This window comes from Neoarius graeffei, chromosome 23 (assembly GCF_027579695.1).
Source record: "Neoarius graeffei isolate fNeoGra1 chromosome 23, fNeoGra1.pri, whole genome shotgun sequence".
In the NCBI taxonomy this organism is placed as follows: domain Eukaryota; kingdom Metazoa; phylum Chordata; class Actinopteri; order Siluriformes; family Ariidae; genus Neoarius; species Neoarius graeffei.
Genome location: NC_083591.1, coordinates 54,590,866 through 54,725,888, shown reverse-complemented (window position 1 = coordinate 54,725,888; position 135,023 = coordinate 54,590,866). Strand labels below are relative to the sequence as shown.

General features: G+C 40.4%; 1 protein-coding gene across 1 annotated transcript; it reads left to right on the top strand.

The window, feature by feature from the left end:
- Positions 1 to 14,212: 14,212 nt before the first annotated feature.
- tmtopsa (teleost multiple tissue opsin a) lies at positions 14,213 to 56,917 on the top strand. Its single transcript, XM_060905475.1, has 3 exons — positions 14,213 to 14,324; positions 30,449 to 30,777; positions 56,663 to 56,917. The coding sequence occupies exons 1-3, from the start codon at positions 14,213 to 14,215 to the stop codon at positions 56,915 to 56,917; spliced, it is 696 nt and encodes a 231-aa protein (XP_060761458.1).
- Positions 56,918 to 135,023: the final 78,106 nt, after the last annotated feature.

Sequence of the window (135,023 nt, the reverse complement as noted above, 5' to 3'; positions counted from 1 at the left end):
TAAGAAGATCAAAAAACACAGTACAAAGGAAACTGGAGATAAACATAACAGCACAAAGACTCCGTGACAAGAGGACTGAACTCAGGGGTATAAATAGACAAACTAATTAAGGACACAGGTGAAGATAATTAGGCAATTAACACAAACACAAAACACAGGAACAGTGGCGGCCTCTAGAGGCCAAAATAAACACGACATGAAAAGGAAATAACAGCGGCCTCTAGAGGCCAAAACAGTCCTAGTCCTAACAGTAATATTTTCTTCCATCATCATTGTAGCAAAGTGCTCATTCAGAAATACCCATATGACAAAGAAATCAATCTCAATGGTCGTATTTCCATTAAACCAGATTCATATCAGATTCAAACCAGAATCTGTCCCTCTGAGTTACATGTTGATCCTGGGATTGAGATGCTGGCCTCTTCTGCCCCTCGGACCTGCTTGATCCATCCTGGTGCCCTGTGTCTGGTCGGAGTTTTATCGCACCGCTCCTGTGAAGGACGGCCCCATGAGGACAGTTGAGGGTTATACCTGTTAAAACTGTTAATATTATAGTCATGTTGTCTGTTGTTGCCCAAATGAGGATGGGTTCCCTTTTGAGTCTGGTTCCTCTCGAGGTTTCTTCCTCATGTCGTCTGAGGGAGTTTTTCCTTGCCACCGTCGCCACAGGCTTGCTCATTGGGGATAGATTAGGGAAAAATTAGCTCATGTTTTAAGTCGTTCAAATTCTGTAAAGCTGCTTTGCGACAATGTTTATTGTTAAAAGCGCTATACAAATAAACTTGATATCACTGAAAGGGTCTCAAACAGACCTTCTCCCCTCGTACACTCTTAGAAATATATCCTTAAATACACTCAAGCATTCAGTAGATGTTTTTGATTTGTAAGCACTCGCTGCAAGAGACATTCATGGGGAAAAAAAATCTGGCGATATTATAAGATGGAGATCATTTGGCTGATCACATCTCATAAACGGCTGTCTAAATAAGCATGCAAAATGGACAGGGAAAGAAAATTATTTACGTGTGAAAGGATTGAGGCTGAAGTCTGCTTTTCATATTTGTTGAGCTCTTTAAGCACAAGTCAGGAGTTTTTATCTCTGTATAAATGTCTGTGTATGAAGGTTAAAAAAAAAGGACTTTGCTGGATTTATTTTCCTTCTAACCAAAACCATGAGCAGCTCCAACATCTGAAAGTTGCAGTTCTGTTCAAATGTTCTCATAATTATCCCAAGATAAATCTTTCAGATGAAGGGCTTTGAGGTTTCTGATTTCTATGTAACTTGAAAAGCTGTGTTTTTTTTTTAAATTTTCATTATCTTCAAGAGAGAGAGAAAAGAGAAGGTGGTGAAGGAACAATCTAAAGTTCCAGCTTTACTTCTGATCATTATGAAGCTCTGACTCTGAAGACGTCTTCCATAAATGTTAAATAAACTTCTCCTGACAGAACGTCAACACTTCATGATTCAAAGATGATGTTTAGGAAAAAAAAAAGCCCTGTGGATTTTTTTTTTAAGAAACATTGCTTCTGTCTGAATGATTTCTCACTTCTCCGAAATTCATATAATCACTGTTATATGTGGGAAAAGCTTCACTCAAAAGACTCTGCAATTGCATCTGTTTGCCTCTGGCTCTGATTCAATACACTACTGTGGTGTGCAAAAGAAACGAGATTCAACAACTCAGACGTGAGAACATTATAACATTTGTTGCTGCTGCTTTCCTTACGTAAGTTCACTGTTTCAGCCTGAAGTATTTACACTTGCGATTTCACCTGAACTGAATCCTTAAACAAGACAGCAATGGGGGTTTGTTCTCCTTGACTCGAATTTTTCTAGAATAGATAGTGAAGCCTGTTCTGCTCTTTGTGCTATAATTAGTAACAATATTCCACATGAATTTGAGGGAAAATATGACACTGGTTTCAACAAATGATGAGAAAATATCAGTTTTGAGATACAAAGTCATAATTATGAGAAGTCATAAATTTGCGATACTTTTGTTGAAAGCCGTGTGTGCGTGCACGCATCCAAGAGTTAGCTTACTGGTCTGATTTTCATATCTGAGCCACAATAGTTCTAGCATTGAGTATCACAAAATTATGACTGAGTATCCCATAATAATGACTTGATATCTCATAATTATAACTTAGTATCTCAGAATCATGATTTAATAACTCATGATGACCTATTAAGTCATAATTAAGATACAGTACTAAATTCTAACAAGATTAAATAATAATTTTGAGATGGTATCAGAATTGAGATATTTCATAATTATAACCTATTAAATTTTTCTGAGATAATATCTCAAAATTGTGACTTGATTTCTCATAATTATGACTTACTATCTCAGAATTATGATTTAATATCTCATGATGACCTACAGTATTATGTCATAATGGAAACACTAAGTTATACTGAGATTAAATCATAATTTTGAGTTTGTATCAGAATTGAGATATTTAGTCATACCTGAGATAATATTCCATAATTATTGCTTACTATTGCATTTTTCTGAGATGCTATCTCAAAATTATGACTTAGTATCCCATAATAATGACTTGATATCTCGCAATTATTACTTACTATTTCAGAATTATGATTTAATATCTTATGATGACCTATTAAGTCATAATGGAGATACTAAGTTATATTGAGATTAAATCATAATTTTGAGACAGTATCAGAACTGAGATATTTAGTCATAACAGAGATGATAATTGAGATTTCATAATTATGACTTGACATGATATTCCATACTTATGGCTTACTATTGCATTTTTCTGAGATAATATCTCAAAATTATGAATTGATAACTCATAATTATGACTTAGTATCTTGTAATTATGAGATAGTATCTCCAAATTATGATTTAGTATCCCATAACAATTACTTGATATCTCGTAAATATCACTTACTACAACCCCGATTCCAAAAAAGTTGGGACAAAGTACAAATTGTAAATAAAAACGGAATGCAGTGATGTGGAAGTTTCAAAATTCCATATTTTATTCAGAATAGAACATAGATGACATATCAAATGTTTAAACTGAGAAAAATGTATCATTTAAAGAGAAAAATTAGGTGATTTTAAATTTCATGACAACAACACATCTCAAAAAAGTTGGGACAAGGCCATGTTTCCCACTGTGAGACATCCCCTTTTCTCTTTACAACAGTCTGTAAACGTCTGGGGACTGAGGAGACAAGTTGCTCAAGTTTAGGGATAGGAATGTTAACCCATTCTTGTCTAATGTAGGATTCTAGTTGCTCAACTGTCTTAGGTCTTTTTTGTCGTATCTTCCGTTTTATGATGCGCCAAATGTTTTCTATGGGTGAAAGATCTGGACTGCAGGCTGGCCAGTTCAGTACCCGGACCCTTCTTCTACGCAGCCATGATGCTGTAATTGATGCAGTATGTGGTTTGGCATTGTCATGTTGGAAAATGCAAGGTCTTCCCTGAAAGAGACGTCGTCTGGATGGGAGCATATGTTGCTCTAGAACCTGGATATACCTTTCAGCATTGATGGTGTCTTTCCAGATGTGTAAGCTGCCCATGCCACACGCACTAATGCAACCCCATACCATCAGAGATGCAGGCTTCTGAACTGAGCGCCGATAACAACTTGGGTCGTCCTTCTCCTCTTTAGTCCGAATGACACGGCGTCCCTGATTTCCATAAAGAGCTTTAAATTTTGATTCGTCTGACCACAGAACAGTTTTCCACTTTGCCACAGTCCATTTTAAATGAGCCTTGGCCCAGAGAAGACATCTGCGCTACTGGATCATATTTAGATACGGCTTCTTCTTTGAACTATAGAGTTTTAGCTGGCAACGGTGGACGGCACGGTGAATTGTGTTCAATTCAGCTGTTCCTTTTTTGTACCTTTAACTTTTCCAGCCTCTTATTGCCCCTGTCCCAACTTTTTTTGAGATGTGTTGCTGTCATGAAATTTCAAATGAGCCAATATTTGGCATGAAATTTCAAAATGTCTCACTTTCGACATTTGATATGTTGTCTATGTTCTATTGTGAATACAATATCAGTTTTTGAGATTTGTAAATTATTGCATTCCGTTTTTATTTACAATTTGTACTTTGTCCCAACTTTTTTGGAATCGGGATTGTATCTCAGAATTATGATTTAATATCTCATGATGACCTATTAAATCATAATTGAGATACAGTCCCAAGTTATAATGAGATTAAATCATAATTATGAGATAGTATCTAGAATTATGATTTAATACTTCATGATAATTTAGTATCTCAATTATTATATAATGATTCATAATTATGAATGCAGTATCTCAAAATTATGACAAAATATCTTGAAACTATGACCTGGTATATCAATTATTAAATAATATTTCCTAATTATTACTCAATATCTCATAAATATGACTTAAAATTACAGCTTACTATCTTAAAATCATGACTTTATCTCATCATGACTTCTCAGAATTATGATTTAATATCTCATGATGACCGTTTAAGTCACAATGGAGATACTAGGTTACAATGAGGTTAAATCATAATTTTGAGACAGTATCAGAATTATGAGCTATTAAGTCATAACTGAGATGTCATAATTATGACTGAGTATGTCAGAAATATGTGATAGTATCTCAGAAGTATGACTTAATATCTCCATTATGACTGAGTATCATGGACTTATGAGAGAGTATCTCAAAATTATGATTTAGTATTTCATGATAACTTAGTATCTCAATTATTATGTAATGACTCATAAGTATGATGTATCTCAAAATTATGACTAAATATCTTGAAACTATGACTTGGTATATCAATTATTAAATAATATTTCCTAATTATTACTTGATTTCTCATAAATATGACTTAGTATCTTGAATTTACGACATTATCTCATCATGTCTTGATATCTCATAATTACGACTTAGTATCTTAAAATTACCACTTAGTATCTTGAAATTATGACTATCTCATCATTATGACTTGATATCTCATAATTATGATGTAATAGATATCAATAAAACTGTATTCATACATTGTGCTCAAGTAGCCATGGTTCCCAATGACTCTTCTTACTCATTATTACCAGTGTTGTAGTCGAGTCACTAAACTTCAAGTCTGAGTCCAGTCTCAAGTCCCCAGTGTTCAAGTCTGAGTCATTAAAAAAATTCTGAGTTGAGTCCAAGTCGAGTCCACTATTGATCCGAGTTGAGTCCGAGAACAAGACTCCAACCGCACCATTTGATGGCGGCTGTTTTTGCACCATTAGCATTAGTTTGCTCCTGAACATGACATATGAACAGGTGAATGTGCTTCTCTTTATCAGGGAGTGTGAAGTATTCTGTCAGAGATGGTTGGGAGAAGGATGTAAGTGCAAAAGGTGTGTTTATTAATACAAGTGAAGACGGTAAACAATCCAGAACGGCAGGCAAAATTGTAAAACGGTGAAACAGGCAATAGGTTGAGTGAGGCACAAACAGGCTATCGTAGACTTGGCAGAATCAAAGACGAGAAACAGGAAATCAGGGATCACAAAACCAAACAAGGAAATAAGGCTCAGTAGTGTGTCAGCAACACAACTCAATACTTCGCAAAGTAAGTGTGTTTTCACAGTTTTTATATAGGCGTGCTGATTGCACCTTAATCCTTTGCAGGTGCAAGTTATTTATGATGTGTGCATGAGAGTCCACTTGGAGTGTGTGCACTGTCCGGAGCACGCCCAAGAGTCTATCTGATACACACACCAAGACGCGCAGGTGTGACACTCGTGCACGAAATTAGTACAAAAATTGATGATGATGATGGACTGAGCCGTCGTATCGACGGATCTCCTCTCCCTTTATTTGTGTTTTGGCCCTTTGATGGCTATGCAGCCCAATTCTTGAGCCGCACTCCCGCTGGCATTCGGGGCACTTGAAGGTTTGCTGGTCTCTCCTTTGTTCCGCCTTTCGCAAGGCACGTCGTTCCTTTAACTTCTCAATATGGCGACTTTCGAATCCTAGGACACCAGAATGGCAGATGGTGCGCCATTGGTTTCTGCTTTGTGCCTGATGTTCCCAGGTTTTGGATGGGATTCGGCATGCATTAAGATTGGATTTAAGGATGTCCTTGTACTGCTTGTACTGCCCTCCTTTAAGTCGCTGTCCATTTGTAAGTTTGCCATAGAAAAGGGCTTTTGGTATTCGATTGTCTTCCATTTAGACCAGATGTCCTGCCCAGCGAAGCTGGAATTTCACAAGGATAGATTCAATTCCCTCGATATCACAGCGTTCCAGGACACTTGTGTTAGGTACTTTATCCCTCCATGAGATACCACAGATTTTACGCAAGCATCTCAAATGGAATTGATCGAACTTCTTCACATGATCACTGTACCATGTCCAACTCTCACAACCATATAGAAGGGTACTTAGAACAACTGTTCTGTAAACAGCTACCTTAGTGCTAAGGCGGATTCCATGGTCTGACCAGACTCTTTTTTTGAAGTCTCCCGAAGGCAGCACTTACCTTTGCGATACATGCTGTTACCTCATCATCTATACGGGCATTCTGAGACAGGAGTCCGCCTAAGTAGCAGAACTTGTCTACTACAGTGGTGCTTGAAAGTTTGTGAACCCTTTGGAATTTTCTATATTTCTGCATAAATATGACTTAAAACATCATCAGATATTCACAAAAGTCCTAAAGAGAACCCAGTTAAACAAATGAGACAAAAATATTATAGTTGGTCATTTATTTATTGAGGAAAATGATCCAATATTACATATTTGTGAGTGGCAAAAGTATGTGAACCTTTGCTTTCAGTATCTGGCGGGACCCCCTTGTGCAGCAATAACTGCAGCTAAACGTTTGCGGTAACTGTTGATCAGTCCTGCACACTGGCTTGGAGGGATTTTAGCCCGTTCCTCTGCACAGAACAGCTTCAACTCTGGGATGTTGGTGGGTTTCCTCATATGAACTGCTCACTTCAGGTCCTTCCACAACATTTCGATTGGATTAAGGTCAGGACTTTGACTTGGCCATTCCAAAACATTAACTTTATTCTTCTTTAACAATTCTTTGGTAGAACGACTTGTGTGCTTAGGGTCGTTGTCTTGCTACATGACCCGCTTTCTCTTGAGATTCAGTTCATGGACAGATGTCCTGACATTTTCCTTTAGAATTCACTGGTATAATTCAGAATTCATTGTTCTATTAATGATGGCAAGCCGTCCTGGCCCAGATGCAGCAAAACGGGCCCAAACAATGATATCATCACCATGTTTCACAGATGGGATAAGGTTCTTATGCTGGAATGCAGTGTTTTCCTTTCTCCAAATGCGTCTCATTTAAACCAAAAAGTTGTATTTTGGTTTCATCCGTCCACAAAACATTTTTCCAATAGCTTGTCCACATAATCTTTAGCAAACTGCAGATGAGCAGCAATGTCTTTTTGGAGAGCAGTGGCTTTCTCCTTGCAACCCTGTCATGCACACCATTGTTGTTCAGTGTTCTCCTGATGGTGGACTCATGAACATTAACATTTAGCCAATGTGAGCGAGGCCTTCAGTTGCTTAGAAGTTACCCTGGGGTCCTTTGTGACCTCGCTGACTATTACACACCTTGCTCTTGGAGTGATCTTTGTTGGTCGACCACTCCTGGGGAGGGTAACAATGGTCTTGAATTTCCTCCATTTGTACACAATCTGTCTGACTGTGGATTGGTGGAGTCCAAACTCTTTAGAGATGGTTTTATAACCTTTTCCAGCCTGATGAGCATCAACAACGCTTTTTCTGAGGTCCTCAGAAATCTTCTTTGTTCGTGCCATGATACACTTCCACAAACATGTGTTGTGAAGATCAGACTTTGATAGATCCCTGTTCTTTAAATAAAACAGGGTACCGACTCACACCTGATTGTCATCCCATTGATTGAAAACACCTGACTCTAATTTCACCTTAAAATTAACTGCTAATCCTAGAGGTTCACATACTTCTGCCACTCACAGATATGTAACATTGGATCATTTTCCTCAATAAATAAATGACCAAGTATAATATTTTTGTCTCATTTGTTTAACTGAGTTATCTTTATCTACTTTTAGGACTTGTGTGAAAACCTGATGATGTTTTATGTCATATTTATGCAGAAATACAGAACATTCCAAAGGGTTCACAAACTTTCAAGCACCACTGTACTTTCAGGTTGTCATTTCCAATCTTTATGGCTGGGTGTTGAGGAACACCTTTAGGTTTTGGAACACCTTTAGGAACATCTCTGTTTTCTTGATGCTGATGTTTAGGCCGTAACGGATTGATGCTCTGGCAAAATCGTCTACCATGACTTGCAGATCTTCTTGACTGTATGCCATCAAAGCACAATCATCTGCAAACAAGAGTTCATGTATAATCATTGTTGAGATCTTCGACTTCGCTTTGAGACGTCGGAGATTGAAGATACCGCCTTCCTTTCTGAACCTGATGAGGCAGCCTCTGTCGCAGTCCTTAAATGCATCGTGGAGCATCGCAGAGAAGACGATTCCAAACAATAGTGGGGCCATTACACAGCCTTGCTTGGTTCCATTTGTAACTGGAAATGTGTCGGGTGTAGTTCCATCGTCTAAGACACGTGCCATCATGAAAGGAATGGATTATATTTACCACTCTTGATGGGCACCCTACCTTCAGAAGGATTTTCCAGAGGCCTTTGTGGTTGATAGAGTCAAAGGCTTTGGTGAGGTCTATAAACACCATAAACAGGTCGAGATTCTGTTCTCTGCACTTTTCCTGTATTTGCCGAGCTGCAAACATCATGTCTGTAGTTCCTCTTCCGGCTCTAAACCCACACTGACTCTCGGGAAAGATATCAATAAAAGGCGCAAAATGATTGACAATAATTCTTGCGAACACTTCTACTGGCTATGTTGAGAAGAGATATTCCTCTGTGATTGTCACATACCCGTCTGTCACCCTTATTCTTATATAAATACCTTAGAGTCGCATCCTTAAATCCCTGTGGGACAGCTTCGTCTGCCCAAAGTTTTTGATAGAACTTGGTTAACTCAGTAACGAGGGTGTCACCCCCATATTTAAACACTTCCGGCGGTATGCCATCGTCACCAGGTGCTTTTCCACTGGCAAGCTGGTTGATTGCTTTGGCAGTCTCAGCTACAACAGGAGTGTTGTCAAGCTCAGCAATAATTAATAATTGCAAAAATTAATGTAGATATAAACATCTAATGTCAAATTATTATGGCATGGTAGAAAAAATAAAGAAAAAAATCTGAGTCCTCATCTCCAATTTACGAGTCTAAATGCAGTTACAGTAATGCATGAGCCAGAGTCATCAGTGCGCAAGTCCAAGTCAGGTCACGAGTCCTTAAAATTAGGGCATGAGTCCTGGACTCGAATACTACAAGCCTGATTATTACTCATGTTCTTACCTGTTCTTACTTTTTATAACATTTGTTGTTAGAACCCATCCTAGACCCTTGTGTTTTCTCTCCACCCCCCACCCCCACACCATGACTGTGTTTTTACAGTTCCTTTCATATTTAACATTTGAATGTTAAATCAATGCAGGTTGTTTAATTGTGTTACTTTAGCCTGCCTTTTTATTGTATCCCTTTTGTTTTGTCCCCTGAGAAAGAGCCCATAACAGTCTGATAAGATCTGCTCAGCTCTGCTCTTCTGTGTACATCTAATCAATATGGAAACCCAATAGGTTTTCATCTCATGGCTCGCTCTGAGGTGATGGTCTCCAGTGTTCTCTGATTTATTTTACAACAAGCTAAATAAAGCAACAGAGAGAATTCAGGAGAATGCCTCGGTATGTCTGTGATTCTAAAAGAAACGGAGAGGAAAGGAGTTATTAAAGAGGCGATATACGGAAGATGATTCATAATGCCTCGAGTATGCAGTGGGAACAATTTAATATGCTGCATGCAGTCAATAATATGTAAATATGTATTAGGCATTCTAGAGTATGGTAAATACATTAGCGCTTGTAGTCTGCAGTATGTATTAAACAGTATGTAGTATGAAATATACAGTATGGATGAAGGTACATGCAGTGCTCTTAGTTATATGTATGTAGTATGCAATGTGTATTATACAACATAAAGCATGTAGTGTGCAGTACGCACTATATATGTAAGTCATGTGACTATCTGGTACACAGCACGCAGTATTTAGTATGTAGTGTATAGTATGCCTTATCAGTATATAGTGTGAAGCAAACAGCATGTTGTAAACCGTATGCATTATGTAGTATGTACTATGCAGCTTATGTTACATGCATGTAATAGTATGAAGTATTTATTATGTAACATCCAATATGCTCCTGATCTCCTGGGGTTTTCCCAACAGCCTCTATACAGAATGGTGCGAAAAACAAAAAACATAGACTGAGTGAGTGGGTGACATTTTTGTGGGTGGAAACAAATGCCTTGTTGATAAGAGAAGTCAGAGGAAAGTGGACAGATTGGTTTGAGCTTTTTTGCTAGGAAGGATGTAGTAACTCATAACTCTTTATAACCATGGTAAGCAGAAAAGCATCTCAGCATGCAACAGAAAATGGAAGAACACATTGGGTTCCACTCCTGCAGCCAAGAACAGGGATCTTAGAATAAATAACAAGTTCCTATTAAAGTGGCCAGTGAGTGTACATTATCCATTTGGTATACATCAAGCAGCATGTGGTATATAGTTGACAATATATAGTGTGTACTATTCTTTACAGTGTAGTACACAGGACTGAGTATGTTGTATACTGTGTATAATACACTAACACAGTTGAAAGGAGGGTGGCATGGTGGTGTAGTGGTTAGCACTGTCGCCTCACAGCAAGAAGGTTCTGGGTTTGAGCCCAGCAGCCGACGGTGTCCTTTCTGTGTGGAGTTTGCATGTTCTCCCTGTGTCTGTGTGGGTTTCCTCCGGGTGCTCCGGTTTCCCCCACAATCCAAAGACATGCAGGTTAAGTTAACTGGTGGCTCTAAATTGACCGTAGGTGTGAACGTGAGTGTGAATGGTTGTTTGTCTCTATGTGTCAGCCCCGCAATGATCTGGCAACTTGTCCAGGGTGTACCCCACCTCTCACCCATAGTCAGCTGGGATAGGCTCCAGCTTGCCCATGACCCCGTACAGGGTAAGTGGTTATGGATAATGGATGGATGGATAGGTGAATTGCCTGGAACTGTGATATTCCTTCTCTATATCATCATTTGGAAATGTAATGGTACTCCAGATTCTGAACAAAGCTAGTCACATGTTCATCACAGGCTTCTAAATCAAAATCTTATCATATCTGAGCCCACATTGTCAAACACTGAATCACTGTTGTATGAATCAACACAGATCATCATCATATCTCACCATAGCACATTTAATGGTATCGATAATATCAAATATTGAAATTGTTTCCTTATGAATCAAAGTCTATCATATTGTACCATAACAAATTTTAGTGGTAAAGTCAAATAATATTGAATCATTGCTCTAAGAATTGAACTTGTATATCTTATTGTGTGAAAGCCTAAGGTTTCAGCCTGAGTTAAAGCTAGGGTGGGCAATTTTGGAGAAACCAGCAAGAGTATGCTGAATCTGGAAAATATCCAACTCAAAGATTCCACCCCCTCCCTTCAGCACTCCCTCCAAAGCGATGCCTCCAGAACACATAAACATGCGCTGCATGATTACTGCTGGAGGACGAGTCCATGAGAAAGAGAGAGAGAGAGCGGTGTAGCATGTTATTGTCATATCCAGCTACCTCATGTCTCATTCATGTGAAAAAAAACAACCCCTAACATTATCATAATGAATGTAAACAATGAACATGGCTATTGTTAGTACTCACAGCTGTTGATGAGATCGCTAGCTTTAGCAATACGTCTGCAATAAAGTACCAGTCAAAAGTTTGGACACACTCATATTGTCGGAGCGTTTGATTTATTCAATGCTTTTGGGATTTAAAGAGAATTTCAAGAAATGTAACAAAAATGCTTCTAAAAAAATTAACCTACCCTACCTTTTCAAAAAAGCGACTGGAGTGGGAGTTCAGCACCACGGACAGCAGTTGTTCTGGCTAATGGAGAATGTTACGACACACCATGTGTCCTCTTATTAAGACTGGAGTGGGTCTAATTTAAGCTCACTAAAAGCCCTAGGGCAATATGACCCTACCCAGGGTCCAGATAGGACAGAACACTTCGATGAATTGAGGTAAAAATAATTCTAGATGTCCTTCAGCGTTGACAGACAAAATGTCCACCAATCCAGATCAGACACTTACTCAGATACACATTTCACTATCCAGTGCACTTTATGCTCACTCAGACCTAATGCTGCATTATGGCTGGAGACGTGTAAATGTTAGGACATCAGCAAAAACTGACCTGTACTGTATATCATTATAAGTTAAAAAGGCATGTTATTAATACAGATTAAACAAAAACAATTAAGTCCTATTGATGACTTTCAGGAAAAACAGATAATGTGATTGAAGTAATTCAGATAATCATGTTTCCAGATTTGGTGTCATTCCTGTAAATTCTGCTTTTGTTTGGTTAGTTTTGCTGTGACTTTTTGCACTTTTAGACTAAAGTATTCCGCACTACCTCATCTTACTGTAACAGCTGCTAGTTTGTTTATACTGCTTATTTCATGTTTACCTGCTATACCTCAAGTGCCCTTGACTGTTTGGTTATTTGAACCAATTTTTGTGTGTGTGTGTGTGTGTGTGTGTGTGTGTGTGTATATATACCATATATATATATATATATATATATATATGAGTGTTTAGTCTACGTCTAGTTCATATCTAGTGTGTTTATACTGTTTATATTGTCTGAGTGTTTAGTCTATGTCTAGTTCCTATCTAGAGTGTTTATACTGTTTCTATTGTTTGTTTTTTTCAATTATTCTATTTTTATTTCTTGCATTGCCTGTTTGCACCGTGGGTCAGAAAGGACTGATATTTCATCTGTGCTGTATGTCGAGCATGTATAGCATATTTGACAATAAAGTTGACTTGACTTGAAAGTATAATATTTATTCAGCAAAGGTGTACTGTTGCTGCCACAGATCGTACACTTGGTTATCAACTATAAAATTAATCTGATTTTGGGGAAAAAACCCACATTATGACTATTTGTCTATTTTACAGATTATTCACCAGATTATCCCATTTTTTAAAATTTTTGATTATATACTGTGTGCATATACTGTAATTACCTTCAGGTATATGCATGTGTGGTGTAGTGGTTAGCACTGTCGCCTCACAGCAAGAAGGTTATGGGTTCGAACCCAGGGGCCTTTCTGTGTGGAGTTTGCATGTTCTTCCCATGTCTGTGTGGGTTTCCACCAGTTTCCCCTACAGTCCAAAGACACACAGGTCAGGTTAGCTGGCTACTCTGAATTACCCGTAGGTGTGAATGGCTGAGAGGAGAAAACCGCTATAAATAATCCAGTAGAAGGCAATGGGAAACCAGTACTGTAATCCGTCCCTAGAAACGGACCCGCCATCAGGCAGAACACCAAAGAAGGTGTGTGTGTGTGTGTGTGTATGCGCGCGCGCATGCGTAGATTTATATCTTGGTGAGGATAAAATGCAGCTACAATGACAGGAATATCTGTGACCTTGTGATACATTTGTAGTTTGTCCCCATGAGGAAAACTGCTTTTAATAAATAAAATAGAATAAAATAAAACTAATAATAATAACGTCATTGGCCTCACAAGGACTGCAAGAAAACCTGTGTGTGTGTGTGTGTGTGTGTGGTCCAATCACCACACGCTGGAGCAGACCCACTCCAAACTTCTCACTGAACAAAATCTTTAGGCACATTTTGTTCCCTTTTTCTCTCAAACCCTGAACACAAAACAGTTTCATCCCCGGGTGTGAACTCGGTGTTTTCTCTCTCTCTCTCTCTCTCTCTCTCTCTCTGTCTCTCTGTCTGTCTGTCTGTCTGTCTGTCTGTGCAATGCGCACGGACCGGCGATGGTTTGGTCCAACGGGAGCGCGAGCGGTGGGTGCTGCGGATCTCCCGGGTCTCTCTCGGACACCGGAGCGGCTCGCGACTCCCAGCTGAGCCCGACCGGACACTCTGTGGTGGCCGCGTGCCTCGCGCTCATCTCCACCTTCGGCTTTGTGAACAATCTGCTGGTTCTGGTTCTGTTCGGCCGCCACAAGGCGCTGCGCTCTCCCATCAACCTGCTGCTCATAAACATCTCGGTGAGCGACATGCTCGTGTGCGCGCTCGCCACACCGTTCAGCCTTGTCGCCAGCACGCGCGGACGCTGGCTCGCGGGACGCACCGCGTGCGTGTGGTACGGATTCGCCAATTCGCTGTTCGGTGAGTATGCGCGCGCGGTGTGAGCTGCTCGGGTCAGGGGTTTTAATCAGTGCTGCTGATCTCACTGTATAATAACGGCATTAATACGCGCGAGGAAAGTTGCATGTGCGCTCTCGGGTACTAAACGGTACCATCAAGTACCTTTAAGATGAATCATATAGATCATGTGAAATGCATATTAAAAATGCAAAAAGGAAAAGTACCTTTCTTTGTCGTTGTGATGGTACCCTGAAGGGTACACGTTTTGTACCTTTAACTTGGATTTTGCATCCTCATAATACAGTTCATATTTATATGTACCATATATATTTAATATGTACCATTCACCATTTCCAGGTGAATTATAGGCTATAAAGCTATAACATATATGTACCCACCTCAGAAACAGTTAAAGGTACAGTTTAGTACCCCCCCCCCCCCAGAGCGTTAAAAATCATTCTTACTATAAAATTCCAAATGTATGCATCACATCATGATCATCACTGTTCACTGTCAGAAATAAAGGTACCATTCTTTGTCATTGGGATAGTGACATCAAGCGTACACCTTTTGTACCTTTAGTATCTTTAGTGTGTACTGTATCTCGAAAGGTGACTGCAGCATCAGCCTACATTTACTGCAAAAATGAATTATGGTCCATTTATTTACCTTCATCATTTTAAAGGGACTGTATCTACATTTCTAGGTGAAAGATGCATATTAAAGGTACCACCTCAGCAACTAGGAAAAGTACAGTTTAGTACCTTTTTTTTTTTTGGAGACTGTGATGTACACGCTTAATAATAATCCAAATTTGTTTACATTATGTTACAACTGTTCATTGGTCAGTCCCAGAGATACCAAAGGTACTCTTTGTACTGTTGGTACCTTTAGTACCTGCCTCATACCTAGAAACCTGGACTAAGGAAAGGATGGTTTAGTACCCTTCTTAGTACCCTTTTTTCTACAAACACATCAAAAGTATGATGTCATTATTTAATTCATGAATGTAATGGTTTGCAAATTGTTGAAAATAAACCACGTGCTGTTACCGCAAACTAATCAAATTCAGGGTTGGTAAAAGTGAGTCCTGTTCATCACATAACCTGGTCTTTGATTATTTTCCTAGAACTGATCTAAAAGTGTTGATTAAAAAAAGTGACACAAAATATTCCTAAACAGGATCCATTTTTTTTCATTGACTTCCCAAACACCACTACTTCTTCTTCAAGACTGGAATTTATTTCATTAAGGTCCCTGTATGTTTGCTTTGCTCCCACCTGCTAACTGTCCATCTGCCTCACCTTTTGACCTTGTCACATTTTTTCCTTCCATTTATTTGCATAGCCTGTTGACCTCATGTCTCTTCTTCTTTAGCTTACGAGCTAAATTTTCCCTTCATTAAGCTGTACTTGAACCCAGAACTCGGTTAATGATGCACCCAGCAGAGACGAGTGGAACCAGCAGGAACAACTCGGCTAAATATAAACGAACACAACTTATCCCTTTACTCCAAACGTAGTTGATCAGCCAGTAAAAATTAACTTCTTTAATTTTATTGGTGCTACGATGCTAATGTAAAGAAGCTTGATTCATTTGATCACTTAATCACTGTGTAATTTGCATGTTTAAATCATCAGCACAGATCTGACATGATGTAACACACTGGGTTTCGTTTATCAGCTTTTTAATAACATTGTGTGGAAATGTTTTTGTCGACAAACCGAACTAAATATTCCCAGCAGATTTACAGTAGTTTCGGTAATAATGATGTTCTTCATGAGAAGTGCCAATCATTTGGAAATTACCAAACAAATTGACAACAAAATTGATTTACATTTAGCCAAGCCCATAAAAGGCAAAACTCCATAAAAGGTAAAGCTCATAGACATGGAAAAACAAACTCAATCTTCCAGTAATGCAGCTCAGCCACTGCAGTGAATCAGCATCTCTGGACAGACACTCACTCATATCTTACTTTTGTCCTACAGTAATTGAATGACTAGTCTCATTTGTCATAAGTTTATGGATTTATTTTGGCTTTCGTTCTTAGTGATTTAAACTCAAGCGTGCAATTCTCATCTCATTCTCATTATCTCTAGCCGCTTTATCCTGTTCTACAGGGTCACAGGCAAGCTGGAGCCTATCCCAGCTGACTACGGGCGAAAGGCGGGGTACACCCTGGACAAGTCACCAGGTCATCACAGGGCTGACACATAGACACAGACAACCATTCACACTCACATTCACACCTACGGTCAATTTAGAGTCACCAGTTAACCTAACCTGCATGTCTTTGGACTGTGGGGGAAACCGGAGCACCCGGAGGAAACCCACGCGGACATGGGGAGAACATGCAAACTCCACACAGAAAAGCCCTCGCCGGCCACGGGGCTCAAACCCAGACCTTCTTGCTGTGAGGCGACAGTGCTAACCACTACACCACCGTGCCGCCCTGCTTATATCCAGTGTAATAATAAATTTAGCCATATTTTGGCTCAGTTACACCATTTTTACAGAAAGTGTTCCATAAAACAGCACAGATGTGAAGCTGTAACTTTACATTTTTCTGACATGGGAAATTGTTCAGGACAGAGGAGTTTGCACTTCACGGTTTCTCGCTACCAGAACAAGCTGCGTTTTTTTTTCAGTCTTATTAACGTCAAAAGAGAGCGGCTGGGGCAGCACGGTGGTGCAGTGTTTAGCACTGTTGCCTCACAGCAAGAAGGTTCTAGGTTTGAGCCCAGTGGCTGACAGGGGTCTTTCTGTATGGAGTTTGCATGTTCCCCGTGTTTGCGTGGGTTTCCTCCGAGTGCTCTGGTTTCATCTAAAGACATGCAGTTAGGCTAACTGGCTGCTCTAAATTGCCCATATATGTGAGTAAATGGTTGATTGTCTTCACTGTCAGAAATAGGGGTACAGTAGGAGTCCATTTCTGTCCCCTAGGGTACAATCAACACTAATGTACCCCCTGTGCTACAGCACCTGGGGAGCAGTTGGAAGTTAGGTGCTTTGCTCAAGGGCACTTCAGCCCAAGGCTGTCCCATGTTAACCCTAACCTGCATGTCTTTGGACTGTGGGGGAAACTGGAGCTCCCGGAGGAAACCGGAGCTCCTGGAGGAAACCCATGCAGACATGGGGAGAACATGTAAACTCCACACAGAAAGGCCCCCATCGACCGCTGCGCTCAAACCCAGAACCTTCTTGCTGTGAGGCGACAGTGTTAACCACTACACCACCATGCCAAACAGGAACTAACTGATTTCCTGGACATTCCACAATATGAAATGTAATTATAAACAGATAAAAAACAACAACATGACTTTGTGTTTGTTAATAAATTCAAATTGCAATTGTTCCCGAATTCTATTATTGTTCTATGATGGGAATAAAGTACTTCAGCATGTTGTATCATTGGATAATAAATAATTAACCTTGCATTGGTAACAGTCAGGCTTGTAGTACTTGAGTCCGACTCGTGCCCTAATTTTAAGGACTTGTGTGACTCCACTTGGACTTGAGCACTGATGACTCAGACTTGGACTCAGACTCATGCATTAACTGCATTTGGACTCGTAAATTGGAGATGAGGACTCGGATTTTTTCTTTATTTTTTGTAACATGTCATAATTTGGCACGAGATATTTATATCTACATTAATTTTTGTACTAATTTCGTGCAAGAGTGCCACACCTGCGTTCCTTGGCGCGTGCATCAGATAGACTCTCGGGTGTGCTCCAGACAGCGTGCACGCCGTAAATGACTTGCACCTGCACAGGATTAAGGCACAATCAGCGCACCTATATAAAAACTGTGAAAACACACTTACTTTGCGAAGTATTGAGTTGCATTGCTGACACATTACCGAGCCTTATTTGCTTGTTTGGTTTCCTGATCCCTGATTTCCTGTTTCTTGTTTTGATTCTGCTGAGTCTACGATCGCCTGTTTGTGCCTCGCTCAACCTATTGCCTGTTTCACTGTTTTACGATTTTGCCTGCTGTTCTGGATTGTTTACCGTCTTCACTTGTATTAATAAACACACCTTCTGCACTTACATCCGTCTCCCAACCGTCTCTGACAGAATACTTCACACTCCCTGATAAAGAGAAGCACATTCACCTGTTCATACGTCATGTTTAGGAATAAACTAATGCTAATGGCGCTAAAACAGCCGCTGTCAAATGGTTCACTTGGAGTCTTGTTCTCGGACTCGACTCGGATCGATAGTGGACTCGACTCGGACTTGACTCGAAAAATTTTTTAATGACTTGGACTGGACTCGAGACTGGACCTGGACTCGAGGTTTCGTGACTCGACTCCAACACTGCTAACAGTAGCTCTGCTTCAATACACCACCTTATTATTGTTTATTTGCTGACAACAGCATTCATTTTATTCCTCTACTTCAGCATCTATGTGACTATTTTAGGTTTTTATGTATATAGTGTCAGAATGTCACTAGTTATTCTTTGGCTGAGTACTGAAGCAAGTATTGAGTGTGGCATTATGGGAAAAAACATGCAATTTATCATGTTTATTTTCTTATTTTCAGAAGTGAGTTAAATTCATCTACAGTGGTGCTTGAAAGTTTGTGAACCCTTTAGAATTTTCTATGTTTCTGCATAAATATGACCTAAAACATCATCAGATTTTCATATAAGTCCTAAAAGTAGATAAAGAGAACCCAGTTAAACAAATGAGACAAAAATATTATACCTGCTCATTTATTTATTGAGGAAAATGATCCAATATTACATATCAGTGAGTGGCAAAAGTATGTGAACCTCTAGGATTAGCAGTTAATTTGAAGGTGAAATTAGAGTCGGGTGTTTTCAATCAGTGAGATGACAATCAGGTGTGAGTGGGCACCCTGTTTTATTTAAAGAACAGGGATCTATCAAAGTCTGATCTTCACAACACATGTTTGTGGAAGTGTATCATGGCACGAGCAAAGGAGATTTCTGAGAACCTCAGAAAAAGCGTTGTTGATGCTCATCAGGCTGGAAAAGGTTACAAAACCATCTCTAAAGAGTTTGGACTCCACCAATCCACAGTCAGACAGATTGTGTACAAATGGAGGAAATTCAAGACCATTGTTACCCTCCCCAAGAGTGGTCGACCAACAAAGATCACTCCAAGAGCAAGGCGTGTAATAGTTGGCAAGGTCACAAAGGACCCCAGGGTAACTTCTAAGCAACTGAAGACCTCTCTCACATTGGCTAATGTTAATGTTCATGAGTCCACCATCAGGAGAACACTGAACAACAATGGTGTGCATGGCAGAGTTGCAAGGAGAAAGCCGCTGCTCTCCAAAAAGAACATTGCTGCTCATCTGCAGTTTGCAAAAGATCACGTGGACAAGCCAGAAGGCTGTTGGAAAAATGTTTTGTGGACGGATGAGACGAAAATAGAACTTTTTGGTTTAAATGATGTGTTATGTTTGGAGAAAGGAAAACACTGCATTCCAGCAGAACCACCTTATCCCATCTGTGAAACATGGTGGTGGTAGTATCATGGTTTGGGCCTGTTTTACTGCATCTGGACCAGGACAGCTTGCCATCATTGATGGAACAATGAATTCTGAATTATACCAGCAAATTCTAAAGGAAAATGTCAGGACATCTGTCCATGAACTGAATCTCAAGAGAAGGTGGTTCATGCAGCAAGACAACGACCCTAAGCACACAAGTCGTTCTACCAAAGAATGGTTAAAGAAGAATAAAGTGAATGTTTTGGAATGGCCAAGTCAAAGTCCTGACCTTAATCCAATGGAAATGTAGTGGAAGGACCTGAAGCGAGCAGTTCATGTGAGGAAACCCACCAACATCCCAGAGTTGAAGCTGTTCTGTACGGAGGAACGGGCTAAAATTCCTCCAAGCCGGTGTGCAGGACTGATCAACAGTTACCGCAAACGTTTAGTTGCAGTTATTGCTGCACAAGGGGGTCACACCAGATACTGAAAGCAAAGCTTCACATACTTTTGCCACTCACAGATATGTAATATTGGATCATTTTCCTCAATAAATAAATAAATGACCAAGTATAATATTTTTGTCTCATTTGTTTAACTGGGTTCTCTTTATTTACTTTTAGGACTTGTGTGAAAATCTGATGATGTTTTAGATCATATTTATGCAGACATATAGACAATTCTAAAGGGTTCACAAACTTTCAAGCACCACTGTACGGTAAATGTTCTTTAACTGCTGTGTCAGAAACAACATAATAACAATGAACCATATCTATAGGGACTGGGAGCAATAAGTGAAAGAAAATGGTATTTATTAGAATATTTTTTTAATTGAGTGCAGCGATACAGAATTAGCCAGGGACAAAGTCATAACTGATCTGTTTCAATATCGAACAGTAATATGACAGGAGTTCCTAGAGAAAGTTCATTCTCCTAAGACACACACCTTAGCAGTGAGATGTTACTGTTTTAGCCACTCAATCTGGAAACATGTTTAATTTGTCCTCATTATTTCTTCTAGCAAGTAGAAAAGAAGACTGTTTTGTTCAGATCCAGCAGAAGGAGGTCAGATGTTCGAAGAGGAAATTTTCAGTTCTAATCACATTAAATTTAATGAGCATGAAGTACCCCGTTATGTTCTCACTGATGTCCTTTTCCAGGCTTGTCTTTTCATTTGCATTCCATTAACACCATTTTTCTTCAATAGGAGCTCCAGAGATTTTCTCACCATGTGCTCCAGCAGTTTGCTTAATGGATTCATAAAAAAAAAAAAAAAAAAAGATGATGTGTCAGGTTTCATGTGGAATATCCATATTAAAAATCAGGATTGCAAAAGGAATGAAGGCTTTTTCGTCATATGCCAGCAACATTATACTTTTTACAGCATTTTTTTCTGTTAGTCATTGTGTAATCATCGATATGGTGAAGTTTTCTGTAAGGAGGCATTTATGTAATGTTTATGGAAGGAGTCTCCAGTGTCAGTGCTTTGTAACTGTAGCTCAAACATCTTCAGGACAGAGCAGTTTACATATCATGGTTTCTCTGTACCATGACGTTACTTTTTTTTTTGCTTATGAACTTCAACATCAACAGAGGACGAGACAACAACAGGAATAAACTTGCTTCACTAAGGTTCTACAACATTAGCTGTAACTATAAACAGATAACATGCATGATGTAAATTTTTAAAGAAAGAGACATTTTTACAGTTGATAAATTGCCGTGATGAAAGAAGAATAAAAAAACACTTCAGGATGTGCTGTTATAGAAAAATAATCAACTTTTGGATTCGAACAGTGGGAACTTCGCTTCATCACACCACCACATTGTTGATTATGTTCCTATAACAGCAAGTCCCTCAGTGTTTTATTCCATCATCAGTAAATAAACTTAAAAATTCACAGAATAGCATGTGATTCAATTTGTAGCCAAAAAAAGAAAATAAATGTTAGAGTTGCGAAATAAGGAGTAATTGACTGAATGGTCTAAATAAATAAAGTATTAGTGAAATGTATACTTTTTATATAGAAATATAATTGAGAAAGGTTATAACTACATAGTGTAAGGTAAAGTACAAATTCCTTAAATAGATTCTGAAGTATAGTAAGAAAGTGTTATAGCTTAAGTTAGTACTTTTCACATCTGGTTGCTAACATTCATCTGGTTTAGTTATCTGAATAACTCCTATTTCGTCAGTAGACAAAGTAACAAACCTGAATGCATTGTGTTTTACACTAAAGCAGTGCATTTATTTATCACTTTTATTTGTCTTTGTACAAATTTATATGTATCAGATAAAGCAGCAATTCAGCATCGAATGTCATGGAAGTCTATGGCTACGTTCACACTGCAGGCTGAAGTGACTCAAATCCGATCTTTTCGCCCATATGTGACCTGTATCCGATCTTTTATTGACAATATGAACGACACAGATCCGATTTTTTCAAATCCGACCCAGGCCGTTTGGATATGTGGTCCTAATTCCGATTCCTATCCGCTCTTTTCATATGTGACTTCAGTCTGAACCGCCAGGTCGCATTCATCCGACTTACACGCCATCAACAAACCACAAACGTCACTATTCTGCGCTGAAGTAGGCGGCGGGTCTCAAAAAAAGTTACAACAACATGGCGCATAATCACAGGCACAGATAGAGGGTGGGACTCGTCCCACCCAGATTTAAATTCACTTCGTTCGGTCCCCCCCACTTTGCATAAGGCAAACCTCATGGAAAAATCAAAAGACTAATTACCATTCGGTTTATTGAGGTGCACAGCAGTGTATACATAGTTGCAACAACTCACATAAAACAAAACAAAGACTGATATTCGGTTGGTTGAGCTGCGCAGACTGCACAGGTTGCGAGCTCGAGCTTGGTTGCTATAGTAACCCACAACAAGTTTGACAGGCATATCGGGGTTGGGGTTGGTTTGCTGGCAGCTTTGTCCCCCCCAGTTTTTTGTCCCCCCCAGTTCAAAAAACGTATCTGCGCCCCTGCGCATGACATCAATGCGAGGGACGCTTCGGGCTGTGAAGGTACTGAATCTTCTCAATGGAAGGACGCAGAGGTTAGGGAGCTGATTTCCATTTGGGGGGATGCAGCTATTCAAGCTAGATTGGATGGGTCATACCGCAACCGGGCGGTTTTACTTCCGTAAACACTGGCCATGCTCACTGCGTGTGACGTCGTCGTATCCTGCAATGCACATGCGGAACACTTTTAGGTCGCTTTTCGTTCATACTGAGGCTCACATACAAGTCGCATATATTTGTTAATGTGAACGACCTCACAAAAAAATCGGATTTCACAAAAAAATCGGAATTGAGCATTAAGCCTTGCAGTGTGAACGTAGCGTATATCTCAAAAGTAGCCAAAAAATATACTTACATGAAAGAAGTTGCATTGAACGCTTTTATTGCACAGAAACAATGCAAGCATGAGTGATTCCCAGAAACCCCCCCACTGAAATCTAAGGCTCTGTCCACACGGCAATGGATTCAGGTGAATCTGATAACATTTTTTATCGTTTCGGCCTGGCGTCCACACGGCACCGGCGTTTTGGGTGCCCCAAAACGATATTTTTTGAGAACGGGTTCCAGAGTGGAAAAATCTGGCAACAGCGCCGTTGTGAAGTCGTCTGGATGAGTAGAACGGATTTGTTTACGATGACGTCACAACCACATGACTAGAAGACCCTTCAACAGACTGTTTTGTATGAACCACTGCATTGCATTCACTTTTGTATACAGCTTTTCTTTTAAATAAACAAGTAACTGAACCATTTCTTGAATTTCTTTTTTTTATTGGATAAGACTGCTTTTCAAAATGTTCACACACAATATAAAAAGTTATATAAATTAAATAAAAATGCTTTTCAAAATGTTCACACACAATAAGAAAATTAAGTTATATAAAACTATGCACACTAATAAAACTAATTTGTACACACAGAAGGCACGATTTCCTCACGTAGTCCCAGCCATCTTCTTCTTGTTGTTGTGTGTTTGTTCCTGTGAGTGCTTCACGCCGGGTAGAAGAAGGGGTTTATGCGCATGCGTCCTACTTCTTCTATTGTTCTGGTGTCTCCGATGGGACCGTCTTACAGCGCATGTAGAGGTGTGGCATGTGTATTGCATCGTTTTCAGCAAGTGTTGCGTTGCCATATGTACCTGATATTTTACTGATCCGTTGCCCATGTGGACGCGATATTTTTTTTTACCCGCTAAAAAAAAAAATCTCGTTGCCATTGTCGTGTGGATGTAGCCTAAGTTTCTTCCATTAGTTTTTAAGCTGGGTCCCTTTTTGGAAGACCGACCCTAGGATCGCCCCAGAACAAAATGGTGGCTCCTATTAAAATCATTGTAAAAGGACTTTCTTTGTTTGAAACACAGACTTCTGATTGGCTAAAACATATTTCCAGCTATTTTTCAAATGAAAACAGACATACTAGCATTTACCATAAGGCATTCTAGGGTTTTACTGCTTAATGACAAGTCTGTGTTTGTCATGCGAAATGCCTTTAATGATAATCAGTGGTGGAGAACACAAGATGATCACATATACATGAGGTCCTTTAAGCATTTAAACTTTGTGTACTTAGGCTCAGCTTAAAGGAGCTTGATGTTAAGATACCTCCCAAGTATAACAATCATAAATTCATGCTAAATAATACAACAATTTCACCATGATCTCAAAAATAACTATAGGAAGCTAATACCCTGTCCACACTAGGGATTTTGTACCGATACGATACTACTTTCGTACCGCAACACCTGTCCACACTAGCAACTATACCGGTACTGTAGCAGTATACCGTAACTGTATCGGTACGAAACCCACAAATGTATGGGTTTCGTACCGGTACAGTATCGGTACTGTAGCGCTTCGCTGTAGTGTGGACAGATGAAGCGGTTCTGTATCGATACAAATATAATGCACATGCGCAAAGTCACACACCTCAAACGATGTCTTCGCTGAATAAAATAGTGAAGAACGGAGATTCGTTTTCTTTGTTTCTTTCTCAACTGCCTCGCGCGTTTTATACGACTCGACTGAATAAATGACCACCAGAAATACAGACTGTACATTGACAACAAAAAGCACACACACGTTGTTTCATCCGCCATATTCTCGGAAGGAAGTTACTTGGTAACCACGGAAACATTTTGTGCACGCGCATTTCAACTACCGTGAAAGAAAACCGCAAACATTTCTCGCTAGTGTGGACAGATGCACTAAACTGTACCGGTATACTTTGTATCGATACAGTTATACCACTATCGTACCAGTATATACAGTGGGGCAAAAAAGTATTTAGTCAGCCACCAATTGTGCAAGTTCTCCCACTTAAAAAGACGAGAGAGGCCTGTAATTTTCATTATAGGTACACTTCAACTATGAGAGACAGAATGGGGGGAAAGAATCCAGGAAATCACATTGTAGGATTTTTAATGAATTAATTGGTAAATTCCTCGGTAAAATAAGTATTTGGTCACCTACAAACAAGCAAGATTTCTGGCTCTCACAGACCTGTAACAACTTCTTTAAGAGGCTCCTCTGTCCTCCACTCGTTACCTGTATTAATGGCACCTGTTTGAACTCGTTATCAGTATAAAAGACACCTGTCCACAACCTCAAACAGTCACACTCCAAACTCCACTATGGCCAAGACCAAAGAGCTGTCAAAGGACACCAGAAACAAAATTGTAGACCTGCACCAGGCTGGGAAGACTGAATCTGCAATAGGTAAGCAGCTTGGTGTGAAGAAATCAACTGTGGGAACAATTATTAGAAAATGGAAGACATACAAGACCACTGATAATCTCCCTCAATCTGGGGCTCCACGCAAGAGCTCACCCCGTGGGGTCAAAATGATCACAAGAACGGTGAGCAAAAATCCCAGAACCACACGGGGGGACCTAGTGAATGACCTGCAGAGAGCTGGGACCAAAGTAACAAAGGCTACCATCAGTAACACACTACGCCGCCAGGGACTCAAATCCTGCAGTGCCAGACGTGTCCCCCTGCTTAAGCCAGTACATGTCCAGGCCTGTCTGAAGTTTGCTAGAGAGCATTTGGATGATCCAGAAGAGGATTGGGAGAATGTCATATGGTCAGATGAAACCAAAATAGAACTTTTTGGTAAAAACTCAACTTGTCGTGTTTGGAGGAGAAAGAATGCTGAGTTGCATCCAAAGAACACCATACCTACTGTGAAGCATGGGGGTGGAAACATCATGCTTTGGGGCTGTTTTTCTGCAAAGGGACCAGGACGACTGATCCGTGTAAAGGAAAGAATGAATGGGGCCATGTATCATGAGATTTTGAGTGAAAACCTCCTTCCATCAGCAAGGGCATTGAAGATGAAATGTGGCTGGGTCTTCCAGCATGACGATGATCCCAAACACACCGCCCGGGCAACGAAGGAGTGGCTTCGTAAGAAGCATTTCAAGGTCCTGGAGTGGCCTAGCCAGTCTCCAGATCTCAACCCCATAGAAAATCTTTGGAGGGAGCTGAAAGTCTGTGTTGCCCAGCGACAGCCCCAAAACATCACTGCTCTAGAGGAGATCTGCATGGAGGAATGGGCCAAAATACCAGCAACAGTGTGTGAAAACCTTGTGAAGACTTACAGAAAACGTTTGACCTCTGTCATTGCCAACAAAGGGTATATAACAAAGTATTGAGATGAACTTTTGTTATTGACCAAATGCTTATTTTCCACCATAATTTGCAAATAAATTCTTTAAAAATCAGACAATGTGATTTTCTGGATTTTTTTTCTCATTCTGTCTCTCATAGTTGAAGTGTACCTATGATGAAAATTATAGGCCTCTCTCATCTTTTTAAGTGGGAGAACTTGCACAATTGGTGACTGACTAAATACTTTTTTGCCCCACTGTATGTGAACACAGCATAAGACAATTTGTGTGTGTATCTCCAATGTGTGACTGGAGGTGTGAGGCCCATAAAATATTGAAATGGGAGAGCAGTCTTTCTAAACTAGCCAACAATGGATCAAAGAGATAACCGTGGCTACAGAGACGGAAATCTTCACACCTTTTGGTGTTTCCAGAGACAGAAAGTCTACTGGAATCCTAACACATTCTGAAGCTCTAAACCACAAGCTAGAGACAAAATTCTCTCACACGGACATTATCAAAGTGCCTGTTAAGTTAATCTGCATTTAAATACATTAAATGGCATCAAAATGGTAGTTATGTACATACTACCAATTATTTGTGGTGGACTAACGGGAAGCTGTAAGATTGAAGTTGTGTTTCTGGACATGTTTGGCAGGCCTTCAGTTAAATCGATCAGAGCAACACTGCAGGATGTTTTCCCCCAAGCCTCAGCTGATTCATAATCACCATGAATTTGCTCATGTCTGTGCACAAGCCAAATGAACCTAGTCAAAGAAAATATACAAAACATTTCCCTGGTGACATCCAAAGTCTGTGTTCTTTTTATATATTGTGTTTTCACAAGGCTGAGGTACTTTTAAAACAACCTTCCATGATATTCAGTGCATCCCATTTAAACTACTGCATGTCTGGCATCGTGGCTCACTATTCTCAGCTTGAGGCGTTCTCATTAAAATGGAGTCATTAAAACTAAAATATTTATAATTACTTTTGAATATGAGCCATGGAGAAATCAAAATCCTCGATTGCTCTGTCAACCAAGTGTGGTTATGCCTCTGCAGAAGGAAACATTCATCTAAAGCAGTGCATTGATTGCCTGAGTGCTCATTGCTGTATATGTTTAGAAGTAAACCCAGGTTTCTGAGCACATTTTCAGTAGAAAATCGGATAAAATCTTGAATTTTTGTGTGTTTTAAGAACAAGTAGACTAAACCCTTAATTTAAGTTCTGCCTGTGAATCCTTACTTGAAATCCCTACTTTCTTTTAAATCGTTTAAACAAAACATTTGAGTTTATATGGGAAAGTCCTTCAGGATTCTGAAGTTCGTGGCCAGAAAAGTGTAAAAGCCATCTTGCAATTTATATACTGCAACTTGCAACTTTCACTCTTAAAATCAGGTTGTTTGGGTTATTTCCTCAAAAGTATGACTTTTGTTGCTTTAGTATTTACCTGTCAACTGTATAACTCATTTAAGATGCATAACTGGACATTTAGGGACATGGTGTACCTCGATGGTACATTTTGCACTATTTGTACCTTGGAACAGGAACCCTGATATGCCCCGCATTATCTACTAGAAGACACATGTAGATATGAAAGTGCGACAAGTGATCCTGAAGCTTGTGACCAGAAAAGTGTACAAAAATATTAGATTGTTTTTACTCCAAAGTGTTTAAAACTGGGACTACCTAGTGACTTACATGCTGTCTTGAGTAGACTGTACCTTCTGGGTTAAAAATCACTGGGGATCAGGGGCGCAGATACGTTTTTTGAACTGGGGGGGACAAAGCTGCCAGCAAACCAACCCCAACCCCACCCCCAACATGTGTTGAAATTATGGCAGGGAACGCCAGATTAAACATTAAAACTGCCTTCTGAGCACTGTATCTACAGGCTACCACCTAAAGAAGGAGGCTACCAGAAAGGCATCTCTACTCCGTACGATTTTACTTTCACTACGACATTACTTTGAACAGACTATCAAAAAATTGCAAGGTGATATGATAAAGTAAGGCACAGTTTACTTACAGTCATTGTTTTTTGAAAAAACGATGCAATCGTTTTCTGCCTTTTCGGTTTGGCACCCTTCATCATGCCGTGTTGGGGTCCTGAACTAGGAGCTGTCCCCGATATGCCTGTCAAACTTGTTGTGGGTAACCATAGCAACCAAGCTCGAGCTCGCAACCTGTGCAGTCTGCGCAGCTCAACCAACCGAATATCAGTCTTTGTTTTGTTTTATGTGAGTTGTTGCAACTATGTATGTACTGCTGTGCACCTCAATAAACCGAATGGTAATTAGTCTTTTGATTTTTCCGTGAGGTTTGCCTTATGCAAAGAAAGACAGCATAGACGTTTTTTCCTCCCTATAAGTGGGGGGACCGAACGAGGTGAATTTAAATCTGGGTGGGACGAATCCCACCCATCCCACCCTCTATCTGCGCCCGTGCTGGGGATGTATCCTGAAGAACACAGCTTCCAAACCCTGGTCCTGGAGAACCCCCTGTAGTGTTTTCCCTGCTCTCACACACCCATGTTAATTCAGGAAGAACAACTAATTAGCTAATTAGTTGAAACTGGTGTGTTAGAACAGTAGAACACGGAAAAGACAGGGGATTCTGCAAGACCATGGTTGGGAATCTGCATTCAAGAATATGACCTTTGTACCTTTAGCATGTTTACTAAATAACCAAAGGTTCGTGGACACCTGCCTATCGCACCCATACTGTATATGCTGGTTGAACATCACATTCCAGATTTAGTCCACCTTCACTGTTAAGCTCCGTTCTTCTGAGAAGGCTTTCTACTAGATTTTGGGGTGTGGCTGTGGGGATTTGTATTCATGCAGCCATAAGAGCATTAGTGAGATCAGCCACTGATGTTGGGTGAGGAGGAATGCAACTGGCATTCAGTTCATCCCAACATGTTCAGTGGGGTTGAGGTCAAGGCTCTGTGCAGGACACTTGAGTTCTTGCATTCCATCCTTGACAAACTATTTCTTAATGGAGCTCACTTTGTGCAGAGGAGCATCGTCATGCTGGAACAATATTGGGCTTCCTTAGTTCCAGTGAAGGGAAATTGTAATGCGACAGCATACAGAGATATTCTAGATAACTGTGTGCTTCAAACTTTGTGGCAACAGTTTGGGGAAGAAATACATATGGTTGAGATGATCAACAGTCAATACATCTTTGGTCATATTGTAAAAAACATAATCTTTCAGCCCATGTGCTCAGGTCAGAAGGCAGGCTGCAACTAGTTTTCAACTACTTGTGTCTACCTGCGATAACAAAATCGCAGGTAGACACAAGACTGGTCTCGTGTCAACGCACAATGATACAGATAATGGCAGAGTGTTGCAGAGGGTCTTTAGCAGAGGCAGGTTGATGGAAGTGGATTGTGAACTGTTCACATTTCAGCTGTGATTTGCTTCCGATTGGTGAAATAGCAGGTTGACGCATGTAAAGGCAGGTGGTCGTGCAACGCTTGAGTGACCAATTGCAGGTTGAAGCAGGTAGTGGCAGCTAGACGCAGGCTGACGCAGGGGAAGACAAGTCTTTAGAGATGGCGGCGATGCATTGCAGGTAAATGCAGACTGCACCTGCAAATAGTTTACAATAACCTGCGAGCAGTCTTATGGCCTTATATTTTTTAAAGGTTTTCTGTGTGCTGCGTCAAGCTGCATCTAGCTGCGTCTGCTTCCGGCTGGTTGAGTCAGCTTAAAAACTCTGCATCTTGCAATACGTTCAACCACAACAAAGGATTTGATGCAAAACACCTGCATCCACCTGCAATCGGTCGCCGCCGATCGTAGGTCGCAGCTTGCGTCTTTCTGCCGTCTGACCTGGGCAATAGATGTTCTATTGATACATTTCCTTCATTTGTACCTTGGGTAACAGGAACATCTGTCATCTAGTGCTATAGGAACATGGAACACTACCATTTAAACCCACCTGCTTTCTAAATCTGGAGTTGCCTTCTGTAATACAATTACATTGTACAATGATAATGTATCCCATCATGCATCTCTGCAGGCATTGTGTCACTCATCTCCCTGGCTGTGCTTTCCTATGAACGCTACCGTACGATGTTGTGTCCAGCCAAGCCTGATGTCACCAACTACAGGAGGGTTGCAGTGGGAGTTGTGCTGTCCTGGGTCTACTCCATCATCTGGACTCTGCCGCCGTTCTTCGGTTGGAGTCGCTATGGACCCGAGGGGCCCGGAACCACCTGCTCGGTGGACTGGACAGCCAAGACGGGCAACAACATCTCCTACATCATCTGCCTTTTTATCTTCTGCCTCATCCTCCCATTCCTTGTCATTGTCTACTCTTATGGGAAGCTGTTTCACGCTATCAAACAGGTGAGGATGTCTTGTTTCTTGTTTGGGTCAAAAAGCTTGAACATTATACAGGATATCGTTTCTGTTTGTACTGAGTGGGTTTAATAACTCAAATAGTCTAGACCAGGGGTGTCAAACCTAATCCATAAAGGGCCTTGTGGCTGTAGGTTTTCATTCCAGCCATGCAGCAGCACACCTGACTTGGCTCATTCAATCAACTGAACTGTCTTCACACAGTCAAATACTTGCAGCCACACCCACCCTTGATTAAAGGGTGGGTGTGTCAGTTGATTGAATAAGCCAAATCAGGGTGCTGCTGCATGGCTGGAATGAAAACCTGCAGCCACACGGCCCTTTATGGATCAGGTTTGACACCCCTGGTCTAGACAGTCATATCATTGGAATCACACTGTCTCATGTTTACATTTTCTCTTCATCTCTGACAAAAATCAGCACGTATCATACAACACACCTTTTATTTTCTTAATTATTCCATGCCCATGCAATAATACGACATCAGGCGGTTTTGTATTTCCAAACAGTTTGAAGTCTCCATCTCCACTTTTTAATAATACACTCTTGTGCATGAAATGTTCCTATTGCCTTCCTGCATCGTTGAAAGTACCCTCACAACATGCGTTAATAAAGTTTGGCCATTTAATAAAGCCGTGCTCAGACCGTACGACAAGGTGAGAGCAATATCAATTAATCTCCTTTACACCCTGACACCCTTGCTAAGGAAGAACCAATCATGGAAGGGGAAACAACAGGGGGTGCAAGTCAGGACGAAGCTGCTTCCTGCAGTGTTTTGTTCTATTTGTGGTGTTGTGAGTTATGGGTCTCTCCCCTCTCGACTCAAAGGCTGCTCTTGGGGGCAGGAAAATAATCAATGACACAACGTTGAGTTACTGCTCCAGTTGTTTATTTTTCTATAACACCACATCAGAAGGGTTTTATTCCTTTTAGATCACAGCAGTATGCCAATGCTTGCATTTTTAAAAATGATTCATGCATTATTGTCATACTTTTTATTCATTTATAGTTACATTTCATGTTTTTCAAGTAACAAGGTATTAGTTATGAGAAATCCTAAAGCACAATCTTGTCTGTCCTGAAGACTTTCCCATGATGGAAAACCTGCTCACTGTTACAAAGTGCTGACACTGGAGACTCCTTCCATAAATGTTCAATAAACACTTTCTTTAAAAAAATCTGTTTGTTATTATCTATCGACTATGTTATCTATGTTGTGTGTCGACCATACAACTCATATGAATTAGTCGTTACTATAGAATCGATAATATTAAACTGCAGTTTCAATTGCAACCAGAGCTACTGTTGTAGAAAATTAATCAACATCTTCTGACCAATCGGAATCAAGAATTTAATAACGTTGTGGTGTAAATGGTTCTTGAGACCTTCGGTCAGGGTTTCTAGCTCTTTCCATCTCTAATTACTTGTAATATCTCTTGAAGGAAGTCCATAAGTCAAAATTTTATTTCATATACTATTGAGAGTTTAATCAAGTGGAGAAAATGAAAGCCAGTTGTAATAATGAGCACTTTGTTGTTTACTTCAAATTCCAAGATAAAAGTGTTTGTTATTTACAGCTTTCAGACAGTGCAATATACTGTAGATGAACAGAGCAGATGTGTGCGTTTTCGCTGGGGGAAAAACGCTGTTTTAAACAGGTTAATAGTTTGAAGCTGACGTTAAAGTCCAGCTGTTATACATTATGTGTAATTAAAGCACATGGTAATGTGTTTAATGAATGTTACTGTTGTGTAAGATGTCTGTAAGACTTTCTGGAGGATCTGAACGATTTTTCAAGTGTTCAAGTGCCTGTCCCGGGAATGCTGAGCATGAGATGGGAATAGACCATGGACAGGGTCTCTTTGATAATAATTTATTTTTCTTTTGTGTGGGAGACACCAACCACAGTCCATGAGTTAGTTTGCAGTCTGCGGTTCTGCATTTTCACCATCATTCTTCCTACTACATAGCTGTATTGCAATGTCACTTTCTCTAGGATTGGAGATCAAACCTTTGATACCTCATCCTTTCTTGGATGTTGGATGTTCTTGGATTATTCCATCCATCCATTATCCATAACCGCTTATCCTGTGCAGGGTTGTGGGCAAGCTGGAGCCTATCTCAGCTGACTATGGGTGAGAGGCGGGGTACACCCTGGCACGGGCGCAGATAGAGGGTGGGATGGGTGGGATTCGTCCCACCCAGATTTAAATTCACCTCGTTCGGTCCCCCCACTTATAGGGAGGAAAAAACATCTATGCTGTCTTTCTTTGCATAAGGCAAACCTCACGGAAAAATCAAAAGACAAATTACCATTCGGTTTATTGAGGTGCACAGCAGTACATACATAGTTGCAACAACTCACATAAAACAAAACAAAGACTGATATTCGGTTGGTTGAGCTGCGCAGACTGCACAGGTTGCGAGCTCGAGCTTGGTTGCTATGGTTACCCACAACAAGTTTGACAGGCATATCGGGGACAGCTCCTAGTTCAGGACCCCAACACGGCATGATGAAGGGTGCCAAACCGAAAAGGCAGAAAACGATTGCATCGTTTTTTCAAAAAAACAACGACTGTAAGTAAACTGTGCCTTACTTTATCATATCACCTTGCAATTTTTTGATAGTCTGTTCAAAGTAATGTCGTAGTGAAAGTAAAATCGTACGGAGTAGAGATGCCTTTCTGGTAGTCTCCTTCTTTCGGTGGTAGCCTGTAGATACAGTGCTCAGAAGGCAGTTTTAATGTTTAATCTGGCGTTCCCTGCCATAATTTCAGCGAGCATATTGTTTCATAAGGAAACTTTGCGAAGGGTTGTTGACTGACTGCCGCTCACGCAACACACAGGCATAGTTAGAAAGTCAAGTACACTTTACACACACACACGTAGCCCAGCCTCTCGCTATGTTTAACAGTTGGAACTTAGCGGTTTTAAAACTAGTTTTCTTAAAGAATCAGTGTGCTGAAAGTCAGTTAATGTTTAAATAAAACAGTTTTTGCATACGGCATATGGCATGCTTGGGGAGTGATTGGAATCAGTATCAGAATCAATAAGCTTTATTTCTTTCAATGATGGATAATTAAGTTTGACAGTCCAAGTCTCAATACATAGGATACACAGACCTAGATGCTATAGATAAATACAAAGGGTAGACAAAACAGTCAGCAGTCATCCAGAACACACACACACACACACACACACACACACACACACACACACACACACACACACACATGACATCCTGTCGTGTCAGTGGTAAATAGCACATGAGAGCACCAGACATCACAGGTGTGCTCTATTCCTACTCTTTATTTATTAGTAGGCCTAAGCTAACGGTTGCAGGGATGAAGGAGTGGTGGTTTTTTTGTCTTAGCTGAGTAATGTCGCCGCCCTGAGGGCATCAGAGTATATTCCACGCACAACACATGTTAGGGGTGGGGTTGGGGTTGGTTTGCTGGCAGCTTTGTCCCCCCCAGTTCAAAAAACGTATCTGCGCCCCTGCACCCTGGACAAATCGCCAGGTGATTGCAGGGCTGACATATAGAGACAAAGAACCATTCACACTCACATTCACAGCTACAGTCAATTTAGAGCCACCAGTTAACCTAACCTGCATGTCTTTGGACTGTGGGGAAACTGGAGCACCCGGAGGAAGCCCATGCAGACACAGGGAGAAAACATGCAAACCACACAGAGAGGCCCCCGTCGGCCACTGGGCTCGAACCCAGAACCTTCTTGCTGTGAGGTGACGGTGCTAACCACTACGCCACCTTGGATTATTCCATCATGACATCATCCAAAGAGCTGATCATGTGGCAACGTTGCAATGCATAAAGCCATATGCGTATGGGGCCAGAGCTCCAGGTAATGTTCACACCACATGACAAAGTGGGTTTCAGCTGACAGGAAGGCTATGGTCATAAGAACAAGACGATCAATGACGGCGTAGCTCACTCCGGCCATGTCTAGTCCAGAAGGAACGATCTAAAATGGGCCACCTTGCGCAATAAATGTTGCAAGCTATATACAAGCTTTATATAGAAGCTATATACACCCTAGGAATACTGACCTATTTGCCAGAAAGAATCCAAAATGGTGACGAATTGAGGGAGAAGAAGCGATCTGTGTGTAAAATTGCTTGTTTGGGCTTAATTATTCCATATCTTCATTATTAATTGCAATTATGCAAATTTGTATAGAAGCTATATTCACCCCAGGCAGACCTACCTTCCTGCCAAAAAGAGTAAAAATTGGTGAAAAATTGAGAGAGAAGAAGCAATTTTCATGAAACGTGGACGACACTGGACAGACGCCAGATGCTGGATGAACAACACATAATGGCATAAGCTCATCGTCTGTCAGCCGGATGAGCTAATAACCACTAATTACAACCATGTTGAGGAGAAAAACATCTCAAAGTGCACCCTTATCCTCGAGGTGGATAGGCTCCACCAGGAGAGTCGGCCAAGAACAGGAATCTGATGTTACAGTGGGCACAGGCGCATCGAAACTGGAGAGCTTCAGCTCCTGCCACATGACTAGCTGATTGGATAATTGCATGAGTGCAATGAGTGCAATACAGTGGTGAGTAAGTGTATATTGACTGTTGCTACAGAAAATAGACTCGTCTGTAGATGGTACCACACACTGAGGTGATGTGAGCAGGAAAGCTGATTGAGCGCAGAGTAGTTTCAAACTGTCCACATCTGTCCACATCATGTGCCATTCGACTAAAGTTTAAAAATGCATTAGTTGTCACGTATATCATCACCTTTGTGCGAGTGTAAGATAAAAACCAGATGGTCGAATGCAATTTGTGAATCTTTCTATGACTTTAGAGCCATAAAACAAAGATTCCAATAAGGGAACTTTAACCAGAGCAAGAGCTAATATAGAATTTATCAGTCCTGCTACCACACACACACACACACACACACACACACACACACACACACACACACACACAGGTACAACACTGACAGAAAATATGAGCAGATTTTAAAAAAAGTCTTTCTTTATAAAAAAGAAAATACAATCAATAATTCATTGTGTTATTTATAGGTTTGTAAGAACAGCAAGCTGAAAAATCTTGTAGTTTTTTTTTTTTATTATTTCATAAAAGAATCTCAGTTGAAGAAGTTCTGCAGTAGTTTATAGTTCTACAGACTCCAGGCGAGATGTGCGTACGTCGTAAAAGGAAGCAGGTTGATGCAGTGCATTTGAAATGAAGCTGTAATTTACTCAGTGTAGCCTTGTTGGCATTACGCTTTTCAGAAACAGCAGACTCAGGGTACATTTAATAAAAAAAAAAGTCTGAGAATAATGTAAAATCCTCGCTCAAGATCACATTAATATAAAGGAAAAACAGAGCTCAGGTGTTCCATGTTAGTCATTATCCTTAGATAGAGAAGGCAACTGGATGAACGAAGGAATATTTTCGAACCAATCGCTCAAATGAATGAATGAACAGAGACTGAACTAGTCAGCGATTTGTTCATTTCACTCTTTCTTTCTACTATCTACAAGCACTAGTGCACTGACTCTCATTTGTTCATCTCTTGTTCATTCCTTGGCTCCTTTCAGAACCAACAAAAAGCTGAAGACTGATTGGTTCACTGGCATGCCAATCAAGCAACTGCAAACGACTGTAGGAGCCTGGAGCAAGAGGACGAGATTTAGACGCCTGAGAACTGGGTACAACAACAAAACCCATCCAGAATTCTTATTATAGAACAAAGGAACTGGCGACCTGTCTTCTTTTATTTACAGATGCTTGGCATTTCAGTAAACAAACAAGCTTTTTAAAGACTTAGATAGCAAACGGTTTTACTAAATGGACCAGTAAGCTGAGTGGAAACATACACCCGCTGGCCACTTTAATAGGAACTTGTTCTTGACTCTAAGATCCCTGTTCTTGGCTGCAGGACTGGAACTCAATGAGTTCTTCTGCTGTTGCCTGCTGAGATGCTTTTCTGCTCACCATAGCTGTAAAGAGTTGCTATGAGTTACTATATCCTTCCTGGCAGTTCGACTCAAATCAATCTCCCCATTTTCTTCTGACCTCTCTTATCAACGAGGTGTTTTTTTCCACCCACAGAACTGTCACTCACTCACTCACTCACTCACTCACTCACTCACTCACTCACTCACTTGATGTTTTTTGTTTTTCGAACCATTCTGTGTAAACTCTAGAAACTATTGTGTGTGAAAACCCCAGGAGATCAGGAGCAGTTTCTGAAATACTCAAACCAGTCCCAGGGGTGCTGCCAGAAATTTTGGGCCCCATGAAAGATTAGAATTTTGGGCCCCCCAACTTTGCTCACCCTCATCACAATTGCACTATTGTCATTATTTGACTTTTGATAGCCCATGGACCTTGAGTTTGTGACTTTGTTATTACATTTTATGTATTAACCTACCAGGGACTAGATGAAAACTGGTCAGTGACTAATTCTGGTGCATTTACAATCACAAATGAAAATTCAGTCAAACACTTGACTGGTGTCCGTTATTAGCAACACTTTAATCTAGCAAACTGTATATGGCGCTCGCTCATTAAAAACTTCAATCCTAAAGCATTTATGGGTTGTATTGCTGCTTACCTCCTTCTCCAAAGGGGGGTTCAGTGGTTTGGTAGGGCGGAGGTCCTCCTGAGGCTGAATCTGTGCATATTTAGGGCACCCCATTAGTTATGAAACTGGTTATTAGCACTAGTTATTAGCACCAGCATAACGTAATATTTCATCTTGTTTATCACACAAGTCAGTTCAGTTATTAAAATGGAAAAAATGTCACTGTACAAACTGTAAAAGTGTTCTCTTGATAGGCTAATCCAACCACGTTCATACTGTTCATTTACCATTCGCTAATATTTTGAACACACATGTGAGCGATAGCTACCTTTCTTTGGGAAAAACTGAGTGACCAGTTGCCTGCCTCTCCGGTCCCTCTCAGCTTTCAGCTGCCTTTCTTTACGTTTTTGACAGCCACTCTTCATATTTAGCGATCATAGACTGTACGCACTCCACTGCTGGCTGGCTGGCTGCTGCACCGCGACACAGCAGCAAGTAGCGTTGCACTGATCAGCACACAGATTTAACGCATCGCGCTTCTACCAGAACTGGACCGTACCATTTCGCAAAAGGAGGAGGGTTAAATGACAATATGTTGAAGAACTCAAGAAATAGACGACCTTGTTCAATTAGCTCATTTTACCAGATGGAATATTGCATTGTTGTTATTTCAAAAGTCTTATTAAAATCATTAAAAGCATATTATCAGCCCCTTAAAGGGCCCCATGGCAGTGCTGGGCCCCTAGAATTGTTCTAACCTTTCCCCCCCGGCGGCGCCCATGACCAGTCCATCTGGCTCAAACCAACACCCATGCCACAGTAAAAGAAAGTCCCACTTTGAGATCACAATTTTTCCCGTTCTGATGTTTGAATGACGTGAACATTAATAACTGAAGCTCTTGATTTGTATCTGCATGATTTTATTTGATGCATCGTGCTGCTATCAAGGGATCGGCTGATTAGAGAACTGCATCAAACAGCAGGTGTATGTAGGGATGTTTCTAATAAAGTGGCTGGTGAGTGTAGTATGCTATTTACATACATCCTGTTGTCTATAATAATTTTCTGTAATATTAGAAACATCCATGTTATAAAAGTGATTGAAATGATTTCACAAAACAGCATACATGTGATTTGGAACATAGGAGCTGAATGATTCAGAGGAATGAACCGCCAGCGAACAAACTACAGAGTATCGGTCTTTCTGGACATGCTAGCCTACTGAATGAATGAACTGAATGAAAAAATTTCCGACGCTACTCCTAGAGCTCATCCTCCAAACACCACCTTCCTGTTCCACTGTGCCACGCCCCCACCGGCTCATCCACAAACTGCTGATTTAAGGCCATGTGAAATGGTGGAAATGTCTATCACAAGGCTGTGAAAAATCCTGGGACTAAAGACATTAAATGTGATCCTGTCCTTTAATGGATACGTTGTACTCGCTCTTCACACCTGGTGTTCCTGGGATAGGCTTCAGGGCCACTGCAACCCTGATCAGGATAAAGTGCTGAAGATGAAGATGAATGAAAGAAAAGTGAACTGGAGTCATAAATGTTAAAGCAAGACGACCTTTCGATTTCATAAAATCGGTGAAACTTAGTTCCCTCTGAAATGTGATCATTGTGATATATGTTTATTTCTGTAATATCTCACAAAATATCAGGCCATTCTGTGGCTGGGAAGTTATTTAATTTGAGGGGATTAAAGCAAATAATGTGTATGAAATTGCTCGCTTCGCGCAGTCAAGCAGACAGAGGAAGTCCATGTGCGCATGCGCAGGTTTACCTTCTTCTTCTTCTTTTGGGTTTTACGGCAGCTGGCATCCACAGTTTTGCATTACTGCCATCTACAGGTTTACCTTTGACTGTGCACTGACAGTTCCATCATTCTGTCGCTAAACGAACAGCTGATCACACCGAGGTGCTCGCTGACCGCCGATATTTATTAGTTTGGTCCTGCATTTCCTTCGTATATAACATAACGTCTTTTCTTCTCGCTTTCTTTCCGTTACTGTAGTCAGTCTTTCACATTTCATTCACACACTCACGTCCTCCATTTTTCTCTCCTGTTTCAAATTTGTATCCCACAATGCCTTGCGTGAACAGGGAAAGCCCACCATGTGATGCATGATGTAGTATCTTGAATTGGGTCATGGTGAAGCAGGAAAAAATAGCGGAGAATTTAGGGCCATGTGGCCCTAAATTCATTAATTGTTCTATTAAAAAAAAAAAAAAACTCATAAAATTGGAAGTCTGTGATTCAAATTCATAGCTTTCGGTCACTAAACAAAAATAATTGGGTGTCGGGGAAAATTCTTTTTATGACCTACAACCCCGATTCCAAAAAAGTTGGGACAAAGTACAAATTGTAAATAAAAACGGAATGCAATAATTTACAAATCTCAAAAACTGATATTGTATTCACAATAGAACATAGACAACATATCAAATGTCGAAAGTGAGACATTTTGAAATTTCATGCCAAATATTGGCTCATTTGAAATTTCATGACAGCAACACATCTCAAAAAAGTTGGGACAGGGGCAATAAGAGGCTGGAAAAGTTAAAGGTACAAAAAAGGAACAGCTGGAGGACCAAATTGCAACTCATTAGGTCAATTGGCAATAGGTCATTAACATGACTGGGTATAAAAAGAGCATCTTGGAGTGGCAGCGGCTCTCAGAAGTAAAGATGGGAAGAGGATCACCAATCCCCCTAATTCTGTGCCGACAAATAGTGGAGCAATATCAGAAAGGAATTTGACAGTGTAAAACTGCAAAGAGTTTGAACATATCATCATCTACAGTGCATAATATCATCAAAAGATTCAGAGAATCTGGAAGAATCTCTGTGCGTAAGGGTCAAGGCCGAAAAACCATACTGGGTGCCCATGATCTTCGGGCCCTTAGACGGCACTGCATCACATACAGGCATGCTTCTGTATTGGAAATCACAAAATGGGCTCAGGAATATTTCCAGAGAATATTATCTGTGAACACAATTCACCGTGCCATCCGCCGTCGCCAGCTAAAACTCTATAGTTCAAAGAAGAAGCCGTATCTAAACATGATCCAGAAGCGCAGACGTCTTCTCTGGGCCAAGGCTCATTTAAAATGGACTGTGGCAAAGTGGAAAACTGTTCTGTGGTCAGATGAATCAAAATTTGAAGTTCTTTATGGAAATCAGGGACGCCGTGTCATTCGGACTAAAGAGGAGAAGGACGACCCAAGTTGTTATCAGCGCTCAGTTCAGAAGCCTGCATCTCTGATGGTATGGGGTTGCATTAGTGCGTGTGGCATGGGCAGCTTACACATCTGGAAAGACACCATCAATGCTGAAAGGTATATCCAGGTTCTAGAGCAACATATGCTCCCATCCAGACGACGTCTCTTTCAGGGAAGACGTTGCATTTTCCAACATGCCGATGCCAAACCACATACTGCATCAATTACAGCATCATGGCTGCGTAGAAGAAGGGTCCGGGTACTGAACTGGCCAGCCTGCAGTCCAGATCTTTCACCCATAGAAAACATTTGGCGCATCATAAAACGGAAGATACGCCAAAAAAGACCTAAGACAGTTGAGCAACTAGAATCCTACATTAGACAAGAATGGGTTAACATTCCTATCCCTAAACTTGAGCAACTTGTCTCCTCAGTCCCCAGACGTTTACAGACTGTTGTAAAGAGAAAAGGGGATGTCTCACAGTGGTAAACATGGCCTTGTCCCAACTTTTTTGAGATGTGTTGTTGTCATGAAATTTAAAATCACCTAATTTTTCTCTTTAAATGATACATTTTCTCAGTTTAAACATTTGATATGTCATCTATGTTCTATTCTGAATAAAATATGGAATTTTGAAACTTCCACATCATTGCATTCCGTTTTTATTTACAATTTGTACTTTGTCCCAACTTTTTTGGAATCGGGGTTGTACATTTGAAAAATCTGAAAGGCAGTACAGCTTTAAAATATGAACGGTCATCAGTTGAAGACTATAAGGAAGAAGAGAAGCCAATTTCACTGGATGCACCTTTAACCGGAATGTACAAATCATTGTGAGCTAGCTAGCTGATGGGTTATCAATGTTTGGGGCTTCTTTGAGATCTATTTCTGTTCGGGAACAAAAATCAACAAATTATTTGACGTTGTGTCAGAAATGTCAGTTACTCGATATTAATTTCTTGCTTACTTGGCTGAATTGCAGCCGATTGAAGGCAAAAATCAGAACATAAGACACTTTCACTGAAGTGATGATGTGAAACACACCTGCAACAAATCCTTCATGGATGTTTACACCATTGCATCATGACTCACTGATGAAAGCATTTCTTCCCTGTTGTGAAGGGTTGGCATTAAAGCCTTCCAGTTTTATTTTTTGATATATTGGGTATGAAATGTGTATCATGATGCAGTGTAGTTGACTAAAACATTTTTGGCAGTTACTTTACTAGGATTTGTCAGTTATTTATTGCAGCCATTTTTATGTATAAAGAGATATGTACTATATGTTACTTCCGCATAGTATCTTACAATATTATACTACAGGTTGTCTTGTGTTTGTAGGCTTGTTCATGGTTTAATAGAGTTTTCATGAGTCAAGGGAAGGGAGCAAAGTGCTTGCCATGTGGGTTTCTCCTCCAGCTTCAGAATGGACACGTGTCTCTTTTGGACAAGAGTCCATCTGTTGTGCTGAGCATTTGGGCCCCTGTTGCTGCAGGGAGCGAACAAACGTATGCCGTTGCAGCCAGTGTGCTCAGATGACTGCGTGATGAGATTTCCAATTTTCTGAATTGTGGGTGGTGCATGGAATTAGCATATATTTGCCTGAATTGAGTCCTGCGTAGGCTGCAGGCTTCTCCCTCTCTGTCTCAACGAGCGGAAAGATGCATTTTGTTAGCGCACACAAAAAAAAGATTCTTTAGCTTTAAAAAGTTTAGTACAATATCCCCCTCCATGTTGTTCTTCCTTTATGTCCAGCTTTTATCAGCATGACTTCTGTTCGGTTACAACAATCAAGTTTCAGGAAATTAAGGTGCATTTAGCAAAGGCGACATTTTGCTTCTAACTCTTTTTCCACTCCATTAGTTTTGGGGTTGGATCTGATGTCTGCATTCATTAATGCCCTTTTAAGCAATGTTTACGCTCAGAACAATGGCTTTCACACTTCGTTTTCTTAATACGCAGTACGTTTATAAAGTCAAGCCCATACCTGGTGTAGATCTTATTTCTCTAACCAGTTTATTAGCATTAAAAGTGATTCATAATGGAGCGCTTCAAAAAGTTCAGTATGGTATCCCACCAGGTCTAGTTTTAGGCCCCCTATTTTTGCTGTCTATGTATCCAGCTTTGGCATATGGTTTGAAAATGTAATGTTGGCTTTTGCTGCTTTTACTTTGTGTTTGAGCTTGGGCAGCATGGTGGTGCAGTGGTTAGCACTGTTACCTTACAGCAAGAAGGTTCAGGGTTCGACTCTCATAACTGACAGGGGCCTTTCTGTGTGGAGTTTGTCTCTGTGGGGTTCATCCGTGTGCTCTGGTTTCCTCCCACAGTTCAAAGACATGCAGATTTGTTAAAAATACCCAGCCACTGGGATTGTAAAAGCCAGTGTGTACTTGGTGCCAGTTCCAAACCCGGATAGACTGGGAGGGTTGCATCAGGAAGGGCATCTGGTGTAAAACCTATGCCAAATCAGATATGCGGAACAGATCTGCTGTGGTGTGATCCCTAACCGAAGCAGCCAAAAGAGGAAGAAGACGATTTTGCATCTGAGTTTAGCCAGCTATGGAAGATGGTGTTGAAGGTGTAAATGCTTGGATAAATTTCAACTTTCTTCTTCTACAACAGAAATACTGATGTACCTGACTGTGCTCTGGAGCTGGAATGTAATGTAAAACCAACAGTTAGTGCAACGTTAGAAGCTTAAACATTATTTTATCATTTAATTCCCATATAAGAACTACTGTATCTCTAAAGCTATATACAGTATTGTAGTGTTTCAGGATATTAAAGGAACACTGGATGTGTTGGAGTTTGGTATGAATGTATTTTATATGATGTGGCACATTCATAATTCTTGGTAATTTTATCTTGTCAAATAGCTTTTTAATGTTTTGTATTTATTCTCACAGACTTACAGATGCACTCAAAATTATTCACCTTTCCCTGAGACTGTAAGGATTTACAAACTCCAAGCTTTTCTAAAGCTCTACAATATTTTACAGTTGCTTTCCTTCTCATGCTTCCCTGATTCCTGTAGTTAAAAATCTATTAGCACGTTTTTCTTTTATATTGCATGATCAAAAAGATTGGAAAGACTGCAGTGTGATGATGATCCAGCCTTGCACAGTGAAATGATCTGGTTCCTTGATAAAAAAACACTATTTATCCAAGCTTTTTTGCCCTCGTAAATTTGTGACATTTTAATCTTGGAATTTCGGAGTGTTTTTTCCTGTAAATTTGTGACCTCTTAATTTTGGAATTTCCAACGTTTTAATCTCATAATTTCTGAGTTTGTTTCTCATAAATTTCTGACTTCTTATTTTTGGAATTTCTGACATTTTAAACTCAGAATTTGAGGGTTTTTTTCTTGTAAACTTGTGACTTCTTAATTTTGGAATTTCTGAATTTTTAATCTCAGAATTTCTGGGTTTGTTCCTCATAAATTTGTGACTTCATAATTTTGGAATTCCTGACTTTTTAAACTCAGAATTTTAGTATTTTTATTCTTGTAAATTTGTGACTTTTGGAATTTCTGAATTTTTAAACTTGGAATTTAAGTATTTTTTCTTGTAAATTTGTGACTTCTTAATTTTGGAATTTCTGAATTTTTAATCTCAGAATTTCTGAGTTTGTTTCTTGTCAATTTTTGATGTCTTAATTTTGGAGTTTCTGACTTTTTAAACTCAGAATTGGAGTATTTTTTCTCTTAAATTTGTGACTTCATAATCTTTGAATTTCTGAGTTTTTTCCTTGCTGGAACTGGGATCAGTGGTATGTCTGGCAGGCCTAGAAATTCATATATTTTTTCACCAGCCAGCCGGACTAGTTACCTTCCAAAGTAACTCGCCAAACAGAAAATCAACTAGCCAAAATTTGTTCATGTATGAATTTTACTTCTGTCAAAAATAACACAAATGAGAGTAGTTACCATTGTTCATGACTAATGTGCATTTATTTCAAGACCCGAGTATTTTGATACTGTTGTTAAATACATAAATGAGAACAACACAGAGCACCATAATATAATATCAACAAATAATAATATATTGGAAAACTTGGCAACTTGGTGTATGAGTATTGAAAACAAATATACTTACTATCATGACTATAGCACCCAAAATATGTCCAACATGCTTTCTGTATTTAACCATTTATGAGAGAGAAAGCATTAGGAGCTTCATATTGACTAGGAATCAACTTGAAAAAATATTATTATTCCATAAAAATTGTATCGCAGCCAAGGCCTACCCTGCTCCCACGTTTGCTTATAAGTCCTTTGTCGTTTCTCCTTCTCGTATGCTTTATCAGCGGCCTTTTTCTCCTCTTCAGACCGAGGTCACTTTGTCCCCGTGTCTGGCATTTTCTGTACACTTTTCAGAAAATTCCACATCGCAACGTAGCTTTGGCAGATGTAGATGTAAACAACAACAAAAACACGTGTTTAAATGGGCGATAATGTGGCCACATCTATTGAATTTGATCACGTGATGTGGCAGCAGGGGCGTGGCCAAGCGGCGGTCTGTGAATGGAGGGCGGAGTCAGGGAAGGTAAGTGGTTGAATCATTGCACCTGATGGGGATTAACCTGTGTTTGTGTGTCTTCCCCAGTGACCGCACCCTTTAAAAGGAGAGGAGAGCAGAGAAAGGGAGCTCTCCCCAACCAGAACATGCGTGTGTGTGTGTGTGTGTGTGTGTGTGTGTGTGTGTGTGTGCGCGTGTGTGCGCGCGCACGGCTGGGAAGTGATAAAAGGCTGAAAAGCTAGCAATAAATAGTTAATTGAGAACTCAGTTCTGGCCTGCCGTGCTTCTGTGCTCCACCCACCTGGTCCAATACTACACGTGATTACCGCGATATTCAACGAGATGCGTTATATGCATGCGCAGTAGTGAAAAAAACGACAGCCTGACTCGTACACGATATGATTCGGAATTCTTCGGTAGTTTCTGTCCTGCTGATAAACACATCGATTAACACAGACACGGCACACGCTTAATATGTGGCGGCTTTAGTTGACGGTGTGTCTGAATCTTCGCTTCCTATTTTTTATTACAATATCATCAAAACTGGCGAAGATGGCTGGTTCACTACAGGTCAGCATTGCTTTCAAGTCCCTGGCTGTCATGAAGTCGGCTGAGCTGGAGAGGATGGAGCTGCTGTTTAGAAACGTTCACGTGATTGTAAAGAAGTTGATCTCGCCCCAGCTATCAACTTATGGCATGCTGGAAGCCTCAGGTCATGAAGACCATTTTTCATGGACCATTCAGACTCATCTGATGATTAGATTAGATAAAACTTTATTGATCCCTTTGGGCGGGTTCCCTCAGGAAATTAAGAAAATGCAAGCAAGGGGGCAGTTGCTGTTTTGGAGAATGTGGGCATCATTCCCACTACCTCTTCCATGCTAAGCAAGTGCTCTACCACTTGAGCTAATTCCCCTGAATGTAATAAGGACATTTAATGTCTCTCTCTACACATGTTCACACACACACACACAATTAATAGATAATACATAATATGCATAATAATACTTGATAATACACATAATACTTGCATATCAAAACATCAAATGTTTTTCAATGATAAATGTTTTGAATTGGACTTTTAATATTAGAATCAGTTCAGTTGTACTGAATGTTATTTTTCATATTATACGATATTTCATATTGTAAGGGGCTTGAATTTGAGTTCAATAAACAGAATACTCTGTTTATATTTTTGTCTGAATTGGTTGCATGTTTTCATATAGGGAGCTACCTTAACAGCACTGAGTATTGAGTGCTACTGTAGAGATACATTATACGCTGCCATTCATAATTAAATCTAGATCTTCTGAACTTTAACGTATCATGGTGAAGAAAAAACTGCGATTTCATGGCAACAAAATTGTGGCTAGTGAAAAGGCTGAATGGCTAGTGACTTGGGAAAACCACTAGCCACAGTGGCCGGTGAGCAAAAAAGTTAATGTAAAGCCCTGGTGTGGAAGGAATTTCCACTTTTAATGCTTTGTAACAGTCAAAAGTAAAATTTTAGCTAAAGTTTCCAACATGGGAAAGTCTTCAGGACAGTTTGTGCTTTGCTTAACCAGATGAGATATAAAATATAGTGTGTGTGTGTGTATATATATACACACACGTGCGCGCACACACATATATTGCCATGACATGTAAGAATAAAACACTTGGTATCATGCTATTATAAAAAATAATCAACAACCGAGTGGTGCGATGAAGTGCAGTTTGTGTTACGACCCCCATGTTGATTACTTGCATACAACAGAGCATCCTGAAGTGTTTTATTAGGATGCAGTGCAAAGCACTGCAACTATTGTTCTTCTACATGTTTCTTCTTCTTCTTCTTCTTATATTTATTATTCCTACGTGAATTTCGATTTCGAATAACTCAGTAACCGTACGTCGCACACAGACAAACAATATATCAAAACGTGCGGCTCGATCGGACTCGCTATGCTATTACTTTTCTCTACAGAATACGATTTTTTCGCGACGTAAAAAACCCATTCATTTCTATGGAATTAATTGAAAAAAAAGCACTTTTTCAAACATCTGCTGCTCTGGCATGCTTTCACCTAGAGACGTGATTCAAACTCTAAAACGTAGGAAAACTTCTCCTCTGTGGATCTGGCATTCAACTTTTCTGCTAGGTTCTACACTTTCGGATCAGTCCCGACTCAAACGCCATGTGGGTTCCGGGAGAAAATCCGGCCTTTGAATGGGTGTCTATTGCGTTACACACCAGTGGAGCTCGTTTACTTAGAGTGTAGAGAGCTTGAAAAAATAGCTCAAACTTTCTCGCTTAAACTGTGGTTTCAGCCACAAATTTCACTCTACAGACATAAATTTCTCAAAAGTAGTAGTAAAACTTGTCCTGATTCACACAATGTGTCTACCTAAACGATAGGATTTACAGTTTTTGAATGAGAAGCCTTAAACTGAGGAGAGTGCAGCCGAGAGGCCTCATTGACACCCATTATAAACGTGAGAGAAAAGTCACTCATTTTTAACTCGCTCTAGTGTCCTCATTTTTAACACTACAGACAAAAAATTACATCAGTGTATTCAGGAGACCCTTCTAGCGCTCACTGTGAAAGAATTTTGTGAATAGCTGCTTTTGTTTTCGAGTTATTTGTCATTGTTCGAGGCCTGCTCCTGAGCAAAAAACAGCAGAAAACTGACAAAATCTTGTGTGTCTTCACGCTCCTGCTCAGGCCCGTCGCCATGCCGACTGGGGCCAGTGAGGTAGCAGAGAGGGGGGAGGGGGCTGCTGTCTCAAGCACACACATAAATCATGGCATTGTAGCTTCATAGCAGGTCACACATTCACGGCCAGCGAACATGCGTGACCGAATTGCTTCGCGCACTGCATCCTCTCACAATTTCCCCCGGGGAATTGTCCGGTCTAGTTCTTCTTACACTGCAATAATTTACCTTCACATCATACTTTTTAATGTAGTTATAGTTTTAGTTATAGTTAATAATTTTATATTGTGGAACATCTGTGAAAAAGTGACTTCCAGTTTTCACTTGTTACAGCTGCTATAAATGCCTGTCTATACATTTCTGTCCCTCGTGCTTCACCTCTGACTGGTACAAAGCGCTGAAACTGGAGACTCCTTCCCTAAATGCTAAATCAAAATGTCCTCAGCGTTAATTAATTAAGAATTACAAATACAAATGATGCCATACTGTCTGTATATTTAAGCTATTCCACGAAATCGAGTCGTACGTGAGCTGATAGCCAACGAGGCGCGTAGCACCGAGTTGTCTATAAGCCATGTACAATGAGATTGAGTCGAATAACTGTTTTATTCTATCCACATTCATTGGATTTTGAGAAACAGAGCATTTTTATTGTTATTTTTTGCAAATTTGATACATAAAAACTTCAGACAAAACATCTGACAAAATAATTTCCGCTTAGAATGTAAACAAACCGGCAAAATGACAGGAGCAATTGGTGAAAAATGCGATAATAATGATTCTTGAAAAAATAAAAAAGATGCGTTCTTACCATCAAATACTTTTATTCCATATTTTGTTGCTTTTTTATTTTTTGGGGTTTTGTTTTCGAGTCGAGTTTTATTTTGGTTCAGTAACATGCTCTGCCATTTTCTTCTTCTTTTGGTCAGTAAACCAACTTAAAGGTGCATTACTGCCACCGACTGGGCTGGAGTGTGGAACAGGAAATTTTGGGGGGGGGGGGGGGGAATTATATTCTTTTAGCTATTTCTGTTTCTTTTAAATGCTTAATAACAAAGTGGTATATCTGATTTGATGTGCACCACCATTTTGTTTTTTTCTACTCACGGTATACGAGTTGATAGCTTAGTCGTAGAGTAGCCAATCAGAGCACGTGATTGCTCATATCTAGTGAATGTGGATAGAATAATTTTGGATTTATTAAGACTCATATTGACTTTCAGTATATGACAGAATCAAATGTATTTAGAAATAATTATGTAGAAGGATGTTACTGCATCATGTTCCGGCTTTTCACTCCCCGTGACATCTCTTTGCAATCTTTGTAATTTTAAACGTCATATTGTGTATCCTAGCTGCTCCGTCTCCTGATCTAATAGACGAAACCGTGCCTCTGTAATATTCCCTGGAGAAGCAATGATTGAATCAGGTTTAATCATTTGCTAATTATGAATCTGTGGCTCTCGGTTTGGCCAGCAGAAAAGCTTATGAAATTAGTGACACATGTCAGTGTTAATCCATTTAGTCCTCATGTTTGGCTGTGGTCTTGCCACAGTCTCTGTCTCGCATCCTGCTCCTGAATAAATGATTATACTCCGAGGCATTCTAGTCACAGTGCATTGGCACACTGAAGGGCATTTTTTTCCCCCCCAGCAGCTTGCTGTTCTCATAAATATCAGGCAACAGGGCAGACATTTGCCAGCCTTATAAATCTCACCTGCATCTCCTGCTGGGATTACCAATCTTGATCCATGTGCTGAGAAACTGCTTCAGACTGATGACCAAATCTTTCAAATTCATCCACTTTTTTTGCACTAGGATTTATTTTGCACATATGATTAGGTCCAGACCAAGCCAGACTTCCAATTTCGTATTTCTGTCTTATTTCTGGGAGCCTCTGCTCTGGAATTTCTGCCTCCAGTTTGAGGATTTGCACTTTATTAGAGTTGTATAAGAGATGCTGAGGCAGTTCTTTAACAGAAAGCCAGTCTGCTTGCCAAGTCTTACTCACCAGATTGATGCTTTATTGTTTAAAATGAATAGATTTGGCCTTTTGGTTCCATAAAATATGACAGCGTGAACGTGTATGGACATTAATCTGCACTACGGGTTGCATTGATTAGTCAACAAATATATTTACGAGTCACTGGTGGGGAGGTTCGTGATCAGCGAGTCAGAAAGCAGATAAATAAGTTGCTATTCTAAAAATATATTTCAGTCAGCTGCACAAGACTACACTGGTAAATATTTATTTCAATTCTATCCACATTCACTGGACATGAGCAATCGCTTGCTCTGATTGGCTACTCTACTACTAGGATATCAGCTCATATACCATGAGTAGAGAAAAGTAAAATGGCGGAATGTGTTGCTGAATCAGCCGAGGACGAAATAAAAGCTACTTGAAAACAAAACCCCAAAAAATACAAAAAAGCATCAAAATATGGAATGAAAGTATTTAATGGTAAGAATCTTTTTTTTTTTTAATTTTCTAGAATTATTATCACATTTTTCACAAATTGCTCCTGTCATTTCACCGGTTTATTTACATTCTAAGCGGAAATGATTTTGTTGGATGTTTTGTATGAAGTTTTTATTTATCGAATTTGCAAAATATAAAAATAAAAATGTTCCATTTCTCAAAATTCAGTGAATTTGAATAGAATAAAACAGTTATTCCACTCAATCTTGTTGTACATGGGGCATCAGGATGGATCAGACGAGTCTGAGAAGCAGAAGAGGTCAGCATCGTACTGGTATCTCAGGATCGACATGTAACTCAGAGAGGGACAGACCAAGGGGGGCAGGTTGTTAAGTATGCCCAATGTCACCTAAAGAGTAAGAACAGGATACATTTTGCACTGAGTACAAGACTAACTATGAAATAAATTGAAATATAAATTTGGACAGATCATTTGCAAAACATTTACCATCTCATCTCATGGAAAAGATTGAAACCCACCTTTGTATGTTCAACCCACATTCATTACTAATTTTACTAATACTAATTTTGCCAAAATTCACGGAAAGAGTCACTAGAATTTAGCATCCTTATAATTTATTAATCTGATGCCACATTGCAGTGATGAATAATAAACAGCTAGAACTGAATATGAACCAGATGGAGCTGAGTTTACTGTGTGTAAGAGACTGTGTTTACTGTATATCTCGCTTTTCAACGTTGCACTTTTACTACCCTGCTCCGTGAACTAGCTGAACTATAAACGAAGTTTGCAGAACATCTGTTACATTTTACAGGAAATTCTGTTCTTCAAATATGTTGAATGCTAAATATCATGAAAATAAGAACAAGCATATCTTAAAGACGAGGCTGCTGTCACAAAGATGTTTCTTTGTCCATGTGGTCAACTGCAAACTTTAGACAAGCTTGAAGGTGTGGATTTTGGAGCAGAGGCTTCTTTCTTGGACGGCAGCCTCTCAGTCCATGGTGATATAAAACTCGCTTGACTGTAGACAGTAACACTGGTGTGGCAGGTCTGTGCTTTGGTGGTTCCTGGGTTGTTCCTGACCATCTGAACCAAATTCCTCTCAGCTGAAGGGGATAGTTTGGGTCTTCTTCCAGCAAAGTGTCTTGGCAAAGTGGCTACACCTTCGAATAATTTTTACTTACTTAGAATTGTTTGAACTGATGATCTTGGAATCTGCAGTTGTTTAGAAACAGCTCCAGGAGACATTTCTGAGTGTGTAAATCTATGATCGTGTTTCTCAGATCTGCACTGAGCTCCTTGGACTTTCCCATTGTACTGTGTGTTGGTCAGTTCAACGAGTGCTGTCAAACAAACCCTTTTTATGTTACAGAGAAGCTACCAGCTGTAGTCAATCATAATCACTAATAGGAAGGGAAGAGGCCTTGGTCTTGGCAAGTTAGACATTTTGGAACTTTCAGCATGACTGAATTATTAATTTAACCATAATTTAATTCTCATTTTCCAATTTGTAAGTTGTTCCAGGTGAGAGTGCCTGTGAAATTATTACATTTAAACCTCAAAACATACCTGTGTAATTGTCATATCTGATTGGTTGGAAAGGTGTTGATTTATTTTCTATTTCTATTTTCTATAGTCACAATTTTGGCCTAGATTTTCACCTAGCAGTTGTGGAAGGAAAGGAGTCTCCACTGTCAGCGCTTTGTAACAAGTCAGATGTAAAGCTCTAACTTTAACTCAGTGTTGACTTTTTTTTTTAATAATGGTTAACTAGTAAAAAACATTACGTTTTCCGACATCTCCAGGACGGACGAGTTTACACTTTGTATTTACTCTGTAGCATGGCATCTTTCTTTTTATCTTATTAGGATCAAGACAGAAAAAACAGTAGGTGTGGGAATGACTTTATAGCTGTAAGTGATAATAGGAACTATTTTTTTTCCATGGATGTTCCACTCTATTTAATGTCGCTATAAATGGATAATTTTTATATTAGTACGGTATATTAGTATTTTTTAAACATTACAAGAACTTAATGGCAGCCTAATTATGGAATCACCCATTTCACTTCTTCATTCATCTTTTTTATTGAGCTTCATACAGCATGATGCTGCGTGCTCGGAGCCATTCGCACTCTCCTCATGCATATTTGATCCTTAAAATAAAAAAATAATTTTTCAGACAAATGTCTCTCTGAGAAGCATTATCAGGCTGTTCGAGCATTATTCATGTGAACTGGAAAATTTCCTATGATTATAATATTTTGATTTGAGACATTCAAAGTTTTTGCCTCCATCTGGTCCTCAGGTCTTTGGTTCTACAGTATTTGTTGTCACTTTGGATTTGTCAAGGAGATATCAGAATGACATAAAAGTAGAATGTCTACATTTGATCTCTTTGCTCTTTAGGAATTTAAAAAGAGAAATGCTTAAGCTGTGATACTTTTCAGCATCTCGAGTGACTTTCAGGATTTTATAGGCATCCTGCATCATAAATCTTCTCTAGCTGAAACTTTAACGAGCTTCATTTTATTACAGTAAATAGAAGGATGGAGATTTATAGTAGAGATAATGGAGATGTTGTGGATACATGGCTGTATTCACATTCAGTGACTTGTGTCCAATAGTTGAGTGAATATTTACACGGGGGATTATAGTTTCCCTATTATACTGGGGAAAAAATGATGGAAATGGAGTTGCCAGGTAGAAGGAAAAGAAGAAGACTAAAGATGAGATTTATGGATATGGTGAAGGAGAACATGAGGATGGTTGGTGTGATAGAAGATACAGAGGACAGGAGGAGCTGGAGGGACATTATCTGCTGTCAAAAAAGTCAAAGTCCTTCCCACGCCTTACAGTACCTGGTATTCCTAGGCAGTCTCCCACTCAAGTACTAACCAGGCCCAACCTGTATGTGGCGCATCGGGCGGCGCCGATCTCCGTTTCCATAGCCCTCGGCCTCTCACCTATTACATAGCTAGGGTTACAGTGGGGGGCTAGTCCTCTGGTAACCACGAGAGTTTAACTCCCCATGCACATCTGTATTGCAGCGTGCCTTGCCAGATGGCGGTAGGTACCATTTTTATGATGGTCTTTGGTATGACCCGACCGTGAATAAAACTCACGATCTCCCGATCGAGAGGCGGACACGCTACCACTAGGCCACTAGTCGGTCATTATCTGCTGTGGTGAGACCTAACAGGAACAGCTGAAAGAAGAAGAAGATTATAGTTTCCCTATTCTTGGGTTTCAATCACGTGACTTTTCTTAGAGATTTCACATCCGCTAAAACTGCTGGTGGTCTATCAAACCAAAACGGCTGCCGTAGTGCAAACAACTAGTGATAACTTATCAGACTACATTCATAATCTAGAAGCCGCTGCTGGCTTTAGATATATTCAGAAGATTGCTATGTACAGTGGAATCGACCCCTACATTCTGGGAAAGAAGGATTTGTCATACGATCTCGAAAACTACCCTTCAGTCGAGTTCCCCGACATCTCGAACTATCTGGTGTTGCAGACGTCCTTCTACACCGCAAAACAGATGAAAGCGTGGAAGAGTATGGAGGCTTACAACTTTTTTGTATCTGGCTGGGTAAAGGACCTCGGGATCAAATCGCTGCCGAATGAATCCTGTATTGTTTTTGCCCATGTAAGTATGTTTTTTAAAAGTTTTTCGTTCGTGTCTTTACGATGAAGCGCTGCAAGTTGAAGTGTAAACAAACAACAGTTCGCTTGATTCTCACTTGTGTTGGCTCTTATCTCTCAGGTAAATCATTCACAAAGATCATCAGAAACCCCTTTAAAGACCTGGATCTTAGTTAAACAAGACGGAGAAGAAGTGATCACGGCGCATTGTAACTGTACGGCTGGGTAAGAATTTTATTGCGACCTTCATGCATATGGACTTTGTGAGGAGTGAGAAGTAAACAAATGCTGCTTTTCCACTACCAACGCGGCTGAGTCGGGCTGAGCCGTGCCGTGCTGAGTTGGGCTGAGTCGAGCTGAGCGGGGCTGTTGGAGTTGCATTTCGACTACAACCGCGCTGAACCGTGCTGGCTGGAAGTGGGTGGACACATTGGGTAGAGTTAGCGAAAGTGGGTGGACGTCAGGTGATGTCGTTAGGCGGCGCAAACAGTGACATCAGTGAGCTTTTAAGCGGTAGTCTCACAACCCGGAGAGTAAACAATAAACATGGAGGACATGGAGTCGTTAGTGTTGCTGGTCTTGGTGCTGTGGCTTGTTGTCACCGACAACGCCAACAGATACTGGCAAGAGCGTATAGATGAGGCGAGGCGCATAAGGCTTCAGAAATTCTCGTAATTCGTAATTCTCCTTCTTCCGGGTTTACGGTGTTTACAGATCCCAGCGTGCTCGCGGGGCGTGTGTGGGCATGTGAGGACACTCCTCCTCACCAATCAGTGCACAGGGGAGTGTCTGCTCATGCCCCCAGCCTCACTCAGCTCGGTTTGGCTCGCTTCAGCCCCACTCCAAAACCGTGCGAGTTTTGAGTGCTAAGCAGGGCTGAAGCGAGCTGAGTCGTGCTGCTCTGAGGTAGTCGAAACGCGAGCCGTGTCGGGCTGAAGTGAGCTGAAGCGAGCTGAAGTGAGCTGAAAAAGGGTAGTGGAAAAGGGCCAAAAGAAACAGCTGGGGACTTTAGCGCTCCGTGACTAAAAAAAGTACCGTAAAATAACGACACATAGCAAGAAAAGTACTCCGAAAACACTAAGGACAGAGCTGAGAGGGAAATACAAACCTTTCACCAAGTGATCACTGCAAACTCGAGCATGCTTCGACTCAGCTCGCTTCGATTTCACTGAGAGGTTCAAAAGCCACCTTTCTTGACGTCTTTTTTTGTGAAATCCTGTGTTCGTTCACCCTTTTTATTAGTTCACGACAAGCCCTGAAGAAACTTTTATCAGTTTCACAGTTTGATTGATTCGAACAACCTAAAACAATGCAAGCATAAGGCATTTTTCATGCGAGCAATGAACCTTCTCTGTACAAATGCTTTGTCAACTGAGCTTTGGTAGCCCACCAGCTAATGTTCTGAATAACTAATGAGGTGGATATGACGTCACATGAAACCCAAGAATATGGAGTTTATGCTGCTGAGGTTGCTAGATATTTCCTGAGAAGATGTAAAATAAAAAGAGTGACAGTTTTAAAAATGAAAAAAAAGAATGAGAATTTAACAATATGGCTTCCATATTTTTGTCTCTGAAGCTTTTTGATCCAGCGCAGACTATTATTTCGCATTCTTTAAAATAGCGTACATAAATTAATCAAGCCATGAGATACTATGCCGAGTTCATAGGGCGGCAAGGTGGTCTAGTGGTTGGCACGGTCGCCTCACAGCAAAAAGGTTCTGGGTTCGAACCCAGCGGCTGTCGAGGGCCTTTCTGTGTGGAGTTTGCATGTTCTCCCCATGTCTGCGTGGGTTTCCTCTGGGTGCTCCGGTTTCCCCCACACTCCAAAGACATGCGGTTAGGTTAATATGGGACGGCCTTGGGCTGAGGTGCCCTTGAACGAGGCACCTAACTCCCACCTGCTCCTTGGGTGCTGTTAGCATGGCTGCTCACTGCTCTGGGTATGTGTGTGTGTGCTCATTGCTCACATGTGTGTTCACTGCTTCACACGTTACTGTTATAGCTCAGATTAATTTCATTTATCCATGTTTATCCATAAAAAAAGTCTTTAAGATAAGCAGTGTCTCTGAGAAAGGTGGCACAGTGATGTAGTAGTTAGCACTGTTGCCTCACAGCAAGAAGGTTCTGGGTTCGAGCACAGTGGCCGACGAGGGCCTTTCTGTGTGGAATTTGCATGTTCTCCCCGTGTCTGCTGAAAGACTCATTGAAAAGAAATTCACTTTTACATTGGTTACAGAAAACCACACAAGAAAAATGAGCTTGTGAATTGGAAAAGTCTTTTGGAAGAAGTGTTCATGGCTCCAATACCATTCCAGAGACTTGACATGCTGCCATAGTGTTTTGGTGGAATGTACCGTAGTGGTCCAACACCTATGACACGTTGTTGTTTTTTCCTTTAATTTGTCCCCCAGCTGGATGTTAACTGAGAGTAAGAGCGAGAGAGTCAATGAGGCGTGAGAATGTATTTTGACAGTATTTCACTGACATCAGATACCTTCCCAATTGCTGTTGTAAACAGTTATAATTGAACTGAAAATAATTCATATGTTGTGTCATGTGTTACCTCATTACCCAAGAAACGAGGTGTCAGACGTTTTGCTCTCCGTGCATGATGGATGGCTGAATTATTTCTTCAACATATGCATAAACTGAATATTTCGAGGTGACGGCTGAAAATCGCGTCGCCGTAATCATTGTACATGATGCACAGAACTTTTAGTCTTGCTGTATCCGTGATATTCTTTTCCTGTTTGGTCCTGAAGGTGAGTGGCTTAAAGACTTCCACTGGCCAAAAGCGGGAGCACCATGTTCTCCTCATGGTCATCACTATGGTGGTGTGTTACCTGATCTGCTGGCTCCCATATGGCATCATGGCACTGCTGGCTACGTTCGGAGCACCAGGTCTGGTGACAGCCGAGGTGAGCATCGTGCCCTCACTCCTGGCCAAGACCAGCACCGTCATCAACCCCATCATCTACATCTTCATGAACAAGCAGGTGAGGACGAGGATCCGTTGATCTACCCTCTACAGTTTAAAAAAAGTGTTTAGTTTCCTTTGAATTTATAGATTTTTAACAATTTTCTTGGTGTCACAGAGAAAAAACAAAACAAAACCTCCCAACATCAATGTTACCATTTTGTAGAAGCATCTCTATGGTGTAAAATTATTCGAATCATGGATGGAAAAAGTTCTTTAGAGAACCAATCATGGTTCTGTAGGTAACCAGAAATGTTTAATTTATGACATTGCTCTAAAGAAATTTTTCAGGCCCTTCAGTTTGTATAAGCTGTGCTGAAAATTGATTAAGAGCTCATTTATGCTTCCTTTAAGCAAATACGTCCGTTTCAAACAATGTAACCGTCACTGCCCACATACTTACCTTTAAGGCCTGGTCCCACAATACCGATAACTATAACTATAAATAAACAGATCCCCTGCAGTTTATGTGGTCGGTGCTTACACCAGACCGATAACGATCCCTATAGCCCAGGCCTGGGTTTATCCATATCGGTGAGATTGCTTCTGGAATTCTTGATTTTTCCAGGCCTGGACCTGATCCGATAAAACATCTGACCAATCAGGTCATTGTTTACATGCTACGTTGTCTGAGCACGTGCTATTTTCCCTGGGCATCTTTGTACATCCTTGTTGCATCATGAGGTCATGGAATACGGATTCACGGGAAATAAAAAATATAATACAAAGCACAGATCTTTTATTCATGGATATGTGATTTTCCATGAAACATCAATAGTAAATTAATAAAGTAAACATATAAATGCAGGTAAGATATTTTAATGATGAACTTCAGCAGTCTAAACATTTAACTGTTTTAGACTTCTTAATTTTTTATCTGTGATGCATCATCTGTATGAAATCGGTAACCAACCTGTAATATACTGAAACGTCCGTGACCGATCCATAAATTATTAGCATCTATGATGCATCCATATTAAAATCCGTAACCACTCTGTATTTTGTATACTTTTTTATTATATTTCCGTAATCTGTGACCTATCTGTATTATATCAACCACTGGAGTGTGTGCATGGGTTGTTTTGGAGTCCAAGCTGTACAGTATGACCTGGAATAATGATGTGCTACTACTTGGAAAAAACTTCCATGATTGCATGCATTTATTTCCCTGAGTGGCAGGACCAAGCGGTATTATAGTTGTGGTGTGACTGCTCCAGACTTGGAACTAAATTTACCCTGGACAAGTCGCCAGGTTATTGCAGGGCTGACGCATAGAGACAGACGACCATTCACACTAACATTCACACCTACGGTCAATTTAGAGCCACCAATTAGCCTAACCTGTATGTCTTTGGGGGAAACCGGAGCACCCGGAGTAAACCCACGCAGACATGGGGAGAACATGCAAACTCCACACAGAAAGGCCTCTGTCAGCCACTAGGCTCGAACCAATGCTGGGGTGGCCCTATATTTAGCCGGGACCATCCCCAGCCCAAACCATCAATGGTGGCCTGCTTGGAGCATGGGGAAAATAATTTTCACTAATTTTGGTCACTGATCTTATTCTTGCATTAATCATCAATTCAACTGCACTCTGCATTTTCACATGGCAGCCCAGACGCCGACAGCATCGCAGCAGATTAAACAGGCGCTACCAAATAAGGAAATTCTCCCCTCCCCTCTATTGCAGTTGGTTTGGTCCAAGACTCCTCCTCTGTATTGCGGGGAACTTAAACAACATTGGCGCGAAACAGCGCGCGTCAGTGATGGAGGGCAGAAAGAGGCCAGGTGGAACCGAAAGGGCGAAGCTTAAAAAAAGGAAGGAGGTGGCAGCAAAATGTGCCAAATTGACAGATATGTTCTCAAGACCAGCTGGTAGGTTACGAAAGATATGGAGTATGATAACCCTGTTTGTCAATTTTATCAGTCTATGCTAGGCCTATAATGTGTCGATAGTTTGCGATGTCAATTCAGCTTTTTGATGTCATGTGAAATCTCGCAATTTACGCGGTATAGATGTGGTGTATGTCTTAATTCTAAGAAGAACCGGACATTGCTTTACATTATTAACAATTTTAGATGAACAGGTCCCAAATGTGCTGTTGCGCGTTATTTCCTCATCCAACCTATTTCATCTCGCTGTCTCACCGTGCATTTCCACAGGCGTGCGCACATTGTGGTTATGAACAAGAGTTGGGCTATTTAAGATATGACGTTTGTAATGTAAAATATAGCATAGAGTGGAAAAACATGATAGGCCGTAGAATAAATCATTCTAATAATTTAACACAACCACAAATAAATAAATAAATAGATAACTAACTAACTAACTAACTAAAACTAAATAAATAAATAAATAAATAAATAAAGTGTGTTATGTTATTCAGCAGCATAGACAAACTCTTAATGAAATGTTTCTGTAGCCTCAGAGCAGATGCAGTCTGAAGGAGAATGCAGTGCCAGTAGGCATGGAGAGACCAGGACCACAGAGGAAACGGGTAGCAAGAGTTATTTAGGAGGAGAGAAATGCACTAAATCATGAAAATAATTTGACACAATCACAATTAAAAAAACACATAGTGTGTTGTTCAGTGACATAGACAAACCCTTTATGAAATGTTTCTGTAGCCTCAGATGAGCAGATGCAGTTTGAAGGAGAATGCAGTAGGCACGAAGAGGCCAGGACCACAGAGGAAACAGGTAGCGAGATTTAAAATGAACTAATAGCTGAAAATACATCAAAATGAGCCCAACGGAAATAGGTAATCACTGTTTAATCAATAATTGTCCATATGCATTCAGTGGCCTGAATGTGAATTAAACTCCCAGACTGAAAACAGGGCCCGCTCCGGCCCTGGCTCGAACCCAGAACCTTCTTGCTGTGAGGCAGCAGTGCTAACCACTATGCCACCATGCTGCCCCCACCTGAACACAGTGGTTCGGTTCTCAAATTGTTCCACAGTTCTGTCTTCTAACAGTTGGGATGGAGCAAAAACATGTGGACCATCTGTGAGTCCTAAGGACTGGTGAAAGAGAACCATTTTATTTGGATACTTGATAAAATCTTTTTCAAAGAGTATTTCTATTATTCATGGAAAGTGAATCATGTCTCCTGGGGCTTTTGGTCAGATAATGGAATTAGATCTACCTGTTGCATAATGGACTTAGGAATCGATCCTGGGTTTCCTCATGGTTCTCCAGTTTCCCTCCACTGTCCAAAAAGCATTGCAGTAAGTAGATTGGATCAGCTAAATCGCCATACCCAATATTCCTGGGGTAGATTCCAGATCCACCATCACCTTGACCAAGATAAAGGGCTTACTGCAGGTGAATGATGAAGTCCATGACTTCCATTCATTATGTTAATAGACTGTAACCCGCTAAAGACTGCAGGATCAACAGGACTCATGTGTGAGTAATGAAATACACACAGTGAAAGATTTACTTTGCAATAAACACCAGAGACAATTTTTCCTACCCACTAAATGTGCACTAATGATATTTTGCATTTTAATTAGATTGCCATGTGGGTTACAGAGCAGAAAACTCGACTCGAGCCTTTCTAGTCTGCTGCGATGTCAAGTCCGTGAGACAGTGCGTAGAAAACAAAGAAGAAACGAATGAAAATTATTCCTGTCTTCATCCAGCCGTGCTAAACGGATCTGACAGTCGTGCTGATGTATTTTGTTTGCGAGTGTCTGAAGCTATTTTCATTATGCAATACAACAAATGCACACCACATTATTGTATTGTATTGTGTTCACATCATTCTGTCCTCGACATCAAACTTTGAATTACATTTTCTCAAAAAAAAAAAGATTCATGGTCAGTGCCTTTCACTTCTTTTATTCCTTTGCTCTATGTTTTGAAGCAACTGTTTGCTCCTATAGCATTATGTTATCAGAGGTGGACAGTAACGAAGTACATTTACTTGACTACTGTACTTAAGTACACTTTTTGAGTATCTGTACTTTTTTTTTGGAAACTTATGACTTTAACTTCACTACATTTGAAAGACAAATATCGTACGTTTTACTGCATTACATTTCTATCAAGGTCTTTGTTACTCGTTACTATGAAACAGCTTTGAAAATGAATGTTTTTTCTTTTTTCTAAAACATGATTGGTTTCTTCGCAGGTGACACTGAGAGCCGATCAGTAATCACTAGGGTCACGCCACATCCATAGACTGTATAAAATCAAGATCAATGATTTCTCAACAGCTTTATTTGAACTTGATCAGTTGATGGCAGAATGGAAGGAGGAGGTTCTTCTGGAGAACGCATGCACTCATGGCTTTACCTAGAACCCATGTTTCAGTTTTTTGAAAGGATTAAAGATATGTTTCGTTTTAAGTGTTTGCTTTGTTTGCCGAAAATGAACCACATCACGGCCTACAAAAACTCGCCGTCCAACCTGTGGAAGCATATTGATGGATATAAACGTTTTATTCCAAGAGAAAGCTTGCAATGAAGTTGTCTGTGCTTTTAGAGCTAGCGATAACGTTGCAATAGCTATACAGTCTGGTTAGTCAAATGACTTTCTATGGATTTGCCCACCAAGTTGCCGTAGCCTTGTCCACGGCTAACATTTACACATAGCTAGTTAACTTGGACACTGTTAATTAGCATGTAAAAACAGTTATGCTAACATGAATAACGTTAACTTATCTGAAAGTCCTTTCAGAAATGTTTCAGCATAATCTTGGCAAATAAAAAGAATGTAGAAATGTTTCTTTTCTAGTAGCGTTAGCGACCCAATATGATTTCGAGTTTGAAAAGAGTTTGCTAGCATGTCAGGTGGAGCTTCACTGACTAGCTAGCTTAATGTTAAACCACCATGATGGCACAGCATGCGTTCATTTTGTGAATTCGCATTTTTGTCTTTGGTAACGGCGTTAGGTTTTGTAAGCGTTGTGGCAATCATACAACAATGCGTTGACAGAAAATGTACTTTTAATACTTAAGTACTTTTAAAAGCAAGTACTTTAACTTAAGTAAAAAACTGTACAACTTTCACTTGTATCGGAGTAACATTTGACTAGTGGGATCTGTACTTTGACTTAAGTAATGAAGTTGGGTACGTTATCCACCTTATCTCAGGTGATCCACAGACGAAATGCAACCTTTGCAAGCCATTTGTCCGAATTAATTGGTTATTAATTATAGCTCTATTTGTATGTGCCTCATTAGCAGGGATCACAGCTGCATTACTCCTTTAGGAAAACTGAATAATTTCCCACACACTGCTGTTAAAGCCTGAGTAAAGGTACAGAAAGTCTGATTATAAAACACATGCACTGAAGATACAGCCGGAGTTAAAGAAGCAATCAGGACATGGTATTGATTTTTGTTCGAAGCTTCTGAAATCACGTGCAGCTTTGCTTTGAGGTTGAAAAGCAGATTAATTTGCATTTTGTATCATTTGCCTCAAGGCGGTTATAATCCTCCGGGACTTTTACTAGAAATGACAAACGAGCCAGAAGAGCTGTGTAAAAAGCTGTGTAATTTATTTCTCTAAGGCTACACGATCATGTTAAGTCTTTTAGCAATTCCTCAACTCTTTATCTTTATTCTTTGATGGTTTACATTGAGGTCTGTATGCTACATGGACCTGAAATGATATTACAGTGACGTCACTGAAGATTATTTAACAGTTATTCCATGAAATTGAGTCGTACATGAGCTGATAGCTGACAAGGCGCGTAGCACTGCGTTAACTATAAGCCATGTATGACGAGATTGAGTGGAATAACTGTTTTATTCTATCCACATTCACTGGATTTTGAGAAACAGAGCATTTTTATTGTTATTTTTTTGCAAATTCGATAAATAAAAACTTTATACAAAACGTCCGACAAAATAATTTCCACTTAGAATGTAAACAAACTGGCGAAATGACAGCAGCAATTTGTGAAAAATGCGATAATAATAATTCTTAAAAAATAAAAAAGATACGTTCTTACCATCAAATACTTTTATTCCATTTTTTTTTGCTTTTTTTTGTATTTTTTGGGGTTTTGTTTTCGAGTAGTGTTTTTATTTCATCCTCGGTTGATTCAGCCATTTTGTCGCGCCACCATTTTGTTTTTCTCTACTCACGGTATATGAGCTGATATCCTAGTAGTAGAGTAGCCAATCAGAGTGCATGATTGCTCATATCCAGTGAATGTGAAGAGAATAATTCCTATTATCATTAATGTTATAGCAGCTATAAACAGTCATTCCCTCACCAGATACACTTTATATCTCTTGTAAAATTAATTATCAGTGTCTCATTTTACAGAAAAACTGCAAAGCGTAAATCTCTGTCCTGAAGACTTTTTTTCAGCTTGCAGCTTTAGCTCTTCACTTTATAAAGTGTCGACACTGGAGACTCCTTCCATGAACACTAAAGAAACATCTCAGACAGGCACAAAATCTAATAAACTGCCGATGATGTTTCTTTTTTTAAATCACACGGACAAATTCGCTACAGTCTCGAACACCCCTGCTCGATTAGGCCTCTTATAAAGACTATATGATATTTAGCTGCATCTTGGTTACAGATTGCTGGATGTAATATCCTGTGGTGCTGCTGATTCAAATTTAAGTTTATAAAAGTATGATATATTAGCAGATATATTAAAAGTTGCGAACATTGTTAAGACCTTGCAAACCAGCGTCCTGCATTTCTGTGACCATAATTGTCCAGCAAATTCTCAATAACTTCCTCCAATTTCACTTTGTCAGATATTTAACAGTTATTCCATGAAATCGAGTCGTACATGAGCTGACAGCCAATGAGGTGCGTAGCACCGAGTTGTCTATAATCCATGTACGACCAGATTGAGTGGAATAACTGTTTTATTCTATCCACATTAACTGGATTTTGAGAAACAGCATTTTTGTTTTTATTTTTTGCAAATTTGATAAACTTTATACAAAACGTCCGACAAAATAATTGCCACTTAGAATATAAACAAACCGGTGAAATGACAGGAGCAATTTGTGAAAAATGCGATAATAATAATAATTCTTAAAAAAAAACATTCTTACCATCAAATACTTTTATTCCATATTTTTTTGCTTTTTTTGTATTTTTGGGGGTTTTGTTTTCGAGTAGTGTTTTTATTTCGTCCTCGGTTGGTTCAGCCATTTTGTCGCTCTGCCATTTTGTTTTTCTCTACTCACTGTATATGAGCTGATATCCTAGTAGTAGAGTAGCCAATCAGAGCGTGCGATTGCTCATATCCAGTGAATATGGATAGAATAATAACTGCGGCAGTTTGATATGAGTGAGTGGAGCACAGAGGACGGCAGGACAGAGATCAGGTGTATACAGAGGCTTTATTGCCACACTTTTCAGTCTAACAATATTTTACTCCCAAAAAATAGAGACACACACACACTAGCGTCTCATCCGGGGGATGAGCTTCTCTGCTCTCCCTCCCTAAATAGGGTGCGGTCACTGGGAAGACACACACAAACACAGATTAATTGCAGTCAGGTGTAGTGATTCTGCCACTTACCTTCCCTGACTCCACCCTCCTGTCACAGACCGGCGCTTGACCACGCCCCCGCTGCCACAATAACATATAAATAAAATAGTCACACCAAGCTTCACTACAAATTGTCCATGGAGTGAAACTGTTCTCATAATTATCAACAGATTATTGTGTAAAAAAATAATCCATCAGTAATAGATCATGAATGTGTTCCATAATAATTAAAAAGTTAAATAAATGAGGATTTGTACCAATACAGACCTACAACACACTCTTTGTAAGAAGGATTCTTGAAGTACTTTGGGTTAGCGAGGTTTCTACTTGAAATGACTTATGAAAGGGAAACTCTTGAACATTCAAGGGACAAAACGAACCCTTAAGGTAGAAAATTGCTTTATAAAGTACCGTATATTTGTCTTTCTTTTTATTTGTTATCATTTGTATATAAAACTAAAATAAATTTGAAAATATATTCTCAGATTGTTTACTTGTTCCTGTTATCCATGATAATATTGATCTCCTTTGTTTCCCTTCCACTGTTCGATGCCCAATCGGTTCACGTCCTTGCTGCATGTTGCCCTATTGATCACAGCCAGTAAGATAATGGCACTATAAACCAGCATCATCCTTGAGTACCTGTTGAGATGAGACCTGGATGATGATTACATCTTTGATAAGATGTAAGAGCGTTAGCAGAATATCTACCTTCCTTAAAAAAAAAAAAAAAATTAAAAATCAGTCTAAAATTCCTCCAAACGTTTGGGTAGAACCATAAGAAATTATTTATTGTAAATTATAGTTAATATTGGCACACTTGACAATCACATTCTGTCACAAGCACACAATGCATTTCAAACTTTCCCTAAGTGTTCTGCACCAGCATCATGTAACCACGCCCACCTGCACCACTACGCTGTTTAAATAAGATCTACATGTAATAAATAACCTTAATGAGCATATTGGGCCTCGTTTATAAATTTTTTTTTCATAAAGTTGTGTGTAAAATAAGGCATATCAGGTGAAAATTCATACTCAATCCGAATTACATGAAACTGCTCTCACTGAATTCAGAATTGAATGCAGAACAATGTACTTTTACAGAATTAAAATATTTATCTATTCTTGAGATATTACAAATCAAAGATTGAAAAAAAAGCCTTAATTTTTAGAAAACGGCTGTAATATTCTGTATGAGGATCACATGGTCCAACATGGGCCTCATTAACCAATGACATCAAATGCTTTTTTGAATAACATTTCTATTTTTCAAGATATTTACATGGAAATTGGCAGCACATAGATGGTTGTATACTGAATGCAAAGTTTGAAAAATTACTAAAAACTAATTATGCAAATTAACATTTAATTAGTATTAATTATGCTAATTAGGTAAAACCGTTAACTCGATACAGTCAATAAAAAAGCAATAAAAGATTATTTCTAATCCTCTCTCTGTGCTCTGTAGGCCTTTGTATTTCTCAAAAGTAGGGCCTACTAGTGTTTATATGAAAGAATATAAATGATTATTTCGATTAATATTCACAGCTTTCAAGGCGAACCTCGAAAAAAACTGTCTGAACCACATCCAATAAACAATTCACATTCACTGAACTGAAATCGACACTCACGTTTCTGAATTTCGGCTTTTAAAAATCTCATTCCGACCACTAAGATCTCAATATTTTTCATCAAAACAACTCCAGTTATATTCTAAAATAGTTATTTATTTACATGAATCAGTTTGATTTGAAAAAATAAGTAGGTAAAGCTATGAAAACTCACTTCAAAGTCTCCCGTGAATCATAACATCAAAACTATCAGACGGAAAATTTTGCTGAATCCTTAATCAGAAACCGTGAGAGCGAGAGAACATTCCTATAAAAGTGATCTGATTGATATTCATGAGTAATCCAGTGGGAAACCAATCAAGGGAGAGAGAGAGAGAGAGAGAGAGCCTGACCGCTTTCCCGTGACTCAAAAAGAAAAACACCGTCAGTTTCCCGACGTCACGTGCATTTGTTGGTACAACAGAGTTTTTACTCTGTTGTATCAACTTCAACCTGCCGTTACTCCCAAAATATTGAACAGATCTTAACCAGATACATTTTTTCAGAAAACAGAGATTATAAGCTTTTTAATGAGAGTATTCACAATAGAAAATATTCAAGAGTTAAGCAATGACAAGTTTGGAAACTTAGATGAGCGTCTGCATGGACAATTTTCACAGCACGGCCAGCGAGCATCTGATATGCCTAGTAAATGTTTGCAAAACCAAAGTAAATTATTCCAACAGACTTACAAAATTTTCAGAAAGTTTCTACATGTTGGATTCTACAAGTCAAGCAAGGAGAACTATCAGATAAAAAAAAGACTTATTCAATTGGATCTATTACCTCTTACCTCTGACTGCAAAGTCAAGGACTTAGTTTTTCTTTATAAGGTTTTATACGGACATGTTGACACTGATACTAGTTTCTTAAAATTCGTAAGTCATGTTTGTGAAGTTTCTTGGTCATCCACATCATCATAAACTGGAGGTGTTAAAGAAGGCAACTGGACTTGTTTGAAATTCTTGAAGACGTTTCACCTCTCATCCGAAAGGCTTCTTCAGTTCTCTCTGACTTTCCAGGTATTTTTCTTCTAGTGGACCAAAAGTAACCCTAAGGAGATTCATTGAGGCCACATGGGCTGTTGACCCTCTTAGTCATCCTGTAGGTGTTAGGGTCACTGAAGGCTGGGTATGAATGGTGTTAGCAGCCTAGAGGGTCACTAGGGTGATCTGTGGGTCGTTGGCTTTCTCTGTCATCATATGAGCCATTGAAGTCAGCTAGACTGGGGCGGCATGGTGGTGCAGTGGTTAGCACTGTTGCCTCACAGCAAGAAGGTCCTGGATTTGAGCCCAGTGGTTGACGGGGGCCTTTCTGTGTGGAGTTTGCATGTTCTCCCCGTGTCCGAGTGGGTTTCCCCCACAGTCCAAAGACAGGCTAGTTTGAGGTTGGGCTGAAGTGCCCTTGGGCAAAGCACCTCCCCGGGTGCTGTAGCATAGCTGCCCACTGCTCTGGGTATGTGTGTGTGCTCATTGTTCACTTGTGTGTGTTCACTGCTTCAGATGGGTTAAATGCAGAGCTTAAATTTCACTGTGTACTAAAGTTTGTGCTTGACAAACAAAGGCCTCTTGGCTTGGCGTCATCTTTTCTTCTTCTTAGTGCCTACGGTTTATGTAGGTCATGGTTGCACACGATGATCCCAGTCTAGTGAAATAAAGTACTTAGAAACATCTTTTAGTAAAACCGCTGCTTTTCAGTCCTCTTTTTTCAGTCACGGTGCTAAATTCTACTAAATTCATATGCAAATTAGCTACACCTAGTAATTTCCTTAGTTTAAATTCTTTCAAGGTTTTTGTTACTAATGTGCACAAGGATCAGTTAATTAATGTTTTTGATACTGACAAGCCTTGCTTGTGGAGACTCTGTCGTAATTGTGGTTGCTATTGGCAACAATAGATTTTACTAGTGTTTCTCTTTTGTCTAAGTCCTTCATGATTTTTAATGTTTTAGTCGGGAGGGGCTTTGGATGGGACTCTAGGTACCATTTGCGCCTACCCTTTTGGACCTTCTTTTTGTTTTCTTCCCATGGTTTTGTTTGATTTGAACAGGTATGTCTTGTAAATCTGTAGTTTTTTTTTTTTTTTGAAGGCCAATAAAGCTGTTTAAAAAAATCTGATTTCCTTTATACTCACTTGGGTGTGCTGAGGAATGCAATGCAAATCAATCAAGCATAAATGACTCGGTGTTAAATCATGCAAGGCACAGATGATTTGCATTTAGTAAACACCCATAAAACTCCATCAAAGCTAATGGTCATAGAGCTGAAATGATGACTAAATGGCAAGAAAAACCAAACCAAACAAAAAAAAAGTAGGATATGGATATTTTTTTTTCCAAAATTTTTTTTTCTGAACAAAACAAAAAAACCCCAACAACAATGATGATCATTTTGATGAATACCAACCTCATCTCATCTCATTATCTCTAGCCGCTTTATCCTGTCCTACAGGGTCGCAGGCAAGCTGGAGCCTATCCCAGCTGACTACGGGCGAAAGGCGGGGTACACCCTGGACAAGTCGCCAGGTCATCACAGGGCTGGCACATAGACACAGACAACCATTCACACTCACATTCACACCTACAGTCAATTTAGAGTCACCAGTTAACCTAACCTGCATGTCTTTGGACTGTGGGGGAAACCGGAGCACCCGGAGGAAACCCACGCGGACACGGGGAGAACATGCAAACTCCGCACAGAAAGGCCCTCGCCGGCCACGGGGCTCGAACCCGGATCTTCTTGCTGTGAGGCGACAGTGCTAACCACTACACCACCGTGCCGCCCTGAATACCAACTCTCTTGTGTAAATGTTCCTACAAGCTAATTAAGAGCAACTCCGTTTGCATTCAGCTTGATAAATGAGGCTCATTTTAATGTTTGGACTGTATTTGGAAAGCAATCAGGAAACATTCTCGAGAAAAGATGATATCTTGTCGTATAAAGACAGTGGCGTCTCATAAGGCTCGATAAAAGCTTTGGCGAAAACAAAAGCACAGATGGCTGTTGTGATATATTGAGTGTTACTCTTTGTTATGCTTAAAGCTGACAACTAAATGAGCCTGAGAAACTGGATTTGAAGAAGATCCATGTCTATATCTCTTTGCAAAACTAAGGAAAGAAAAAAATCCAACTCCGTAGTGGATGCCAAGACTGTCCTGTCTGGTTTGTATCTGAGGCGTCTGTTCCGCAGACATCATTAAGACGAACTGTCGCTGTCCGGGTTTCCTGTGGCAGTCCGTCTAACGAGCACTGACTAATGTTTCAGGATGTTTCAGGAAGTTCTCAATCCTCCAGCCAAAGAAACAACGACTCTCCTGTATGTCATTTTCAGTCTTCAATTCCTCCCAGCCCGTAACTATGGAAACTGTGAGTTGAGGCGAGTTGAAGACTAAAAATGCTGTACAGATCCATGAACCATTTCCTGACCAGCCAGGATCCTGGACCAGGACGTTGGTAAGTGTCTTAATCAGACTACATTTGATTTCATTGTCTTACACTCACTAACCACTTTAACGGAAAACTCGTACACCTGTTCATTCGTGTATTTGTTCAAGCAGCCAATCATGTCGCAGCAGTGCAATGCGTAAATTTTTTTTTACCATAGCTCATGTTCACATCCAACATCAGAACATCTCAATAAATTCTTAGTCACAGGTGAAAACCAGGTGATGTTTTTGCAATGTTTAAATGTCCACTTTGGGTGAACCTGGATGGAGATGCTTTTCTGCTCCCAGTGATTGTAAAGAGTGGTGATATGAATGACTGTATCCTTTACCTGTTGATCATGATAATTGATTGATTTTTATTATTGATTTTTTTCTAATTGCTCTCTGTGTCTTTTTCCTCTGAAACCTTGGAGTGTCGAACAGAGGACTTGCATTTATTGGGGAAATGTAGTTGACTTAAGGTATACATGATACATATAGTATACTAAGTACACTACGTTTTCCCAAGGAAGGCACTATCAGCTTTTTTTTTTTTTTATTTCAGACTCCTGAAATTAAATATCAGACCAGCGTGAGTCAACCTGGATGTCTACTTGTCCTCATGTTTTTATTTTTTATTTATTTATTTATTTTGAGGATAACCCCTTGAGATGTGGCATCTCATTTTCAAGGGGGTCCTAATGACAATACCAAAAAAGAAAAACAGGACTTGAATACACACACTAAACATATACACAATAGACATATACACAAACACACACACACACACACACACTTAAGTGAAACAAGGTTCACTTACCGTTTGATTATTTAAAGGCCCGGTCACACAGCGCTTTACGGCTTTATCACGGCCAAAACCCGTCAAAAAGTGCTCTCCCGTGAAGCAGACGATGTTGTTCGTGTTGATGTCGAAGTTAAGACGTGTTACAGTCGATATACAGACGTGACAGGACGCAGGGGAAAATCGGAACGGCGTCGGACGCGGCAAAAAGTTTTGGACTGCTCAAAACTTTAGACCGCGGACAACCACGGCCGGCACACGTGGTAAAGACGTGCAACACACGTGAAAAACACGTGATAATCAGTGTCCCGGCCGTTATTAAAACTTGGGGAGACGTGGTAAGACGCGAAAGTTTGGCGGTCTATCACGGGCAGAGCACGGTCATCGGACGGGTGTTACGCGTTGGTATCACGGGATATAGCGTGTGTTTAGCGGCTTATCACTGAGAAATTGATTTTTCCGCGTACATAGCACTGTCTAAGCTCGTTAAACGACGTCTCAAACAAGTTCTAAATTCGATTGATCACTGTCTAATCACTTCTGCATCACTTCTGATTTGCGGCATGTAAATACCGTAATTTTCTGAGACCTCGGCACTTGCAGTCTAGATGTCAAGGGGTGAACATGAACCCTCAACGCTGTGATGTCCTCATCTTAATGCTCCAGCACCAACAGAACCAACTGATACAGGCTCAACATATCCTTGCTGAGAGAAGAAGAAGGAGGAGGAGGAGGAGGAGGGTGGTACGGAACATCTGGGTGCGTGACTGGATTGCGAGGAGACCTCAGCTTGGGCTTTACGACTGTCTCATGGTCGAGCTGCGTAACGAAGATCCAAGAGCCTTTCAGAACTTTATGAGGATGCCTCCTGCGATGTACGATGAAATTGTGCAGAGACTGACACCAGCCTAAGAGATCTGGATTGGCAACTGTGAAGACCAGCCGTGTGCGACCGCTTTTATATGCGCAGCAAGCCGCTCTTCCAACGACGCTGAGCCGCGGTTACCCGTGCTATGGCAGTGGAGTGCCTGTTTTACGTCCGCGCTCAACACGTGATCAGCAGTGCTACAGACGCGATGAGGCTGTAACACGTCTTAACTTCGACATCAACACGAACAACATCGTCTGCTTCACGGGAGAGCACTTTTTGACGGGTTTTGGCCGTGATAAAGCCGTAAAGCGCTGTGTGACCGGGCCTTAAGCTAATATGAGTTGTGGAGGTTTTTGAGGATTTGTTTGTAAGATTATTAATTTTTTTCCAGAATTTCTTGGGGTTTTTAAAGTCAGTTGCTAGACTATCTTTAAAATAACTTGCCTTAGCATTTCTTGTGTTAGTTTTGCATCTATTCCTTAGCTCCTTGTAGATGTTCCAGTCTGCAACATCTTTGGTTTTACGAAAATTTTCCCAGGCCTTGTCTCTTTGTTTAAGTAAGTTGATAAGTTCTCCTTTAATCCAGGGTAGATTATGACCTCTGACCTTCTTTAAGATCAATGGTGCATGTTTGTTAATTACCTGCAAAAACTCAGAGTAAAAAAAGTGCCAGGCTTCTTCAACAGTTGGAATTAGTTGAAATCTTCCCCAATTCACATTTAAGATGTCTTGAATGAAGTGTTCAGAGTTAATTTTGTTAATATGCCTAACTTTAATTAGCTTATGTGTATATGTATTGCACTGTGTTTTAGCTAGAGTGCTCATTCCTCATATTTTTTACATTACATTACATTAATGGCATGAAAAAAAAAAGTTCAACTTGGAGCCTTCACTGATCAGTAAGCACTTTGCTCCTGGGTTCCTCACAAGGACAAACTGAAGAACCATATTATTTAAGAGGTATATTTCATGTCACGGGCGGCATGGTGGTGTAGTGGTTAGTGCTGTCGCCTCACAGCAAGGTCTGGGTTTGAGCCCCGTGGCCGGCGAGGGCCTTTCTGTGTGGAGTTTGCATGTTCTCCCCGTGTCCGCGTGGGTTTCCTCCGGGTGCTCCGGTTTCCCCCACAATCCAAAGACATGCAGGTTAGGTTAACTGGTGACTCTAAATTGACCGTAGGTGTGAATGTTAGTGTGAATGGTTGTCTGTGTCTATGTGTCAGCCCTGTGATGACCTGGCGACTTGTCCAGGGTGTACCCCGCCTTTCGCCTGTAGTCAGCTGGGATAGGCTCCAGCTTGCCTGCGACCCTGTAGAACAGGATAAAGTGGCTAGAGATAATGAGATGAGATTTCATGTCACAAAAAAAAAATCTAACACAAACTAAAAATCTTGCATGTTTGCTAATGATGATAAATCAGTTTAAAGCTAGACGGCCTTTCGATTTCATAAAATCGGTGAAATTTAGTTCCGTCTGAAATGTGGTCATTGTGATATATGTTTATTTCTGTAATATCTCACAAAATATCAGGCCATTCTGTGGCTGGGAAGTTATTTAATTTGAGGGGATTAAAGCAAATAATGTGCATGAAATTGCTCGTTTCGCACAGTCAAGCAGACAGAGGAAGTCCGTGTGCGCATGCGCAGGTTTACCTTCTTCTTTTGGGTTTTATGGCAGCTGGCATCCACAGTGTTGCATTACTGCCATCTACAGGTTTACCTTTGAGCGTGCACTGACAGTTCCATCATTCTGCGGCTAAATGAACAGCTGATCACACCGAGGTGCTCGCTGAGCGCCGATATTTATTAGTTTGGTCCTGCGTTTCCTTTCCTTCGTATATAACATAATGTCTTTTCTTCTCGCTTTCCGTTACTGTAGTCAGTCTTTCATGTTTCATTCACACACTCACGTCCTCCATTTTTCTCTCCTGTTTCCAATTTGTATCCCACAATGCCTTGCGTGAACAGGGAAAGCCCACCATGTGATGCATGATGTAGTATCTTGAATTGGGTCATGGTGAAGCAGGAAAAAATAGCAGAGAATTTAGGGCCATGTGGAGCTAAATTCATTAATTGTTCTATTTAAAAAAATGAATAAAATTGGAAGTCTGTGATTCGAATTCAGTAGCTTTCGGCCACTAAACAAAAATAATTGGGTGTCGCGAAAATTCTTTTTATGACCTACACTTGAAAAATCTGAAAAACAGTCTACCTTTAAGGGAAATGGACAGAACTCCACATTGTACATGTGCTATTAAAGCAAAGAACATGGAACAAGCTGCTGCTGCTGCTGCTGATTATTATTATTATTATTAGGCACAAAATCAATTAAAGGGAAGTTTTTTTCCTTCACTGTCATGAATCAGTCATATGTCCAGGCATGTAAACATTTCACTTTTTAGAATTTAACACTTTTTAAAGTGAAGATTTTGTTAAATTATTACAAACATGACCAACATCAACACCCACAACTTGTTGTTGCTTGTTGTATCCTGGTTATTTTTGCATAAACAATCAGAGCCGTCTGGGAATGGCGATTCTTGGGCCGAGCCATGGACCTGACTGGGGGGCTACATCATTGTTGTGATCCGCTTAGGGGTTATTTTTAATCCTGGGCCAGAATCATGGTCCTGGCCACTTTAACGTCTTCCCCTCGTCTCCCAGGAGCTTTAACCCCAAGGAGCATTTTGCACTTTCCCAGACTCCACCCACTCGACCCTGACCACCAGATCTTCCTGATTGAGAAAGGGATCGAGGCGTGATGCATGGGGGACAACCCATGGCTTTTAGCATGCTCAAGGGCACTTCAGCCATTCCTATTGGTCCAGGGAATTGAAACATCAACCTTTTGGTCCCAAAGCTCCTTCTCTAACCATTAGGCCATGGTTTTTTATAGGCTGAAGTACAAAATATGCACAGAATAATGGCTCAGGTAATAGAAATCCAGAGGAGATTTGTTATCTGCACTGTATTTTAGTTACCTGGCGTGAAATATTGGACTAGTTTGCATCTATGGCACATGGCCACGCTCAATCTTTTACTCCATACACACTTCTGATTGGGGGTGGCACGGTGGTGTAGTGGTTAGCGCTGTCGCCTCACAGCAAGAAGGTCTGGGTTCGAGCCCCGTGGCCGGCGAGGGCCTTTCTGTGCGGAGTTTGCATGTTCTCCCCGTGTCCGTGTGGGTTTCCTCCGGGTGCTCCGGTTTCCCCCACAGTCCAAAGACATGCAGGTTAGGTTAACTGGTGACTCTAAATTGAGCGTAGGTGTGAATGTGAGTGTGAATGGTTGTCTGTGTCTATGTGTCAGCCCTGTGATGACCTGGCGACTTGTCCAGGGTGTACCCCGCCTTTCACCCGTAGTCAGCTGGGATAGGCTCCAGCTTGCCTGCGACCCTGTAGAACAGGATAAAGCGGCTAGAGATAATGAGATAATGAGATGAGACACTTCTGATTGAACTTCAGATCAGAGTTTATCTGATCTCACCCTGGAATGACTGGATTGCTGCTGGATGTTTTCCAACATGGTTGATTCGTTATGTCTGGAAATGTTCATGAGTGAGATAGTGTGAAGAAAAAAACAAACAAACAAACAAACAAAGCATGTTTGTGGATCTTCATCAAACATCCAATGATACAACTGATATTATTCTATCTGCATTCACTGGATATGAGCAATCGCGTGCTCTGATTGGCTACTCTACTACTAGAATATCAGCTCATATATTGTGAGTAGAGAAAAACAAAATGGCGGAGCGTGTTGCTGAGATGATATCAATCTACTGCGACTAAATATATTTAACAGTTATTCCACGAAATCGAGTCGTACATGAGCTGATAGCTGACGAGACGCATAGCACTGAGTTGTCCATAAGCCATGTACGATGAGATTGAGAGGAATAACTGTTTTATTCTATCCACATTCACTGGATTTTCAGAAATCAAGCATTTTTATTTTTTTGCAAATTTGATAAATAAAAAATTTATACAAAACGTCCGATAAAATCATTTCCACTTAGAATGTAAACAGATCAGCGAAATGACAGGAGCAATTTGTGAAAAATGCAATAATAATAATAATTCTTGAAAAATAAAAAATATATGTTCTTACCATCAAATAATTTTATTCCATATTTTGTTGCTTTTTTTGCATTTTTGGGGTTACTTCTATTTCTTTTTCTTCTTCTTCTTTAGGTTTTTTTTTTGGCGGTTGGCAAAAAAAACAGGAACAGGAGATATTGGGGGGACCGTATATTCTTTTAGCTATTTCTTTCTTTTAAATACTTGACAATGGTTTTTGGGGTTTTGTTTCCGAGTAGTGTTTTTATTTTGTCCTCGGTTGGCTCAGCAACACGCTTCACCATTTTGTTTTTCTCTACTCATGGTAGGTATATGAGCTGATATCCTAGTAGTAGAGTAGCCAATCAGAGTGCATGATTATTCATATACAGTGAATGTGAATAGAATAAAAAATTATATATTTTTGCATTTCAGACTCAGTCCTGGGTGTCTGCTTGCCCATGTGTGTCTACTGCAACCTGTATTGCTCTGTGTTTTGACCAGCATGCTAATACTATTTGGTTAATGTTTTTTTCACTGACTGATGGACACAATACACAAACTAGTTAATAAAGTACAGAAAACGGAGATGAGGTAATGGAAATACACCCATCACAAGCAACCAGAAGAGACTTTTGTTCTTTGTGCTGTATTTTAGGGACCTAGCAAGAGTTAGCAGGCGAGGTTGTATATCATGTAGCATGTATATCATTGTGGTTCCATCGTCTGGTCTCAGAAAGAAATATGTAAGCTGTGGTGTTTTTGGATTGTTATTTTACTGTAAACATGAAGATCTTAAACAACAATCTGAGATTCTGAGCACTGATTAAGCACTTGTTACCACCGTATATGTTTAACTTACAATAAAGCCTAGGTCACAACCGGACGTACAATTTTTTTTGGCCGTGCGATTTTTGGCGTTTCCCAAATCGCTGCGTTTTTTTGTTCGTGGAGAAAGACGCACGTTGGCCATAAGTTTGTCTTGCAACCTGAAAAAAACGTAAGAGCCCGTAGAGTTTGTTTGACATGACAAAGAACCTCTGCGGCCGGTCTGCGGCCGGTCTACGGCTCGAAAATCAGCACGTCACACGCGCACCCTCCATGCATTTCACGCACGTCCTCCGTGCGTTTCTTGCGTTTTTTGCACGTAGACCGGCCATAGGAGCATGTATGGCCGGTTGTGACCGAGGCTTAAATAGGCCTCCTAGGACACATTTGAAGCTTTTGATGCATATAACGGATTCGTCCTCCAAGTGCTTATTTATTTCTGTAATAAAACTCTCATTTAGAGCTCTTTAGAGACACATTAAGTTTTGAGAACGGCAAGTTAATAAGTCATTAACCACAGAGATTTAGATCTTTGGTGGAACAGTTGTATAATATTTGTTCTTGTTTAATACTGGTTTTGTGTTTTGCCTCTGGTAGGAATGAATTCAAATTTTCTGCCTATTTAACGTTACTGTATCTTCTATCTTTAATCACATTCAACTAGTGTGTACGGCAGTGAGTGTAATGCTAGACATGCTTAATATACGCGCACACACAACGCAGTAAACCTTCAGGCTGTAATCTGACTGAGCCGAGATAAAACATTTGGGCCCGTGTGAGAAACATGCAAAGAACATAATCCTCACTGCAGAGCTTTGCGTCCACAAGCTCAAGGCATTTCTGACTGAAAACAAACTCTGTCCTCTAAATATTTGGCTGAAATGGAACAATTTTTATTATATTTAAAAGACTGAATCTAGACATTTTTGAAGGGACTGCATACTTTAGCATAATGATGAGTTATACCTATTTATTTTAAATAACAAGCTACACTTTTTAGTTTTGTACTCTGCCTTCCAGCAGTATGGATTTGAAACAAGACCGTGTCATTTACAGAAGGGAACCGTCAGGGCCTTCTTGGTCTTCAGAGAAGGCCCAAACATATCAGCATTTCAAATGTTATATTTAATTTTTTTTATTGTTTCATAATTTCATTATAATTATTCTCGTCTAATTCTAATTTGGCGTAATATCAAATGTGCTTCAGAAATGAAAGGGTTACTGTCCTGAAAACATTAAAATCGAGTTATCCAATGAGATTGTTTTGTTTGTTGTCTCTAGGCTGAGAAGAATTTAGAGCTGCTCACTCATTGGTTAGGACTTCATTGCCGGGACAGAAGGCCATGGCAGTGTGTGTTTATGTAGGAAGTGACAGATGAATTAACCAAAATTTATTGCCCTTGGCCTTCTCAAAAGCCAACACTAGCTTAACCGCGAGTCGGCGCCATCGGAGCAGCAGTGAAGTCGCCTTCTAGCCGGTGTAGTTTTCATCAGTAGTGTTAGCGAATGCTAATAAAGAAGTCAAGCCAGTGCTATCTATCAAGAGCAAGTAGCACAGGCTAACAACTGAGAAACTAAGATTTCTGTCTCCAGACTCTTCTTCCATGCTGCACGCATGCTACAGTATTTTTCACTCTGACTTAAGTATTCATTGCCTCACCCGGGATGGAGTCCACTGGGGGCGAGGTATTGTTTTTGGTCAGGTTTCTTTGTTTCTTTGTTTTTTTGTTAGCAACATTATGAGAAAATGGCTGGACCCATCTTCATGAAACTTGCAGGATAGATGGGCATTGGTCTCAAATAGAACCTCCAACATTATGAGGGTCATCCGGTGAAGGTCACCAAAAAGGTCAAAATAATTTTTTTAATGATATCTTCCTTCATATTCATCATATATACTTCAAACCAAACCCAAAATGTTCATCTTTCAATTCTGCTTCCATTGATATGCTACACGATGGGGTATCTCTCATAGTTTTCTTAGCAGTTGGGGATCAAATATCAGGGGTCAGGGTCGCATGTTTTCAGAGGCTCATAACTGGGAAATGGTTCAAGATGGAGAGATACTTAATATTATTGACATATACAGTGGTGCTTAAAAGTTTGTGAACCCTTTAGAATTTTCTATATTTCTGCAAAAATATGACCCAAAACATCATCAGATTTTCACACAAGTCCTGAAAGTAGATAAAGAGAACCCAGTTAAACAAATGAGACAAAAATATTATACTTGGTCATTTATTTATTGAGGAAAATGATCCAATATTACATGTCTGTGAGTGGCAAAAGTATGTGAACCTTTGCTTTCAGTATCTGGTGTGACCCCCTTGTGCAGCAATAACTGCAATTAAATGTTTCCGGTATCTGTTGATCAGTCCTGCACACCGGCTTGGAGGAATTTTAGCCCATTCCTCCATACAGAACAGCTTCAACTCTGGGATGTTGGTGGGTTTCCTCACATGAACTGCTCGCTTCAGGTCCTTCCACAACATTTTGATTGGATTAAGGTCAGGACTTTGACTTGGCCATTCCAAAACATGAACTTTATTCTTCTTTAACCATTCTTTGGTAGAACGACTTGTGTGCTTAGGGTCGTTGTCTTGCTGCATGACCCACCTTCTCTTGAAATTCAGGTCATGGACAGATGTCCTGACATTTTCCTTTAGAATTCGCTGGTATAATTCAGAATTCATTGTTCCATCAATGATGGCAAGCCATCCTGACCCAGATTCAGCAAAACAGGCCCAAAACACGATACTACCACCACCATGTTTCACAGATGGGATAAGGTTCTTATGCTGGAATGCAGTGTTTTCCTTTCTCCAAACTTAACATTTCTCATTTAAACCAAATTGTTCTATTTTGGGCTCAGCCATCCACAAAACATTTTACCAATAGCCTTCTGGCTTGTCCACGTGATCTTTAGCAAACTGCAGACAAGCAGCAAGTTTTTTGGAGAGCAGTGGCTTTCTCCTTGCAACCCTATCATGCACACCATTGTTGTTCAGTGTTCTCCTGATGGTGGACTCATGAACATTAACATTAGCCAATGTGAGAGAGGCCTTCAGTTGCTTAGAAGTTACCCTGGGGTCCTTTGTGACCTCGCCAACTATTACACGCCTTGCTCTTGGAGTGATCTTTGTTGGTCGACCACTCCTGGGGAGGGTAACAATGGTCTTGAATTTCCTCCATTTGTACACACTCTGTCTGACTGTGGATTGGTGGAGTCCAAAGTCTTTAGAGATGGTTTTGTAACCTTTTCCAGCCTGATGAACATCAACACTTTTTCTGAGGTCCTCAGAAATCTCCTTTGTTCGTGCCATGATACACTTGCACAAACATGTGTTGTGAAGATCAGACTTTGATAGATCCCTGTTCTTTAAATAAAACAGGGTGCCCACTCACACCTGATTTGTCATCCAATTGATTGAAAACACCGGACTCTAATTTCACCTTCAAATTAACTGCTAATCCTAGAGGTTCACATACTTTTGCCACCCACGGATATGTAATATTGGATCATTTTCCTCAATAAATAAATGACCAAGTATCATATTTTTGTCTAATTTGTTTAACTGGGTTCTCTTTATCTACTTTTAGAGCTTGTGTGAAAATCTGATGATGTTTTGGGTCATATTTATGCAGAAATATAGAAAATTCAAAGGGTTCACAAACTTTCAAGCACCACTGTAGGAAGTCATATATGGGCTTTTATTTGGCACCATGCAGTGTTTTCGTTAACGATGATGATGACGAAATGATTTCGTTAACGCACCTTTTTTCATGACTAAAACAAAGACAGTGACTAGCTAAACATAACTCTTTGATCACGAAAATATGACGAGACGTATCTGTTGTTTTCGTTGACGAGACGAGACGAGGGAGAGTGTGCAGACGAAATATTAATGTCTGCATCGCGCATATGACGGAGAGAGAGAGAGACAGCGTGTGTGCCTGTTCATGTAGTGCATGCTAGACAAAGACCATCCTGATTGGTTTACAGACATCCAAACTCATTTCAGGGAGGTGTCGTGACACATGACTTTTTTCCCATTGGGGGGGGGGTTGTCACGACACCTCTCTGAAATGAGTTTGGATGTCTGTAAACCAATCAGTATGCTCTTTGTCTAGCATGTGCTACATGAACAGGCACACATGCAGTCTCTCTCGCTCTCCATCGCGCACTCCGTCATATGCGCGATGCAGACATTAATGTTTCGCGTGTATGCTCTTGCTTGCTTGCTCTAGATTCCGGGAGATATTATCCAATTTGCGGGCATCAGGGAGCCGCTATCAATATGCGGGAGACTCTCGGAACTTCCGGGAGACTTGGGATGTCTGCACTAGACAGTGTCTATGTAGAGAGCATACACACTTCAATCAATCAATCAATCAATCAATCAATCAATCAATCAATCAATCAATCAATCAATCAATCAATCAATCAATCAATCAATCAATCAATCTTTTATTTCAATTACATATAAACATATAATAGACTACACGAGTCTGCAAATAGCGCACTGCTAATCAAGGCAGACTCATGTTTACAAAGAAAAAATAGTTTATATGAATTAATATAATACTTAAATATGTATGAAAAAGATAAAACATACTTGACAAATTAACAACTATTTGGTAACAAAAAGAGAAAGAGGAGACAATACTTGTTATTCGATATAAAGGTACAGTAATATATCATTCAATAATATTGAAAAATATATATATATATAGAGAGAGGTATACTTGTCAAACTGATAATAATAATTCATGCATGGTATTAAATAATATTTAAAGTTAAAACTAAGATAAATAAATAAATATATATAGCTCTTAATTATACTGTATATAGAAATAAAGTTATGTACAGTAGAAAGAAAGAGTTTGGAGATGTCAACATCATATCCATATCTACTTAAATCAGAAAAAAGGTGGTGTCTGACTTTTTTCTTGAACGACAGTTTAGATGAAGATCTTATAGAAGTTGGAATCTGGTTCCATACCCTAACACCAACACGGGAAAATGAGTTCTTTTGTAGATTTGTACGAGAATACTGAGTATATAAGTTCTTGGAGTAAGATGACCTAGTGTTATAAGAATGGATACTAGAAATAGAAGAAAATAATTTACAAATGTTTGCGGGTGCACTTTGATTAACAACGTCATACATTAATTTAGAAATACATTCATAGAAAAGAAGATTTACTGGTAAAATATTGGTTTTGGAAAACAATGGAAGGGCACTTTCTCTATTATAAACAAAATGGATTAATCTTAAAGCTCGTTTTTGTCGGATTAATACTTTATTTATATGAGTTTTACAAGCCTGCCCCCAAGAACTAAGACCATATGTTAAATAAGGTTGAATCAGAGAGCGATATAATGTCATAAGGGTATGTAGTGGAATAAAATGTCTAAGCTTGGCCAAAAGGCCAACAATCTTGCTTATTTTGTTGCAAATAAAATCAATATGAGGCTTCCAAGAAAGATTGTCATCGATTATTAAACCCAAATATTTGACATACTTTTTACATTCAAGTGAAACAAGTTTGTTTTGAGACACTGTTTTGAGAGTATGTTATGCACAACCTGTCAACCTCGATTGCAATTTCCTATCTCTGTATTGGCCTAATTTAATTTTTAAAGTAATTATTTTTTCGACTAAAATGAATGACTAAAATTGGACTAAAACCCTTGTAGTTTTCGTCGACTAAAACTAGACCAGAACTATCAAGGATGGAATTGACTAAAATGTGACTAAAACTAATAAGCATTTCGTCCAAAAGACTAAGACCAAAACTAAATAAAAAATGGCTGCCAAAAACAACACTGGCACCATGACCTTTGACCTTGAGTGACCCTGAAAGGTCAAACTCAAGGTCATGGGTTTTCAGAGGCTTATAACTTTAAAATGGTTAATGATAGACAGATGTTTACCATTATCAACATATAAGAAGTCCCATATGGGCTTTCAGTTGCCACCATGACCTTTGACCTTGAATGACTTTGAAATGTCAAACTCAAGGTCATGGATATAGTCATAGGACTATAACCTGACAGCTGATGATTGAGAAATAATACCACTATCAACATATAGGTAGTCCCATATGGGCTTTCATTTAGCACCATGAATGTTGACCTTGAGTGAGCTTGAAATATCAAAATGAAGGTCACAGGTTCACCTTGTAAGGTGAATAAGCCAGACTGCCGGGCGGGATTTGTTTTGCCTGGCAACACTTGTTTCCCTGTGTAATTTACTTACTTTTAAAATCAACATTGACAGCTACACACAACGGAGCGACCTGGCAGCCTGCCACTAATCCCTTACAAAATCCTTTACCCTTTTGCTTTTTTGGTGTCTGGCTAAGTTTTGGATGAGTTCAAGTCCCAGCTTTAATAGTAACGGTTCACCACTCTATGGGACATAACAAAAGCATGAACCAGAGTTTGTATATCATTATTAGACAGGAATGGGGGAAGGCATGCAGTGTTACAGAGGTAAAAGAAAGCAGTCTTGGTGAGGCATTTAATATATGAGTCGAAATTGAGATCTCCTGCGATGACCTGGTGACTTGTCCAGGGTGTACCCTGCCTCTCACCCATAGTCAGCTGGGCTAGGCTCCAGCTTTTCTCCTGCAACCCTGCACAGGATAAGCGGTTACAGATAATGGATGGATACTATTTGGGTCAAATAGTATGCCAAGATTTTTGACCACAGTTGCAGGTTTGATAGGCACACCATCAGTGCTGACTGAAAGATTTGAATAATTGGGGCCAATCAGTAGGACTTGTGTTTTATCAGAGTTTAGCTTGAGAACATTATCACACATCCAGAGTATTAAATCAATTTTTTAAAATCAGTTTAAATTTTGTACGTTGCCTTCCAGCAATGTGGATTTGAACCAAGATGGTGTTATTTATGATGTTAAGTCTTTAATATTGAAGGGTCCATGTTGCATTTAATCTTTAAATTGATGCTGTTGATGCACTGGGAAAAATATCATTTAAAAAAAAAGCAGTTTTTGTGCACTATTTGGTGGTGAAAATATGTATAAATTAATTCACCTTGATATTCATTCAATAGCTGGGTGTATTTATTGTTTGTAGAGCAATTAAAAAAAAAAAAGCCTGTGACTGACTGTTGAGTTTGGTGTAAGATTACCACTAAGGCTAGACCCAAAACAAGCACATCATCATCATCATCACTGAACTCAACTAGTTATCCATTCACTGCTATCGCTATCATTTTCTAGTTAGCCAGACCGTCATTGCAACTGGGTAACAATAACAATACAAATTCCACGATTGCACTCTTTCTCTCTCCTGACTGGTTGGCTGTCACAGTGTAGTCGGACTGCTTTCTTGCCTGAAATTATGGCGGCCTTTCCATTTCATAAAATCAGTGAAATTTAGTTCCCTCTGAAATGTGGTCATTGTGATATATGTTTATTTCTGTAATATCTCACAAAATATCAGGCCATTCTGTGGCTGGGAAGTTATTTAATTTGAGGGGATTAAAGCAAATAATGTGCATGAAATCGCTCGCTTCGCGCAGTCAAGCAGACAGAGGAAGTCCGTGTGCGCATGCACAGGTTTACCTTCTTCTTCTTTTGGGTTTTACAGCAGCTGGCATCCACAGTGTTGCATTACTGCCATCTACAGGTTTCCCTTTGAGCGTGCACTGACAGTTCCATCATTCTGTCGCTAAACGTACAGCTGATCACACCGAGGTGCTCGCTGAGCACCGATATTTATTAGTTTGGTCCTGCGTTTCCTTTCCTTCGTATATAACATAACATCTTTTCTTCTTGCTTTCCGTTACTGTAGTCGCTCTTTCACGTTTCACTGGCATACTCACGTCCTCCATTTTTCTCTCCTGTTTCAAATCTGTATCCCACAATGCCTTGCGCCAACGGGGAAAGCCCACCATGTGATGCATGGCGTAGTATCTTGAATTGGGTCATGGTGAAGCAGGAAAAAATAGCAGAGAATTTAGGGCTACGTGGTTTTAAATTCATTAATTGTTCTTTTAGGAAAAATAAAATAAAATCAGAAGTCTGTGTTTTGAATTCAGTAGCTTTCAGTCCACTAAACAAAAATAATTGCACTGCAAAAAATTGAAAACTGAATTTGAGGAGAAAATTACTTAATACTAGTGAAGTTATCGTGCTGCATGGACAGATAATTTTACTTGATAAGACATCTTAGAATAAGTTGGTTGCAATCTGGAAATAGGTTTAATAATCTCAGAATTGGTGTCTTGTATTCTTCTAATAGGAAATGCTAGATCATTTAAACTATTTTCAAGATATTTTCACTTGCTAAGATATCATTTTTGCAGTGTGGGTGTTGGGGAAATTTCTTTTTATGACCTAAATGTGAAAAATCTGAAAGGCAGTCTACCTTTAAGCTGCATAATCTACATAGTTTGCATTTTTTAAACAACAACAAAAAAAAAACCCAAGTGAAACTACATTATCATCCGTATAACATACTGTTTATACAGCACAATTCCACCTTCAAAACTAAACAAACTGATTATATATGCAATTGCAGTCATTCATTGAACTGTTAGTGAGTACACTGTATTTGTACTGAATTAAATATGTTAATGGTCGCTATCTCAAACGCGACTGAGTGTAATTTTTCACCATTCTGTGTGTATCAGTTCAACAGATGCTTCCGATCTTTACTCAAATGTGCCGCACTCCAACAAGGCTCCGTTTTGAAGAGCTGGTTGAAATCAAACAACCCGACGAGACGTACCGACAACATCCCCACGTTCATGGCTGCGTCTGTGGATCACAAATCATCAGCAGCCAGGACCTCAGGGAACAACAAGGAGCCTCCATTGACGGACTCGGCCAAACCGCCAGCGCTGTCCCTCGTGGCTCATTACAATGGCTCATTATGAGAGTAAGACTCTGCAATGCGACACGAGCACTGATAAACCTCCTGTCTCCTTCACTGGAAAGAAGGAACTGCAGGCTGTGCTTGGGATCCAAAAAAATAAGAGGTCTCGTTTGCCATAAATCACAAACCTCAGTCTGACAACTCAACACCTCAATTTCTTTATCTATTCTCTGCAACTGTGTTCACCACTTGTGATTTTTTTTTTTTAAATCAGCTTTTTCAAGGTCTTCAATGTGTGTATCTCTGTTCCTGGCAAAATCTGGCACATTTTTGATAAGGCATTTCCTGGGGCCTACAGCTTGGCTCTTTTTTTTTTTTTTTTAATTCCTTCCAAGAAACTTTTTTTAAATTATATTTGTCAAATCGACTTTTCTCTTTGACAGAACATGGAAGCAGGCTTTTTGCTGCATCATAGACTGCAAGAAATTTCTTTAAAGCCAATATGAAGGATAAAAGAAACCACAATTTCTGAAATGTACAGAAAAAAAAAACCCTTGAGCAATATTACGACTGCAGTCACAACCAAATTCACCTCTGGGCTCTCTAATTGAGATTCAAGAAAAGCTAGTGAAATTACTTTGAAGTCAGAGATGGAGGCTGATGCTGTCTGATATCACGCTGAAATACTCTAATTCAAGCAGCCTAGTCTAATTTACTACTGCAAGTGTTAAACAGTGGGATTACTATATAGATCCCTCTTATGGCTATTTTTTTTATATAAAAGTGCCATGGGTTTATTTTCAGATGCTGCTAAATGTTTTACTCAGTAATCTACAAGGGCCATCGATTGCGCTATTTTTGTACAAATCATTCATGATGACATAAAACGTTACAATTATTCCAATTCTGATTTAAATATAGCATTATTGAAACATACTATGAAACTAGATAGAGACTGTGACTAAAGTAACAGTGATTTGCGCCAGCTCTTACAAACTGGGATGTCTGGTCATCGTACCCTATAGATCCAAAACGTTAGAGATAGAGAATGATGCTTAGTGAGGGGAAAAAAGCCTGTTTTTCATGGATCATTCTGGATCAGTGATCCAGATCAGTACCAAAAGTCAGAGCAATTTAATTCAGCCCAGAGATATTCTTCATGTGAAATTTGGTGATTGTTGAAAACTGAGGAAGAAATAGTGTCCTAAAAAGCATTTCGAAAATAATAATAATAATAATAATAATAATAATAATAATAATAATAATAATAATATGATTAACTAGATACAGACTGTGACTAAAGTCACAGTGATTTGCGCTAGCTCTTACAAACCGGGACGTCTGGTCACTGTACCTAAAATGGTTAGAGATAGAGAATAGTGAGGAAAAAAATCCCATTTTTCATGGATCATTCTGGATCAGTGATCCAGATCAGCACCAAAAGTCAAGGCAACTTAATTCAGCCCAGACGTATTCTTCATGTGAAATTTGGTGATGATTGGTTGAAAACTGAGGGGAAAATAGCGTCCTAAAAAACATTATGAGAATAATAATTATGAGAATAATAATAATAAAATGATTAACTAGATAGAGACTGTAACTAAAGTCACGGTGATTTGCGCTAGCTCTTACAAACTGGGATGTCTGGTCACCGTACCCTATAGATCCGGAACAGTAAGAGATAGAGAATGACGCTTAGTGAGGAAAAAAAATCTCATTTTTCATGGATCATTCTGGTTCAGTGATCCAGATCAGCACCAAAAGTCACAGCAAGTTAATTCAGCCCAGATATATTCTTCATGTGAAATTTGGTGATGATTGGTTGAAAACTGAGGGAGAGTGTCCTACAAAACATTAGGATAATAATAATAATAATAATAAAATAGAAAGAGCCTGAGTGAGAGTAACAGTTTGTGCCAGCACTGCTAGCACAAATTAATGAGGTATTATGAGGGTGTGAGAGCAAAGATACATTGAAGGGTCCATGTTGCATTAATTCGCTATTTGTTTTGAAGTGATTTTTAATTTTCGTGTTTTTTTTTTTTTGCACACACACTAAGGAAATTAGTTCTTTTTTTTCCACAACAAATACAGTATGATGTGGAAAAGCTTTGAGCACATTCAAAGAAATAATGAAATTAAACATTTCTACATTTAAAAAATACTATAAACAGTAATCAGTAAGCCATAATAAATGAAACAAAGTCAGTATTTGGTGTGAGACGACCCTTTGCTTTAGTCTCAGGTCCAGTGAGTGCAGTTTTATGCGGAAATGAGCTGTAGGTTTTACTGAGCATCTTACAGAACCAGCCACGGTTCTTCTGGACACTTTGACTGTCACACTCACTTCTTTATTTTGCACCAAAACCCAGCAGCCTTCATTATGTTTTCTTTTTTAATCTGAAAAGTGCTCTCTTATGGAATATGCCATTCAGATACAAATGTTTTTTCTGTAACATTTAATTTTGTGCTGGAAAAACAAGCGTTTGGAACTCTAAAATGTTTTTGTACTGACTTGATAATGTAAAAGTCATAAAATAGAAATCTATAACAAAATTACTCTGAATTATTCTGGTAAAGGTAAATACAGTATGTACTCAGGAACTCTATTCTGTTTTCATAAATGATGTCATAAAAATGGGATTTAAATAAAGTGGATCTAAAATATTCTTAAATCGTGGCATCAGGAAAATCCTGCTGATTTTTTTTAAAGGCCTTTTTTCTGTATTTTTTTTAAGCACAGTGGCTCAGTACATCAGAGAATAATTAATTAAGTCTGTCATTAGTTAATAACTGATTAATCAGAGTTTAGGATGATTGTAGTTTTCGGGGAATCTGAAATGACTGGACATTGACATTGGGGAAAGTAGAAGTGTGATTGTTAGCTCGTGTTGGGGAAGTTACGGTTTCACCTCTGTTTGTTTGTTTGCTTGCCTTTTCCTACAAAACTAAAAAAAAAATAGTGAATGGATTTTGATGAAATTTGGAGGAAATGTGAGCCATGGGCCGTGGAACAAATCATTAGATTTTGATGCAAATCCGGATATATATATGCATCCAGGACTTTTTTGACTTAATAATAACAAGTGTTGCCAGGCAAAACAAACCTCGCCCGGGAGCACTTATGATGAATATGAAGGAAGATATCGTGAAAAAACGATTTTGATCTTTTTGATGACCTTGACCTTGATTTTGACCTTGTGTGTGTACATACTTGGCCAATAAACATGGTTCTGATTCTCATTCGCAGCTGCACGACTGTCAGAGATGCTGTTCCAGACAATTTTGACCTTTTTGGTGGCCTTGACCAGATGACCCCCAAAATGTTGAATGTTTCAAGAAGATTGGTCCAGCCGTTTTCCCGTAATGTTGCTCACAAAAAAACAAAGAAATAATCAGAACACGGGTGGCACGGTGGTGTAGTGGTTAGCGCTGTCGCCTCACAGCAAGAAGGTCCGGGTTCGAGCCCCGTGGACGGCGAGGGCCTTTCTGTGTGGAGTTTGCATGTTCTCCCCATGTCCGCGTGGGTTTCCTCCGGGTGCTCCGGTTTCCCCCACAGTCCAAAGACATGCAGGTTAGGTTAACTGGTGACTCTAAATTGACCGTAGGTGTGAATGTGAGTGTGAATGGTTGTCTGTGTCTATGTGTCAGCCCTGTGATGACCTGGCGACTTGTCCAGGGTGTACCCCGCCTTTCAGCTGTAGTCAGCTGGGATAGGCTCCAGCTTGCCTGCGACCCTGTAGAACAGGATAAAGCAGCTACAGATAATGAGATGAGATGAGATAATCAGAACACACTGTACTGCTCTCAGCCAATCAGAACACATCTGAATGAATATGAAGGAAGATATCATGAAAAAATGATTTTGACCTTTTTGGTGACCTTGACCAGATAACCCCTAAAATGTTGGAGGTTCTATTTGAGACCAATGCCCATCTATCCTGAAAGTTTAATGAAGATTGATCCAGCCGTTTTCCCGTAATATCATTTACAAACAAACAAACCCCACCAAAAACAATACCTCGCCCCCTGGTGGACTCCGTCCTGGGCGAGGTAATAATAATAATATTTATTGAGTAAACTTCTTCATGATACATGATTTTCAAAAAGGACCTCATAAATGAAAACTACTAAAATACAAGTAAATAGTATTTTTTTTTTTTTGACATATATGTTTATTGATTAGTAAATAGTATTTAAAACAATTACAATATTTAAAAAACCCCTCATAATTATGAATATCTAGTACATAAAAACAATGTTGTTATACTTAAAAATACAAACATTCCCTGATTCCCTGACTTTTCCTAATGTAACTCAAAAAGTACTGAATGGATTTGGATGAAATTTGGTGGACAGCTTTAATATTATCCTCGGTTCAAGCGATTTTTGATTTTGGTGTTGATGTTGATAATACGGTATGTGGCTTGATGGAGGTATGAACTCTACCATCTGCCCTTCTACTTTTGAAATAGTTGTTGGTGTGGAAGTGTGTGTACTGTATGAATGTCCACAAATATCTAGTTTTTAGTGCTTTTCCAGAACTCCACAATGGACCTCACTGACTCAGCAGATGAGCTTCATTGTGGCATCTCAAGGTAGGAAGAAGCAAAATAAGTTTGAGCCTCATATATTATCCAAACCCATAGTCTCAGTGACCTTGTGTTCTCAGGCTGGGTCATGATTATGGACAGCTTTCGCTGCAGGACCTTCTGAGATGCTGTCTCGCCTTGAGCTAACCACATCTGATGTCCTGATGGTCTAGTAGCACTTGTGAGTCACCTTCTTGACGTACATGATTAAGCTCCCACCATGATTAATGCTTACAGCGCTGCTGAATTCTCGAATCTGATTATTTACAAGGTGTTGATTTAATTTCCTCGAGCCAGCTGGAATTCACATGCACTTGTTTGAATACATTATCATTGCTATAGTAACAACTTATTCACAGGGACACACACATACATATATACATGGTGGACAATCTACATAATCTAAGGCTAATAATAAAAAAACAAGTAAAATGTGTATTAATGAAGAAAAACGTATATTTAACAGTTATTCCACAAAATCGAGTCGTACATGAGCTCATAGCTGAAGAGGTGGGTAGTACTGAGTTGTCTACAAGCCATGTACAGTACGATGAGATTGAGTGGAATAACTTTTATTCTATCCACATTCACTGGATTTTGAGAAACAGCATTTTTATTTTTTGCAAATCCGATAAATAAAAACTTTATACAAAACACCCGACAATCATTTCCGCTTAGAATGTAAACAAACCAGCGAAAAGACAGGAACAGTTTGTGAAAATGTGATAATTCTTGAAAAATAAAAACGATACAATATTGTTATGAAGCTCTGGCACTGGAGACTCCTTCCATAAATATGAAGTAAACATCTCTTCAGGAAAAAAAAAACACTCCCCCCCCATATCAACATTACACACATTTTGCTAAATCTGTTTACATCACGCATCCAGCGTACAAGTCTCTGTGAATGATTTGTTACTATAGAAACAATAATTAACCAACACCTCCTGACCAGTCAGAACAGAGAACCCAACAGCGCTGTGGTATAATCAATCATTCTTTTATCTTCTGTCTAATGTCCTGACATCTTTTATTAACTTCCTCAGTGGTTGTCGGTCAGATGTGTCCGTCTGTATTGTCTTTCATTTCAGATTCTTTTGATGTTCTGCCTTCTTTCGTCTCTTTGTAATTAAATTTTTACTCTTCTTGAAGATTGATATTGGCTCCAAATCCAAAAACGTATTTAAAATATTGTTTTAATATAGTTTTATTTGTAAACCATATATATCACGTCCAGTGTTTTGACACGCACAAGGAAATCAGAATTATGTGATTATTTTGGATTTTAGTGAATATTAGTAAAGTCTGCACTCGTCACACTGAACTCCCCGGAGCAGACACACACACACACTTCACTTATTAATGATGCATGTACAGCATGGATTTCCGTTGTAATTCAGCTCCAGCTGTTTCATCAGCCGTAAGTCGTGTCTTCAATCTGGCCGAATGTCATGTTCCTCCCAGAGAAACCCCACACTCCGAGAGGTGATGATCAGCACATTTCCATTTATATCCACTAAACTTAATTCATAATTAACAGGAATGTTTCACCGAGGCACTGAGGTAAGGCTGAACAATGGGGGGGGGGGGGATCATGTGTAAAACTGAGAGTGTTTTGTTTAAGTTAAATGTAAGATTAAAATCTGATTAAACTGCATCACAGTATTGGGGCTTGTCTGACATTTTATACGAAAAAAGTGTTATGCCCAGGCTAGGGGACCTGAGACACAGCATGAAAATCACCCGTCCTCCTCATGTCCCAAGCAGCCGCTTGCAACACATTTTTTTTTTCAAAGTTTCGCAGTCTAGCAATTGTTCAATCAACAAACTCGCACAGAGTTCTTGGGCTTTCCCCAGAAATTTACATTGTAACAACAGTGACCAGAACTCTTTGGGCTAGTTTAGGTCAGCAGCTATCTGCTCAAAAGCACTAAAATAGGAGTCAACTTCGTACTCATGAAATGGAGGGACTAAATCTACATGCCTACTGATGCCAAACCCAGTACAAGGAGAGGCAGCATGTTGTTTCACAGACAACAGGGTGGAGGTGTTCCTTTCTCAAGCTCCAGAGCCCTGAGATGGAGGTGCATTATTTGCAGTTCAAGCTCTTTATTTCTATTTTTCACCTCCTTTATCTTAAGGACTAAATGGAGATCCTCTGTGGATGTGTTTACCATGGATCTCAGCAATCGGATCAGGCTCCACGCCAGCATTGAGCACGCCAGCAACCTCCGCCGCTTTCGCATCTGCCATAAGCGCGTCCACTTTCACCTCACTCACAGCCTCAGTCGGAACTGATTTGGGCAACACCCCTTTCTCCACCAACCTCTCAGTCAAAGCAAGTTTGAGCTCTGCTTTCCGGGCACATGAACATCATAATAGTTAGCCACAATCAACAAATCTGCTTTTTTTTTTTAATTTTTCAATCATTTCCCATGAAGGACTGGCCACAAAATCATCCAGTGCAAACTCCATAATTTCCCCACACACCAAAGAAAACTGCCAATCAGGGAAAAAAACTTCTCAAATTCAAAACAAAGCACGAGAAGAAAATAGACGAGCCCCCAATTCATGTTATGCCCAGTCTAGGGGACCTGAGACACAGCATGAAAAGCACCCATCCTCTCCATGTTCCAAGCAGACATATATATCACAATGAGCTCTGACTGATACATAGTTATCTATTTTTACCATAAGAGAATTTAATCTAAACAAAGGAATGACTTCAGGGTGGACCAAGGCCAAAACAATAATCAAAAGGTCAACCTAACTTAATACTGCTTACCGAACACAAACAAAACAAGTGTTGCCAGGCAAAACAAACCTCGCCTGGAAGCACTTACAATGAATATGAAGGAAGCGATCATGGAAAACGGTTTTGACCTTTTTAGTGACCTTGATTTTGACCTTGTGTGTGAACATACTTGGCCAGTAAACATGGTTCTGATTCGCACACCGTACTGCTCTCAGCCAATCAGAACACACCGTACTGAGAAAAGAAAAGAAAGAAGTAACCAACAAATTAGTGTGTATGTGTCAATATTTATTTCTTCTTTGGTCTTCCACGTTTGCTCTGACATTTGATGCATTTTAAATTCTTGGCTTTGTTAATTTCATCCTGGGTTTTATGCCGCAGTCCTTCACATGATGGATGATACCACTGTTTACATTTAGTACAACTGGAGTACAATTCACTATCCTCTGGCATATTGCAGGAATGGTATAACTGCTCCACTGTTGAGCCATATTGCTTTTGGGATCCTATTAACATCCAGAGGTTGTCAAAGAATGGAAATTGAACTAACTTTTTTTCTTTGAAACATTTTATTAGATGTTGCCTCATAACTGCTTTTTCATTATTGTTGATGGGCATACGCCATTGCAAATGGAAAAGGTATTAGCAATGGCAAAGAGCCCACAATCATTACCATTACCCTACATGTCACATGATATACAAGGTTAGTCAAAATTATGTTAACACTAATGGATTATTTTTCTCCTGAATACATGGTGCGCTGTGACCGATGCTGGTGTAATTGGGCCCTATTTTTTTGACACCCCAACAGTGACGTCAGACATCTACTTACAGATGGTGGGTGCAGCAGTACACCATTGATGAACTTCCACTACAGATCCGATTGGTGGGGTATTTCCAACAGGATGGCGCACCGCCGCATTTTGGCCATACTGTTCGTGCTTATCTCAACCACACGTTTCCAGGTCGATGAATAGGTCGTGGTGGACCATTGCCGTGGCCTCCACAATTCCCTGATTTGACGTGCTGTGATTTCTGGTTATGGGGGATGGTGAAGGAGCGCGTGTATAGCAGGAAAGTTCGTGATATCAATGACCTCAAGGACAGAATAAGGACTGTGGTATCATCTATTCCTTGCGAAATGTGTGTCCGGGCTTTAAATGGTACTGTTGCTTGCTGGTTTTTGTGTGTTGAACACGATGGCGAACAGGTTGAGACCATCCTATAAATCATCTTGCACATATGATGTACGTTTTGTGAATAAATGGTTTCTACCATATAAGTGTTAACATAATTTTGACTAACCCTTTATAATTAATGGTCAACAGTTTGGACTTGGGTGACACAACTTTACAGATTGCTTTGATCACTTTCAAGCACAAGTAAGACCCCCCTGGACTGTCAAAGACATTAACTTTACCATCTTCACAATCGGCAGTTGAGAAAATAATCCATTGGTTTCCACTACCTTCCAAGTCAGTATTTATGATACTGGCAGTGCTTTCATTGCACCAACCTCTATGCAAGAACCCCACCTACGAGTACAGTCCCTGCATAGATGGGAACTGGTGTTCCATTAGAGCTAAAGCAAAGTCAATGATAATATCACTTAGCCAAGCTGTATTGCTTAGCAATATATCTCGGTCATTCACCCCTGTATCTACAGGGTATATTGGACTTACTGATATCCAAACTGTCTTTGAATATTTCATATCCTTCTCAAGATCCATCCATTATCTGTAGCCACTTATCCTGGACAGGGTCGCAGGCAAGCTGGAGCCTATCCCAGTTGACTATGGGTGATAGGCGGGGTTCACCCTGGACAAGTCGCCAGGTCATCGCAGGGCTTCTTCTCAAGATCATCATCATCATCATCATCAATGTCAATAATTTCACCTTCATCAATCTTCTTCTTCTCCTTTAACTCTTTAGTTACTTTAGTTTAGTTACTGAATCAGGAGCAGCTACTACTTATTATGTCCCCTTTTCTGGGACGCTTTCTCTCTGGTTTTGCTCTACCCTCTCTGGCGTTTCTTCGCAAGGTTGTTAAGTTTCTCCTTTTAAGTGCAACATCATTCTCCTCACTATGCATCTCATCTCATTATCTCTAGCCGCTTTATCCTGTTCTACAGGGTCGCAGGTAAGCTGGAGCCTATCCCAGCTGACTACGGGCGAAAGGCGGGGTACACCCTGGACAAGTCGCCAGGTCATCACAGGGCTGACACATAGACACAGACAACCATTCACACTCACATTCACACCTACGGTCAATTTAGAGTCACCAGTTAACCTAACCTGCATGTCTTTGGACTGTGGGGGAAACCGGAGCACCCGGAGGAAACCCACGCGGACACGGGGAGAACATGCAAACTCCGCACAGAAAGGCCCTCGCCGGCCACAGGGCTCGAACCCGGACCTTCTTCCTGTGAGGCAACAGCGCTAACCACTACACCACCGTGCCGCCCCCTCACTATGCATGTTGAGAAAAATTTTCACAGCAAGTATATTGACACACCCAGTTTTAGCAGGACAAGAGCAACATTCAGGAGAATCTCTGACCGTCTCGGCACTACATGCCATGACAGTGAACAGACCCAACATGGCGCTAAAAGAAATCGTATAATTTGCAATGATTTCTTTTGCTTGCATATATTTAACGTTTGAGTATACTGCTGTTGGAATTGGCTCTGATGTGATGAAAGTCTCACCTTTTTTAGATTCAATGATGTTTTCTGTGGCGGCACGGTGGTGTAGTGGTTAGCGCTGTCGCCTCACAGCAAGAAGGTCCTGGGTTCGAGTCCCGTGGCTGGCGAGGGCCTTTCTGTGTGGAGTTTGCATGTTCTCCCCGTGTCCGCGTGGGTTTTCTCCGGGTGCTCCGGTTTCCCCCACAGTCCAAAGACATGCAGGTTAGGTTAACTGGTGACTCTAAATTGACTGTAGGTGTGAATGAGAGTGTGAATGGTTGTCTGTGTCTATGTGTCAGCCCTGTGATGACCTGGCGACTTGTCCAGGGTGTACCCCGCCTTTCGCCCGTAGTCAGCTGGGATAGGCTCCAGCTTGCCTGCGACCCTGTAGAAGGATAAAGCGGCTAGAGATAATGAGATGAGATGATGTTTTCTGGTGATGCTGTTTGGCATATTGTCTACATCATGTGTTAAATCTTTGAAAAGTCAAGTCAAGTTGATTTGTATAGCGCTTTTAACAATAAACATTGTCGCAAAGCAGCTTTACAGAATTTGAATGACTTAAAATATGAGCTAATTTTATCCCTAATCTATCCCCAATGAGCAAGCCTGTGGCGACGATGGCAAGGAAAAACTCCCTCAGACGACATGAGGAAGAAACTTCGAGAGGAACCAGACTCAAAAGGGAACCCATCCTCATTTGGGCAACAAAAGACAACATGACTAGAACAATAACAGTCCTAACATAAAGTCAGCTTCGTTGATGCTATAAACCCCCCACTGACGGAAACCTGAGCGCAAAACCGTTCACAACAATCGCAGTCCCAAAGTCAGCAAGTCAACTGCAGTCCCCAGCCACAAAAGCACCAGTGCAAGAGTCCAGAGTGTCCTCCAGGTGCGACCCCCAACTGTCCACATGGTGCCGCCCTCCACAGGAGCGATGTGATGAGACTCCAACCAGACACAGGGCATCAGGATGGATCAGGCAGGTTCGAGGAGCAGAAGAGGTCAGCATTTCGATCCCAGGACCGACATGTAACTCAGAGCGACAGATTTGGGGGGGGGGGGGGGGGGAGAGAAAAAAACTGTTTCAAAACAAAATTGCCTATACCCAATTTTCACCTGCTTATCTCATTTCGATAGTACCTCTGTAACATTTGAATGCTCAATATAATTGCATCTAGAGGTACTTCATGCCCATCTTGAAGGGACTTCAGGGCTCCCTCATGGTTGTCTACCCACCTTTTTATATCATTCATGAGGTGCCTATGACAACCAATATGCACCGACTTTGCTACCGAGTTAACGGCATTGTTAATTGCGTTTTCTTCATTGGTGGCAATAGGTATACCATCATGTTTTACACCTGACAGTATTGTTTTGAAGAATATTTCATGATGTTCATCGAGTTTTCTCTCATGAATCAAAACCCCGGCTAATTGAACCGGGTTGCTCTCAAAAGCAATATGGTGAAATAGCAGTGGAGAGATGTAGAATTCCCCAAGGGAAAAGATGATTGGTTGATTGGTTATCATAACTCAGTAATTGCTCTTTTGAATTTAATGCAAGAACAGAGGAGAGCTCATTTGTCATTTCAGGTATACCTACAACCACAAGTAAGTCTGGATAAGTGGCGATGTCTCTAATAAGTCCAGGACTTGAGTATGCAAGTTCATGTACATTTGAAATTGAATCTCTGGACAGTCTGTTTTGTTTATTCACTTTTGCTTTAACATTTTGCAATTTCTTGATGTTTCTTGGACGATCATTGAACAAATCATGTGGCCTTGCAACTGATTTTGCAACTTCCTCTGTGTATATTTTATGGGTAGTTCAGATCCATTAACTTTCTTTTCAAGGGAAGCTATAACTGATGGCTTAGTACAAAATACAACTTGGTTTGTTTTGTGGAATTTCCATGGGCTGCTGGTTGGGATAAATTTTCATTACCAATATAATGTATTAAAATTCTGTTGCCTTTGGGATACAAGGTAAACACAGATGTGGTGAAATCTTTGCATATCCCAGATTGAGTTTTTAATTAGAAATACACTTTGAATATACGTGGTTTACTTCTGGGCAACTTTGAAGTGCCATTATTCTCCCATCTGTGGCCATCGGCACGCCAGTCATCTTTGAAGGGACCCTCTGGCTCAAGCAGGTATACTTCACCATCTCAACCAAAAAATTTACTTAAATGTAACTTAATATAAAAGAAATAATTTAATAACTAAAGTACCTTTAGGCCTGAATGGCAACTTGGGAGAGCAAATCAAACTGTCATCATGAAGAATAGCTTCTGCTTCTTCTGTAGTAAATGGGCAACTTCTTCCTGTCTGGTGAGGTTCTGGATCCTTGTCCAGTTTAACGCTTAACGTTGCATCAACCATTTCTCTGTCTCTCTCTCTCTCTCTCTCTCTCTCTCTCTCACACACACACACACACACACACACACACACATACAAATAATACAGTAATAATAATAAATGACAGGGTGTCACTAATGTCCAGCATGACTACCTGTTCTGACATTTCAAGCCTATATCCCACAATACACTGTAAATGTCTCATTTATGACATCGCGCCACGTCCTGTTCCATCCCGTTTCGTTTTCCCGCCACGTCCCGGTATTACAATAGCAGGATGACTCCTAGATTACATGAGTATGACATGAGAAGAAATGACAAGTCAACACAAGAATTTTTCAACACATTATTTATTAATTAACAAACCTCACGGAGTCCACCAGGGGGTGAGATATTGTTTTCGGTGGGGCTTCTTTGTCTCATCTCATCTCATTATCTCTAGCCGCTTTATCCTTCTACAGGGTCGCAGGCAAGCTGGAGCCTATCCCAGCTGACTACGGGCGAAAGGCGGGGTACACCCTGGACAAGTCGCCAGGTCATCACAGGGCTGACACATAGACACAGACAACCATTCACACTCACATTCACACCTACGCTCAATTTAGAGTCACCAGTTAACCTAACCTGCATGTCTTTGGACTGTGGGGGAAACCGGAGCACCCGGAGGAAACCCACGGGGACACGGGGAGAACATGCAAACTCCACACAGAAAGGCCCTCGCCGGCCCCAGGGCTCGAACCCAGGACCTTCTTGCTGTGAGGCAACAGCGCTAACCACTACACCACCGTGCCGCCCGTGCTTCTTTGTGTTCTGATTATTTCTTTGTTTTTTTGTTCGCAACATTATGGGAAAATAGCTGGACCAATCTTCAGGAAACTTTCAGGATAGATGAGCATTGGTCTCAGATAGAACCTCCAACATTTTGAGGGTCATCTGGTCAAGGTCACCAAAAAGGTCAAAATATATTTTTTTCACAATATCTTCCTTCATATTCATCATATTTACTTCAACCCAAATCCAAAATGTTCATCTTTCAATTCTGCTTCCATTGATATGCTACATGATGGGGTATCTCTCATAGTTTTCTTAGCGGTTGGGGTCAAGGTCACAGGTATTCAGAGGCTCATAACTGGGAAATGGTTCAAGATAGAGAGATACTTAATATTATCGACATATAAGAAGTCATATATGGGCTTTCATTTTGCACCATGACCTTTGACCTTGAGTGACCTTGAAAGGTCAAACTCAAGGTCACAGGTTTTCAGAAGCTCATAACTTTAAAATGGTTAATGACAGACAGATATTTACCATTAGCAACATATAAGAAGTCCCATATGGGCTTTCAGTTGCCACCATGATCTTTGACCTTGAATGACTTTGAAATGTCAAACTCGAGGTCATGGATTTTCATAGGACTATAACCTGACAGCTGATGATTGATAAATATTACCATTATCAACATATAGTTAGTCCTATATGGACTTTCATTTAGCACCATGAATGTTGACCTTGAGTGAGCTTGAAATATCAAAATGAAGGTCACAGATTCATCTTGTAAGGTGAATAAGCCAGACTGCCGGGCGAGATTTGTTTTGCCTGGCAACACTTGTTTCCCTGTGTAATTTACTTACTTTAAAAATCAACATTGACAGCTACACACAATGGAGCAACCTGGCAGCCTGCCACTAATCCCTTTACAAAATCCTTTACCCTTTTGCTTTTTTGGTGTCTGGCTAAGTTTTGGATGAGCTCAAGTCCCAGCTCTAATAGTAACGGTTCACCACTATATGGGACATAACAAAAGCATGAACCAGAGTTTGTATATCATTATTAGACAGGAATGGGCAAAGGCATGCAGTGTTACAGACACGCTTTCAGCGGCTGCCATCCTAGTTGCTTTGTATATCCACCATCATGACGGATGCTCATGACATAGCACATTTTGATCATGTGGTTGCAAGTCATCTATATCTCCTGTTCCACACTCCAGCCCAGTCGATGGCAGTAATACACCATTAAGTTGGTTTGCCAACCGCCAAAAAACCCTAAAGAAGAGGAAGAACATAGCGGAGTGCGTTACTGAACCAACTGAGAATTAAATAAAAGCTCTACTCGAAAACAAAACCCCCCAAAATACAAAAATGCAACAAAATATGGAATGAAAGTATGTGATGTTAAGAACATCCATCCATCCATTATCTGTAGCCACTTATCTTGTACAGGGTCGCAAGCAAGCTGGAGCCTATCCCAGCTGACTATGGGTGAGAGGCAGGGTACACTGTGGACAAGTCGCCAGGTCATCACAGGGTGACACATAGACACAGACAACCATTCACACTCACATTCACACCTACGGTCAATTTAGAGTCTCCAGTTAACCTAACCTGCATGTCTTTGGACTGTGGGGGAAACCGGAGCACCCGGAGGAAACCCACGCGGACACGGGGAGAACATGCAAACTCCACACAGAAAGGCCCTCGCCGGCCACGGGGCTCGAACCCGGACCTTCTTGCTGTGAGGTGACAGCGCTAACCACTACACCACCGTACCGCCATGATAAGAACGTATCTTTTTAAAAATAATTTTTCAAGAATTATTATGGCATTTTCCATAAATTGCTCCTGTCATTTCACTGATTTGTTTATATTCTAAGCGGAAGTGATTTTGTCTGATGTTTTGTATAAAGTTTTTATTTATCAAATTTGCAAAAAAATAAAAATGCTCCATTTCTCAAAATCCAGTGAAATGTGGATAGAATAAAACAGTTATTCCACCCAATCTCATCGTACATGGCTTATAGACAACTCCATGCTACACGCCTCACCAGCTATCAGCTCATGTACGACTCAATTTCGTGGAATAACTGTTAATTGCACTGCAACAATATTTAGTGAAATATTTTTATGTAACATTGACACAACGCGGTTTCCATGGAAATGATCACATTTTATTATTTTATCATTTCACAAATGCTATTTGTGCATCTGAAAATTCAAATCAGGTGTAGAGGGGGAAAATAGCTTCTGACATAAAATTCACTTCATAAATTGCTTGTTAAATTTAGACTGCTATTAAAATAAAAATATAAAGAAATAATAAAATAAAAAAAACAGTCTGTTATTGTGTGTGCGGAAATGACTTAGGACACTCAGAAAAGCGTGTGCTTCGTGCTAAAAATTGTAACATATAAGAAGAACAAAAAGTGGCTGAAACACCCAACAATGAAAATCAGAGCATGATGTGGGCGGAGCTTCGTTAAAACTGATCGCTTACTCACCTGTTAATGATTAACCACAGAATATAAAGAGAAATTTACAGAAGTTTACAGAAATCACTGTGCCGAGGAACTCGGGTTATGTTGGGTGATTGGCCATGAAAAAAAAAAAATATATATATATATATATATATATATATATATATATATATATATATATATATAATTTTTTTTTTTTTAAAGGGGCAGCAGTACAAAATAGAGCTTTGAAGCTTTGGGAAATTATCTATTATTAAATTGAAAACTGAAGCTAGGAGAAGAAAGATGAGCTCTTGCTGTCCTGGCTCTCTTAAGTGTTTGAGCAGCATTGAGCCTTTTTAAAATGTACCGTAATTGCTTCATTGTGTGTGATGATTTCTCTGAGCCTGCCAGTGGATTTAACTCTGCTAAATGGATCTTTTAAATGAATGCAATTTCCATATCTATCCATGCAGCTCTGCGTGGCACTGACACACTCATATAACTTAACTTTGTCTTCAACACAAGGCTTTATATACAGTGCAACACACAGTGAGGACATGTGTACTGTGTTGTGCTATAAATAATAATAATAATAATCATTTACATTTATATACCAGGTGGCACGGTGGTGTAGTGGTTAGCGCTGTTGCCTCACAGCAAGAAGGTCGGGGTTCGAGCCCCGTGGCCGGCGAGGGCCTTTCTGTGCGGAGTTTGCATGTTCTCCCCGTGTCCGCGTGGGTTTCCTCCGGGTGCTCCGGTTTCCCCCACAGTCCAAAGACATGCAGGTTAGGTTAACTGGTGACTCTAAATTGACCGTAGGTGTGAATGTGAGTGTGAATGGTTGTCTGTGTCTATGTGTCAGCCCTGTGATGACCTGGCGACTTGTCCAGGGTGTACCCCGCCTCTCGCCTGTAGTCAGCTAGGATAGGCTCCAGCTTGCCTGCGACCCTGTAGAAGGATAAAGCGGCTAGAGATAATGAGATGAGATGAGATTTATATAGCGCCTTTCTTAAAATCACAGCACCCCCATAAGCACCGGATTTGATTCGAATCGAAATAGAAAGCAAAGATGGATGAGAGAAGAGTACAAGAGTATAATGAAAGCATACTATACCACCATGCTAGAACCATCAGAAGTCTCCAACACAGAGCAGACATATGCAATATGGAGGAAGTTGAACCCAACTTCCAGACCTAATCTTGATAAAAACAAACTTGCAAATGTAAGAAGAGTTATAATCAAATGGAAGCGACTGATGGATGCAGTTAGATGAAATAAGAGAGGAAATAAAAGAAGACCTACAATCAAACCCACACCCTGAAGAAGCATCAGCCACCCCTGATCAAACCCCAGAGACAACCACCTTCTCTGAAGCAGAACCTGGTCAACTAATGGATGAACCAGTTATGGAAGCAAGCTGTGCAGAATGCTGTGCAGTTAAAGAGGAAATACTGTTTAAATGGATATAGGTGACACATCAAATGTTCATACATGTCAACCCCTCACGGCTCTCACCTGTACTCCCTGGTAAAGAAATCCATAATTTCCATACCAAATCCGTAGTAATATTTCATGCATAATAAAAATGTATCAGATCTTACCTAATACCAGATACAACCTTTGTTGGCTTTTGTGTGAAGAAATTAATTGACGGCTGTCTCTTTTTCTGGTTTGCATTCTTCACATGCATTTGAGATTTCATGTGTTCCCTCACGTCGTAAATTCCAGAGGCAAACACTTTCACGTCTCTACAACAAATTGTGCAGTTGACATACTCAGCACCCATTTTGGAAGCGATAATTATTCCATTGAATGTTTCTGTCCATTTGGGAAGAAAGCGACCTCCAGTTTTAGATGTTTTGAGTTTTTTCTTCGGTGGTGCCGACATCTTGACCTCTTTCTTGACCTGTCTATTGTTACGTTACATGTGCTGTAATTTCCCGCTCGGTGTGCAGGAAAATCACAATTGCGCATGCTCAGACATTCAGAATGGCTTGTTGGTACTAGCGGAAGTACCGGTTGAGTAATTCTAAATGTAGAAAATGGCGGCTCCCATGCATTTTCGTATTTCATGACGATTTTTTGATGGTAATAAATCAAAATAATTTTAAGGTCAAAATGTAGAAAAATCTGTAGTTGAATACCACTACGCCCATACCATTTTTAAAATGCCAAAATCCGTAGGGAATACGGGAAATCCGTAGGGGTTGACATGTATGAGTGTTTGAGGAGAGAAGTAAACTACCACGCATAAGCTATGGTAAGAAAACATCTGTTTTGATAAACTTGGCAAACAATGCAATAAAAGATATCAAAGAGGATCTTGGAAGGGCATTGTCCCTTACAGAAATTAATCAACTATGCTATGCTACTGCAGTCGCCATTACAGAAAGAACTGGAGTAAGAACAAAAAAGAACAGAGAAATCCATCATCAGCCAAGTCAACCAAAATGGAAGGAAAGACTGCAGAGGCAAATAGCAGCTATGAGGAGGGATCTACCAAACCTTATGGAAATAGAAAAAGGAAATATTACAAACCAGTGAAAGATAAAGAAACTAAACCGCCAATACAACATCAAATTGGAGAGAGATATTGCAACTGCTTAAGAAAAATTTAAACAGCAAATTCGAACCAAATCTTAAAGGGTTAGAAGATTTGAAAAACAATCGAAACAGTTCCAGCAAAATAAGCAGTTCAGGACAGATGCAAAAAACTTCTACAGGGAACTTGGCAAAAAGCAGATAAAGCTAGAAGACCCACCAGAAAAAGATGAAATTGAAAACTTCTGGAGTATGATATGGGAAAATGAAGAATTTCATAATGAGAATGCACAATGGATTGGGGAGCAAGGAGAACTTCTGCAAGATCAAACAACGCAAAGCTGGGATGAAATCAATGTATGTGAAGTCACTACTGCCTTGAAGAAATCCAGTAACTGGAAAGTGCCTGGGCCAGACAAAGTGCCAAATTTCTGGCTTAAGAACTTACCCCCACTGCATGATGATATAGCAGTGAGATACACTGCTATCATAAAAGGTACAGATGAAGATATAGAGTGGCTGACACAGGGACTAACATTCCTCTTACCGAAAAATGAGGACGCAAAAGACCCAAAGAACTGTAGGCCTATAATGTGCCTACCCACTATGTACGGTATAAGATATTAAACGTTTAATTATAACTGAAAGAACTTATACTTTCCTTGAAAGTAACAATCTGCTCCCTATGGAACAAAAAGGATGCAGGAGGGGATCTTATGGATGTAAGGATCAATTACTTGTAAACAAGATGATCCTTGAAGACATGAAAAGCAGAAAACGGAACCTGAGTACAGCGTGGGTTGATTACCATAAGGCCTTTGACAGTGTTCCACACTCATGGATCCAAAAGGTGATGGAGCTATACAAGTTATCACCAGCCGTTATCAACTTCATGAAAAATAGCATGAGATTATGGAGTACGGCAATGATCCTTACACACCTCAAAGGAACAATAAAATCAAGACCCATCCAGATCAAATGTGGCATTTTCCAAGGAGACTCCCTGTCGCCATTGTTGTTCTGTCTATCACCAGCACCTCTCAGCAACATGCTCAACAAAACGGGATATGGCTATAAACTTGATACTGAAACAGTTAATCACCTAGGAGACTCCCTGTCGCCATTGTTGTTCTGTCTATCACCAGCACCTCTCAGCAACATGCTCAACAAAACGGGATATGGCTATAAACTTGATACTGAAACAGTTAATCACCTATTTTATATGGATGATCTGAAATTGTTCACTCAAAATGATGAACAGCTAGAGGGGGTACTTGTGTCCGTAAAGCTCTTTACTGATGATATAAAGATGGCATTTGGACTCAACAAATGCGCTAAAGCTACGTTTAAACATGGAAAGCTTACCCAGACAACCTCTATACAACTTGATCTTGACAGAACAATCCAAGAACTTGACCAGGAACAGTTTTATAAGTACCTCGGAGTAGGCGAGGCTGAAGGTATTCAACATCAAACAATGAAAGATAAAATTCACAGAGAATATTACAGGCATGTCCGATTGGTATTAAGACATGAACTTAATGCAAAGAACAGGATCATGGGTATTAATACCCTTGCTGTGCCACTGGTGACCTACAGTTTTAATGTTATTGACTGAAAGATCAGTGAAATACAGAAACTGGGTACAAAAACTAGGAAGCTATTTACAATGCATCGTATGCACCACCCCAAAGCAGATGTAGAGAGCACGGGCGATTGCTCTAAGACAACGAGGGAGGCTCAGCCTCCTCTAAAAATGACGAACATCATGTAGGATGAATTGCGCTAGGATTATGTTATAGCCGACCTTATAACATTGCTATTTCAGATCCGGAATCATAGAAATATATGTGCTCAACCCAACTACAGTCAAGTCAAGTTTATTTGTATAGCGCTTTTAACAATAAACATTGTCGCAAAGCAGCTTTACAGAATTTGAATTTGATGCAGTGCGAAATAATTCCGTTATAACTTTCCCCAGTTCACCTAATGTGTGTGTGAGTTTTTCCCCCTCGTGACAGCGCAATGCAGCCCAGCCTCAGTGGACTTCAATGGCATTTGGGAACTATGCGCTTTTCAATATCAAAATGCAAGACGATTATTGGACAAATACTGTGAAAACGCCCGCCCCACGGACTCCCAGCCTCAGTGGACTTCAATGGCATTTGGGAGCTATGCGCTTTTCAATCTCAAAATGCAAGACGGTTATTGGACAAATACTGCGAAAAATGCCCGCCCATGGACTCCGAGCCTCACAGTGGGAGGGACACGGCAGTTTCCGCAAGGAGACTGGTGATTGGTGAAAGCGGCCGGATATTTTCTTTGATTGACAGCTCGTTTCAAATATAGACAGGCAGCGGTGAATCTCAGTTCAGTCCCATGCGGATTCACAAGTGCTGTGGTGTATTGTAAGAGATCAGCTTACATTTCGATTTCATTCATTACATACGGGTTCTACCAGCTTTTTTAGTTTGTATATATTTTCATTGTAAATAAAGTGTAAATATAGTGTTGTCAAGTTTGCTATCTTAGTTCCAGAAATTTCGTTTATTTGAATGACTGAACTTGAACTTGAGGGGGCTAGTCAGCTAGCAAGAAAGCTGCGCACGGATGCCAAGCATTGCTGATTTAATTTTGGCAAAGCCATTTGCCAGTCTTCCTTTCGAGGAAAAAATTAAAATTAAAGAGCAGGGTAGACCAACGCCTCAAATTGACTTGGTGAAAAAGGTAGGGAATAATACTCGTTCCTTTCAGCTCTCCTGGTACGAGAAAGTGAATTGGCTAACAGCAAGTGACCCACATCAACAACAATAAATAGGCTACTTTAGTAATATGTCATGGATGGACCAAAAATATAGAATCTATTTAAAATGTTTATACTGAGTATATTATATTGGAATATATATTTTTCTGGATATGAATTAAAAACAGCTACAATTTGGAAAACATTTTTAAACAAAAACACAGCCGAGAACATTTCACACTACAGACCTGGATTAAAAGTGAAGGGTTATCAAAATTGTCAATAAAACATTTCTCAGTCAAAATAAGTAAAATATAGGGAAAGTGTCATTGAATGAAATGTGTGGCACCCAGCTCTATGTTTGGCTCCCCGAGGTCAGTGCTTGTGCCTATTCCAGAACACTCTGCTGTTACTGCTGAGGTTCTTGACAAAGAGCTGCTTTCAATAATGATCAATTTTTAAACATGCCACAATTTTAAAATATAAAATGTTAAAATATACCACCCCCAACACCACCATCATGTATATTGGACAGTAGGCTAATGGGCCAAAAGAACCTGTTATTTCACAGTTTGTGACCCTGCCAACAATCAGCCAGATCAGAGGCAAGAGTATGGGCAAAATTGATGTGTTTTTTCTTTTAAAATCTGGAAATATCGTAACCGACCAGCCTCCCCTGTTTGAAAGACTACCAGCCGCCACTGGTAGAGAGACTATACATACCACGTGCACATGGGGGCAGAGGTCTACTGCAGCTTGAGTTAGAGTACAAGATAACAACTCTCCAAGTGTAGCTTGAACACAGTACTGACAACTTAATGCAACTGGTTTATAAACACCATCAGAAGAAAAAATTATACTCGGTTGTGAAAGAGGCTGTTAAGTTCAGATCACACTTGGGTATAGCCTCTAGCCCCGAGGTGACTCACTCAACATCAAATGTGAAAGCAAGAAATGAGCGAACAAAAGCAAAAAGAGCTGGACTGTCAAAACTTGAAGAAAAATGGATAGAAAAACCATTACACGGACGATTTCCACAGAGGACGCAGAAACCAGATGAGGATATTAGAAGGACACATGAATGGCTAAGAAGCTCAAGATTAAAATCAGAAATGGAGGGATTTATTTTAGCAGTGCAGGATCAAAGCCTGCCAACGTGTGTTTACTACCACCACATCATAAATGATGGCGCAGATCCTATGTGCAGAGTATGTGGATCTTTTCAAGAGATGGTCAATCATATTATTTCAGGATGTCCAGTGTTGGCTAAAACTGAGTACATAACTAGGCATAATAATGTTGCTGCCTATATCCATCAAAATATCCTCAGGCACTACAATACTGAAACTAAAGAAAGCTGGTATGAACATCAACCAAAAACAGTGGAAGAAAACAACATGGTCATGATTCTTTGGGACATGCCAATCATGACTGACAGAGCCTTAAGCAACAACAGGCCTGATATCACCATCAAAGACCATAGCACCAAACAATGTACCCTGATTGATATCACCATTCCATCAGACAGAAATGTGTCAATGAAAGTATTTGAAAAGTTAGCGAAATACAAAGATCTGGAAATCAAAGTGTCTAGAATGTGGGGCATGAAGACTAAAATGATCCCAGTTGTAATTGGAGTGCTTGGGATGATTAAAAAAAGGAGTGAGTGAGTACCTTGGGAGAATAGCAGGGGGTAGTGAGATCAACCAAATTCAGAAAATAACGTTGCTGGGAACTGCACATATCCTACGGAAAGCACTTTCTATTACATGATTGACAGTTACTGTATATTCCCCAGGTGTATGGTATATGCCTGGATATAACTTGTATAGAAATGAAATCAATGAACCCTATAATAATAATAAGTTACATTTATATAGCACCTTTCTCAAACTCAAGGTTGCTTTACATAGGTCAAAGAAAACAACACACAAAAAAAGTTGCTAAAGAGTGGTGAGTTTATGCAGTGATGGAGGAGAAGTGTTCATGAAACAGAAAGGTTTTGAGATGAGATTTGAAAAAAGGAAGGGAAGAGCAGTCACAAAGGGGTTGGGGGGGGGGGGAATTCCAGAGCTTGGCTTGACTTACGGATTTGTTCTAGCGAGCTCAAGCTAGGTGTAGCGCAGTTTTGTTTTTTTTCAAAACTTGGACCACTTGAAAGGTGATTGTTTTGGGCCCTTGCCTTTCTATGCCAAAAGCATAAATGCAAAAGGTACGTTTGTTGGTGGATCTAGAATCTATCCCGGGAATACACCCTGGATGAGACACCAGGCTGTTCCAAGGCGCACAAACACACATTCAGACAATTTAGTCATCAATCCACCTCCCTTGGCGTACACCGGAGAACCCAAAGGAATTCCAAAATTCAGGGGGATTTGACTGAACCACAAGATTCGGATTGAATCCTGGACCTCGGAGCTTCAAGGCAGCAATTTTAAGACTAAACCTGAAAGTTCTGCTCTGCCATACCACTTTATATCCCTGATGGGAAAATGAGGAGTTGTGCAAACTAGCTTTCCTCATACCATTTTTCATCTTACATATTAACTTCATCGTTGGTTCCTTCCCACTCGCAATCCATCACCACCTTCTGCCTCCACGTGCCATTCTGAGACAGCAAAGGGATTTTGCTCACATGAAGATGGAGTGCTGAGATCTGCTTTGCTTCAAAGCCAGACTGGGAGTAGTGCGCTTCACTTCTTGCCTCATAAATCTCTGACATTTCCTCCGAGATGCAGTGGCAGGTGCTGCAAATTGCTTGACTCCTTTGGCAGCTGCTCCTCTACTGTACAAACCCACTTGAGTAACAATGTGCTCGTGGTGTTCGAGGCATCTGTCAGAAGATTGGGGACTTCCCTGAATCCCACTCAGGAACTTCCATCAGTATCTGTTCTGCGCTAATGTTAATGCCAATAGTTGTGGCCTGAACTCAGATTAGAGTCAGGGTTTTGCCCGGAGTTGCGATCAATAGCCATTTTCACTCATTCCTCCTCATGTCCAAGTTTAATGGCAGGAAGAAGAAAGCATTGACCAATGGGTGAGATTTCTACTCCCATGATATGTCAGTTTGCAGACCTCGTTGGTGTGAATAAAGTTGTGGAACCAGAGGGATGATTTGTGTTTTCTGATATTTCAGAGCAAATTTTAAGATCTTCATGGGTCAGGGTTTTCAGACTTTCAACTGAAGGGCTCTGGAGTGGCACAATTCTCCAACTCAGAATCCATCAGTGGCTCATAATTGACTGAGCCCCATATGACGGACCACCTTCCTGTTTTATCTGTTGATAGTAGCAAAACTAGTGACAAGCATAGGAATGGCAAACTCATTTTAGCTAATATAGCCTAAGGTCATGTGGACCAGACTTAAAACTCAATTTAGTAGTCCAATAAAACCTCAACATCTCCTCTTAAATGTGTTCTATTTCTCAGAATTTACCTGAAAGTTTTATTCCGAATGCACAATCGGATAGAACATACTGTACGTCCATCCCATCCAATATCTGTAGCCGCTTATGCTGTACAGGGTTGCAGGCAAGCTGGAACCTATCCCAGCTGACCATGGGCGATAGGCGGGGTACACCTTGGACAAGTCGGCAGGTCATCGCAGGGCTGACGCATAGAGACAAACAACCATTCATGCTCACGTTCACACCTATGGTCAGTTGAGAGCCACCAATTAACCTGCATGTCTTTGGACTGTGGGGGAATTTGTTGGGATATTTGGCCTTGATTTTCTCATTTAGTGCCCAGTCCCACATCATCAATAACTATAACTACAACTATGACTATACCTGAATGTAGTTCCGGTCTGGAGCAGTCACACCACAACTATAATCCTGACTATAATATCAGTTGTTTCTGCCACTCAGGGAAATAAATGCATGCAACCTAGGAATCGTCGTGGACGTTTTTTCCAAGTAGTAGCACATTATTCTGAGTCATACTGTACAGCTTGGACTTCAAAACAACCCATGTACACACTCTAGTGGTTGATAAAATACGGATAGGTCACAGATTACGGAAATATAATAAAGGATACAAAATATCCTTTGTGGTTACAAATTTTAATACGGATGCATCACGGATGCTAATAATTTACGGATTGGTCATGGCCGTTTCAGTATATTACAGATTGGTTACCGATTTCATACGGATGATGCATCACGGATAAAAAAAAAATTAACAAGTCTAAAACAATTAAATGTTTGGACTGCCGAAGTTCATAATTAAAATATCTTACCTGCATTTATATGTTTACTTTATTAATTAGGGCCCGAGCCCTATAGGGCGAAGGCCCTATTGATCTTGTTCGGTTTTTTATTATTATTATTATTATTATTATTATTATTCTTATTCTTATTATTATTATTATTATTATTCCTTAGTCGCGGTCGCTGTTCGGCCTTTTTTGGGGCACTTCCTGTGGACGAAAACGCGCATATTTTGGATCATTTTATCGGCATCCCCTACGCTACTCAGATCCAAAACCCCAGATCTGGGCGGGGCTCTGGGCCTCTATAGCGCCCCCTAACGCCTTGAAAATTTTGCCTTTTTTCGAAGGCTCCTGGTTGCCATATAGTTTGTCGTAGAGGAACGAAATTTGGTTCACATATGTATCTTACTGAGACGAACAAAAAAAGTTCTATGAATGCATAGCCACGCCCAACAGGGCGAAGGCCCTATTGATCTTGTTCGGTTTTTTATTATTATTATTATTATTATTATTATTATTATTATTATTATTATTATTATTATTCCTTAGTCGCGGTCGCTGTTCGGCCTTTTTTGGGGCACTTCCTGTGGACGAAAACGCGCATATTTTGGATCATTTTATCGGCATCCCCTACGCTACTCAGATCCAAAACCCCAGATCTGGGCGGGGCTCTGGGCCTCTATAGCGCCCCCTAACGCCTTGAAAATTTTGCCTTTTTTCGAAGGCTCCTGGTTGCCATATAGTTTGTCGTAGAGGAACGAAATTTGGTTCACATATGTATCTTACTGAGACGAACAAAAAAAGTTCTATGAATGCATAGCCACGCCCAACAGGAAGTGAGGTAATTTTACTTTTGTGCGAAATGCATGGCCACGAAGACGGCGCAACTCCTCCTAGACCGTTCATGGGAATGTCACCAAAATTGATACACATCATCTACAGACATGGCTGACAAAAGTTACTAAATATGTTTCACGTAGGATAAAACGTTCAGAAGTTATACGTCAATCAATTTTCACTTCAAAATTTTACATGCTAAAAAATTCATAACAAATCTTCTAATTGCTCAAAACTGCTCATACTTCACACGCAAATCACTCATTGGGCTTCTGACATGTTACCCAATTTCTGTGATATTTCGCCACTGGGGGCGCTATTTTTGGGCAAAAAATCCAATCTTTCCTCAAATTTGGTCAAACTTCACGGCCACCCTCTTACTACGTCCCATGTCATGTATACCGCATTTTGGGAATTTTCGTCCATGGGGGGCGCTGTTTTTGGCCGACGCAATTGCTCCAAAACGGGTTTTTGGTAAATAATTCCATAATGCTTTTCCTTCACACCACTACCTTGTGATAGTGCGTTCCTGTTGTAGACACTTATTTTTCCAACTCATAATCGCTCATGTACAGCATAGCGCCACCTTCTGACATGGGAAAAACCAAAAAATTTATTCTTCAAAAATCTATATCTCATCTTCTATTTACTCAATTGTCATCAAACTTCATACGCAAACTCTTCATAGCTAACCTGACATGTCCGCCAAATTTTGTGCACTTTCGCCCCTGGGGTTGCTGGTGATGGCGGAAATGATATTGCAGCTTCTGATTTGTCAAACTTGGCAAGCAAACTCTTTTCAAGACCCTTATTGGGGCGCTTGCCATGGTCGACAACGCACGAAATTTGGCTCCTTTTTCTTAGACTGCCACCGCTACTGAGAACCAAAAGCCCAGATCCAGCCGGGCCTCAGGGCCTCTATAGCGCCCCCTAACTCGTTGTGATTTTGGCCTCCCGCTTTAAGGTGCCTGGTTGCCATGTAGTTTGTAGGAGTGGCATGCCATTTGGTACGCATATGTATCTCACTAAGCCGGACAAAAATGTAATGCCAATGCATTAGCCACGCCCAACAGGAAGTGAGGTAATTTCACTTTTGTGCGAAATGCATGGCCACGAAGACGGCGCAACTCCTCCTAGACTGTTCATAGGAATGTCACCAAAATTGATACACATCATCTACAGACATGGCTGACAAAAGTTACTAAATAAGTTTCACGTAGCTTAAACCGCTCAGAAGTTATACGTCAATCAATTTTTAATGCAAAATTTTACATGCTTAAAAATTCATAACAAATCTTCTAATTGCTCAAAACTGCTCATACTTCACACGCAAATCCCTCATTGGGCTTCTGACATGTTCCCCATTTTCTGTGCTATTTCGCCACTGGGGGCGCTATTTTTGGGCAAACAATCCAATCTTTCCTCAAATTTGGTCAAACTTCACGGCCACCCTCTTACTACCGCCCATGTCATGTACACCACATTTTGGGAATTTTCGTCCATGGGGGGCGCTGTTTTTGGCCGACGCAATTTCTCCAAAACGGGTTTTTGGTAAATAATTCCATAATGCTTTTCCTTCACACCACTACCTTGTGATAGTGCATTGCTGTTGTAGACACTTATTTCTCCAACTCATAATCGCTCATGTACAGCATAGCGCCACCTTCTGACATGGGAAAAACCAAAAAATTTATTCTTCAAAAATCTATCTCTCATCTTCTATTTACTCAATTGTCATCACACTTCATACGCAAACTCTTCATAGCTCTCCTGACATATCCGCCAAATTTTGTGCACTTTCACCCCTGGGGGTGCTGGTTATGGCACAAATGATATTGCAGCTTCTGATTGGTCAAACTTGGCAAGCAGACTCTTTACGGTATTTCGCGGGGACGCATGCCCCCGCCCCCCCTGGCCGCTGGCGCGAGGGCCCGTCAAGGCCGCTTGCGGCTTTAATTTATTATTGATATTTCATGGAAAATCACATATCCATGAATAAAAGATCTGTGCTTTGGATTTTTTTTTATTTCCCGTGAATCCATATTCCGTGACTTCATGATGCAACAAGGATGTAAAAAGATGCCCGGGAAAAAATAGCATGTGCTCAGACAACGTCACATGTAAACAATGACCTGATTGGTCAGATGTTTTATTGGATCAGGTCCAGGCCTGGGAAAATCGAGAATTCCAGAAGCAATCTCACCGATACGGATAAACCCAGGCCTGGGCTATAGAGATCATTATAGGTCTGGTATGAGCACCGACCACATAAACTGCAGGGGATCCGTTTATTTATATAGTTACCAGTATTGTGGGACCGGACCTTTACTGTATCATTGATTGACATGATGAATAGATTTTAAAAATCTATAACTGGTTTGAGCGAGTGCTTGGCCCCCTAAACTACCATGTACTTACAGTGGTACTTGAAAGTTTGTGAAGCCTTTAGAATTGTCTATATTTCTGCATAAATATGATCTAAAACATCATCAGATTTTCACACAAGTCCTAAAAGTAGATAAAGAGAACCCAGTTAAACAAATGAGACAAAAATATTATACTTGGTCATTTATTTATTGAGGAAAATGATCCAATATTACATATCTGTGAGTGGCAAAAGTATGTGAACCTTTGCTTTCAGTATCTGGTGTGACCCCCTTGTACAGCAATAACTGCAACTAAACGTTTGCGGTAACTGTTGATCGGTCCTGCACACCGGCTTGGAGGAATTTTAGCCCGTTTCTCTGTACAGAACAGCTTCGACTCTGGGATGTTGGTGGGTTTCCTCAAATGAACTGCTCACTTCAGGTCCTTCCACAACATTTCCATTGGATTAAGGTCAGGACTTTGACTTGGCCATTCCAAAACATTAACTTTATTCTTCTTTAACCATTCTTTGGTAGAACGACTTGTGTGCTTAGGGTCGTTGTCTTGCTGCATGACCCACCTTCTCTTGAGATTCAGTTCATGGACAGATGTCCTGACATTTTCCTTTAGAATTCGTTGGTATAATTCAGAATTAATTGTTCCATCAATGATGGCAAGCCATCCTGGCCCAGATGCAGCAAAACAGGCCCAAACCATGATACTACCACCACCGTGTTTCACAGATGGGATAAGGTTCTTATGCTGGAATGCAGTGTTTTCCTTTCTCCAAACATAATGCTCCTCATTTGAAACAAAAAGTTCTATTTTGGTCTCATCCATCCACAAAACATTTTCCAATAGCCTTCTGGCTTGTCCATGTGATCTTTAGCAAACTGCAGACGAGCAGCAATGTTCTTTTTGGAGAGCAGTGGCTTCCTCCTTGCAACCCTGCCATGCACACCATTGTTGTTCAGTGTTCTCCTAATGCGGATTCATGAACATTAACATTAGCCAATATGAGAGAGGCCTTCAGTTGCTTAGAAGTTACCCTGGGGTCCTAACAACCTGTGTTTTCTCTCCCCCCAAATCTGTCCCTTTGAGTTACATGTCGGTCCTGGGATCGAGATGCTGACCTCTTCTGCTCCTCGGACCTGCCTGATCCATCCTGGTGCCCTGTGTCTGGTTGGAGTCTCATCGCATTGCTCCTGTGGAAGATGGCCCCATGTGGACGGTTGAAAGTCACACTTGGAGGACACTCTGGACACTTACAGTAATGCTTTAATGGCTGCGGACTACAGTTGACTTGCTAACTTTAGGACTGCAGTTGTCATGAACAGTTTTCCACTCAAGTTTTCATCAATGAAGAGTTTATAATATCAACGAAACTGACTTCATGTTAAAACTGTTAATGTTATAGTCATGTTGTCTGTTGTTACCTAAATGAGGATGGGTTCCCTTTTGAGTCTGGCTCCTCTCGAGGTTTCTTCCTCGTGTCATCTGAGGGAGTTTTTCATTGCCACTGTCACCACAGGCTTGCTCATTGGGGATAGATCAGGGATAAAATTAGCTCATGTTTTAAGTCATTCAAATTCTGTAAAGCTGCTTTGTGACAATGTTTATTGTTAAAAGCGCTATGCAAATAAACTTGAAACCCTGGGGTCCTTTGTGACCTCGCCGACTATTACACGCCTTGCTCTTGGAGTGATCTTTGTTGGTCGACCACTCCTGGGGAGGGTAACAATGGTCTTGAATTTCCTCCATTTGTACACAATCTGTCAGACTGGGGATTGGTGCAGTCCAAACTCTTTAGAGACGGTTTTGTAACCTTTTCCAGCCTGATGAGCATCAACAATGCTTTTGCTGAGGTCCTCAGAAATCTCATTTGTTTGTGCCATGATACACTTCCACAAACATGTGTTGTGAAGATCAGACTTTGATAGATCCCTGTTCTTTAAATAAAACAGGGTGCCCACTCACACCTGATTGTCATCCCATTGATTGGAAACACCTGACTCTAATTTCACCTTCAAATTAACTGCTAATCCTAGAGGTTCACATACTTTTGCCACTCACAGATATGTAACATTGGATCATTTTCCTCAATAAATAAATGACCAAGTATTATATTTTTGTCTCATTTGTTTAACTGGATTCTCTTTATCCACTTTTAGGACTTGTGTGAAAATCCGATGATGTTTTAGGTCATATTTATGCAGAAATATAGAAAATTCTAAAGGGTTCACAAACTTTCAAGCACCACTATATACAGTATATGGGTCCAAATAGGATGTAGCTTGGCCCCAAAGGTTCAGAACCAGGCCTGATTAACACAAATGATGAGATCCATTAGATTCAGGACACTTATTATTAGTTATCATTGGTGTTGGTGGTGTAACAGTTAGCACTATCGCCTCACAGCAGGTTCTGGGTTAGAGCCCACTGGCCGTCGGGGCCTTTCTATGTAGAGTTTGCATGTTCTCCCTGTGTCAGTGTGGGTTTCCTCCCACAGTTCAAAGACATACAGCTAGGTTAACTGGCTACTCTAAATTGCCCATAGGGTTGTGTATGAGTGCGCAGAAATGAACTGGTCACCCTACTGCTGCAATTCCTGCCAAGTCAATTAAATGTGGTTCACCTCGAGCTTGGATCAGGTTTGGCAGTGACGACAACAACGATCCTTGGTGTTAGCATTATTGCATGCAATGGCAGGGGGATGATGACTGTAAGTGGAAGAAAAATGAAGATGGATGTTTCTGGCTGACTAGATCCAATGTTAATTCTGTCCTGAACAATCCAATCCATTTTTAAAATGACATTTTTACTGTTATATAACTATTTTAGGCGTATCAGGTGCTCGCTGAACGTGCTGTGAAAACTGTCCATGCAGACGCTCATCTAAGTTTCCAAATCTGTCATTGCTTAACTCTTAAATATTTTCTATCATGGATACTATCATTAAAAAGCTTATAATCTCTGCTTTCTAAAGAAATTGATCTGGTTAAGGTCTGTTCAGTACTTCGGGAGTAATGGCAGGTTGAAGTCGGTACAACAGAGTAAAAACTCTGCTCGCATGACGTCGGGAAACTACCGGTGCTTTTCTTTTTGAATCACGGGAAAGCGCTCAGGCTCTCTCTCTTTTCTGATCAGTTTCCCACTGGATTACTCATGAATATCAATCAGATAACATTTATAGGGATGTTCTCTCGCTCTCACTGTTTCTGATGAAGGATTCAGCAAAATTTTCCATTTGCTAATTTTGATGTTATGATTCACGGGAGACTTTGAAGTGAGTTTTCATAGCTTTACCTACTTATCTTTTTCAAATCAAACTCATCTGATCTCATTATCTCTAGCCGCTTTATCCTTCTACAGGGTCGCAGGCAAGCTGGAGCCTATCCCAGCTGACTATGGGCGAAAGGCGGGATACACCCTGGACAAGTTGCCAGGTCATCACAGGGCTGACACATAGACACAGACAACCATTCACACTCACATTCACACCTACGGTCAATTTAGAGTCACCAGTTAACCTAACCTGCATGTCTTTGGACTGTGGGGGAAACCGGAGCACCCGGAGGAAACCCATGCGGACACGGGGAGAACATGCAAACTCTGCACAGAAAGGCCCTCGCCGGCCACGGGGCTCGAACCCAGACCTTCTTGCTGTGAGGTGACAGCGCCAACCACTACACCACTGTGCTGCCTCAAATCAAAGTGATTCATGTAAATAAATAAATATTGTAGAATAATAACTAGAGTTGTTTTGATGAAAAATATTGAGATCTTAGTGGTCGGAATGAGATAAAAAAAAAAAAACGGAAGCCAGAAATGCGACTGTCAGTTTCAGTTCAGTTAATGTGAATTGTTTATTGGATGTGCATCAGAGTTTTTTCGAGGTTCGCCTTGAAACCGGCATGGTGGTGTAGTGGTTAGCACAGTCGCCTTACAGCAAGAAGGTTCCGGGTTCGAACCCAGCAGCTGGCGAGGGCCTTTCTGTGTGGAGTTTGCATGTTCTCCCTGTGTCTGCGTGGGTTTCCTCCGGGTGCTCCGGTTTCCCCCACAATCCAAAGACATGCAGTTAGGTTGACGTGGGACGGCCTTGGGCTGAGGTGCCCTTGAGCGAGGCACCGAACCCCTGACTGCTCCCCGGGTGCTCTGGTGTGGCTGCCCACTGCTCTGAGTGTGTGCGTGTGTTCACTGCTTCAGATGGGTTAAATGCAGAGGATGAATTTCACTTTGCTTGAAGTGTGCATGTGATGAATAAAGGTTTCTTCTAAAAAAAGAAACCTGTGAATATTAATTGAAATAATAATCTATATTTTTTTATATAAACACTAGTAGGCCCTACTTTTGAGAAATACAAAGGCCTACAGAGCACAAAGAGGGGATTAGAAATAATCTTTTATTACATTTTTATTTTGATAGAGAATGGTAGATATGAATGACATTCCATGCTTATTTATGCATATTTTATTATTAACATTGATTTCTCCTTCTTTGTGATGTATAAATGAGAGTTAAGATCATCTTTCTATTGCAGAAATAAAGCCATTTGGTGAAACTTTGAAGGAGAGAGTGTACCGATTTAATGTCCCCCCCAAATAAAAAATGTTTAAAAAATAAAATAAATTAGCATAATTAATATTAATTGCGGGCGGCACGGTGGTGTAGTGGTTAGCGCTGTCGCCTCACAGCAAGAAGGTCCTGGGTTCGAGCCCCGGGGCCGGCAAGGGCCTTTCTGTGTGGAGTTTGCATGTTCTCCCCGTGTCTGCGTGGGTTTCCTCCGGGTGCTCCGGTTTCCCCCACAGTCCAAAGACATGCAGGTTAGGTTAACTGGTGACTCTAAATTGACCGTAGGTGTGAATGTGAGTGTGAATGGTTGTCTGTGTCTATGTGTCGGCCCTGTGATGACCTGGCGACTTGTCCAGGGTGTACCCCGCCTTTCGCCCGTAGTCAGCTGGGATAGGCTCCAGCTTGCCTGCGACCCTGTAGAAGGATAAAGCGGCTAGAGATAATGTGATGTGTGTGAATGTGTGTAATTTTTAAAAACTTTTTATTCAGTATACAACCATCTACAGTATGTGCTGCCAATTTCCATGTAAATGTCTTGAAAAATAAAAAGTTATTCAGAAAAAACATTTGATCTCATTGGTTAATGAGGCCCATTTTGGACCATGTGATCCTCATACAGAATATTACGTCAGTTTTCTAAAAATTAAGCCTTTTTTTACTCTTTAATTTGTAATATCTCAAGAATGGATAAACATATTTTAATTCTGTAAAAAGAATGTTGTTCTGCATTCAATTCTGAATTCAATGAGACCCGTTTCAAGCTATTTGGAGTGAATTTGAATTTTCACCTGATATGCCTACTATTTTACTTAGCTTGAATGAACTGAATTATGAACCCCCCCCCCCCCCCCCCCCCCCCGACTGCTGTGATGTTTTCTGTCTACCAGTCGCCTGAGGTTTTATTAAATTGGTTTTGTTCATACGAATTTGTGCACAGTTGTTCAAATCCAAGCTGCTTTTAATTTGAAATGTTTATTCTGCAACCTAATCAATCTAAAACTGCTTTCTTTGCCACAGAACATTTTGTAAGCAGAGATCTAAATTACATTATGTGTCACTGCATTCAGCCTAACAGTATCTGGAGCTGAAAAGGAAATGAAATGGCTTCAGAGAACTAGAATTAAAATGCAGACATGTTCACTTAGCATATCAAAGATGCTGTCAGTGTGAGGCATCAAGTTTGATGTCTAACAAATCGCTGTGTAGCCGTTTTCATTTTTTCCCCTCTATTTGTAATTTCAGTGCAACATTTCAACAAGAAGTAGTGCCTTGTCAAAAATTATGCACCATCTAATGGATACTAATTTCACTTGTATTCCAATGAAACAGTTATTCTTGAGCAATAGGAGCACGTTAAGCTTGGCAAAATTAATGCTCTCGTTAAAAAATGTGATTATGAAGTGTAATGTAGTGTATAACAGGCACAAGCATCAGCAATGAATCCTAATAATTAACTCTGGCGTTGACTTATGTTGCATTAAATGAGGTCAGAGGTTACTGAAATGTAATTTACCCAATATGGACATTTTAAAAGCAACAGTGCATGCTGCTATATGAAAACGAGACCATCAATGACAGCGTAGCTCACTCTGGCCCCGTCTAGCTCAGAAGGAACAATCTAGAATGGGCCACCTTGCATAATAAATGTTGCAAGCTATATACACTATATACAAGCTATATCTATATATAGAAGCGATATCCACCCTGGAAAGACTGACCTATTTGACAGAAAGAATCCAAAACGGTGAGGAATTGACCAAGAAGAAGCAATTTTTTTAAAAACTACTCATTAAGGCTTAATTAGTCCATAACGTCATTAATAATTGTAATGAAGCAAATCTGGGTAGAAGTTCTATGCACCCTAGGTACCCCTACCTTCATGCCAGAAAGAATCAAAATTGGTGAAGGATTGAGGGAGAAGAAGCGATTTGTGTGGAAACTGCTCATTAGGGATTGATTAATTACTCCATATCTTCATTATTAATTGCAATTATGCAAATTTGGGTAGAAGCTACATATATGCACCCCAGGCAGACCTACCTTCCTGCCAAAAAGAATAAAAATCAGTGAAGAACTGAGACAGAAGAATCAATTTTTGTGAAATGTGGACGACGCCGGATGTTCAACGGACAACACATGATGGTGTAAACTCATCACCTGTCGGCCGGATGAGCTAATAATAATAATAATTAAATGGAGTGATGAATTGGAAATACTGTTACCATCCAGAAAGTGATTATTTTCCAATAACAGCACTCCCTGAAGTGTTTCATTCAAGGTCAAGGTTTCTTTTATTTGTCGTTTCAACCATATACAGTTGGTACAGTGCACAGTTAAAATGAAATGTTTCTCCAGGACCACAGTGCTACATTAAACATTACAGGACTACAATCTACAACACACAAAGTGCAAGAGTGCAACACTGCAGACAATAAACAACACAAACAACATAAAGTGCAGAGCTGAGTGTGCATATTGAGGTAGTATATGAAAAGGGAATACACAAATGTAAACCGTGTGTGTGTGTGTGAGAGAGACATTGTAAACATTGTCGAGCATTATATAGTGCATTATTGTCCACTGTGTGAGTGGTGTGTTCAACAGTCCGAGTGTTATCAGTCCAGTCCCTCAGAGTTGAGGAGTCTGATGGCATGAGGGAAGAAGCTGTTACAGAGTCTGGCTGTGAAGGCCCAACTGCTTCAGTACCTTTTTCCAGATGGCAGGAAGGTGAAGAGATTGTGTGAGGGGTGTATGGGGTCGGCCACGATGCTAGTGGCTTTCCATATGCAGCGTGTGGTGTAAATGTCCTTGATGGAGGGAAGAAAGACTCAGATGATCTCAGCTGTCCTCACTATCTGCTGTAGGGTCTTGCGGTCCAAGATGGTGCAATTCCCAAACCAGACCCTGACGCAGCTGCTCAAAATGCTCTCAATAGTCAAGTCAAAGTCCCTTCCATACCAGGACATGGTCTTCTCAGGCAGTCACCTGTCCCAGTACTAACCAGTTCTTTGAGGCATATGGGTGCGGCACCAATCTCCGTTTCGATAGCCCTTGGCCTCTCGCTTATACAGCTAGGGTTACAGTGGGGGGCTGGTCCTCTGGTAACTGCGAGAGTTTGACTCCCATACTTGCATCTGTTTTGCAGTGTGCCTTGCCAGATGGTAGTAAGTACCATTTTTATGATGGTCTATGGTATGACCCAACCACGAGTAGAACTCGTGATCTCCTGATCACGCTAACCACTAAGCCAGCTCACGGTCTCTCAATAGTCCTTCTGTAGAATAATATGAGGATGGGAGATGGGTTTTCCTCAGCCTCCGTAGGAAGTAGAGACGCTGCTGGGCTTTCTTGAATATGGAGCTGGTGTTGAGGGACCAGGTGAGGTTCTCTGCCAGATGAACACCAAGGAATTCGGTGCTCTTGATGTTCTCTATGCATGAGCCGTCGATGTACAGTGGAGAGTGGTCACTCCATGTTCTTCTGAACTTTTGTTTTGTCCACGTTCAGAGACAGGTTGTTGGATCTACACCAGTCCAATAGCCACTGCACCCCCTCTCTGTATGCTCTATCTCTTTTTTCCTTTTAAAACTCAACAGTTTTGACAACACTAATCGTTTTTCACTAATATATTTAAAGAAAATCTGTTAAGTGTCTACCATACAAGGCTCTGTCAACAAGTTATTATAAAACAGCGCATTAATATAAGCCTGTGATTTGCAGATCATCTAACGTCCCTGCTGCTGTTTATAGAACTTAATCACCTTCTGGCCAATCAGATTAGAGAATTCGACAGCTCTTTAGTATAGATTTGTTGTGTACTAAACGCCAAACGATATAAAAGAAGCAAACAAACAGAAATTCTCCCTGAAGAAAGACAAGCTGGCAGTGAGGCATGTAAAAGTTTCCCTTAAAGCAAACATGGTCGTGAAGCTGAGACGGCCACTCATGAATAATGCATTATTGTGGCTCTGTGCGGAACCGCATGGATTCTGCTTTTCATTGCTTTGTCTCCTTCGTGATATTTCCTGGCAGCTGGAGGGCTAATATTTAAAAATTATTCTACTGTGTGATATCCACGTGTTATGAATTCAAATCCTATGGTAATGAGTGTGTACAGGAGCCTTTGTGCTGCTAATGCGTATTTTCTGAGTTCAGGGTTCCTCTATAACAAGGTATTTGGATTTGATGTCACTTGCTGAACTCTGGGGTCGAGGAGATCATCCTGACTTTGAGTCAGAACTGTGTTTCTATTTTTTCTCATTATTATTAGTTCATCTGGTCAACAAGTGATGAGTTTATGCCATCATGTGTTGTCCATTGTCCGTCCGTTGTCATCTACATTTCATGAAAATCAGTTCTTCTCTCGCAGTTCTTCACCAGTTTTTATTCTTTTGGGCAGGAAGGTAGGTCTGCCTGGGGTGCATATAGCTTCTATCAAAATTTGCATAATTGCAATTAATAATGAAGATATGGAGTAATTAAGCCCTCACAAGCAGTTTCCACACAAATTGCTTCTTCTCACTCAATTCTTCAGCGATTTTTATTCTTTCTGGCATGAAGGTAGGGGTACCTAGGGTGCATAGAACTTCTACCCAGATTTGCTTCATTACAATTATTAATGAAGTTATGGAATAATTAAGCCTTAATAAGCAGTTCAACAAAACTGCTTCTTCTCGGTCAATTCCTTGCTGTTTTGGGTTCTTTCTGGCAAATAGGTTGGTATAATAGGGTGGATATAGCTGCTATATAGTGTATATAGCTTGCAACATTTATTGCATAAGGTGGCTCACTTAAGATCATTCCTTCTGGATTAGACGGGGCTGGAGTGAGCTACACCATCATTGACGGTCTCATTCATCTTCCTCTTTGTTGTCTTCTTCTGGCTAGGGTGTCCATGGCAGACCATAGAGCCATATGATAAAAAAGTTTGAAATTTGGTACACTGATTGGAGACAGTCTCCTTATTCTTTTCACCAGGTTTCATATTTGCACCTCGAGTGCTCTAGCGCCACCAATGGGTTAAGTTTGAAGGCGCATTTATGCATAACTTTTCAACCTAATGCCCTGTTTTTGTTTTGTTTTAAAAACAAATGATGTACCATTGTATTATTTGGCACAAGCTGAGTTCAGCACATCCCATGTTGTCAATTTATGTCATATTGAATTTTTATTTTTGAAAGTTTCAAAAGCATCACATACCACAAATTTTGTCCAAATTTCCCTAAATTTACTAAAGGTGATCTTCAGACCAAGCCTCACAAAAGCTATATGGACTTTTTTTTTTGGATATGCAACCTGTTTTTTCCTAATCAAAGTTTAGAAATGACAAGTCACAAAATTTTAATCAAATAAAGTATAAGATGACCCCTCTAAGCAACTAACCGAGGATCTGAAAATGAAGCTAATTGACGCCTACAAACTTAAGGAAAGCTATAAAAAGATCTCAGAGTGTTTCCAGTTTGCAATTTCCACTGTCTGACACGTCATGAAGAAATGGAAGTGAAAGAAAACTATGGAAGTGAAGAAGGCAAAATCTTGAACAAGACAACTTTCAGATAAAGCTGAGAACTCCAATATGACACTAACAACTACATACCAAATTGTTCAGCTCAACAACAAGAGTAAACTTCTGATATAGTACTATGATGGTGAAGAAAGATGAAATGCTCTTGAGAGATAAAAACTTCAATATTTTTGAAAGAATTTTACCTTCATACCAGCCTCCTAACTTCTTGTTGTTGAAACACCCGAGCAGCTCCTTTGTGGCTGCTCAAGAAACCATCAATACCGTTCAAGTCCAATACATTTAAAGAACATCAAGCTTTGCCCAGCATCAAACAGGTCTTGGCAGGAGAGAATTAACGGTGCGTGAAAGTACGCGTGCCCTGGGGCAGATTACCAACCTGATCCGGGATAAGCAGACGATGAAATGAGAGAACCAAATCACTGACCGATATCCAGCCCAGCTGAGCTTATAATAATGCATTAGTGGTGGTGTTAGTGATGCAGATGTAACCCCCATAAATTTAACACATATTTAACTATATTGTTTAAATTCATTTGGTTATAGTTTCATCTCACGTTTCCCATAATGAAGTTACATTTACTTATATTTCACAAGTATTCAGTGCAATCAAATTATAAATGTTGTTGTTGCTGTTGCACTAAAAGTCCAAAAGTGGCGGTACGGTATATGCCTATAGAATAAGCTTTTTTCCCAGTAGTTAAGCGGAGGACAGAGAAATGTTTTGATATTAACTGAGGTTAATTTATATGGTGTGCAGGTTGTTGTTTTTTTTGTTGGTCACTTTCTGAAGAAGAGAACGACAAAGATTTCCAGCGAGCAGGAGGTGTGTCGAGGATCCTGCTGTTGTATGTGTGGAGAGAGAGAGAGAGAGAGAGTCTCGAGTGGATGCTCTGGGACACGCTGGATTTCCACATAAAGAATCAGATAAGCTTGCACAAAGAGAATAAAGGACTAAAAAAGGGGGCCCCTAACTAAACTAAATCTGACTAGTTGATTAACTGACTTGACTCAACAGAACTGCACTTGCAAACAAAAGAAAAGGACAATTATCTTAATTATCTAATGCAGAAGGATTATAAAAGAAACTGATTGTGATACTACCTAAAGAACAAACTGTAGAGGTGGACACTCTAATTTTGTTGTTTTTTTTATCACTTTGACGTGAATACCGAATTGAAAGTTATGATTAGAATTGAAAAGCGGTGACCAAAGTGGTATATTTCTGTTGATCCATTTTTTTTTTATTTTATTTCAAGTGAATCTAAGGCTACGTTCACACTGCAGGCTGAAGTGACTCAAATCCGATCTTTTCGCCCATATGTGACCTGTATCCGATCTTTTATTGACAATATGAACGACACAGATCCGATTTTTTCAAATCCGACCCAGGCCATTTGGATATGTGGTCCTAATTCCGATTCCTATCCGCTCTTTTCATATGCGACTTCAGTCTGAACCGCCAGGTCGCATTCATCCGACTTACACGTCATCAACAAGCCACAAACGTCACTATTCTGCGCTGAAGTAGGCGGCGGGTCTCTCAAAAAAGTTACAACAACATGGCGCATAATCACGGGCACAGATAGAGGGTGGGACTTGTCCCACCCAGATTTAAATTCACCTCGTTCGGTCCCCCCCACTTATAGGGAGGAAAAAACGTCTATGCCGTCTTTCTTTGCATAAGGCAAACCTCACGGAAAAATCAAAAGACTAATTACCATTCGGTTTATTGAGGTGCACAGCAGTACATACATAGTTGCAACAACTCACATAAAACAAAGACTGATATTCGGTTGGTTGAGCTGCGCAGACTGCACAGGTTGCGAGCTCGAGCTTGGTTGCTATGGTTACTAACAACAAGTTTGACAGGCATATCGGAGTTTGGGGTTGGTTTGCTGGCAGCTTTGTCCCCCCCAGTTTTTTTTTGTCCCTCCCAGTTCAAAAAACGTATCTGCGCCCCTGCGCATGACATCAATACGAGGGACGCTTCGGGCTGTGAAGGTTCTGAATCTTCTCAATGGAAGGACGCAGAGGTTAGGGAGCTGATTTCCATTTGGGGGGATGCAGCTATTCAAGCTAGATTGGATGAGTCATACCGCAATCGGGCGGTTTAACTTCCATAAACACTGGCCATGCTCACTGCGTGTGACGTCATCGTATCCTGCAATGCGCATGCGGAACACTTTTAGGTCGCTTTTCGTTCATACTGAGGATCACATACAAGTCGCATATATTTGTTAATGTGAACGACCTCACAAAAAAATCGGATTTCACAAAAAAATCGGAATTGAGCATTAAGCCTTGCAGTGTGAACGTATATGTTAGCATTTAAAAAGATAAAGGGGAAACATCTTGGTTTATTCAGTTATTTAATTATTTAATTTATTTTGTGAAATAAATGTACTGGGGGGCGGCACGATGGTGTAGTGGTTAGCGCTGTCGCCTCACAGCAAGAAGGTCCTGGGTTCGAGCCCCGGGGCCGGCGAGGGCATTTCTGTGTGGAGTTTGCATGTTCTCCCCGTGTCCGCATGGGTTTGCTCCGGTTTCCGGATTTTTTTCTTTCCTTAGTTTTGCAAAGAGATATAGACATGGATCTTCTTCAAATCCAGTTTCTCAGGCTCATTTAGTTGTCAGCTTTAAGCATAACAAAGAGTAACACTCAATATATCACAACAGCCATCTGTGCTTTTGTTTTCGCCAAAGCTTTTATCGAGCCTTATGAGACGCCACTGTCTTTATACGACAAGATATCATCTTTTCTCGAGAATGTTTCCTGATTGCTTTCCAAATACAGTCCAAACATTAAAATGAGCCTCATTTATCAAGCTGAATGCAAACGGAGTTGCTCTTAATTAGCTTGTAGGAACATTTACACAAGAAGGTTGGTATTCAGGGCGGCACGGTGGTGTAGTGGTTAGCACTGTCGCCTCACAGCAAGAAGGTCCGGGTTCGAGCCCCGTGGCCGGCGAGGGCCTTTCTGTGTGGAGTTTGCATGTTCTCCCCGTGTCCGCGTGGGTTTCCTCCGGGTGCTCCGGTTTCCCCCACAGTCCAAAGACATGCAGGTTAGGTTAACTGGTGACTCTAAATTGAGCGTAGGTGTGAATGTGAGTGTGAATGGTTGTCTGTGTCTATGTGTCAGCCCTGTGATGACCTGGCGACTTGTCCAGGGTGTACCCCGCCTTTCGCCCGTAGTCAGCTGGGATAGACTCCAGCTTGCCTGCGACCCTGTAGAAGGATAAAGCGGCTAGAGATGATGAGATGAGATGTACTGGGTTTTTTTCCATTCCTACATTGTTGCCTTTGTGTTTTGCTTACCATCCTCCTTATCGGGCCTGTGTGCGTGTTGATTATGTAACTGTTTATTTAACAATTGGCTAATTGGCTCATTTCAAGTAGTGGTTACACAGAGTCTGTTCATGTCTTCCAAACACTCATTCAAGAATATCTCCCTGGGAAAATGGAATGGGGCAAATCAGGAGAAGATCTGAGCTGTCCTCACATGACGTCCAGTTGTGAGCTCATCCACCAACCAGCGGTGTGTCTGGAGGCTGACTTCCTATATAGCCTTCCTATCTGTGTGAGTTGTGGTTTTTAAGATCATGAATAAAAAGGGACTTGAGCTTTGAGATGTCTATTGTCAGATCAAGGATGAGGCCTTGGAGAGTTGACACATTTACATTTTGCACAATGTGACAAAAATAGAATATACTGTGACTACAAGTTAGACATGTTGAATTATTAGACATACAGGACCTGTTTCCCATGGAATAAAAACGTGTTCTATTCCCTTCTAGCGGGTTTCATTCAGTTGGCTTGATAGCATGAAATATTGCTAGCATATCGCTTATCCTACGTGTATTATGTCACTCTACCCAATGGAGAATGAGCATTGAATATGGTTTACGATATTGCATGGTTGTCAAGACAACATGATGTCACACGTCGGAGGCGTAAAACTTCCGCGCTAGCAAGCAACTGTGACAATTTGTAAACAAACATGGCCGCCAGATTTGCTTCATTAAATACAGAAGATTTTGAGAGAATTTTGAAAGAGAAAGATGCGTCGAACACTCGAAAGGAATGTATAATAATAATAATAATAATAATAATATTGGCTGACTTTTTTTCATGGTATATCAGATATATTCCATTCAGCTACTCAACTTCAACTCGTTCAATATCATGCTAGCTGAATGGAATATATCTGATATACCACGAAAAAAATCCAGCCAATATTATTTAAATATTTATTTATCAGAACATTTATATAGCATAATAGGGTAGTTTTTCGGTAACGGAATTACATTCACAGCAAAATGTGGTAACTTTTTTAGTTGCACTACTCAAGATAATGGGATTAAATAAAATTTTACACTGTACGGCGTATCTTTTGACCCTAAAAAAAGCATAGAAACATTGGCTTTGTTTAACTCTGAATGCAACATCTTTTATGAGGAAAGAAAAGTCAATAATGGAATTACGTCAGAAAAAACTGAACTTTCATTTCTTAAAATTCAAGCCAAGATTCTGAAGTGATGTTGCCATCTATAATTGGGGTGATGATTTTTAAATATGGTTTTCAGTACATTTGCCTTAGATTCTATACTTTAGCAATATCACTGAGCTGACAAGTTCAGGCAATCTTAATCATTTCCTCATTTTTTCCTCTCTGCTGAAAAATTACCCCAAGCATCATACGTAAACCAGTAAAACCTACTGGTTAATATTAATGAGCAAAAATGGACAGGGTTTTTTTTTCCTGAAAAGCAAGAGATATTTTAAATGAAAAATTGCTTTGTGTTTATGTGAACATTATAACATTATCAGAGTGGTTTGAGGTCATTGGTCACATGATCTGAACCATTTTCTTGTGAAAAATCCTGTGCCTGCACCCAAGCGTTTTAAAAGACATGAAGTAAACGATTCTGTGTGTGTGTGTGTGTGAGCGCACCAGGCTTGTGGTACTCGAGTCCAGGACTTGGATTCGAGTCTGACTCGTGCCCTAATTTTAAGGACTCGTGACTCAACTTGGACTTGAGCACTGATGACTCAGACTAGTGCATTAACCACATTTGGACTCGTAAATTGGAGACAAGGACTCAGATTTTTTCTTTATTTTTTGTAACATGCCATAATAATTTGGCGTAATATATTTACATCTACATTCATTTTGTACTAATTTCGTGCAAGAGTGTCACACCTGCACACCTTGGTGCGTGCATCAGATAGACTCTCGGGCGCGCCCTGGACAGTATGCGCACCAAGCGAACTCTCGTGCACGCCATAAACGACTCACACCTGCACAGGATTAAGGTGCAATCAGCACACCTATATAAAAACTGAAAACGCACTTACTTTGCGAAGTATTGAGTTGTGTTCCTGACACATTACCGAACCTTATTTCCTTGTTTGGTTTCCTGATCCCTGATTTCCTGTTTCTCGTCTTTGATTCTGCCGAGTCTATGATAGCCTGTTTGTGCCTCGCTCGACCTATCGCCTGTTTCACTGTTTTACGATTTTGCGTGCTGTTCTGGATTGTTTACCTGTCTTCGCTTGTATTAATAAACACACGTTCTGTACTTACAGCCATCTCCCAACCATCTCTGACCGAATACTTCACACTCCCTGATAAAGAGAAGCACATTCACCTGTTCATACGGCATGTTCAGGAACAAACTAATGTTAATGGCGCTAAAACAGCCGCCATCAAATGGTGCGGTTGGAGTCTTGTTCTCGGACTCAACTTGAAATTTTTTTTAATGACTTGGACTTGACTTGGACTTGAACACTGGGGACTCGAGACTGGACTCGAGGTTTAGTGACTCGACTACAACACTGGTGTATGTTTTATATACTACTGAGGACCAAATGTCCCTACAAGGATAGTAAAATCTGACAATTTCGACCTTGTGGGGACATCTGAATGGTCCCTACAAGGAAACTGCTGTTGTGTGCATGTGATCCATCCATCCATCCATTATCTGTAGCCTCTTATCCTGTTCTACAGGGTCACAGGCAAGCTGGATATTTTATCTCAGAAATATTGCAAAGATAAGAAATTTAATGTCATTGCGTGACGCAGAAAAACTAGTCCATGCTTTCGTTACCTCCAGGTTGGATTATTGTAATGCCTTACTGTCTGGATGTTCCAATAAGTGCATAAAAAAGCTCCAGTTAGTTCAAAATGCAGCAGCAAGAGTCCTTACTAGAACTAGAAAATATGACCACATCACGCCTGTCTTATCCACACTGCACTGGCTCCCAATCAAATTTCGTATTGATTATAAAATACTACTATTGACCTTTAAAGCACTAAATGGTCTCGCACCACAGTACCTGAGTGAACTTCTGCTCCTCTATGACCCGCCACGCCTAATTAGATCAAAAGGTGCAGGCTATCTGCTGGTACCTCGTATAGTGAAGGCTACATTAGGGGGCAGAGCCTTTTCTTACAAAGCCCCACAGTTATGGAACAGCCTTCCAAGTAATGTTCGGGAATCAGACACAGTCTCAGCATTTAAGTCTAGGCTGAAAACATATCTGTTTAGTCAAGCCTTTTGTTAATGGTGTTTATGAGGTAAAGGTGTAGATCTAGAGGGTCCTCAGACATAGAGTGTTTTGGTAAACTGGGATGTATGGATGCTGTCAGTCCCCACTCACTTGCTCACTCGAGTTTGTTGATGGTGTAGTGGCTGCTGCTTTATGTCCCGGGGCTCCCTCATGCCTGTGTTACCTTCTGGCTCTCTCCTTTTAGTTATGCTGTCATAGTTAGTTGCTGGAGTCCCTGCTTGTACTCGGTGCAATATGTATACTGCTCCTACTTATTCAGGTGACATTGGGCATACCTAACAACCTGTGTTTTCTTTCCCTCCCCCCCCCCCCCAAATCTGTCCCTCTGAGTTACATGGAGTCAACAGGAAATCTTTTGGTGGAGAGGGTGGAGACCTCGACTGGCTATCGTAGCCTGCAGGGAATCGGCCGTCAGACTTTCTGTCGCATGTCCCAGACCCGGTGAAATGTAACTGAATTGTCTTGGCCAGCCCTAAGGGTCCCATCTGCATCTCATCATTGCTGAGGAGTGTGCTCCCATCACCCAATCAAGCATCCAGCCAGAGCAGGTCATGATATATTTTTTACCATATTAACATGCCGTTGTTGTGTGTTATGCCTGATGTAAAGACTCTCGTCTCTGCGAGCCTACCATACAGATTTAATACTTGTCATTTTTAGGGCATACCTAACAACATGTGTTTTCTTTCTCTCTCTCCTCCCCCCCCCAATCTGTCCCTCTGAGTTACATGTTGGTCCTGGGATTGAGATGCTGGCCTCTTCTGCCCCTCGGACCTGCTTGATCCATCCTGGTGCCCTGTGTCTGGTCGGAGTTTTATCGCACCGCTCCTGTGAAGGACGGCCCCATGAGGACAGTTGAGGGTTATACCTGTAGGATGCTCTGGACTCTTACAGTAATGCTTTTATGGCTGAGGACTACAGTTGTCTTGCTAACTTTAGGACTGCAGTTATCATGAACAGTTTTGCACTCAAGTTTCCATCAATGAAGAGTTATAACATCAACGAAACTGTCCTCATGTTAAAACTGTTAATATTATAGTCAGGCTGTTGTTGCCCAAATGAGGATGGGTTCCCTTTTGAGTCTGGTTCCTCTCGAGGTTTCTTCCTCATGTCGTCTGAGGGAGTTTTTCCTTGCCACCGTCGCCACAGGCTTGCTCATTGGGGATAGGTTAGGGATAAAATTAGCTCATGTTTTAACTCGTTCAAATTCTGTAAAGCTGCTTTGCGACAATGTTTATTGTTAAAAGCGTTATACAAATAAACTTGACTTGACTTGACTATCTCAGCTGACTATGGGCAAGAGGTGGGGTACGCCCTGGCCAAGTTGCCAGGTTATCGCAGGGCTAACACGTCAGAGAAGATGGCAAAAGAAAAACCTTAGAAACCTATAAAACTTGGAGAACTGGAGGTGTGCACTAGAGAGAAGAAGAACGAAAGTCAGTAAAAGTGAGACAGAGTACATGTGCATGAATGAGAGTGAGGACAGTGGAATGGTGCAGCTACAAGGAATAGAGGTGGTGAAAGCAGATGAGTTCAAATATCTGGGGTCAACTGTATGAAGTAATGGTGAGTGAAGAAGACAATGCAAGCAGGTTGGAATGGATGGAGGAGAGGAGGATGTCAGGAGTGATCTGGGACAGAAGGTTGCCAGCAAGAGTGAAAGGAAAAGTGGACAAGACAGTAGTGAGAGCAGTGATGTTGTATGGTTTGGAGACAGTGAGGTAGCAGAGTTGAAGATGGTGAGATTTTCATTGGGAGTGACAAAGTTGGACAGGATGAGAAATGAGTAGGTATATTAGATGGCTAGAACATGTAGGACGTCTTGGAGACAAAGTGAGAGTGAGAGCAGTGAGATTGAAATGGTTTGGACACGTACAGAGAAGAGATCCAGGGTATACTGTATTGGGAAAAGAATGCTGGAGATGTAGTTGGCAGGTAGAAGGAAAAGAAGAAGAGGAAGAGCATATATGAGATTTATCGATGTGATGAAGGAGGACATGAGGATGGTTGATGGGACAGGAGATGATACGGAGGACAGGAAGAGATGGAGCAACGTTATCTGCTGTGGTGAGACCTAACAGGAATAGCTGAAAGAAGAATAACAGCCTCAATGTTAGCTTTGAAGATGTTTGACCATGTTGATGGTAAAGATGGAGAAAGTGGGAGGGTGGTTCCTCCCAATAACATGTTGATTGCTACGTCTTTATTGCAGTTACATGGATTTTGCATGGATGCTTCAAAAGAATGCCAGAAATGTCAGTTAAATTATGCATACAGTGGTGCTTGAAAGTTTGGGAACTCTTTACAATTTTCTATATTTCTGCATAAATATGGCCTACAACATCATCAGATTTTCACACAAGTCCTAAAAGTAGATAAAGAGAACTCGGTTAAACAAATGAGACAAAAATATTATACTTGGTCATTAATTTATTGAGGAAAATGATCCAATATTACATATCTGTGAGTGGCAAAAGTATGTGAACCTCTAGGATTAGCAGTTAATTTGAAGGTGAAATTAGAGTCAGGTGTTTTCAATCAATGGGATGACAATCAGGTGTGAGTGGGCACGCTGTTTTATTTAAAGAACAGGGATCTATCAAAGTCTGATCTTCACAACATATGTTTGTGGAAGTGTATCATGGCATGAACAAAGGAGATTTCTGAGGACCTCAGAAAAAGCGTTGTTGATGCTCATCAGGCTGGAAAAGGTTACAAAACCATCTCTAAAGAGTTTGGACTCCACCAATCCACAGTCAGACAGATTGTGTACAAATGGAGGAAATTCAAGACCATTGTTACCCTCCCCAGGAGTGGTCGACCAACAAAGATCACTCCAAGAGCAAGGCATGTAATAGTCGGTGAGGTCACAAAGGACCCCAGGGTAACTTCTAAGCAACTGAAGGCCTCTCTCACATTGGCTAATGTTAATGTTGTGAGTCCACCATCAGGAGAACACCGAACAACAATGGTGTGCATGACAGGGTTGCAAGGAGAAAGCCACTGCTCTCCAAAAAGAACATTGCTGCTCATCTGCAGTTTGATAAAGATCATGTGGACAAGCCAGAAGGCTATTGGAAAAATGTTTTGTGGACGGATGAGACCAAAATAGAACTTTTGGTTTAAATGAGAAGCGTTATGTTTGGAGAAAGGAAAACACTGCATTCCAGCATAAGAACCTTATCCCATCTGTGAAACATGGTGGTGGTAGTATCATGGTTTGGGCCTGTTTTGCTGCATCTGGGCCAGGACGGCTTGCCATCACTGATGGAACAATTAATTCTGAATTATACCAATGAATTCTAAAGGAAAATGTCAGGACATCTGTCCATGAAATGAATCTCAAGAGAAGGTGGGTCATGCAGCAAGACAATGACCCTAAGCACACAAGTCGTTCTACCACAGAATGGTTAAAGAAGAATAAAGTTAATGTTCTGGAATGGCCAAGTCAAAGTCCTGACCTTAATCCAATTGAAATGTAGTGGAAGGACCTGAAGAGAGCAGTTCATGTGAGGAAACCCACCAACATCCCAGAGTTGAAGCTGTTCTGTACGGAGGAATGGGCTAAAATTCCTCCAAGCCGGTGTGCAGGACTGATCAACACTTACTGGAAATGTTTAGTTGCAGTTATTGCTGCACAAGGGGGTCACACCAGATACTGAAAGCAAAGGTTCACATACTTTTGCCACTCACAGACATGTAATATTGGATCATTTTCCTCAATAAATAAATGACCAAATTCTAAAGGGTTCAGAAACTTTCAAGCGCCACTTCATGTATAAAAAAAAAGTAGTTGGACTTGCTGAACCCTGTCCGATCCAATTTTTGAGATTCTCACCATCCTTCTTCATGCACATTATCACTCTATGATCTTTTATTGACAAGGTGTGAAGCGATGATCGACAGCTGTGGTGAACGCATTCACAAAGAGCGCAGTCGTGATTCTGCACTGAAGTTTGTTCAGATCTGACACACTCGTCATCTTTTCCTCGGTCTGATCTTCAGATTTGTGTCACAGCACACAGCTTCGTCGATGTTAATTCAAACAGCACTTTACCACTTCTCGCTGTGTTTTTTTTCTTTTTCTTGTTTCAATCACTGTTTGAAAAGTTGTGATCTTGTCTGAAACTATCTGAACAGTAAAGCAGATCATACATCAATATCCATCAATCAATATCAAATTATACCTCAAGACATTTCTATGAATCATGATATGTATCCCAAGAGTTAAGGTGATGATACACGGGGCAAATTCTTCGGCAGCATTGCTGGACAATTGCGTTTCAACGCTTTTCCAGTGAGATTGGGCAACATCATTTCTATCTGAACGATTTTGATAATTTTGGGTAACTTTTTAAGATCATCCAATCAGAGTGCTAGCAACAAATCACATGACCACCTGAGAGCTTCTGAAATTTTCAACAAAGATGGCGGCATCTCAACAGCAGTGGAGCGAAGAAGAAAGAGAGACAACTTGTATCTTTTTATGCTGGTAAGTTGTTCTGTGTAAACCCAAAGTGGTGAATTTACCTCATCAAATTTAAAAAAAAAACCAAGAAACATCTATTTTTATGTGCTCAGGCTGGAATTAAGGCATCTTTTTTTTTTCAGTTAAGTGTAAACTGCCATTAGCTAACCATTGCTCCCTAGGAATTGAATGGGATTTAGCTAACTAGCAGTGTTTTTTTTGCTAACATATGCCGCTTTTCCACTACAAACGCGGCTGAGCCGTGCCGTGCTGAGTCGAGCTGAGCGGGGCTGTTGGAGTTGCATTTCGACTACAACCGCGCTGAACCGTGCTGGCTGGAAGTGGGTGGACACATTGGGTGGAGTTAGCGAAAGTGGGTGGACGTCACGTGATGTCGTTAAGCAGCGCAAACAGTGACATCAGTGACAGTGGCGGAACAAGTCAGAGTCGGGCCGGGGGCGGGGCAAATGACCGGGCCCTTTATTAAAGCTCATCATAACATCATTTTAGGCTACAAAATGTCCGCAACTGCGGTGTTTACCAATTTCAACACTACCGGGTGCAACTATGTTATTTAGTACATCAAGTCCTTCAAACGAACATGTAACTCAGAAACAAAAAACATTAGGATACTGTACATGGCTCATAATAAAACATCAATAGCCTATACTGCGCACATTATTTGAAGGGCATACGAATGAGCGCTCAGAGGTTGCAACGGTGACAGGAAGAGTCAGAAATAAAAGGAGG

Coding starts and splice junctions, on each gene's coding strand:
- tmtopsa (XM_060905475.1), top strand. CDS start 14,213: ATGCTCGTGTGCGCGCTCGCCACACCGTTCAGCCTTGTCGCCAGCACG. Junction 14,325..30,448: donor ATTCGCCAATTCGCTGTTCG/GTGAGTATGCGC, acceptor GCATCTCTGCAG/GCATTGTGTCACTCATCTCC. Junction 30,778..56,662: donor TGTTTCACGCTATCAAACAG/GTGAGGATGTCT, acceptor TTGGTCCTGAAG/GTGAGTGGCTTAAAGACTTC.